This window comes from Callithrix jacchus, chromosome 1 (genome assembly GCF_049354715.1).
Source record: "Callithrix jacchus isolate 240 chromosome 1, calJac240_pri, whole genome shotgun sequence".
NCBI lineage: Eukaryota > Metazoa > Chordata > Mammalia > Primates > Cebidae > Callithrix > Callithrix jacchus.
In genome coordinates, this window is record NC_133502.1 from 169,354,818 (window position 1) to 169,482,517 (window position 127,700).

General features: G+C 38.9%; 1 protein-coding gene across 1 annotated transcript; it reads right to left on the reverse strand.

Moving 5' to 3' along the window:
* Positions 1 to 6,287: 6,287 nt before the first annotated feature.
* C5 (complement C5) lies at positions 6,288 to 113,578 on the reverse strand. Its single transcript, XM_002743261.7, has 41 exons — positions 113,485 to 113,578; positions 109,527 to 109,719; positions 106,042 to 106,204; positions 101,617 to 101,687; positions 100,280 to 100,371; positions 97,645 to 97,727; positions 96,253 to 96,343; positions 94,468 to 94,582; positions 92,499 to 92,625; positions 90,590 to 90,705; positions 88,702 to 88,887; positions 87,192 to 87,395; positions 84,762 to 84,971; positions 84,486 to 84,635; positions 83,362 to 83,491; positions 82,305 to 82,367; positions 80,689 to 80,886; positions 73,618 to 73,708; positions 72,208 to 72,281; positions 71,226 to 71,365; positions 60,749 to 60,976; positions 59,515 to 59,575; positions 54,995 to 55,084; positions 53,120 to 53,332; positions 52,610 to 52,685; positions 46,197 to 46,356; positions 45,679 to 45,774; positions 44,122 to 44,293; positions 40,471 to 40,676; positions 38,562 to 38,714; positions 26,500 to 26,562; positions 24,920 to 25,001; positions 23,833 to 23,890; positions 18,392 to 18,494; positions 17,651 to 17,725; positions 17,435 to 17,540; positions 16,240 to 16,323; positions 14,992 to 15,081; positions 12,008 to 12,091; positions 7,390 to 7,528; positions 6,288 to 6,824 (listed from the first exon to the last, which is right to left on the reverse strand). Exons 1-41 carry the CDS (start codon positions 113,547 to 113,549, stop codon positions 6,695 to 6,697), a joined length of 5,031 nt encoding a protein of 1,676 aa, XP_002743307.2. The 5' UTR covers positions 113,550 to 113,578; the 3' UTR covers positions 6,288 to 6,694.
* Between the last annotated feature and the right edge of the window lie 14,122 nt (positions 113,579 to 127,700).

Genomic DNA, 127,700 nt, shown 5'->3' on the forward strand with positions numbered 1-127,700 from the left:
TGTCCCTAGGAACTGGTCTGGTACTCGGAGCCAGGCTATGGTGTTCTCTGTGTCTCATGTGATAGAACATCAACATCAGACAAAATGGATCAATACTAAAAAAGACTGATCTGTAATCATGTATGGACAGGATATAAAAACAATAACATTGTCCAAACCACAAAAATGACCACACACCCTTCTTTCCTGGCTAAGTGAGTAAGTGCTGCTTTTCCTCCCACCTAGAAAAGAAATAAGACACTGGGTCATAGGATTGCCCCTGCTTCCTGAAAGTATCCAATCCAGGTAAAGTTCCACTTCTTTGAGCCTTCTTCCAAATACTCTGTCACAAGCACACATCCTATAATAAGGCTTTTCTAACACCCTCTCACCAAGAAGCCTTATGGCCCCCATGGTGTGTGTTCTCCCTTGTTGCAAAGACTCAATAAACTGACCTTGTTCAGTTTTAGGTATTTGTAGTTAGTCTTGATTGGAGGGAATTGATACGTCTATAGCTTTCATTAGATTCTGAAAAGGATCTGAATATAGCTGGAAAAAATCCTACAGCTCATGCTGATCAGTCTCACTTTAAATTCATGACTGGAAACTTCAAGTGGACCCTTAATATGAAGAGGCAAATATATTACAAGTCTTTAGTTGGTTCAGCCTCCCTCTCTTTTAAATAACAATCTCACCCTTTCCTCCCGTCATGCCTCCAATCGCTCCTCCCTATCCCCCATCTCAAGCGATGGTCTTGCATCCTAGTTCTCTGAGAAAGGGACTTCCACAGACTCTCACCACATCTCCCCTTGCCAGCGTCTGCTGCATGTACTTAGCTTCTCTGCCTACAACCACCAGTCATGGATCAGGGATCAGTATGCTGCTGCCCAAGGGCTAAATCCAGCCTGCTTAGTCCACACCCATTCTTTTCTGCATTATCTATGGCTGCATTTGTGCTACAATAAGAATTGAGCAGTTGCAACAGAGACTGCATGGCCCACAAAGCCTAAATATTTACAGATATTTTAATGAATGGCTCTTTACAGAAGTTTGCTGACCTCTGGCATAGGTTGAGCTAGTCATGTTCTTATTTAAAGCCTTGTGCTCCAGATCCCATTCTGTCTTACCTCTCCAGGACATTGCTCTAGATAGTCTCCTTTCTCTCTCCTGCATTGTCAATTATTTACTCTTTACTGAGTCATTCCCTTTAGAACACAAATGTGTATTTCTTCCATCTTAAACTTTCCTTCACCCAACTTCCCTGAATCCATTTCTTTGCTCCTTGAGTAAGTTGTCCATACTCCCTGTCTCCAAATCCTCTCTTTCCATTTACTTTTAAACTCACTTTATTTAGGCTATTATTCCCACTACTCTACCTCACCTGTCCTGTCAAAGTCACCAATGCTAAACCCAATAGCCAAGTCTTTATCTTACTCCTCTCTTAGCATTTGATGCAGTTCAACACTCTTCCTCCCAGTACCTCTTTCTTTTGCTTGGCTTGTAGGGGACCTCATCTCTTGTTTTCTCTTCCAATTCAATGGATCCTCTATCTCTTTTCTCCAACAACTTCATGCTGGAATGCTCAAAAAGTCTATCCTTTATCTTCTTTTTTCCCCCACTCTGTCTATATTCACATCCTTAGGGATCTTAGCTAGTCTAATGGTTTTAGCATGCTGATGAGTCTCACATTTATATTTTTCAGCCCTGACCTCTCTCCTGAACTCCAGAACAGTATAATCTATTGCCTTCCAAACTCCTTCACTTGGATGTTTAATAGATTTCTTCTAAAACTCAACACATCCAAAACTAGACAGATTCCTAACTCCCTGGAATCTGCTACATCTGCAGCCTTCCTAATCGTAGGCAACTCCATCTTTCCAGTTGTTCAGGCATCATCCTTGATTCCTCTCTTTCTCTCACACTTATGTCCACTCTATCAGGAAATTCAGTTAAAATTACTCAATTAGTCCCTTCAATTAAACCTACTTTATCGGTCACTTTTGTTTTGCTATAAAGGAATACCTGAGGCTGCGTAACTTATAAAGAAAAGATGGCTGGGGCAGTGGCTCATGCCTGTAATTCCAGCACTTTGGGAGGCCAAGGCAGGTAGATCATGAGATCAGGAGATCGAGACCATCCTGGCTAACACAGTGAAACCCCGTCTCTACTAAAAATACAAAAAAAAAAATTAGCCAGATGTGGTGGTGCATGCCTGTAGTCCCAGCTACTTGGGAGGCTGAGGCAGGAGAATTGCTTGAATCTGGGAGGCGGAGGTTGCAGTGAGCTGAGATCGCACCACTGCACTCCAGCCTAGGAGACAGAGTGAGACTTAGTCTCAATAAAAAAAAAAAAAAAAGAAAGAAAAGAGATTTATTTGGCACTTGTTTCTGCAGGCTGTACAAGAAGCATGGTCCCAGCATCTGCTTCTGGTGAGGCCTCAGGAAGCTTACAATTATGGTGGAAGGGAGAAAAGAGCCTAGGTGGCACATGGTGAGAGAGGAAGCAACCAGCAAGAAGGAGGTGCCAGGCTCTTTTTAACAATCAGATCTCACAGTAACTAACAGAGTGAGAATTAACTCATTACCATGGGAGGGCACCAAGCCATTCATGAGGGATCCAACCCTGTAGTCCAAACATCTTCCACCCCACCTCACTTCCAACACTGGGGATCACATTTCAACATGAGATTTTGGGGGACAAATACCCAAACTGTATCATTGACTTCTGAAGTATATCCAGAATTCAACCACTGTTCAATACCTCCACTGCTACCACTCTGGTCTGAGGTACCATCATCCCTCACTGGGTTTATTACAGTAGCCTCCTATCAGTTCTCTTTACTCTTGCCTTATTTTCAACACAGAAGTTAGAGTAGTCCTTTAAAAAGGCGAGACAGACCATGTCACTCTTCTGTTCACAGCCTTGCAATGGCTCCTGTTCCCTTCCAAGTAAAGCCAAAGCCCCTTCCATTGACTTCATCATCTGCACCTGCCACCCCCGCTTTCTTGCTTTTTTTGTGACACACCAGCATGCTCCTGCCTTAGGCTGGACACCAGATACCAAGAGTGCCAGGAACACTCTCCCCCTGGCTAGCCATGTGACTCACTCCTTCACATCCCTCAAGTCTTGGCTCAAATTTCACCTTCTCATTGAAGCCCACCTGACCTGACCACCCTATTTAGAACCACAACCCCTCCCATGACCATTACCAGTCTCCCTTAGTCTGCTTTACTTTTTCTTTTTCCCATTGCTCCTATCACTTTCTGAGATCCAAGATCAATTCTTTAATTATTCTCTTTATTTTTTATTGCATATCTCTCCCAATTGGAATCTAGGTTCCACAGGGGCAGGGATCTTGGTACCAAGCACCTAGAATTGGGCATAACCTACAGTTACCAATCAATACATATTTGTTGGATTGCTAAATACATTAGCATTATAGGGTCTAGAAAGAAAGACTAAATATAACTTTGGTCCAGAATCTCTCACTGAGAAATATGGAGCGAGGGTGCTTGTCTCAACCTTGGCTCACAGTCACCTTCACATATTTTCTTAAGACAGAGTATCTTAAACTCCAATCATTTGTATGCCAACTACATGATTTTTGCCTGAAGAATAATCTTACTTTTATTTACTTAATACTTTTTCTTAAGTAGACTTACTTCTTGGGAAATAAATTTATTTTGAAAGAAAATGTTATATCACAGCTTTGATGTGCTAGCTATTTTTTTAAAAATACATGTTAAAATAAACATATAGCTACTAAAGTGAACAATGTACATCGCATCACCTGAGAACATCTTGCTTACCCCTGGGGAAACCTGCCTTAAGCATTCCCCCTTAACCAGAAAGGCCCTCCTGTACCTGCCACCTACCCAAATCCCACTGTCCTTCTCCAGGAAGCCTTGGTAGCTCCTCCAGCTTCTTTCTCTGAGTTCTCTTCATAATTACAGACAGAATATGTAAGCCCAGGCCAGGTGCGGTGGCTCACACTTGTAATCTCAGGACTTTACGAAGCTGAGGGAGGTGGATCACCTGAGGCCAGGAGTTTGAGACCAGCCTGACCAACATGGTAAAACTCCATCTCTACTAGGTACAAAAAATTAGCTGGGCATGGTGGCACATGCCTGTAATCCCAGCTACTTAGAAGGCTGAGGCAGAAGAATCACTTGAATCCAGGAGGCAGAGGTTGTAGTAAGCTGAGATTATGCCACTGCATAAAAAAAAATAATAATAATACATAAGCCCAATATTTGGATGCTTACATGCCATTTGTTTTTTCCAGTTTCACATCATAAGATTATAAAACATCTTCTTAGCTGTAGATAAGAGACATTAGAGTATCCAATTTCCTTATTTTATAGGCTATCAAAGAGATTACGAGGCTTGTCCCATATTGCTGCCAATTAGGGCCAAAGCCAAGACGAGAACTTGGGTCTCCCAATTCTCTACACTGTGGGGGAATCCACAACCACTTATTAAATCCCTATGATGTGCCTGATACTGTGGCAACTACAGGAGATACTGGTGAATAGAACAGACTCAGGCCTCACCTATAAGGAGCTTTCAGTGTGGTCACGCTATACAAATAATTCCATATGATTAAAAATCATTGCAAGAGCTCAAGTGTCTTGGAGGAGACGTGCAGGATTGGGTAGTGGGCCCAGCCTGGTTTGGAGGTCACAAAAACCTCACTGAGAAAGTATGTTCAAATGCATAGGAGTTAGCTGAAGAGGAGCTGGCGGATATTTTAAATGGTGCCAGGCTACTTCACAAAAGCTGCTTTGATATTTGACAGCTGCATTGTGGGTTAATTAGGCCACTGTGGCCTGCCCTATTTGCCAAAGTGCTCAGGGAAAAGGCAGTCAGATTCTTGTGCCTCTGAAGCAGCACCAGTTGTTCCCTCCTCCCTGCATTCAGTAAGAAGGTGACAGGAGACACCCAGAGGCCTGCTCTGGAGAAGGTCTCCTCACCCCTCACTGACAGGGAGTTTGGACATCTTGAACATGACACACTGGTTGGTTTGCCAAGGGAGTGCCTACAATGTAAGCTTTGACATTAGAGAAAAATAACCCTTAGTCCCTGGAAGTGGAAAATCTTAGTCTTATTTATAAAGGCACATTACAAGGCCTTGGATAGTTTCACCTAACTAGTGAAAAAGCAGACTCTTCAAAAGGAGATGCTTTCCAATCTCTGTTAATTACCATTACATCCAGATGTCATCTTCATGTTTCTTGTGATAGTTCAGTGGGACTGGTTAACCTGTGTCTAAGAAACTTGTACCATATCCTGCCTTAGTGTTAGAAAATTCAACCTGGAAGCAATATGTAGTGATGTGGAAGAAAGATGTATTTAGACTGAGTTAGAGCCTTGGGGTTTGATTTCCAATTCTTTTCTTTACTAGGCTGGGAAAACCGCTTTTTTTCTGAACCTCAATATTCTTTTTTTCTTTTTTCTTTTTTGAGATGGAGTCTTACTCTGTCACCCAGGCTGGAGTGCAGTGGTGCAATCTCAGCTCACTGCAAACTCCACTTCCTGGGTTCAAGTGATTCTCCTGCCTCAGCCTCCTAAGTAGCCGAGATTACAGGGTGTATGCCACCACTCCTGGCTAATTTTTGTATTTTTAGTAAAGACAGGATTTCACTATGTTGGCCAGGTTGGTCTCGAACTTTTGACCTCAAATGATCCACCTCTCTCGGCCTCCCAAAGTGCTGGGACTATAGGCTTGAGCCAGGCCTGAACCTCAGTTTTCTTACCTGTAAGATAGGGATGATAATGATAATAATAGTAACAATTTCTGAACCTGTGAAAATCTTGAGGCATTAAATGGTAATATATGTAAGAACTTTTTAATATGCTCTAAAGTGCTGCAAAATATCACTTAAAAATTAACTCCTTATTATGAATCCTCTTTTATAAAGCTCAAAGTGAGGTTCAGAGAGAGACCTGGTTAGGGCTGGGAAAAGGTCTCCCGATCCCCCACTCAGTTTCTTTTCACCACGTTGCTGCACTGGGGCCTGCCTTCTAGTAAAGCAATTATTGGCAAGAGCAAGTTCCTGGGGGAAATGAACACATGCCAGGAGGGAAGGAAAGAGAGTAGAGGATCTCCCTTCAGGGGTATGGAGAAAGCAATGGACAGGGAGGGGGCAGAGACAAACACGCCTACCTTCTTGGGTGCTGAGGGCTCTGAGGCTAAGCCCGCTCAGGGTTAAGGTTCTCAACTGCCTACTTTCTCCGCCTTTCTCAATTTGCCTGTCTTTGTGCGGTTGAAGCTGATCTAGCATAAAATAACAGGCTTTTTAGCACAGTTTGAAAGCAAAGTCAGGCTTTAATGATGAGTTTCCTGTTCCTTGGTATTTTCTTTCAAGCAAAGGCCATGTTTTTGTAATACTCCATTTCAATGGACTATTCTTTCAGCCCCAGCAAACATTCCTGAGTGGTAGGTTTGAGGAGGTGTTCCAATTTATTGCTTCCGGTGTCCAGTAACCTTGGAGGAGTATCTGTCTTCATGTCCTCCAAGGCCATGTTGTTTCAGAAAGTTACAGTGTTTAAAATCATTCTCTAATAAAGGGAAGTGCCACTAATTCTAAGTAAAGTGAGCTTTACAAATAAGACCAGCTGTGAATGTTTAAAAAAAAGAAGAAAAAAAAGCAAAACGAACTTCAACAACAGGAGTCCATAAGCAAAAACTGTAGGCAGCTGAACTTCAGGAATTTTAGCATCCATTGAAAAATATATCTTCAGCAAACTCATCTAAATTAGTTAAAAATGCTTGACACGATGAACATGTTGTGTCTCTAGGCCAGTATTCGATCCAGGTCGAGGAATCTAAGGGGTAGATGTACCTACCAAGAAACAAAGTGTTTGTGAGGTGGCCACAATACAGAAAAGCTGAATTTGATTTCTTTTATAAGAGCCCAGCTGTGATCAGGTCCCCCGGGGTCAGGTTGTCCACCAAACTCTTCTGTACCAGCCTTTCCCGGGAAAGGTTCACAAACCCTTGAGGCATCATGAAGCTGCCTAGGCTCTCATGTTAAAGGCAGAAATGACATCTATTTCAATGTCTAGTTCCTAAAAGCAGATAATACAATGCATATTTACACATTTTCCTCTTTACAAACAACAATCTGAGAACCTATCAAAAGAATTGCTGTAGTGGTTAGGGGAGGTCTGGTGAGCACTTTCAGATTCATCATCAGGTCCAGACACTCAGATGGTTGATCAGGCAGCTAAGTCCTCAGCTGCCACGATGGTTTTAAATCATTCTGTTTGACACTCATGTTATTTCACTTATGTTCAAAATGACTTGTTGGTTAAGAGCAGGGCCATAGAAACACATAGCCTATTTAAAAATAAATTATACTCAGTTTTGGAGGACAGATCAGTGACTCCAAAATATTGGTGACTTACCTGAAACTGAAATTGTATTTTATCTGGAGGGCTTCTCTACCCATAATTAAGTACTGCCTTCCTTTTACCAGCTCAGCGTTAGAGCAGGTTACCTTTTTAATGAAGGTGATTTCAGAGTTTTTCTCAGCGACAGCTTCCCCTGAGAGACACACAAGTCAAGTAAGGTTATAACACTCAGGTTTTAATGTCACAATTACAAACACTCAAGTTTGCTGGTTCCTTGTGGCTACTTAGAGGTTTATGGCTAGTGGAGAGCAGTGATATCCGTGTGGTTAAGGCTTCAGTCTCTGGAGCCAGACTGGGTTAAACTCTAAGCATGTGGTTTCCTGGCTATGTGATTCTGGGAAATGATCTATGCTGTCTGTACAAGGCCTTAGACCCTCATCTGAAGACTGGGCATGATGATAAAACCTACCTTGTAGAACCATTGTGAGATTAAATGGGTTAATATATAAAAAGTGCCTGGAACATAGTAGAAACTATATAAGTGCTTATTATTACTCTTGTAGAACCAGAATTAAAAGAGCCTACCTATAGTTATTTAATAATATTAATCTTCATGTTATACAGTAAAATATAAAATTATTTGGTAGTTGGTGATTGTCAGCTTTGTAGAAAAGTACAAAATGTGAAAGACTTGGAAAATATCAAGGATAATAATTTTGGGATTCCCAAAGAACTCACAAATAGCCAGTCCCCCTACCTGGAATGCGTTCCTCCCCATGTTGGCCTATTGAATTTCATTTCTCTTAAAAGTCTCCTTCAGTTCTCACAGTATCCAGTAAAATATTCCTGGATGCTCTTTGTTTTAAATATCTTTCTGTCTCCTCCTTACTTCTTTTACACTTTAATTTCTATCACAATGTTTTATCCCACATCTGTCTTTCTACTAGACTAGAAACTTCTTGAGGCATGGGCTGTGTCTGATTTATCACTATATATCCAGGGCTGATACTTAACTATTAAGCTCTGGCAGAGTCATCTTAATTGTTAAATCCTGAAAAACTTCTGAGCCAGTTGGCAAATAGTGTATAATAGAAATTGTGTGAATGGTAAACTTTCATTATAATATAAATTTCAGTGTATACTCATTAGTTCAAACTGATTTCTTAGGCTGCCTGATGGTGTAGATTCCTATTGTGTCAATATCTGAGCAACATTTCCAGCACTATCTGCCATTCCGGCCCCTGTCAAGGTAAGCAGTGTGGCTGTGTGGGGCCTCTTTATTTTTTAAACTTCTCATCATGGAAAATGTAACGTGTATTTTAAACTTCTCATCATGGAAAATGTAAAGAGAGAACAGGCAACTACCCTGGGCTTCAACGATCACCAAATTTTATTCATCTGTATTCTCACCTATTCTAAGCACTCTGTGCTTTGGAGAAATACTAATTTTTCATTATCCTTAAACTACAGTTTGCCTATGATTCTAAGTGGTTTATTGTCAGTGTGCAGCATTTCTTGTATAAATAATGTGGGGTATTTTGATATTTATAAAAATTCAAATTTATAAGTGTTAAAAATGAACCCAGAATGAGGAGATGAAGATGCAAATGTTTCTTAACATTTCCTTTTAAATATCACAAAACGAATCTTTGGATTTACTGGAGAACAAAGAAGAAAAGATACTAATAAAAAACTGTAGCTTGGGAATCATCCAATGCTATGAAAAATTCAGAACAGTCTAAAATGTCTTTTAATACTCTTCAAGAATCAATATGAAATAAAACAATTTGTATTTCTGGAATGAAAAGTGCTTTGTTATTTCAGTAAAAAGAGAATGGCTTATTACTGCTTGTAATGTGAATGTTGGATACAAATGGTGCTCAAAAGTTGAATTGTAGAAAGATCAAAGTTATAAACACTTATTTCATTAGAATGGCAACTAGAGTACAGATAAAAAATTGTGACCATCGATGAAGAAAAGAAGTAACATCACAAATCAGTTTCATATAATAAAACTTTCAAAATAACAAAAATGGAAAAAAATTATCAAAGTGTTGATAAAGCAAATACAAAATTGAAAAATATTTCTAGGATTTTAAACTCTAGGGCATGATTAGTGATAATCAGGCTGGGAGGCTGAGGAGAGAGAATTCCTTGAGCCTAGGAGTTTGAGACCAGCCTAAACAACATAGTGAGACTCCACCACAAAAGAAAAAAAATCAAGCATTTTAGGACTTGAAATATTTGATATAATTTCAAAAGAGAAAAAATTTAGTATAAATATATTATTGCAATTTAGCTTTATGGTCCTACATATTGAAAAATTTATATCAACCGAAATGAGGCTGGGTGTGATGGCTCACACATGTAATCCCAGCATTTTGGGAGGCTGAGGTGAGTGGATCACTTGAGCCCAGGAGTTTGAGGCCAGCTTGGCCAACATGGTGAGACCTTGACTCCACCAAGATACAAAAATTAGGCATGGTGGTGCATGTTTGTAATCCCAGATGCTCAGGAGGCAAAGACTGGAGAATCATTTGAACCTGGAAGGCAGAAGTTGCAGTAAGCCAAGATCGTGCCACTACACTCCAGCCTGGGTGACAGAGTGAGATTCCATCTCAAAAAAAATGTAATCCTATTCACAATAGACACACACACACACACACACACACACACACACACGCCTAGGAATACAGCTAACCAGGGAGGTAAGAGATCTGTACAATAAGAATTACAAAACACTGCTCAAAGAAATCGCAGATGACACAAACAAATGGAAAAACATTCAATGCTCATGGATAGAAAGAATCAATATTGTTAAAATGGCAATACTGCCCAAAGCAATTTATAGGTTTAATGCTATTCCTATCAAACTATCAATGTCATTTTTCACAAAATTAGAGAAAACTATTTTAATATTCATATTGAACCAAGAAAGAGCTCAAATAGCCAAGGAATTCTGAGCAAAAAGAACAAAGCTGGAGGTCTCATACTATCTGACTTGAAACTATATTATGAGGCTACAGTAACCAAAGCAGTATGGTACTGGTACAAAAAAAGACACACAGACCAATGGAACAGATTAGAGAACCCAGAAATAAAGCCACACATCTGCAACCATCTGATCTTCAACAAAGTCAATAAAAACAAGCAATGGAGAAAGGACTCCCTAGTCAATAAATTGTGCTGGGGTAACTGGCTAGCCACATGTCAAAGAATGAAACTGGACTCCTTCCATTCATCATATATAAAAATCAACTCAGGATGGATTAAAGATTTAAATCTGAAACTTAAAACTATAAAATGCCTAGAAAAAAAATCCAGGAAATACCATTCTGTAAATAGGCCCTGGCAAAGATTTCATACAAAGACTCCAAACGTAATTGCAACAGAAACAAAAATTGACAACTGAGACCTAATTAAAGAGCTTCTTCTGTACAGAAAAAGAAACTATCAACAGAGTAAACAGAAAATGTACAGAATGGGAGTACATTTTTGTAAACTATGCATCTGACAAATTTTTAATATTCAGAATCTATAAGGAACTTAAACAAATCAACAAGCAAAAATCAAACAACCCCATTAAAAATGGGCAAAGGACATGAACAGACACTTCTCAAAAGAAGCTATACACACAGCCAACAAGCACGTGAAAAAATGCTCAACATCACTAATCACTAGAAAATTGTAAATCAAAACAACAAAATATCATCTCACACCCAGTCAGAATGGCTAGAGTTAAAGAGTCAAAAAATATGAGATACTGGCAGGGTGATGGAGAAAAAGGAATGCTTATATACTACTGGTGGGAATGTAAATTAGTCCAGCCACTGTGGAAAGCAATTTGGATATTTCTCAAAGAACTTAAAATAGAGCTACCATTTGAGCCATCAATTTCATTAATTTGGCATATGCTCAAAGGAATAGAAATCATTCCACCATAAAGTCACATGCACGTATATGTTCATTACAGCACTATTCACAATAGCAAAGTCATGAAATCAACCTAAATGTCCATCAGTGGTGGACTGGATAAAGGAAATGTGGTACATAGATACCACAGAATACTGTGCAATCACAAAAAGAATGAAATCATGTTCATTCCAGCAACATGGATATGGAGCTGAAGGCCATTATCCTAAGCGAATCAATACAGGAGCAGAAAACCAAATATCACATATTTTCACTTATAAGTGGGAACTAAACACTGAGTACACATGGACACAAAGAAGGGAATACTAGACAGCAGAGCCTACTTGAGGGTAGAGGGTGAGAAGAGGGTGAAGATTGAAAAATTACCTATTGGGTACTATGCTTATTACCTGGGTGACAAAATAATCTGTATACCAACCCCCACAACATGCAATTTACCCATGTAACAAACATGCACATGTATTTCCTGAACCCGAAATAAAAGTTGGAAAAAAAAGAAATTGGACAATTACACAATTTAAAAAACTGTTTTGCTGAAGTCTCAGAAAAAATTAATTCAATGAAAAATATTTGTATGAACATCTTTAAAAAATATTTCTCAAGTAGAATATAAGCTTTAAAAAGGCAGGAGCCCCATCTGTCTTATTTGAGTTGTATCTTCTCCATCAAACATAATGCCTGCCACATAGTCAGTACTAAAGAACTGTTGAATGAAAGAACAAATGAAATGAATTCTTACCAGTTCTGTAGATATCCAGAAGGGTTGCCGTGTACTTGACAAAAACATTTTCTACAGTGATGGATGTGATGCTAACTTTATAAGCTGGTAAAAAAACAAACAAAATAAAACAATTCAGTCTTAATAATATTAATGCTAGGTTCAGTAGAAGCCAGAATTTGTCAAACATGAGAAATGAAGCATGGCAAACTATTATGGTTCTTATTTCCTCCAAGAAGCTTCCCCCAATCCCCTCAATCTGATTCAATCTCTTAATCTTTTAGAATCATTAGTCCTGGCCAATGTTATAGAACAGGCTGATTAGGATAAGAGGCATATTTTATGAAACAACAGACACACATAAAACAAACAAGATAAACCTTTGTTAGATGCTAAGTTCAGAGGCTGATCCTTTAAGATGAATGAAGCCATGCCCCTGGGCATCCTTTGAAGAGCCCCTTATATTCTCTTCTCCATGACCACAGAGGGGGCCTTCTCTCTCATTCAGTTCTACCATGTGAGCTTCCTTGGTTTCTTGCTTTGCTTCCTCATATCACTCCACTGGCTTTGATCTTTGGTTTTTAGGATGATTCTGTTTTCTCACTTACCCTTGCTTGGCAACTACCTAACATGAGCTCCCCACAATCCTGTTTCCTCTTCATTCAGACATCAATGTTTGATGTATAATGTGCTTGACCTCAGCTCTGGAAAGATCAGCTTGAAGGGACCCATTCTTTCTATGTGGCCTCAGGAGAGATTTATTTTATTTTGGCTTTTGATCTTTCTACTTTTTGTTTTGAAATGAGTGACCTAAAATATCTGTTTATTCTGGAGATCCCTCAAGTCTTTAAATCTAACCCAGATATAAATTGACAGCTTGAGAGATAGATAGGTGAACTCACCCTGGCAGAACCAAGGGCTATGTAAATTAGTGGCTTAAAATGCAGGAACAACGTTCTGAATTTCAGATTCATAAGTCTTTATGGTAGACATGGGTAATGTACTTACTATATGGGCCTGGGTAGAGAGACAGAACTACTTAATTTTGTTTCTATTCTGTTATTCCAGTAATAGCTTGTAGTCCAGAAAAAGCCAGCTAAGTATTTTCTTGAAACAACACAATAAACCCAAATTGGATTTATTCTCTGTGTTAAAATAGATTTCTGACATTTTAGATTTAAAACAGTTCTAAAATGGAGGGAAGAAATAATTTAGTGGATTTTTTTGTTTGTTAAAACAATATAGTATTTAACAAACTGCAGTGGGTCTAGGCTGAGTCAGGCAGCTTTTTAGCTTTTTAGCTTTTTTTTTTTTCTTCCAAAATCAAGATAAATCCAAAGGAAAGAAATGTTATTAACCATACAAAATTCATTCTGTTGACTACATTACTATTAAGTGAATTCAGTAGACTTCAATGGAAATTATACTGGAGATCAGGATGCATCTTAATTCCACTACTTGCTTTCTGCATGAACTTGAACAAATTACTTAATCTCCCTGAACATCAAAGGTGTTTTTTTTTTTTTTTTTTTTGACAGGATCTTACTCTGTCACTCAGGCTGGAGTGCAATGGCTCACTGCAACCTCTACCGCCCAGGCTCAAGCGATCCTCCTACCTCAGCCTCCCAAGTAGCTGGGACTACATGCATGAGCCATCCATGCACAGCTAATTTTTGTATTTTTTGTAGAGATGGAGTTTTGCCATGTTGCCCAGGCTGATCTCAAACAGCTGAGCTCAAATTGATCCGCTCACCTCAGCCTTCCAAAGTGCTGGAACTACAGACATGAGCTACTGTGCCCCACACTCATAATGTTCTTATGGAACCCTTTCCATAAGAATGAGAACCCCTTTCCATTGCAATGAGAAACTATGAAAGCTGTTGGTAAACACAAAGCTCCAACTTGGCTGTACTTAGTTTTTAAATTTAGAAATAACACCCTTCCAATTCCTTCCTTTTTTTTTTTTTTTTTTTTTTTTGAGACACAGTCATGCTGTGTCACCCACGCTGGAGTGCAGTGGCACGATCTTGGCTCACTGCAACTTCCTTCTTCTGGGTTCTAGTAGTTCTCCCACTTCAGCCTCCTGAGTAGCTGGGATTACAGGCATACACCACTATGCTCAGCTAAATTTTGTGATTTTTAGTAGAGACAGGGTTTCACCATGTTCGCCCCAGGCTGTTCTCAAATTCCTGACCTCAGGTGCTTCCACCCACCTCGGCCTCCCAAAGTGCTGGTATTACAGGCATGAGCCACCATGCCTGGCTCCACCCTTCCAATTTCAAAATGAAAAAAAGATTTGAGATAGTGTACAATATGTTCTCTCTCTCAAAAAAAGCCGGCAATAAATGTCAAAAACTATGCTCTCTCTCTCTCTCTCTCAAAAAAAGCCAGGAATAAATGTTAAAAACTGAACAGAAAACAAAGGAGCTAGTTTTATCAGGAGCTGAGACAAGGCTACAACTGTATTTGGACACTAATTTAGCTCTGAGCTCTGGACAACTAGAAGGATTGAAATTCGCTTTTTGAAATGGAGAGTGTCACAAACATGAATTGCAATCCTGAATATATTAAAAATTATTTGGTATTTATATTTTTACCCTGAAGAGATTTTTTAAGAACCAAATCCCCTAAACCACCTTTGCCTCTGCCTCTGCCTCTGGTCTATCAACTGGAAGAGTACAGAACTGAAATCTTATACCTCCGTAGCTTCTCAAAAGTTCTCTTTGACTATGTTTTAGTGCCTATAATTGAAAAAGATCTATTAGAGGAAAGTATCTTGGCTGGGTATACATGTCACTTCTATTATTTATAATGAAAATCATATTTCTTTGCAAAGGAATAAAACACTTTGCATGTTAATGATAAAAATTGATGGGATTTTCCTTCAGGGGATACATGGAATGTTGTATCCATATAATTACTATGTAAAGTTTTTGATCTTTCCAACTGAACATGGATTCATAAAATTTCATGTTTAAAGGAGCTATATTGAATTTTGAACTTACCATATGCAATCTCTGGTTTACAAGCTGTTTGTTTTCTAGTCTCTGCAGAGATTGTCAGATCCAATTCTGTCTGCATTTGCCCACAATCAGCTAGATTTTGTGAATATTGGTCAAAATAAGGTTAATGTAAAGAAACAGACACTCTCTCTAGGAGTAAACACAGTTTCCCATGAGCCCAGAGTCAACCCAATACAACCCTACAAATGTCAGATTTCTAAGACCTGCCCATTATCTTTTCTCTCATAAAGTGAAACATTACATAAAGCAAAAACAAAACAAACAAAAACAAAAAACAAAATCTTGAGCATAAGTCACAAGCTTGACCAACCTATGGTCTGTGGGCTGCATGCAGCCCAGGACAGCTTTGAATGTGGCACAACACAGATTCATAAACTTTCTTAAAACGTAGTAAGATTTTCTTGTGATTTTTGTCTTAGCTCATTAGTTATTGTTAGTGTTAGTGTATTTTATGTATGGCCCAAGACAATTATTCCAAGGTGGCCCATAGAAGCCAAAAGATTGGACACCCCTGGCATAAGACTTATTGTTAGACCAGGCGGCCACTCCATATTTAGGTCTTTAGAAATGTATGTGCTTCCCTTCATGAAAGGGGAAATTTTTCCATTTTGAGTATAATAAGAAGTCCTTTGAAGGAACCAACATGATAATGTGACTGATTTAAAATAGCACAATTTATAAAATATTTATATTAAATATATAAAATATTTATAAAATAGCACAATAAGTACCTAGAAAATGTGTAGATACTGAGGATTTTGAAAAAAAAACACAACCAACTCAGACCCTCATGGAGCCAGCTGTTGGTTATTGGTGAGTTCTGGATCATCTTTTCCTTGGCCAAGAAGGCTTTCTTCAATAAAGACTAGGTAGAACTGGACAGTAAACAGAATTCCATTAACTGGGAAGTATAACACAAAAGAAACCGAAGCTAGTGGTTCAGTCCTGAGCCTCTGGTCCTATTATTTAAAAAAGACTAGGTGAAAGTAAAATTTCACATCATGTTGCTCCTGTAATATCCAACAACCATCTGGATGGTGTTTCTCTGCCTCCATACAGTATGAACTATGAGGTTGTTGAGGAACCGTGAAAAAGTGGTTTCACAACGCTCAAGGAATCATTAGCTTTCAATTAGCTGAGGTAGCATTTGTACTTCCAAACAGTATCCCCCAGATTATGACTGACTGCTTTAAATAAGCATGCAGCCTAAGCATGTTAAATGAAGTTTACCTTCTACACACTTGCACGTGGCTCCTTCACAGACTTTCTGAAGTTTGATGTCGGAAGTGCTATAAAACATAGTACACTGTTTATCTGTGGCAACAAAAGAGTGGTTAAGAGAAGTGGTTTGATTGATGCACAGCATATTTACTACTTGGCGAGTCTCTTACATGGAACCTTGAAGATTGCTTATTTCAAACCCTTTTATAGGTAAGGCCCAGGGAGGTGAAATTATGAATTGACTGTCCTGGGAAGGGTTCCTCTACGCTCAGAAAGATCTCCCTTTTTTAGCTTAGTTCTGTGCTTGAAACATTCATTTCTCAGAAATGAAACGTTTGAGGCTTCCATAAGTAAAAGGAAAATAAATTACATTGCATGAGAATCTTTTGAAAGACTATAATTGTTTAGGGTGGACAAGAGAAGAAAAGCATATATCTATGTATTTCTATACATCTATCTCAAGGGGAACATACATGACTATGTATGTTCTATGTGATTTCAGAATACAAAACTAGAAGGAATGGGTGTCAGAGTTTTGGTTCACTTTAAGAATTTTCTAACAAGTAGAACTGCCCAAGGTGGAGTCATCTGTCTTGTGAACCAATAAGCTCTTCAATCACATAACATTTTCAAAAGTGGCTGAGCAGAAAAAATGTGGAATCACCCATTCAACAAATATTTATTGAGTTCACATTATGTACTTCACACTGCATTAGATACTAGGGATGCAAGAATGAAAACACTCTGGGTTTGATGAGAAAGACATACAAACAAATAATTATAATTCAATATGACAGCTGCTATAATAGAGCTATCTGAAAAGTGTAATGAGAATATAGATGGAGTAGAAGTTGTTCTGGGGGTATCGAGTTGGTTTCTCTCAAAAGGAGAGATATGATTTATCTGTGAACACCATAGATAAACTCCAGGCAAAGAATATTTTAAAGTTGGAGGCACTATATTCCAGTTATTTTAAAATGAAGAAACTGAGGACTGAGAGGTGAAATGATTTGCTTGATGTCAAGAAGTAGTTTGTGGATAGTATTTTGTATGCAGTAATTTGGATGTTCAAATTGGAACTTCTATGAAGAGTGGTCTCTGAGAGAGGCAATACATAAAATGTACAGGACCTAATGGATTTCTAAATGTTCTGTAAAGAATACAAATTACTCTTCGGAAGAAATATTAGCATGGAGTTGATTACCTGGTCTGTGGTATTCATATACTGTGAAAGTGGCAGGACTAAGAAACCCAACTTCAAAGAGTTCAAATATCCGGAATCGTACACAAAGGAAATCATTGGAGGGAATCTGTTCAACAAATTCAAGGATTTAGGGAGAGCATGGAGAGACGGTATTTATAATCTTTTAGCCTGTACATTTTGAATAGTAAAGGAAAAATGGTAGGAGGTGGAGCTTACCGAATTCAGTTGCAGAATAACATGTCCATCTTTGATTTGGTAATCAGCGAATAATTGATCCACCCCTTCCACTTGCTAAAGGGGGAAAGACAGAAACTTAAATTTCATTTCATTATCTTTTTGTTTAAATGCATTCACCTGTTGATGAGATGTCACATCACAGGGATGTGATCCATTATTCAAAAAAATTGAAGAGCAGTTCCTCTTCTTGAAAAAGTCTGAACACATTAGCATATAAACTCATATTTTTCAGAGCATGCTAGTGTATGCTTCCACTTCACTTTGATAAACCAAAATGTAGGTTCATTATGTCTTGAAGAGAATATTCTGGCTGGTGTGGTGGCTCACACCTGTAATCCCAGAATTTTGGGAGGCCGAAACAGGTGGATCACCTGATGTCAGGAGTTCAAGACTAGCCTGACCGACATGGTGAAATCCTGTCTCTAATAAAAATACAAAAAAATTAGCCAGGCATGGTGGTGCAGGCCTGTAATCCCAGCTACTTTGGAGGCTGAAGCAGGAGAATCGCTTGAACTCGGGAGGTTGGGTTGCAGTGAGAGATTATACCATTGCACTCCAGTCTGGGTGATAAGAGCGAAAATCCATCTCCAGAAAAAAAACAAAGAATAGTTTGGGTGATTCTAATGTGGCATATTAAAATTAAAGGAAGTAAAATTGACTATAAAATAATTCAGAAAAGAAAAAAAGCATTCACAACACAATTTAAAAGAAAACACATACAGCTTTTAAGTCATCTTCATTTGCATTGATTCCAGTAGGCAAGGAGATGTCCATCACTGCATGAGAGGATCCAGATGATGATTCCTCCTGGCCGGGCTTGTAGCTAAAATTAAAAAGAGGTTAGAAAATGTAATAAATAAGTGAATAAGATTGTTTAATAAAGGACACTCTTTCTTAGCAGACTTTAATTTTTAAATTTGGGTCTCCATTTATTTGCTTTTCTACAATGTGTGGGTTAAAATCTCTGACTTTAGAGTTGCAAGAGATCTTTGAGCCATCTATTCTCTTTCCTCACTTGATCAGTAATCTCAATTGACTGCTCTACCGGAGCACAGAAGTCATCCACACCAAGCTAACTAGCTGGGGAAACTCAGGATGAGAGTAAGGCACTGGTTCAAGGTCACATGGCTAACTCATGCAAAGCTGCAGAAGAATCTAGGTCTTTGGATTCTCATGTTTGTTCATTTTCTAATGAAGCATATTCAAAGGAGAAAATAAGTTGTATGTTGAAAAGAGATTCAGTAAACATGTCCAGTAAAAGCTAGAAGAAAATACACTAAGTCTGGGCACCGTGGCTCACATCTGTAATCCCAGCACTTTGGAAGGCCGAGGTCAGGAGTTCGAGACCAGCTTGGCTAACATGGTGAAACGTCACCTTTACTAAAAATAAAAAATAAAAAAAAAGTTTAGCAAGGGCGTGGTGGCACACACCGGTAATCCCAGCTACTCAGGAGGCTGAGGCAGGAGAATCACTTGAATCCAGGAGGCAGAGGTTGCAGTGAGCTGAGATCGTACCACTGCACTTCAGCCTGGGCGACAGAGTAAGCCTCCCTCTTTAAAAGCAAAAAAACCCCCACAAAATATTAGTAGCTACTTTCTCTGGATGGTGATATTATAAGCGATTATCTCTTTTCTTTTTCATGCTTTCTTCTATTTTCTAAATTTCCCGTAATAGCTACTTTATGTAGAAAATGTTTCAAGGACTATCCTTTCAGTAGGAATTCTGCTAGTAGGAAGTTAAGGAGAAATCAAAGGGGGCAGCATGGGAGGGTTTTGTTTTTGTTTTTGTTTTGTAAGAGAGAAAAGAATACTGAAATGGAAAATCAGGAAACTCGGGTTTTATTCCAGTTCTGAGATTCCCATAAATCATTTCCCCTTTCTAAGCTCATTTTTCTTATTTGTAAAATTAGCTGTGAAGAAGTATAAGTTTGTGTTTTAAATTTGTCTTTATAATTCCCAGGCTTTGGTTTTGGGTAGCAGAGGCTTAGAGCTATCATTAAGAGATGTTAAAAGGCATAAAAGAGACAGGTTGGAGGGGCTGAGGCTGGGACAGGGGCAGAGGGAGTGTGGTTCTGCAAAAGTTGATTTCAGGTTCCAGCCTCACCTCAAGAAGCTTGAGAGGCAGCTGGATGTTTGAGAGTGAAGCTTGGGAGAGCAGTCAGGATTAAAGGAAGAAATTAGAAGACAGCTTCATAAGGGGGAAAATGAATTGATCTCAACTACAGGTATGAATATTAGTAAAGAGGAGATACTATGCCAGTTAGTGAGGGGTCAGGGCATACCTTTTCCTCAATGACGCCTCATAAAGCATATATAAAGCAGTCCTGGCTTGCCACAGTGGCTCACACCTGTAATCCCAGCACTTTGGGAGGCTGTGGCAGGCGGATCATTTGCAGCCAGGAGTTGGAGACCAGCCTGGCCAACATGGTGAAACCCTGTCTCCACTAAAAATACAAAAATTAGCTGGATATGGTAGCACACACCTGTAATCCCAGCTACTTAAGAGGCTACGGCAGGAGAATTGCTTGAACCCAGGAGGCAGAGATTGCAGTGAGCCAAGATGGCACCATTGCACTCCAGCCTGGGAGACAGAGCAAGACTTCCTCTCAAGAAAAAAAAAAAATCAATCCCCATTAGAAGTTATAGATGTAATATTTGCCACAATAGTGAAAAGTATTCTAAATTCTGACTCATAAAAATTTAACCGCATTCTTACCAAATTAACAATTTAGAACAGAATATAAAACACTTGTAACTCTAATATGACATCTGAACATCTCCCTAATTGGATGGGTAGAAGCAGAGAACTCTTGCTCACAGATGCAAACACTTTGTCAGCAGGACGGAAAAGGGCCTCCCGAGTGGAGAGTGTCTATGAAAAGGTTGCTGGAGCCTTGATGACTGGTTGCCATGGAGACTGTTTCAATGGTGGAACTGAAATCCTCCTTTCAAGAAACCCTTTGCCTGCTGCCAAAACCAGCAGTCTTCCCCAAAGGCATTTTGTTGTGAGAGAAATGAAATCCTTTTTTTCTTAGGAATACAACAGAGAGGTTGTAAAAATGTAAATACACGAAAGAGACCCTCTGAACACAGAAATTTCATACTGGCAATTTTTAATCAGGAGAGAGAATATTTGAAGGCAAAGAAGTTCTTACATGAGTAAGTACTACACAGTTCCTTTTGGAATTTACCCAACCTAACTTCAGTGTCAGCAGAGCCAAAAGCATATTCCACCCGCCTTTCTGGAACATTCTGTCCCCAATTTGTAAAAACCAAAGGATAGACTATTCAAGATTGCATTTCTCCTTGCTTTCTTTTGTATATTGATAATCTGGAATTAGGCCTCCCGCCAATGAAGTCAAAAGAACCAAAAGTTTTTGATAACAGCCTTTTTCTGTACAACAGAACTGTGGACAATTAGAACTGGCAGAACATTTAAGATAAGGTAGTGCAATATTCTTGCTTTATAGAAGAGTACTGGAGAAGTTAGCTGATTTCCTGAAGGTCACCGGAGTTTTTACTGGCAGAGGCTACCCCACAGGTATCTCACCCTATCAGTGAGCTCTTCTTTATGGCAAGTCCAGATGCCTCCCTGTAGGGTCCCAAGCACTGATTTGAGCTCTGCCCAGAAGTTTGCTCACACTTCCCTTTTACAACTGTTACAAATTTAAAGATAACTGTGATCATGCTCCTCCCCAGCTGGTAGGTGCCCAAGGTTAGGAATGGCATGTAGGAGGAAAGAAGCCTCCTGGGAAAGGGCAACCTTACTGGAAAGACATTAGGGAATGAGGAAAGATGTTTGAGTGGAAACAGAGAGCAGGGACTGGCCACAGAAGGAAGTAGGAAATCCTGAAAGGAAGAACTGCCAATGAGGAAGGAAATAGGGCTGAGTAGTGAAGGAATCCTAAGAAGCGATTGGGCTTAGGACATAGAGAAGGCTGGGAAACAGCTGGGAGTAAGATAGGGAGAAACAGTATGCTGTTCCTTAGGATTAGTGGTCTTAGATTAAACTGATTGAAAGAGGTGGTTTAGGCTGGGTGTAATGGCTCAGGCATGTAATCCCAGGACTTGGGAAGGCTGGGGGGTGCGGATCACCTGAGGTCAGGAGTTTGAGACCAGCCTGGCCAACACGGTGAAACCCTATCTCTACTAAAAGTACAAAAATTATCCAGGCATGATGGCATGCACCTGTAATGCCAGCTACTCAGGAGGCTGAGGCAGGATAATCTCCTGAACTCAGGTGGCAGAGGTTACACTGAGCCAAGATCACGCCACTGCACTCTAGCCTGGGTGACAGAGTAAGACTCCATCTTAAAAAAAAAAAAAAAAAAGAGGTGTTTTAGATACTGGATTGAGCATCGGAGGTTGGGGATTTGAGTCCCTGGCTCTGCCTCTAACTCTGTGAGCACTTGGCAAGTGACTTTATCTCTTTGAATCTTAGTTTCTTCATTTCCAAAATAAGAGGATTATGATATCATCCCTAAGGTCCTTCTTAGCTCTCATATTTTGCACAACACTATTGAATCTCCATGTTACCCATACTAGGTGCATGATTATAAGTAAAATCAGCAAAATGCCATCCATAGATATCACTGTTATTGACAATACAAACGTTAAGAAAATAGAACACAATAGAAAGGATTGAGGGATGATGGAAAGAACAGGGAAGAAGTCTGTTCTGTTTCACTCCTGGCTCTACCACTATCTGATCACACTGTGTGATCACCAAAGCCAAAAGTCTATACATCTTTTCAAATACCACATATTCTTTTTTTTTTTTTTTAACATGGTCTCACATTTTTGTCCAGGCTGGAGTGCAGTGGCATGGTCACAGCTTACTGCAGCCTCAACCTCCTGGGCTCAAGCAATCCTCCCGCCTCAGCCTCCCAAGTAGATGGGATTACAGATGTGTGCTACCACGTCTGGCTAATGTTTAAAATTTATTGTAGAGTTGGAGTCTAGCTATGGTGTTCAGGCTGGTCTTGAACTCCTGGGTTCAAGCAATCCTATCGCCTGGGCCTCCCAAAGTGTTGGGATACAGTATGAGCCACTGTATACAGCAAAAAACCTACACTTTCATAAACGTTTTAGGATGTGGCTGTGGTAAGCAGAATAATGGCCCCCAACAATATCTATGTCCTAATCCCCTGAACCTGTGAATATGTTACCTTATGTGGCAAAGATAACTTTACAGATGTGATTAAATCAAGGATTTGAGATAGGGGGAGGATTAGTTGTGTAGGCCTAATATAAAGACAAGGATCTTTATGAGGAAAGGAAGCAAGAGAGTCAGAGAAGGAGGTGTGATGACCAAAGCAGGGGTCATAGTCAGAGAGAGACTGGAAGATGCTATGACACTGGTATTGAAGACAGAGGAAGGGGCCACAAGCCAAGAACTCAGGTAGCCTCTAGAATCTGGGATAGACAAATTCTAGAGCTTCCAGTAGGAATTACAGCCCTACGCAACTCCTAGATTTTAGGACTTCTCACCTCTAGAATTGCAAGATAGTAAAATTGTGTTGTTTTAAACCATTAAGTTTGCAATAAATTGTTACTTAGCAATAATATAAAACTAATAGAGTGGCCAATTGAGGCCTCCGTATTTAGTTGGCAGATGGTTGAACATCAGTGATTCTCAACCCTGGCTACCATTAGAATGACCTCTGGAGCAAGGGACATGTCTAAGAGCTCTCCACCTGACTTCAACGCACAGCTTGAGTTGAGAATCTAGCTGATAATTGCCAGGGATTTTATTAGGTAAATGTGATTTTTCTAAGTTAGAGAGTTGGGGCTGGTTTTGAGAGAATCTTTTATATATATTTTTTCCATTTAAAAAAAATCACATCTCTCCTCCTCTGAAAGACAGAAAAATTTATATATATATATATTATTCTCTATTTGTGAGCTTGGGTTGAAAGAAATATTAATGTTATACTGTTTGAATCAGAAGACAAAAATGAGAGAGAAAACAATATGAGCAAAACCAAGGCTGTTCTTCACAGTAAGTAGCTATTTAAGAAAACATATGTTCTGCATTTTTAAACAATTGAACAATTTTATATCTCCCAGACATACTAAAATTTAGAAATATGTAAAGAAACAATACTATAACAAAAATGAGAACTTGAAGTCTATACTCCCCTTTGTGGAAATGGGCTCACCTGGCACATGCTACTATGCGTTTGTAATCAAAGTCGCCGTAGCCTCTGTAGCTGGATGCTGGCACATAAAACAAGAAAGCAACAGAAAAATATAAGAGTAAACTGTTTTCAGCTGCTTTGGAACCTGTCAGAACAGAATCATTAATAAACAAATCTCCGAACACACTTAACAATAATTTGTGATTTGCAAGTTGATACTTTTGGTGGTTCTAATGGAAATTCATGGTTATTGACAATACCGGGAAGTCTTTGAATAATTAGAACAGCCCACTGCTCTCAAATAACTTATAAATTAAGGAAGAAATTATTAAAGATAAATATGTATTGGTAATATGTTTGGGAGATATTGGAGGGAGGAAGAGCAGATGCCTGGATTTGCTGGTAGTTGGGAAGTTTCTTGTAGGAACAAGCTTCTGAGCCACAGCTGGAAAATATCAGGGCAGAGACAGCAGTGTTCATTCTGATCCTGAAGGCAGTGGGGAGAGGAGGAGGACTGGATTGTGCAAATGGACTTGCTTTTGGACCGGTAAGGGAGAACCAACCAGCAGAGGGATGTGAGTGCCTTGGGTTAAAAAAAAATGGTGGGAGAATATATTTAAAGAAAAGATGGTAAGTATAGGAGAGACCAAGTTAAAGATGGAGGCAGAGAAATGTACATTTGCTGGAACCCTTGGAATACAGAAAGGCTAAGGGATGGAAAACGAATAGGGCAATAAGAGAATTCAAGATTCCAGATTGGAAGACTAACACAAAAGTAACGGAAATTCCTAGTTCTGGAATTAGACCTTAACGTGACTTTACAACTAGTTACACTCTTTAAAAGTAACAGTCAGTCAAAACAATTTATTGATAAATAGCAAATACATTTAGCTTAGTTATTGTTATTGAATATTAGCTTCTATTGTTAAAGAGTTATATCTATTGTAAAAAATGGAAGTCATATTTACTTGGATGTCAACCTGCTAAAGTATTTGATTAAGAAATTTTGCTTTTTGAGTAAGCATATTTTTTCTAAGCAGGGAAGCTCTCTATTTATAAACATTATTTATGTTTAGCCAAAATTACAGCACAAATGCTGCTGTCTTACCTTCAATATCCTGAGTGTCAATTTTCAGATGAAAGCTGCAAACTTCTTCAGAGGTACTAGTTTTGTGAACTACAGTTGTTACCTACATTGGGGACAAGTAAGCAAAAAGTTTCTATTTAAAGTGGGAAAGTGAAGAAGGTATTATGGCAGCACCGCTGCTGCAAATGGGATGCTGGAAGGGTCATTTTCATAATCCAGCACAAATGGTGTACATTAGTGACTCATTTTTGCAGCAGCTGGACTTTAAGCAAACTCCATAATCTAAACCTGAGAGGCCCAAAGTAAGCAAAATAGAAATTCTGGCCGGTTAGAATCTTGGTCTAAATTCCATGCAGTCAAATCTGGGCACCTTAATCTACAGGAGAGTTTCCAAGGTTCTTGTTTTTGAACCTTTCCACTTCAATTTTACACACAACGCCACAAGTCTAGGAAGTGTGGGTTTCTTCCAACCACACACCATCATGGCAGACAATAAATGACAGGTGTGTATGAATGGGCAGATGTTCTGCCAGAAGTAAATGTACTGACAGCAACCAGAAATGACAGGAAAGTGGACAATCTCTCCTCCCCCATATAAACTCACAACAGTCTTGAAGGAATGAATGTACCAAAGATTAGATCATGATTAAAATTATCAATAGAATGTTAATTTATGCTCAGAACATGCAATTGAAGCATGCATAAACATACTTAAACAGCCTAGAAAAATTTGCACTTGCCAGCTGGGCATGGTGGATCACGCCTGTAATCCCGGCACATTGACAGTTCAAGGCAGAAAGAGCACTTAAGGTCGGGAGTTTGAAACCAGTCTAGTCAACACGATGAAACTCCATCTCTACTAAAAACACAAAAATTAGCCGGGTAAGGTGGCATGTGCCTGTAATCCCAGCTACTGGGGAGGCAGGAGAATTGCTTGAACCTGGGAGGCAGAGGTTGCAGTGAGGTGAGATTGCACCACTGTACTCTCTAGCCTGGGCAACAGAGCGAGACTCCGTCTCAAAAAGAAAAAAAGTTGCAACTGCCAAGTGCCTAAAATGAAGACACAAGCCTTTATGAATAATAAATCTCCCAAAATGCTGAATAAATGAGATGGTACAGAAAACACAATGTACATATGTACATATATATGTATATATGCATATGCTATATGCATATATGCTCTCTCAGAGCTCTTCTGAGAGTAACTGGATGAGACACTGAAAATCCTATGCCCGTAGAAGGTGCTAAACAATGCTGGCATTTCTCCTTTCCCTTTTACGTGTAAATAAAATGTCTTGCGATCTCCTGAGTAAACCATATGCATATGCCATATGCATATATACATATATAATCATAAAATTGTATACCTCCATAAATATATATATATAATTTCTATAAGTATGCAGAATGTATACATATAAAGATTAACGTTATTTTCAAAAAAATTGTGAGAATAGTTACAAAGATTGCTAGTAGGATTTACATCAGTGAATCTCACTTTAGTCGTGGTTACTATGACTTTGTGGCAAAGCCCCTATCTTTTATGTTACCTAGTACAAATAGACACATAACTCGTTATTGGCCATCAATTAAATACTTACATGTACTGTAGCCAAGCCACTGCCAAATCCTGTACTGACAACGAGGTCATCATCGAGAAGCACCTGGAAAGATGGATAGAGAAACCATGCTTTCTTCCATCATTTGATAGGGAGGGAGGATAGAGCTATCTATGAAGAGTGGGCTGACACCTACCAGCCTCCTCTCTCAGAGCTCTTCTGAGAGTAACTGGATGAGACACTGAAAATCCTATGCCCACAGCAGCGCTAAACAATGCTGGCATTTCCCCTTTCCCTTCTACATGTAAATAAGATGTCTGAGATCTCCTGAGTGAACCAACAAAAGCAACATGTCAGAGGTCACTTCAGGTTACATTTTCATTTACATATGGCCATGTCAAACTTGGATATTCATCTCCTTTTGCCAACTGAATGAATTCCTTTCTGTGCCTAGCTCAGGAATCAGCATCCTGTGTGCCAATGGAGATTGTTTTCATTAGAACCCAGAGCAGGGAACCTCCACCTAACTTGAAATGGATGCATCTCTGAGCTTCTCCTTTATACCCTTTTCCATCTCTTGATGGTATATCTTTTCCACTTGTCACCTGCCTTTGTTTGCAGAAAAACCTGGTATCTCACCCCAAACCACTAGCACCCCACTCAAGCCTGCCAAATCCTGCTGCTGCTCTTTTTCCTACTCTGCTAAGAGGAAAGTGAAGACATGAATGGAGTTAAGTCATTCTCCTCCAAAGAAACTCTGTCATCCAAATGTTCCCTAATTTGTGGAAAGTATGGGAGAGATAATTTTGAGCCTGAGGAGTTGGTACTTCCTTTACTTAAAGCCTCCCCTTTCCTTTGCTTAGCATAATAACACAAGAAGGATTGGGCATAAATTAAAGTTTCTCAATCCTTCCTTCAAATTTTAGTAAATATAGGAAAGTAGGAACAAGAAAGAACAACTTTCTTGTCCTCCCTGATAGAATATAGCAGCATTTGCTGGAAAACAAGCGTCTTGAGATACTGCATGTGAAAAGCATGCATGACAAATATGTTTGGAAAATGTTGTGCACGGTACCCTGCCTCTGCCCCTTTTCATACCGAGTCACCACACTTAATCACATACATATTACAGGACAGGGAGATTCTAGATTAAAGAACTTGTTTCACTTCATTTAAACTAGAGTTTCCCAACCACCTAACACTCTCTCATGGAACATATTTCAGAAAATGCTGGAGTAAAAAATTTCACACTAGATAATAACAGCCCAGGTTTCACGTGAAAGGAGCATCCTGGGCTGAGGTTTAAATTTTGACCTCAAGTAGGTGGAAGGTCAAGAGATCCTCTTTAGAGCTTAGACTCAGAACACGAATTTATGGTGAATTCTAAATGATCCCAGGGAAAGGAGACACATTCCCAAACTAGGGACCACAAGCACAAATGCCTGCAGAGGCCCAGGCACAAAGCAAGTATGGACATACATGCACATGCATACATCCTGTGATTGGTGGGGACTGCAGCAAATTGAAGAAGTCATGCCAATGCCCAGTGCCTTGCTGCCAGATCTTTTGGTTTATAAAGGGAAGTTGGGAATCAGGTTTTTTATCTGAAATCTCTGGATTCTTCAATGTTGGCATGTATCTATATCTATGTTTATATTCATATCGTTTTTCTTTTCTTATGTGCCAACAGTTTGCAATTTTTGCATTAAATTTTATTTCTCTGCCAGGTGCAGCGGCTCATGCCTATAATCCTAGCACTTTGGAAGGCTGAGGGAGGGGGATCACCTGAGGTCAGGAGTTTGAGACCAACCTGGCCAACATGGTGAAGCCCCATCTCTACCAAAAATACAAAAAATTAGCCAGGTGTGGTGGCAGGCACCTGTAATCCCGGCTACTCAGGAGGCAGGAGAATTGCTTGAACCCAGGAGGCAGAGGTTGCAGAGAGCCGAGGTTGTGCCATTGCACTCTAGCCTGAGCAACAAGAACAAAACTCCATCTCAAAAAAATATATATTTCTCATGCTCGTTTACTTTTAACAAACACCAACTTGTGAAGAATGTCAACAATGAGGACTATTTCCAATTACTGAACATTTAAATATACTTAAAAATAATGCAAACACAGTAATTAGAAATATATGTATTAGCAGCTATATGTGGACAGCTAATATTAATAAAGAACTCAGTTTTTCCAACATGTCTTTTTGTGAAATTTTCAGAAGCCATCAAAATTATCACTTTTAAAAAGGTGTAGCAAAGGACATGGGGCAGTAGCAAAGGACATGGGGCAAGGATCTGGGGACCCTAAAGGCCAATTCCAACCTGGTCAGTCTGCATGTATGACCAGGGCCAGAAGGAACTGAGGAAGGAGACCCCCTTCCCTCGGCTTGTGCTTAGGGGAAAAGGAGGAAATGAAAGTTAAAAGCCAACCAGATAAGGTCGGTGGAGGAACCAGCTCAGCACAGCCGACCAGGTCTGGAAGTTAAAAATTAACCCCCCCACTCCTGACCACAATCCTATCTTTAGGTCACAGGCATGGTATGGAGGAACCTTATTCCGGAAGGCATTGATCTTACTCAGCCACTCAAGACCCCTATCCGGTCACGTCCCCCATGCTTACTAAATCAATCATGACCCTCTCACATGTACATGTCTTAGATCTCTGAGACTGTGAACCTTTAAAACGGCCAGGATTTTCTTTGTTGGGGAGCTTGGTTGTTGAGGCATCTATGCCTGCCACAGCTTCCGGCTGAATAAAATTGCCACTTTCTTTCCTGTCCGATGTTCAAGAGGTTTGTTTGTGGCTGCTCCTGCTTCATTTTGGTTCCCTGACTGGGAAGCAAGTTTCGGTTGGCGGATGGCTGGGACAGCCTCCCAAGTGGTTTCGACTTGCCCTGCGGAGCGTCCCTGCTGGGGACTCCAGCCCGCTCGGGCAACGAGAGTCCTGAGAGTGCTCCCGGGTAGGCATTGGCTCTGGTGGAAAGCCTTGCCAAAGCAAAGTAGCGTAGGCCCTTGCAGCGGATCCACCCAGTGGCTGAACACCAAGAAGGAATAGGTGCCTGAAGTGCCCAGACTTCAGAAACACGGTAGGACTTTGTCGTGGGAAATTTGCCCACCCCACTGGGTGGAAGCCTGGCCTGATGACCCACAACATGCCAATCTGTTTTGGCACTTTAAGTTTGATTTTTGTTTCTTTATAACTGGTCTCAGTAATCTTGTGTTCTCAGAATTTGGGTGGTGAGAGGTGTGTGAGTGTGTGCGAGTGTGGAGGGGCCCAGCTAGGCTCATTAGCTGCAAAGTGTGGGGGCTGCAGTTCTGTTAGAGTGGGCTGTATGTCCCTAGTGATTTGTGGGGCTGGCTGGGACCAGCGACAATCTGCATAAGGCTGAAGGAAGTGCCCTCACAATCTAGGTATTGTGGGAGGTGTAATGACCTCTCCAATGCCAAGCAGTGTCTGAAACACTCCCACGAGGGGGATGGTCCTACCCGTCTGAAGCAAAAGTGAAGAGTGAGAGTGTTGCGCCAAAATGGGCGGGAATCTGAGGGTGGAATGCAGAGTCCCAAGTAGTAATTTCGGGCAAAGTCAGTGAGAAACCTTTCAACCTTTTGGTAGTGCTGTTCTTTTTGTTTGTTTGTTTGTTGTTTTCTTTTTCTTTTTTTTTTTTTGAGACGGAGTTTTGCTCTTGTTTTCCAGGCTGGAGTGCAATGGCGCGATCTCCGCTCACCACAACCTCTGCCTCCTAGGTTCAGGCAATTCTCCTGCCTTAGCCTCCTGAGTAGCTGGGATTACAGGCACACGCCACCATGCCCAGCTAATTTTTTGTATTTTTTTTTAGTAGAGACGGGGTTTTATCATGTTGACCAGGATGGTCTCGATCTCTTGACCTCGTGATCCACCCACCTCGGCCTCCCAAAGTTCTGGGATTACAGGCATGAGTCAGCACGCCCGGCCTCTTAAGGAGATGGGTAAAACACAGAGCAAACCTACTCCATTGGGAATGATGCTAAAAAATTTCAAAAAGGGATTTAATGGAGATTACAGTACCACCATGGCACCAGTAAGACTTAGAACTTTGTGTGAAGTGGCCTGGCCAGCAATGAAGACGGATTGGCCCTTGGAAGGGAGCCTGGATAAGTCTCTTGTCTCCAAAGTGTGGTGCAAGGTTATAGGCAAGCCAAGACATCCCAACCAATTCCCACATGTAGACTCTTGGTTACAGTTGGTTTTAAACTCTGGACAGTGGTTATGGAGCCAGGCAGCTGCAGTTCTAGTGGCCCAGAGACAGACAGGGAAAAATCTTGCTCCACCCACCAGAGGACACAGATTCTTAAGGTCTTCGCCAACTCAGCACCAGAAGACTCTTTGCCAGTAGCACCCCCTCCTTGCTTGGAGGAGAAGTCCCCCACTCCAGAACCAGAGGCTTCTGCACCTCCACAAGATCCGAACACTTCTAAACCACCCAGAGTGGAAGGAAAAGGAGGCATGGCTTTAGGAGGCACTCCTCCCATAGCAGCCGGATTCCCAGAAAAATCACCCCCATTGACAGCCCAGTTATGAGCCAATGTGGGAGTGGAAATGCCTCTAAGAGAACAGCAGTACACTGGGGTAGATGAGGATGACCACATGATAGAAAGGCGTGTCTTCACGCATATACCATTCACTTTGGCCAACCTCATAAACTGGAAAAATAGCAACCCATCTTACACTGACAAGCCACAAGCTTTAATTGACCTGTTTCAGACTGTCATCCAAACTCATAAGCCCACTTAGGCTGATTGTCACCAGCTGCTCATGTACCTTTTCAACACTAATGAGAGGCAGAGAGTGCTCCAGGCAGCATCTAAATGGCTGGAAGAGCATGTTTCAGCTGATTAACACAACCCTCAGGAGTATGTGAGGACCCAGTTGCCAGGAAGGGACCCTCAGTGGGACCCAAATATCCCTGAGGGCATGCAGAGGCTAACTTGATACAAAGAGGCCTTGCTGGAGGGAGTAAGAAAAGGAGCACAAAGAGCTGAAAATATATACAAAGTATCTCAACTTAAGCAGGGGCAAGATGAAAGTCCAGCACAGTTTTATGAAAGACTGTGTGAGGCCTTCCGCATGTACATTCCCTTTGATCCCGAGGACCCGGAGAATCAGGAGAATCAGCGCATGGTGAACTTAACTTTAGTTAGTCAGAGCGCACATGATATCAGGAAAAAGTTACAAAAACAGAATGGGTTCACGGCCATGAGCACTGCACAGTTGTTAGAAATAGCCCATCAGGTGTTTGTGAATACGGATGCAGTAGGCCACCAAGAGAAGGTGCGACAAAACCGGCAAAATATCAATTTGCTGGCCACAGCTATCAGAGGAACACATTCAAAGGGGCAGGGCAAGGGGGGCCCTGGGAAAAACAACAGTCAGATCGACCATGTCTACAGCACAACCAGTGTGCCTATTGTAAAGAAATGGGACACCGGAAAAATAAGTGTCCTCAGTTGGCAGGGGAACAGGGTATTCCTAAGCAAGAAGCCTCAGGAAAAGATGAGGTTACCCTGTTTAACTTGGTGGGGGGGCCATTAAACTGAAGGAGACCAGGCTCGAATGGCCCCAAAGACCCCATGGTCAGGATGAAGTGGAGGGCAAGGACATTAATTTCTTGGTCAGCACTGGGGCGGAACACTTGGTGGTAATGCAACTCGTGGCAACTTTGTCCAGCAAGACAATAAACATAATTGGGGCAAGTGGAGTTTCAGAAAAGCAGGCTTTCTGCCTACCATGAAGCTGTTTGGTGGGGGGCCATGAAATTATACATCAGTTCTTATACATGCCGGACTGTCCCCTACCCCTTTGGGGAAGAGGCTTGCTAAGCAAACTAAGAGCTACCATTACCTTCACTGATAAGGGCTCCCTGCAGCTAAAACTGCCTCAGACAGGGATTATCATGGCCCTCACAGTCTTTTGGGAGGAGAAGTGGAGACTCTTCCTGACTGAACCAGGATGAGAATTAATCTTTGCTCTAGCCAAGAGATGGCCACGGGTCTGGGCAGAGGACAACCCCCCAGAGTTGGCAGTAAATAAAGCCCTAGTGGTTATAGAAGTAAAGCCAGGGGCATTACCCATCAGACAGAGATAATACCTGGTCCCAAGGGAAGCTCTCGAAGGCATCCAAGTTCATCTCAGGTGCTTAAAAATTTATGGTATTATAGTTCCTCGCCAGTCTCCCCAGAACATGCCTCACCTGCCTGTCCCCAAGCTGGGAACTAAGGACTACAGACCAGTGCAGGACCTGCGCATGGTCAATCAAGCAACTGTGACCCTGCACCCCATGGTGCCTAACCCATACATGTTGCTGGGGTTATTGCTATTTGAGGACAGCTGGTTCACTTGTTAGGACTTAAATGACATTTTCTTCAGTATCAGGCTAGCTCCTGAAAGTCAAAAGCGATTTGCATTTCAGTGGGAAAATCCAGAAACAGGAGTCACTACCCAGCATACCTGGACCTGGCTTCCCCAGGGGTTCAAAAATTCCCCCACCATCTTTGGGGAGGCACTAGCTTGGGATCTCCAGAAGTTTCCTTCTGAAAGCCTAGGCTGTGTGCTTCTCCACTATGTTAATGATCTTTTATTAAGATATTCCATGGCAGTTGGGTGCACTAAGGGAACAGATGCCTTACTTCAGCACCTGGATTGTGGGTATAAAGTGTCCAAGAAAAAGGCTCAGATCTGCAGGCAGCAAGTGCAGTTTCTGGGATTCACCATTTGACAAGGGGAGCACAGCCTAGGGGCAGAAAGGAAACAGGTCATCTGCAACCTGCTGGAACCGAAAACCAGAAGGCAGGTAAAGAATTCTTGGGAGCCATGGGCTTCTGTAGACTGTGGGTTCCAAACTTTGCAGTGCTGGCCAAACCCCTGTATGAAGTCACAAAGAGGAAAACAAGGAACCCCTTGAATGGGGACCCCAGCAGCAATAGGCTTTCCATACCCTGAAGGAAAAACTTGTGTCTACTCTGGTACTGGGATTACCTGACCTGACAAAGCCCTTTACATTACATGTATCAGAAAAAGAAAAAATGGCTCTTGGAGTACTAACCCAAACCGTGGGATCTTGGCCAAGGCCAGTGGCCTACCTCTCTAAACAGCTGGATGGAGTTTCAAATGGCTGGCCTCCATGCCCAGGGGCCCTAGCATCAACTGCCTTGTTAGCCCAAGAAGTGGATAAGCTAACTCTGGGACAGAATCTGAACACAAAGGCTCCTCATGCAATGGTGACTCTAATGAATACCAAGGGACATCACTGGCTGACAAACGCCAGGCTAAGTACCAGAGCTTGCTTTGTGAAAACCCCCACATCACCATTGAAGTCTATAACACCTTAAATCCTGCTACCTTGCTCCCAGCATCAGAGAGCCCAGTGAAACATGATTGTATTGAAGTCTTGGACTCAGTCTATTCTAGCAGGCCTGATCTCTGAAACCAGCCTTGGGCAACTGCTGATTAACTCCCTTGGAGAGAGGTGTGTGGGGTATACAGTAGTAACCTTGGATATTGTTGTTGAAGCTAAATCATTGCCACAAGGAACCTCAGCCCAGAAAGCTGAACTTATTGCCTTGACGCGGGCCTTGGAGCTGAGTGAAGGTAAGACTGTGAACATTTATACTGACTGTCAGTATGCCTTTCTGACTCTCCAGATACGTGGGGCATTATACAAGGAAAAAGGACTCTTAAACTCAGGGAGAAAACAGATAAAGTATTGGCGAGAAATTTTACAGCTATTAGAGAAAGTTTGGAAGCCCCAATAGGTGGCAGTTATGCATTGTGGGGAGTATCAATGGGCCTCCACCTCTGTAGCCCTGGGAAACTCCCAGGCTGACTCAGAAGCTTGAAAAGCAGCATCCATTCCCTACTGAGCTACAGTAACAGCCCTCCTGATCCCCCAAATGCCTGATTTTGTGCCTACCTATTCTAAGGAGGAAAGGGACTTTTTTCAAAATGAAGGGGGACAGGCAATAAAGGGTGGATCCAGTTACCAGATGGAAAAATAGCAGTGCCATAGCTGTTGACTGCTGGTGTTGTGCAAGCCATACATGGACTACACATCTGGGCCAAGAAGCTCTTGAAAAGTTAATAGGCTGGTACTTCTACATTTCACATTTGTCAGCTCTAGCAAAGGCAGTGTCACAGCAATGTGTCACCTGCTGACAACACAATGCAAAGCAGGGTCCAACAATCCTACCTGGCATACAGTCTTACTGAGCAGCTCCCTTTGAAAATCTCCAGGTGGACTTCACTGAAATGCCCAAGTGTGGAAGTTGTATCTGCTATTTCTGGTATGTACAGACTCTGGGTGGGTAGAAGCATTCCCAACTCAAACCGAGAAAGCTTATGAAGTAACCCATGTGCTTCTTTGAGATCTCATTCCTAGGTTTGGACTGTCCTTGTGAATCAGCGTAGACAGTGGGCCAGCTTTCATGGCTGACTTGGTTCACAGACAGCAACGTGTGGGAATCACTTGGAAACTTCATGCCGCCTGTAGATCACAGAGTTCCAGAAAGGTGGAGCAAATCAGACAATCAAAAATGGTTTAGGGAAAGTATGCCAGGAGACAGGTTTACAGTGGGTACATGCACTTCCCATGGTGTTGTTTAAAATTAAATGCACCCCTTCGAAAAAGGGTACTCACCTTATGAGATACTTTACCACAGACCCCCTCATAAACTATGGGAGCTCCTAGGAACTCCTCAAGGGTTAGGTGAAATTGAATTGCAGAGACAGCTACAGGCCTTGGGAGAAGTTACCCAAACCATCTCAGCCTGGGTAAATGAAAGGTGCCCAGTGAGCTTATTCTGCCTAGTTCACCCTTTTTCACTAGGCGATCAAGTGTGGATAAAGGATTGGAATATCACCCCTTTGAAGCCCCAGTGGAAAGGGCCCCTGACTATAATCCTGACCACTCACACAGCTGTGAAGTTGGAAGGAATAGCAGCTTGGATTCATCACAGCCGAGTAAAACCTGCAGCGGCTGAAACTTGGGAGGTGCAACCAGACCCAGACGACAGCTGCAAAATCACCTTGAGAAAGACAACAAGCCTTGCCCCAGCCACATCCTGGAAGCTGGCTGGTCCATGCACGGCCAAAGCATGAGAAAACTCATTGTGGGGCTCATTCTCCTTGAAATTGGGACTCATGTAGTAAGAACTTTACCTAACTTTGGAGATTGTTCTCAGTGTATACATAAGGTCACTAAGGTAGGATGAAAAATCACTACTGTCCTTTTGTTCTACAGCTACTATGAATGTACAGGAACTCAGAAGGGAACTTGTTTGTATAATGGCACCCAATACAAGTGTGCAGCCCAGGGGATGGGCAACCAGATGCCTGCTATGACCCATCAGAGTCCCCCATGCACACAATTTTTGAAGTAAAACACTTAACAACTGTGGCATGGAAAACTTCAAGTAAGTTAATTGCTAGAACAGAGGAGAAAGGAATCCCCAAGCAAGTTGTCATAAAATTTGATGCTTGTGGGGCTATGGATAAGGGGTGTGGCTCTCTTGGTTGGGAGCAGAGTTATGTGGGAGAGCATAAGTATATGTGCCAGACAACGTATTGGCGTAGTGAATGTACTTACTGGTCATGTGTTATCTGGGCCACTTAGAAAAATGATAAAAATGACCCCGTCTGTCTGACAAAGGGAAAAAGTAATATTCCCTGGAGTAATGTTCTTTGTACCCCTGGGTATTACAATCCATTAGAGACAATAATTACAAATCCACAGGATCCCCACTGGAAAAGTGGAGAATATGTAAAGCTAGGAATTGATGGGAAAGGACAGGATCCCATGGTAAATATCTTAATTCAAGGGGAGGACCAAAGACATACCTCCAGTCCAGTGCTGGTGTATCAGACTTTTAATGATGAGTTAAACAAGCCAGCCCCAGAACTCACAAACAAGATGAAAAACTTGTTCCTCCAGGTAGCTGAAAATGTAGCCCACTCACTTAATGTTACTTCCTGTTATATGCGTAGGAGAACTACAATGGAAGACTGGTGGCCATGGGAAGCACAAGAATTAGTGCCCTTTGATCCTGTCCCGGACCTAACCTTTGTCCAAAGAATTCAAACCAGCAGCTTCTGGGTCTTAAAAGTCTCAATTATTGGACGATATTGCCTAACAAGAGAGGGAAAAAACTTCACCATCCTGGTAGGGAGGCTTAGTTGCCTGAGACAGCAATTGTATAATGAAACAGCAGATACAGTCACTTGGTGGAGTTCAAACCACACAGAAAAGAACCCGCTCCTTAAATTCCCTAAATTGCAGGACACCTGGAATCATCCTGGGCTTCACTGAGACTGGACAGCCCCAGCTGGGTTATATTGGATATGTGGGCACAGAGCGTACGTGCAGCTGCCTGAAAAATGGACTGGCAGCTGTGTCATAGGCACTATTAAACCTTCTTTCTTCCTATTGCCCGTCAAGACAGGTGAATTGTTAGGCTACCCCGTTTTTCCATCTCCCCGGGACCCAAGAAGACTGTCTATAGGAGATTGGAAAGATGATGAATGGCCCCCTGAAAGGATCATACAATATTATGGGCCTGCTACACGGACACAGGACAGCTCATCGGGATATCAGACCCCAACTTATACGATCAACCGCATTATCTGGTTACAAGCTGTCTTAGAAATAATCAACAATGAAACTAGTAAAGCTTTAACTCTTGGCCTGGCAAGAAACTCACATAAGAAATGATATTTACCAAAATAAATTAGCACTAGACTACTTGCTAGCAGCCGAGGGAGGAGTCTGTGGAAAATTCAATGTAACCAGTTGTTGCCTGTGTACAGATAATCAAGGCCAGGCAGTTGAGTATACTGTAAGAGATATGACAAAAGTGGCCTATATGCCAGTGGAAGTTTGGCATGGGTTTGACCCTGCATCTATGTGTAGGAGATGGTTCCCAGCTTTAGGAGGATTTAAAGCCCTCATTATAGGTGTGGTGCTGGTAATACGTGCATGCTTGTTGCTCCCCTGTTTATTGCCTGTATTCCTCCAATGATTAGAGGTTTAGTCACTGCTATAGTTCACCAAAAGGCCTCAGCTCAAGCAGATTATATGAATCATTATCAATCAGTATCATTACATGACCAGGATAGTGAGGAAGAGGGTGAGAATCCCAACTAATAAATAAGTGAAGTTCTCAAAGTGGGGAACTGAGGAAAGAGACCCCCTTCCTTTGGCTTTGCTTAGGGGAAAAGGAGGAAATGAAAGTTAAAAGCCAGCCAGATGAGGTCAGTAGAGGAACCAGCTCAGCACAGCTGACCAGGTCTGGAAGTTAAAAATTAACCCCCCTACTCCTGACTACAATCCTATCTATAGGTCACAGGCATGGTATGGAGGAACCTTATCCTGGAAGGCATCGACCTTACTCAGCTACTCAAGACCCCTATCCGGTCACGTCCCCAAGACTTGCTAAATCAATCATGACCTTCTCAATGTGCATCTCTTAGAGCTCTTAGATTGTGAGCCTTTAAAAGGGCCAGGATTTTCTTCGTTGGGGAGCTCAGTTGTTGAGGCTTCTATGCCTGCCACAGCTCCCAGCCAAATAAAATTACCACTTCCTTCCCTGTCTGATGTTTAAGAGGTTTGTTTGCAGCTGCTCCTGCTTCAGAACCACCAGCAGACTCCCAGACATGCCTTCCCTCCTACACTCACTGTACTGCTCTGTGTGCTATTATCCATGTCTGGAATGTTCTTCCTTTTTCTTCACTTGGTTAACTTATTCTGATTTTTTTCAGATTTATCTGGACACATTTGACAAACTCCTTCCTTCTTTTAGCTAGGATCAGGAGCCCCCCTCTGTGCTTCCACGTACCTATCAAGACTCTTATGTTTCACTATCTGCTTAAATGATAGTCTCCCTGTAATACGCTGATTCTTTGTATTTTATTTTTGAATCCTCAGTGCCCAGGATATAGCAAGCACCCCTGCTTAGGATATAGCAGACACTCAATATATGTTTAAGTAGTGAAGAGATACATTTATAAAATAAGAGTGGAACAGATGATTTCAATGGTCTCTGCCAATTGTGAAATACTACACACAGTTCTTCATTTACCTCTACTGGCCTCCCAAGGAAATTCTTGTCTGTCATCTTATAATGGTGTAAGGCACCTTTGTGCTTGTAAGTGACATCGATGTCCATATTCAAGTGGAGTTGTTTAACCAGGAGTGAATATTCTGTCAGGCCCTCGATGGCATTGATGGTGTCCTGTCAACAATCAGCAAGGCACAAAAATATGTTTGTTTATTTACTGCCTATTTACAAATGCCCTTTTTATGAGCGGGTAGGGCAGCATTGTCTGGAGTTGAAACTCCAGCTGACTCAGTAAGACTGGTTTAGGGCCCCATTGTGGAGGTGGAAGGAAGGTCTCTCCCTCCTCAACAGAGACATTGCTGTTAGCAGGGACAGGAAGGAAGTGTGGCCTCATATCTGGGTCTTCTATATAGACTACAAATGTAATCTCAGGCAAGTCACTGTTTGCAGAATTCCTCTGAGTCTTTGCAGGATTATCTCTTCCTCATTCTTTAGTGTCAGCATAAGTTATCTCCACAATAAGGCCATAAACTCCCCTTTCCCATTATTCTCTGTTTTAATGTTCCTCTTTTGCCCTTTATAGCATTCATCTCAATTTGTAATACTTTTATTTATAGTTTATTGCTGGCTTCCCCCACTGCAATGTAAGATTCATGAGGCAAGTAGGTAATATATTTTTCTTGGTGCTTGACATGGTTTGAATGTGTCTCCCAGAGTTCATGTGTTGGCAGCTTGGTCCCCAGTGTGGCAGTGTTAGGAGGTGAGGCCTAATGGGAGGTGTTTGGGTCATGAGGGTACTATTTTCATGAATGGATTAATGCTGCTTATTATAGAAGTGAGCCTGTTATAAAAGGATGAGTTTATACCCCACTCACACCAACCCCCTACTCCGCCTTCTCTTTGCTCTTCTACCATGGAATAATGCAACAAAAATGCCTTCACCAGGTGCAGCCCCCTGATCTTGGACTTCCTAGGACCCAGAATTATGAGCTAATAAATTTCTGTTCATTATAAATTATCCAATGTGTCATATTCTGTTACAGCAACATGCAATGGACTAAGGCACTGTCCATTGCATTTAGTGGGTACATAAATATTTGTTGAAGGAGTAAACTTTATCTTTCTGGGCCTCATCTTTCTCATCTATAAAACTGAGAAACATGACTAGATCAGAGATGTTAAACAATGTGGCCACTCCCTCTGCCTGTATCTATAGCAGTGAATGCTTATCAATAGCACACTCTTTTCTGCTAACCCTATATTTGTACCTAAAATCAAACATATTAGATGGTCACTAAATTAATACTAAAGGCCCTCTCTACTGCTAAACTTTAGATATATAGATATACACACTCCATCATTATCTAAACATCCAGGCAACAGGGAAGATATTAACATTCAAGTTAAACTTTGAATATAAGTATATATGATACAACTACATAATAATTAGTTGTAATACAAAATACGTACTTGAGTGAGTTTATATTAAATAGCTAGATAGAGTAACATATAATAATCAGTATTTCTTTCACTTTTTATTTATTTCTTTGTGGAGAAGAAGCATCCGTACTTTTGTCTACATGACAGACACTATTTATTATATAGGATATGACATACTTGCCAACAACCTTACTAGCATTTTATGGTGATTTAGAATCATGAAGGAAGTAGTGGGCTTGAGGTCAGGAGACATAAGTTCTGATTCCGGCTCTGCCATGAATACTCTAAATGAAACTCCCTGGGCTCATTTCCTCTTTTGTATAATAAGAGTGTTGATGCAGATAACCTCTAGGGGTCCTTCAGTTCTGGACATTATTCATATCTATTGCATAGTCATTTGGTGGCCAAAGGCATGGAGGCCAGAATGAGTGTGGCATGGGAGAAAATAAAAATGTCTACGGGTAGATGAAACAAGACAAAGAAATGTTACCTGGGTTGAATAAAAGCCGCCTCCATATCTCTGCTGTTCAGATAGCCATTTGATGATTGGGTTAACATAATTTATATCTTTCAAGTTCAGACTGGTGAGTAAGGCATAGGCAGTTGTTTCTACCATACGTGCCGTACCAGTGTTAGGTACAGAGTTGTCTTTATGTTGAAGTTTGTCTTTCCAAAAACGATAAATGGGTGGATTACCTGAATATCAACAAGTCACATTCATTAATATGATTAAAAATGTAAATTTGATGTAACAATTCTATCAGGTGTATTATAGTGTTCTCGTTTCTAGAAGCTACTTACTTTTTTTTGTTAGAGGAACTTCCTGAAGATGACCAATGCAAAACAAGATCCCTTAATATGGTTCTACTTGTCTTTACATATTGAGCACCTATAATCTGAAAATCTGAAATCTGAAATGCCCCCAACATCTGAAAACTTTTGAACTCTGACATGATGCTACAGGTGGGTAATTTCATCCTGACCTCATGCGACAGGTCACAGTCAAACTGCAGTCAAAACTTTGTTTCATCCACAAAATTACTGAAAATACTGTATAAAATTACTTTCAAACTATGTGTAAAGGAAGGTATATATGAAACATGAATGAATTTCATATATGAAATATCATTATGTATACGTTTATATTCCAAAATCTGAAAAAAACCTGAAATCTGAAATACTTCTGGTCCCAAGCAGATCAGACAAGGAACACTCAACCTGTTTTTTTATTTTTGTGTATGTTTTGAGACAGGATCTTGTTGTCACCCAGGCTGGAGTGCAGTGGTGTGACTGTACCTCACTGCAGCCTCAATCTCTTGGGCTCCACCTCAGCTTCCTGAGTGACTGGGACTATAGGGGTGTGCCACCATGCCTGGTTATGTTGCCCAGGCTGGTCTCAAACTCCTGGGCTCAAGCAATCCTCCTACCCTGGCCTCCCAAGGTACTGGGATTATAAGCACAAACCACTGCATCCGGCCTCAATCTTTATTTTAAAATCACACAGTACACATGTACTAGTAAGGGGAAATTTAGTAGAGTGGAAAGTGCAATTAACTGGGAATTAGTAGACCCAGCTTTTGGTCTTTCTTCTGTTACTAACTTACCATGGTCACTTGGGGCAAATTCCTTTAATTCTGTGTGACTTCGTTTCCTAATACCTGTATTATAGATAATACTTTCTTCCATGTAGTGAAACTCAAATGAAATACTAAATATAAAAGATTTTGTAAACTAGAAAGCACCATGCATATATAAAGGATTTTTGTTACTATTACTACTGACAGTAAAAAATAAATTGGAGAACTTTTCCTGATAGGAAAATTTACATCCTGGAAATTACGAGATTACACCTAAAGCCTTAGTTCAGTCTTTTATTATTTTTTTCCAATTGAAAGCACTCAAGACAGTTTCATACATGTAGCACTTTTCATAAATTAGGCTGTAAATTATATTTGTTATTTAAACCTGTAAACCCCAAATCTTTTTGGGAATGAACTTAAAAAAAACAGTAATGTATATTTGGAAATCATTTTTGAAAGTCAAAATTTTGATGGATATATTTATAATTCATAATTACATTATTTGCATGACCTTGAAAAAGATATTGACCCTTCCTCTCAGAGTCTCAGATTTGCTGTATTTTTATTTTCTTTGAGACAAAGTCTCACCCTGTCACCCAGGCTAGAGTGCAATGGCACGATCTTGGCTCACTGCAACCTCTGCCTCCTGGATTCAAGCGATTCTTCCACCCTAGCCTCTCAAGTAGTTGAGATTACAGGCATCCGCCATCATTCCTAGCTAACTTTTGTCTTTTTGTAGAGATAGGGTTTCACCATGTTGGCCAGGCTGGTCTTGAACTCCTGACCTCAGGTCATCTGCCCACCTTGGCCTCTCAAAGTGCTGGGATTACAGGTGTGAGCCACCACGCCTGGCAGATTTGTTGTATTTAAAATGAAGAGTTGACTGTAGGTTTTTAAAGAAACCCAGCTAGAAAAATTTTTGGATTATTAAGTTCCCTTCTAGCTCTTAAATTCTATAATTTTATGATCCATATCTCACAATACCCAAGACATTTCTTTTGTATTATTTTTTGAAGTATCATACAAGTGATTTTGAGGCATATATTAAAATACAGTCATTTTAAAATGACACAAATCATAATTTGTAGATAATCATAAACCTCAGTAAGATTTATAAAACTTTTAGAAAATCTTAGCTAGGAGAGGACTCTAAAGTGCCAAATCATGCCAATAATCACTGCTACTCTCTTTCCATTTTTTTTCTCTTGACCTATAGGAAGCTGTATCTTTAGTCTTCAAAACCAAACACATACTTTTATAGCAAACCTGGTAAAATATAAGTCACGTCATGCACTCCTTTGCTCAAAATCCCCGAATGGCTCCCCTTCTCACTCTCAAAGCTGAAATTAAAGTTCTAGGGCTCCTTCTGGTCCCTACAGCACGTTGCTGTGGATGAGTCATGGGAACTCCTCGCTCTGCGTGGAAGCAGCCCTAAACTAGGGCACGTGGCCAGGAGAGTGGAGCACAGGCTGGATTTCAGCCTCGATTCACTTGCTTCCTTAGGTGCTTTGTCCACTGCACAACTGTTTACGGAAGCCCTGAAGTCTCTCTAATGCTTTAGATGACCTTCCCTTGCTTCTTCACCTTTGCCTTCCCTAACCTCACTTCCTACTCCTCTTCTCACTCATCAGCAGTCACACTGGCCTCCATGGCATTCTTGGAGCACCAGGCATGCCCATGCCTCAGGGCATTTACACATTGTGTTCTCCACCAGGAACACCCTTCTAGATAGCCACAGGACTTGCTTCTTCACCTCCTTTCAGGTCTTGATGCAAACACCATCTTCTCAGTGAAACTTAAGCCCAGTCAGCTTGTCTAAAATTACAACCCATCCTCTCACCTTATCTTCTTTCCCTGCTTTATTTTTCTTCATATCAGGCATCACTGCCTATTCACAAAGCTTTACTTATTTATCATGTTTGTGTCTCCCCAGTTAGAATATAAGTTTCCTGATGACCTGGATTTTTGGGAGTCTGTTTTGTTTATTGCTTTATTCCCAGAGATGAGAATAGTGCCAGGTATATAGGAGGTATCCGGAGGATACTCGATGCATATTTATCAAATAAAGGAATAAATAGAGGACAGGCATGGTGGCTCAGGCCTGTGATCCCAGTACTTTGGAAGGCCAAGGCAGTAGGATTGCTTGACCCCAGACATTTGAGACCATCCTGGGAAACTCGTGAGACTCGTATGTGCAAAATATAAAAAGAACTGGGTTCTGTGGTGGACACCTATAGTCCCAGCTACTTGGGAGGCTGAGGTGGGAAGATCACTTGAGCCGGGAGATGGAGGTTGCAGTGAGTCATGATCATGCCACTGCACTCCAGCCTGGGTGACAGATAGAGAACCTGTCTTAAAAAAAAAGAATAAATATTTTCTGAATGAATACATGAATAAATGAATGAATAACAGCACACATTACTTTGTATTGTGATGGTTTGTTCCTTGAGGACAGAGATTGCACCTTACTCAAGTTTGCGTGTCACCACCCACTTCCCAGATTTAGCAGACTTTATGGCTTAGTGAACGCTCGTTGAATAAATATATGGAACAAGTTATACCTTTAACAAAAGCTTCTCTCTTCAAAGTTGAAACAATTGAACGAAACTGTGGGTGAGTTTTATCTCCCAGGGAAAGAGCGTAGGCAGCAATGGCCAATGTAAAGGTGCTCTGGGCTGGCAGTGTATTTTCAAGCAGAAAGGTGTCAGCTTTAATTAGAGCTGTGTTGATTTTCTGGAAACAAGAGCAAAAGATACTTCAGTTTCTATGCCAAGCAACCACCTATCAATTGATACGAACTACCATCAGGTCCGACTGTCCTGGAGTAGGCAAGATTGGGGGTAAAAAGAGGACTGACCTAATGGGAATGGATGGCTTCTCAGTGAAGCAAACCCCTCCAAGACAAGGAGCAGAACATAATCTTGGAAGAGACGATGAAATCCAAATCAGGTTAAGCTTTTTGTCTCTGAATTCTCACCTTCCTTTTAGAGGTTTTGTGCCTTCAGTTTCTGATTATACCACCAGACCTAGCCTCCAGGAAGAAAAGGTACCGAGTATAGACACAACTTTTATTGTGCCCTCTCCATAGTTACAACAGGCACACATGTTCAAAAGGAGGTACACTTTTAAAAATCAAAACAATAAGAAGCAGAAGGAAAGCCAAGCTGCCGAAGTACTTTTAGATCCTAAGAATGCCTGGTTAAATAGTCCCTATCACTAGTTCCGACACCACCAAAACGGTTTTGTTGGACAAGTGATCCAGGAGAAAGCCTGCTGCAATGCTGCTAACATCCTGCCTGGCTCCTTCTCTTCCCAGCTCCACATGCATCTCTCACCCTTGTGGCCACTAGGTGCCAACTGGTCCTCTAGGCTCCTGAGAACTGGTCATCATTGATTATTTTGTCTTGTTAGGCATTTGAAACAAATGGAAAACAAATGGTTTTGTTTTGTGATTCCAGTTCTGCAGATCTCCTTGAGATTTTCCATGTCAACCCTGATTTGAAGGACACATCTAATTGACTTCTGATTTGCAGGCAGGAGTATTTAACCTCAGCTCAGGAATCATCTCTTCCCAGACGAGGGTATCACCTCAGTTAACCTTGGAAATCTATGTTGATTCACTTACATGGATCATCACTTTTCTCCCCGTTTCCAAGCAAGTGAAACAGTACAATCAAAGAAGCACACTTGCTGTTGTGTATCCTCAGTACTTGCATGATAGAGTGCTTTCACTATAGGATAACAGTGACATATATAGAGCAGGATTTAGGGGAGATAAGAGAGAGAAGCAGGGGGCACTGGATCATTCTCCCATCACAGTCCCAGCTGTCAGTTTTAGACCCAGCTCTACAATTTATTAGCCTGTGACATCGTACAATTGAATTCCCTTTACTTATAGTCCTCAGCTTTCTCAACTGTCGATGAGTAGGTTGGACTAGGTGGTCTCTAATTCTATTATAGTTCTGAAATCTTTCAATTCTGGAGTTTAAGTTATTGGCAAGTAATTGAAAAGAGGGGAAAAGAAGCTTTTGAAACTAAAGGTCTTCTGATTGGTGGCCCCTCCAGTATATAGCATAGGAAGAGATGATGGGTGTTAGAGAAAGAAATCTCTTACTTACCTCCAGGGGGCATATATCAAAAGCCTTTCTAATTCCAATCACAGTAAAGGCTGTAAGATATAAATTGTTTTCTCGGGCTTCAACAGGCAAGGTACCCTAAAAAGAAGCAATGTTTTAAAAGGAAAGTGAAATGGTGTCTTTAAAGTGAAATGACCTGGTTCTACTCAGTGTTTTAAGCCTTATCTCCCATTCTTTCCCTTCATGCACTGCAGGTGGACTGCTTCCCATTTCTCAATAAGCCCTAGGTCTATCTCACTTGAGTGCTTTCACTTGCTCATCTCCCTCCACCCCGTTAAATGAGATGTCTAAGAGATACTTCTCTGATCTCTAGTGAACTGTCTGAAGATCGCTTCACTTCAGTATTATGGGAAGACCTTTGTATTTTTTGCTTGTTCACAAAAGAAATTTCTTGCCGAATTACATTTTTTTCTTTCTTCTTCATCCTCCCATAATCAGATGAGAATAAAACTCAAACTATAAATAAAACTATTGCTAATTTCTGCATTTGGTTTTCTTACCTGTAATTTTATTGGTTGATACTGTGAGTTTTCCTTGAAAGATCCATTATCTAATTGATGATTCTCAACCAGCCATACTAAAGAATTACAAATTGAATTTTGGTTCTGTTCTACATATTTATTTACTTGTCCGAGTACTCTTAAAGCAAAAGCTGTTAACCTTTAAGACAAAATCAAATAAATAAATATTTAGAACACTGAATCCATTTTGGCTTTCAATTAGTTTATACAACTTTATTCTTTAAAAGAAGATAACATTTTAAAATACACAAGTTCAAAGTAAGTCACCATCTTACAAAGGAAGGGAAGATTTTTGGAATATCTCCAAAACATTCAGTAAACAAATGTGAATAGCACATTTTCTGTGATTACAACATTGTTAGCTAGCACACAGCTAAAAATTGATTCCTGATGAGAAAAGCATTACACTAAAGTTAAAGATAACAGAGGTAAAAATAAATAGTTTTGAGTCAAGGCACTGACTTAAAACATGAGACAAGAAAGTGTAAATCATAAAATTCTAGACTGTAAAATTTGTATACGCCACGGAATCTAAATTCCTGAGGCCCCAAGTCCCCTTTCCCAATGTCCCTGGAGTGTTTATCTCACTTGTCCTTGAGCGCTGCCACTGACACAGAACCTACTACCTCACAGGAAACTTTAATGATCATGATTGCCTAGTCAAAAAGCAATTCCAAGTCTCTATTAATACCCATCGAAGAGTATCAGAGAGGACTGAATGCATTCCCCATAACATCTCTTCACTCTCTCAGTCGCCTAGGAGCCTCCACTCCCCAGGTCCTCAAATATCTGAGACTCAAACCACTTGATTCGCCCTCCCACTTCCCCTTAATTTAAAAATTTGTGTTTCTTTCTCATTTTCATTTTTAAAATGTATTTTAAGCATTTTTAAAGAGGTAAAACCCTCGTATGATTCAAAAATACAAAAGTGAAGCCTGGGCATCATAGTGAGACCTTGTTTCTACAAAAAATGCAAAAACCTAGCCAGGTGTGGTGGCATGCACCCATAGTCCCAGCTAGTTGGGAGGCTGAGGTGGGAGGATTGCTTGAGCCCAGGAGGTAGAGGCTGCAGTAAGCTGAGATTGTGCCACTGCATCCAACCTGGATGACAGAGTGAGACCCTTTCTTAAAAAAAAAAAAAATCAAAAGCACAAAGGGATATATAATATAAAGTCTCTAACAGTCCCTGTCCCCTCCACCTTCCAACAGATAACTGTTGTTTCTTATGCATTCTTCCAAATAGTAGATATAAGAATATAGCCTTCCCATCAACTTTTTCATCCCAACACACTAAAATAGTGGGAGAATATTTACATTATCCTGTGCTTGGCCTTTTTTCATTTAGTAACATGCCTTAGAGATCTGCATTAATACATAAAGTTTCCTCATTCTTTTACAAGTCATTTTATACATTATATTACAATATTTTGGTACAAATGCACCAAAGTCATTTAAGCCATTTCCCTTTATGTGGATATTTAGGTTATTCTCTAATTGCTTTAATTATTTTTAAATTATTATTATTATTTTTTGAGACAGAGTCTCCGTTGCCAGGCTGGAGCACAGTGGCGTGATCTCGACTCACTGCAACCTCTGCCTCCCAGGTTCAAGCGATTCCCCTGCTTCAGCATTCTGAGTAGCTGGAACTACAGGCACCCACCACCATGCCCAACTAATTTTTGTATTTTTAGTAGAGATGGATTTTCACATGTTGGCCAGGATGGTCTTGATCTCTTGACCTTGTGATCTGCCCCCCTTGGCCTCCCAAAGTGCTGGGATTACAGGCATGAGCCACCGTGCCTGGCCTAAAATTATTTTTTGATATTAATTGGAACTTGCCCCTCCACAACTAGGTGCCTTTTCCTAATTCTTTCTCTAGAAATATCAGAATTTTATTTTCTATTCTGTTGACTGAGCTCCTCTTTTTTTAATCCCCTGCACTGCTCTCAAGGAGGAGAAATACTTCTACTGGTTGCTCAGGTTCAAGGACACTCACATTTTCAAAGATTGGCCCACATTTTATACTGGGTCTCTCTTGGGATTTTGGCTTTTGGAAGTCTCTGTTCTTTTAGCAGGCTGGAAAGACATATGAGTACAGTCACATGGCCAGGCTGCCTTTCTACTTATCAGATATTTTGGCCCATTATGTACCTTTTCTATGCTTTAGTTACATCTTTGGAAAAAAGCAATAGCAATAAATCGAAAAAATGGACTCATCCTTTGGGATCAGTTATAAGGATTACATATATAATTATACTTAAAATAGTTATGGATTATAGTAAGTAATCAATAGGTATCAGCTTTTACACTTTTTTTTTTTTAATAGAGTCTCACTCTGTTGCCCAGGCTGGAGTACAATGGCACGATCACAGCTCAATGCAATCTCTGCCTTCTGGGTTCAAGCAATTCTCCTACCTCAACCTCCCTAGTAGGTGGGATTACAGGCATGCACCACCACACCCAGCTAATTTTTGTATTTTTAATAGAGATGGTGTTTCACCACGTTGGTCAAGCTGTTCTCGCACTCCTGACCTCAGGTGATCTACCCGCCTCAGCCTCCCAAAGTGCTAGAATTACATGCATGAGCCACCACGACAGGCTTTTATAAGCTCTTACTCTTATCTCTCTTTCTCTTTGGAACTCTTGGGTGCCTCAGTCCTAGAGTCCTTAAGGAGTGCGGGGTCTAGACAGCTCTTCCCTAAAGGTGAAGCAAATATAACTTGCTCTAGCTTTTTGCATTCTCCCTTTCCCACTGACCTGTCTCTTGGGAGACTGCCCTGAAATTCAAATTTTAAGTGTGACTTGGAGGAAAAAAAGAAAAAGTAGGCTATTTGATTTGCTTTTGTTCCCAACCCTAGGCTACCTCTACAAGTTCTTAATATGGTCTAGTTTAGTTCCTCATGTTTTACAATAGGGTCTGGAACTAAAAATTTAAGAGTAGAAAAGAATTTTTTAGTCACCTTGAAGAGAAATCTGTCAAAATCTGATAAAACTGTAAATATGTATATCTTACGTTCAGCAATTCTATCTTCTGGGATATAGAGATATACCCTCCTGGGATATAGGGATAGGAGAGAAACTCGCACACATGCAGACAAACAGACATATGAAGATGTGCATTATCACATTGTTTGTAATAGCAAAAGTTGGAAATGGCTGCCTGTCAAGATAGGAATGGATAAAGAATATATACTATGTGATATATTTGTAAAATAAAACACTACATGGCAATGAAAAGGAGTGAGCTATATTTACCTATACTGTTAGATCTAAAAAAAACTAAGTATTAAAAGAAAAGGTAAGTTACAGAATGACAGATATGAAAATAGTTACAATCATTTAGAAATACAAAAAGGGACTGTGAAGGCATAACTTCATTTTTGAAGTAAAACAGCCATTCTCTCTTTTACAATGCTTAACTTCCTTAAACAATGCTTGCTTAAGAATTCCAGGAACTAGCCATGAGATAAAAATCAAGGTTGTGAAATGTCCCCTGGAGAAGAAAAATACTGAGTAGTTAATCTACAAACCTGTTTCAGTCTAGCTGACCACTAGATGGCCCATTACTCAAGATAATAATCAGAACAAGACACGCTGACCTGCACGTAGCTAATTCCTGCACATAGTTTTCCAAGCCCCTTCCTCTTTAAAATCCCTCTGGCCAGCCTGGGGCATTCGGGATAGTTTTGTGAGTCTAGTCTGCTATCACCTTGGGTTGCTGCCCTCTGAACAAACCTGCTTTTCCTCCTACCAACCCTTGTCTCTTGAGTTTGGCATTTGAGCAGTGAGCAGCCAAACTGGAGTTAAGTTACATCTATGTGATTTCATGTATGTGTATAATATAAAACATTAAAAATGTTCTGGAAAGATGCATAAACTCATGATAGTGAATGCCCATGGAGGAAGGAAACAGAAATAAGATGGAGGCTTGTAGTTAAACAGAAAACTTCAATATCCATAATGTCCTCTTAAAAAAAAATAAATAAAGACTAATACAAAAAACGTTTATAGTCAACAATTGGGGTTTTGTTAATATGAATGGTATTTGTACTTTTAAAAATCTTTGTATTTCTCAAGAAAATTTGAGGGTATTTAGGTGCTAGACATTTTCTTCTATGTCTATTATTTCTTTGAAGGAACTTATGGAGTTGGGTCTATGTTTCTTGCCCCAGACTGTTGAAAGGCTCTGAGTGTCTCCTGAGAGGCTGCTGAACCTTCCTGTGGGGCTTTCTGCTCTCCAAATGGGTTGCCATTTTAGACATAGATCTATTTCCCAGGTCCTGCTGTGGCAGTTTCCAGACTTCATTGGCACTTACTCCCACTCCTGCATCGTGGGTTATCCTCTGGTTGGTGTGCTGCAGGGGTCTACGTGTCCGTTTTTTAATATATAATTTTTACATATGTTTATTTTGTATAACATATAATATATAATTTTAAATATATAATACAATTTTTATTATTTTATTAAAGACAGGGTCTCCCTATGTTGCCCAGGCTGGTCTTGAACTCCTGTGTTCAAGCCATCCTCCTGCTTCAGCCTCCCAGAGTGCTAGGATTACAGGTGTGAACCACTGCACCTGGCTCTGTGTATCTTTTAAAGTGCACCACCCACACATGGTCAGAGCTAATTCTAAGGTATAATCAATGGAACCTGGTAGCTGATCAGAGATAAAGCCAAAAGGAAAGGAAGGAATCAAAAACCAACTGATGATTCTGACATGATCGATGGGGGACAAAGGGCAAGGTGTGGCTGTGCACTGAGTGAAGAAACGGAGAACTGTATCTGAGAAAGAAAAACATGAATTTGGTACATATTGTTTGAAGGGCCTTTGTCTCCCAAAAACCTAGAAATGTTAGGATCTAGGACATTTCCTAACTTCTTAGGAAAGAACTTAGGCCTTGAGACATTGATTAGGGAGGCATTGGCCTAGATGTTATGAAAGTCATGGGCAAAAATGAGATTGTACCAGGAGAGTTTACAGAAAATAAGAGAGCCAAAGACAACTTTCTGGAAAATCTCAAGAGTTAAAGAAAAAAATCTAAAATTAAAGTATTATAGGTTATAAACTCCTTAAATATGTTTCATATAGAACCTACAATGCAGCTGGCACATCGTGTCTATTAAACATTTTGTCATAGCATGATGGTTTTGTTTTTTGAGACAGAGTCTCAATCTGTCACTAGGCTGGAGTGCAGAGGCTTGGTCTTGGCCCACTGCAACCTCTACCTCCCAGGTTCAAGTGATTCTCCATCCTCAGCCTCCCAAGTAGCTGGGACTACAGGTATGTGCCACCATGCCCAGCTAATTTTTTAAAAATTTTTACTAGAGATTGGGTTTCATCATGTTGGCCAGGATGGTCTTGATCTCTTGACCTCATGATCCATCTGCCTTGGCCTCCCAAAGTGCTGAGATTACAGGCATGAGCCACCACACCTGGCAGGTATTTTTTGAAAATAGACTGCCATGTGGACTCTTAATTAATTCACACTATCTTTCCCTCAAATCATCATAATTTTGGAAGTTATGGTTCATTGAATAAATACTTACTGAGCATCTACTATGTGCCAGGTACATACCAGGCACTAGGGATACTTAGGACGTTCCCACATGGAGCTTACAATTCAGTGGGGGAGATAGACAATAGTGGAATAAGCAAGAATGTTAGTAATTATGCTGAGAAGAAAAAAAAAAGATATGAAATATTGGAAGGGGAAGGGGTTGCAGTTTTAAACATTATGATATAGCAAGGCCTCCCTGAGGTGACATTTGGTAAAGACCTGAGGGAAATGAGAGCCAGTGATGCTGATACCTAAGGAGAAGTATTCCAGACTGAGAAAACAGTCAGTGCAAAGGCCCTGAGATGAAAACATGACTGGTGTGTTTGAAGAAGGCCAGTGGGGCTGAACCAAGGGGAAAGAGAGTGTAGGAGATAAAGTAGGAGACATGAGGGGGAGCCAGATCATACAGAGTTTTGTAAATCACGATAAAAATTTTGTTTTTTACCCTGGGTAAGATGGGAAGCTCCTAAATGGTTTTGAGTGGCATGATCTAACATATGTTTTAGCAGGATCACTTCAGTGGCTGTGTCGAGTATAGACTGAAGAAGATCCAGGGCTGAACCCAGAAGACTAAGGGAGGCTAGTGCAAGAATCCAGGCAGGAGAGGAAGGTGTCTTGGAACAGGGTGGTGTGGTGGAGTTGGTCAGAAGTAGTCAAATTCAGGATATATTTTGAATCCATATCTGCTGGATCAGATATGAATTGTAAGAAAGGAGTGAAGGATGACTAGGTTTTTAGCCTGAGCAACTGGAGGAATGGAGTTTACATTATGGTTATCCTTCTTCAGTTAATTAACCACTATGTGAAAATGCAACTCAAAATCTTCTACTTACCAAGTGCTAGCACTTCCACCCTTCCACACGCTGTAAGAATAGTCAGCATTTTTGAAGGACATAATGCTCACCATCCCTAAGAGGAACAAGAAAAAGAACACAGTGCTTCACTGACCTCTGTTTCTACTCAGAGAACACTTTATCAGCCCCTGAGAATGGTAAGCTTCCTTTGGTCTCGGGCAGAAAGCATAAGCTCTGTGGCCAGCATTGAACTTCCTGAAGGAAGTATATGAATTGCTGGAATTGGGAATTATCAAGAAGAACATTCTGATCTCATTCCAAGAGGAAGGAAGTGTTCTGTACTTTGGAATGCAGGTGCCTTGTCTCTCATCCAGGCATTTTGGTAAGTTAAGCCAAAATGCTACAGAAATAATCTTTATATAGTAGAGTTCATCTCATGATTTTTTTTGCTAATATTCTCTTATGAAGTTTTCTATAATTCACAACTTAAATACTAGTGTAATTAAAGTTTAAAATCACCCAATTTTTATGTGAAATTCATTTTTTTACCTGCTTTTAATTTTTTCTTCAGGTTCTGCTTTTCAGTTAATGAGTTAGGATGAAAAATGTTCCAATGATTCCCTGCTTCCAGATAGTGAAAAACATAGAATACTGGGACAATGCTCATCAGCTCCGCCTCTGCACTCCCTTTGGGGAGGTGGGTTAGGATATTGATGCCTTCCTGGCTTAGAACTGCAGAAAAGACCTCACCTATGAGCAGTCCTGAAACAGAAAAGATCAAAGTAGACACAACTGCTTTTTATTAACTTCTAACAGTACATTTTGAAGAGGGAAGAACAACCAACTAGAGATGGTTCTTCCCTTTTTATCTAGGCAGTTGACTTGCTTCTCAGAAATGGGGTGAGTAAAAAAGATCTGGTTAGGAATATGAATTTGAAAGAAACAGAAAAAGACTTTAAAAATCACTAAAATATGGTGGTAGGTAATGTAATACAGTAGACTGATTGCTGCAAGAGAACATGGCAAATTAGTTGTCATTCAGCCTGAGAGCTTTAGACATCATAAACCATATTTACCAATCTTTTCCAGGAAGCAAAGCAGAGAGTCTGAACAGGGAGTGCTGACATGACTCTGTCTATAACTCACTGTGCAACTTTGGACATGTCACTTTCTTTTATATCCAACAACAGGGTTGCACATGATTGAAAGGATCCTTTTCAGTACTAACATTTTGTGATTCTAAAGTTTGAAATAAAATGTCATCAGGACATTCTACCATTTGGTAATATGTTATTGAATCATAAAGCCTGGAGACTAGGGAAAACCTAGTCACTTGTGCAAATATCACTTCTGCAAATGTAACTGAGTGAGGGAGAACCCATACTATGGTTTGAATGTATATGTCCCTCCAAAATTCATACACTCAAGTCTAATCACCAAGGTGATAGTATAGAAGGTGAGGCTTTTTGAGAGGTGACTAGGTTATGATGGCTCTGCCCTCATGAGTGGGATAGATGAGGTGTGAGGAAGTTGTTCACCCCTTTTTGCTCTTTTGCCTTTCCACTTTCTGCCACATGAAGATAAAGCAACATGTGTCCTCATGGAAGCAGAGAGCAGCCCTTGCCAAATAACTAATCTGTTGGTGCCTTGATCTTGGACTTCCCAGTCTCAGAACTGTGAGAAATAAATTTGTATTCTTTTTTTTTTTTTTTGAGATGGAGTCTTGCTCTGTGGCCCACACTGGAGTGTAGTTGCACAATCTCGGCTCCTACCTCAACCTCCCAAGTAGTTGGGATTACAGGCACGAGCCACCATGCCCAGCTAATTTTTGTATTTTTTAGTAGAGATGGGGTTTCATCATGTGGGCCAGTCTGGTCTTAAACTCCTGACCTCGGGATCCACCTGCCTCGGCCTCCCAAAGTGCTGGGATTACAGGCATAAGCTACCGTGCCCAGCCTAAATTTGTATTCTTTATAAATTTTGTTATTTCGTTATGTCAGCATAAATGGACTAAGACAACCCCTCCAGGACTGGTACTTCAGCAGAGTAGTCCTGTTCTCTCCAGGCCATGTGCAGGCCATAAAGCCTTCTCTGGAGCAGGACTGGCCCCTAAGACCATACAAAGTTCTTTAAGTCTAGAAGCAACTGCACCCCCACTTTAGAGACATCTTTGAGCCAATGACAGTCCCTACGTTCCATCATGGGAGTGTGAAGCTCCATGTATATCAGGCAGTTGGAAGAAGACAGTGGGAAAAGTGAACAGAGGTTTGAAAGTGGGGTGGGTAAGGGTAGAGCACTCCTAAAGGTAGGTTTGTGTGTGCTACTGAACGCAGAAGTGGAGAAACAGAATAATCATGAGGATATTTGATTTCTGTTTGAAGCACCAAGTGAAATGAGAAATAAAAATGGCATTTGTTATTTTACCTTTTATACTCAAAATCCTTTTGATTTTTGTTTTGGGGACCAAATCTAATGGTATCCTGTATGGGAACTCCTTTCGTCTGCTCATGGTACCTGTAATTTAGAAAATTTGGATTTATACAGAGTTTCCAGGGAAAGACTATTTGCAGATTATTTATAGTGTATCTACTTTCAGATAATTTTTCAAAATAAAAGACTCTTTTATAATTAGACTATTAAAATTTTAAAAGAAAGTTAAAAATCATCAAGGACTTTGATCAAACCCTATGCTTGTGTAATCTTATTAAATAAAGCATTAAACCTGGCTGTAAGCTTCCTGGTCATTATAAGATGTGAAATAAATAGGTTATATAAATCTTATTCCCCAGCAAAATATAGCATGCCATCTTGCCCAAAGAGAGAAGATTGTTCCTGGAACTGAAAGCCAAGAATAACTAACATGCAATTTCTTAGTCGAGGATATATTGAACATTAGCTCCACAGGGAAGTATGACCTGAAATTCTTTCCACCTTCCCTTCCCAGTCTAGTTTTGATACTTTTTAATCTACAAGCAAAACAACAGAGTTTTAGCATACTAGTATCAGATAATTTTTCTGTTGTGATCACTGGTTTATGTCCAAAAAAAGGTAACATTTATCATTCTACTGATAGAGTACCAAGCATGCTACTAATTGAATTAGTTGAATTTCTTTAATTGAATTATTATATTGGATCCTCACAACAACCCTGTATGTTAGGTCCATTTTCATTATTTTAATTTTATAGATGAGGAAACTGAGGCTTAGAAAATAATGTGTTGAAGATCACAGAACGAGTTCAGGTGGAGCTGCAATCTGAACTCCATTTGCTGCAGAGCCCATACGAGTCACCACAAAGAGAATCCACCTCGCATTGTCCTGCTAAGAAAGTGCTTTGGGGACAGGAATCATTTCTCATTCCAGTTGTAGTTCCAGCACGTAGCATAGTCCCTGGCATATGGAAGATGCTGAAGAAAAATGAGTCATATTTTGAAATTTAAGAGACAAGCCATGTGGCTTTCCTAAAAATGCAGGAACATTCCTCATAAAACTTCTTTCTTCATTAGCCCTTGATAAATGCAGAGGATATATCGAAATAAAACTCAGTGAAGACATTTAAGAGGTTTGCAATGTGGGTGAAAGAGCATGGAGTTCAAAAAGAGGTTACTATGTATGTGATACTGGGCAAGATTCAGCCTTTCTTAGCCTCAATTTGTTCATCAGTTAAATGGAAATAACAATATTTTCCTCAAAGGATTTTTGTGGGATAAAAATAATATAGACATCACGCCTGTAATCCCAGCACTTTGGGAGGCCGAGGCGGGTGGATCATGAGGTCAAGAAATCGAGACCATCCTGGTCAACATGGTGAAACACCATCTCTACTAAAAATACAAAAAATTAGCTGGGCATGGTGGCGCGTGCCTGTAATCCCAACTACTCAGGAGGCTGAGGCAGGAGAATTGCCTGAACCTAGGAGGCGGAGGTTGCGGTGAGTCGAGATCGTGCCATTGCACTCCAGCCTAGGTAAAGAGAGCGAAACTCCATCTCAAAAAATAAATAAATAAAATAATAATAATAATACAGACAAACAGCCTGGCATACAATTCATGCTCAGTATATGGGACTTACTACAGATAGCTTTGATATTATCCTAGATCTGCTCCTCTACCATTTTCCCCACTGAAACCTGCTCTTGACTATTTCAATTCCATTGGTAACTCTATTACCAGATGGAAAAGGTAAAGAGAAAGTTAAAACTAAGAGAAGTTAATTTTACTCCTTGTCAGTAATCATGATAAAAGACCCATCAAGACATCACATAAAAAGGCAGATTCCAGAGAGATTAAAACATTTTCAAGTCAAATCTACAAAATTAATAGACTATCTACAGCATCTTTGTGAACTAAGGGAAGAGAAAGACCTCTTAAAGATCACCTAAAAAATATATAATCATAAGATAAAATTATGATGGATTTGACTACATCAGAATAAAGAATTCCTTTTCAAAACCCATGAAGGTTTGTTGTTGCTCAAAGAAGTATATAAGAGACAAAATCAATAAGGAATTTTAAAAAGACAACCCAAATGTAAAATTTTAAAAAGTGCAAAAGGTATGAATAGGCAATTGACAGATGGGAAACCCAAATGGACAAGTATATGAAGAAATGCTTAAAATCACTAGTAACCAGAAGAATCCAAATTGAAACAATAATGAGATATTGCTTTATACTCATCAAAGATGCCACATTTTAGAGAGGCAAATGTGGTTGATGAGGTTGTGGAGAGGAAAACCCTCAAGCACTGCTAGTGGAAGTATAGCCATTTTGAAGGGCAATATGACGGAACTAAATGGCATTAAATGTGTTTATACCCTTTGACCCAGCTCCTGGATATACAGTCCAGGTAAATGTGAACACGAATTTTTCAAGGAAAATATATTATATATACAGCAATGGATAAAATTCACTAGGGGATGGATAAAATGGTGAGGAAACATACTCTGAAATTCTATGTAAGAAAAATGAATTAAATATACCTATAACAATAGAGATATTACTATATACAGTTTGCTCTCCCTCACTGATACATTTTTCAGATTTCCTTTAACATCATTGTCCATTTATTTTTCCAAATACATTTTAGCATTTTTAAAAAAACCAAACCCTGTAAAGTATCATACTTGTAAAGCAACTTCAATATATAAATACTAGAAGTAGGCCAGGCACGGTGGCTCACACCTGTAGTCCCAGCTACTCCAGAGGCTGAGGCAGGAGAATTGCTTGAAACCAGGAGGTGGAGGTTGCCATGGCACCACTGCACTCCAGCCTGGGTGACAGAGTGAGACCCTCTCTCAATAATAATAATAATAAATATTAGAATATTAATAAAATATCTGAAATAACCTTAACAGAATTTTCATCTTTTTCCTCTTTAGCTCTCTGGAAATCAGGAAAGCTGCCTAAATCTAAGTTGCCTAAAATGGTAAGGGAAAAAAGTTATATGAAAAGATTGTAAAGAGGCATAGATTTTTGTTTTAACCCAGATTTTCTCTAGAGAGATTTATTCCCAGATAAAAGACCATTCCTATCCTGTGGCCCTGATGTTCACACCTAAGATGAGTAAAACAAGACTGCTCTGGAAAATTGTTTGCAATAATGTCAGTATAGGAAGCATCAGTGGTGGAAAAAGAGAGAGAGAGAGAGAGAGAGAAAGAAATCAAGGACACAGTGGTTTATGAGGTTTGACATAATTGCATGAGGCTGAAACCCTCAAAACTTGTAATATCTCTACAAGATCATTCACAATGGGCAGGCTGGGAGGAGGTCTGTGTGCAGGAAAAATTGGAGAAACAAGTAAGCATGTGGACATATGTATACAGATGGAGTTTTATTTTTAATTACTCTACTGAATCAATACTCCTCAGTTCATGATACTCAGCTGAATTAAAGTGTAAAGGGTATTAATTCTTTGCTTTCCCAGAGGAAATGATGCTGATGATAGTGGTTATGATCTGTAAGTAAATTTTTTCCCCATTGCTATATCACTGAAAGGAAACAAAAATTGATACAGCTTTAAGATAAATTATAAGTATTTAATAAGAACTATAGTAATCTGTCTTCTTTAATTGAAAAGAAAAGAATGGTTAACTGGGCACATCCTAAATTTCATGAATATATGTATATGTATTTAGGCCTTGATTAAGGACTCAAATGTTTGAAAAATTCTAGCTTTGGGAAGATTTGTGATATCTCAATTTAAGGAAAAGCAGGGAAGCAGGAGCAATGAGGAATGGATTTGTTAAGTGATTAATCAGCATTACTATGTTTTCAAATAATGCATATTCGTTATGTAAATTACTTTTTCTTAGGTGTTCTTTGGACTGTTGGCTCAATAATAATATATTATAAGTTATTATTGTGACGGATAGAACATGAATAACATATAAGGGAAGTCATGCATTTATCACTATTTCAAGGCCTTACATTCAAAATTAAGGAATTGTTATTGTTGTGCCTCAGTCATTCAGATTATAATAGCTGTTCTATAATGCTGTCAAGAAAGTGATCTAAGAAGTGGATACATCTTTTTTTTTTTTTGAGACAGAGTCTTTCTCTGTCTTTCAGGATGGAGTGCAGTGGTATGATCTTGGCTTACTGCAACCTCTACCTCCCAGGTTTAAGTGATTCTCCTGCCTCAGCTTCCCGAGTAGCTGGGACTACAGGCACCACCCTTCCCCACCACATCTGGGTAATTTTTGTATTTTTAGTAGAGGCAAGGTTTCACTATGTTGTCCAGGCTGGTCTTGAACACCTGACCTCAAATGATCCACCCACCTGGGCCTCCCAAAGTGCTGGGATTACAGGCGTGAGCATGCCCAGCCAGAATTGGATACTTCTGATTCTAGACAATTCACATTCTGAAAAATAGTGCTTTAAGTTATATACATACTTTAACTTCTAAAGCAAAAGACAACATATAAAATAAAAAATCATTTTGCCTACCATAAATACCCCTAGGATCCAAAGTAACGCCAGAATAGCTTTCCCTTTTGACACCTTCTGGCTAAAATAAAGGCAGAAAACATTCAGTTAAAAACATAATTAAGTTTCTATAACCTGAATTTCCTGGATCGACTTTTCCAACTAAAAAATTCTTTTTCTCGGAGAAGGCAAACTATGTAAAAATGCTTACATGCATAAAAGCAGCAATAAGATTTTATGGCTATTTGCATATTGACCAGAGCATACACTTAAATGGAAGTTATTTATAAGTCATATAATTGTTTTAAGTGCTTTGTATGTATTAACTCATTTAACCTCTAAAAACCTCTATGAGGTTGGTTCTATTACTCCCGTTTGACAGATGAGGAGACTAACACACATGGAAATCAAGCAACACCATCATACTGCTAGGAAGTGATGGAGCCAAGATTCAAGGCCAGGCAGCCTCGCTCCAGAGTGCACAGAACCACAATGCAAGGATGTATAGGACTGTGCCTTGCGCAAAATAAGTTGGTACATGTTTACTGAAGTGAATTTCATAGCTGAAAACAGAACTCAGAGAGTGAAGAGCCAGGAAGACCCAGTCTGTCATTAACTGGTCATATGACTCTTGGCAAGAATCTTGTCCTTTAAAAAGTACTATTATTTTTAATTTGTAAATCATACTTATATAAAAATATTAATGTTAACAACAGGAATACAATTAACAGACTGAGTAAATTGTACTCAACACATGATACTTTTCTTCCTTTTTGGGCCTGTTTATTTGTTTATACAATGGAAAGTTTTCTAGACTATAAGTTCTTTAAATTCAAGGGTCATGTCTTATTTATTGTTTTATCTCCAGTACCTTGCATAATGTCCGGCACACAGATTTTAAGATGCACTTTCTGAATGTATTAAGGGAAAAACAGCCTGGAAGACATGTACCAATTGTTAAAATTGGTATCTCTGGATATGGGAATTATTGATGATTTTTATTTATCTGTGGTTTTTTAATATTTTATATTTTCTACAAAACAAATGTTATTGTTTTATTAAAAAATTTTAGGCGCAATTTCAGACTTATAGAAAAATTGCAAGAATAGTACAACAAAATCCAGAATAACCTCCAACCAGATTCCTTAATGCTTAGCGTTTTGTTAAATTACATTGTTGTTTTTCTCTCCCCCTCCTTCTGTGTCTCTCTTTTGCAATAATTTAAGCATAAGTTATTTAAGCATGTTTTTCTTACCACCACTCGTAATGTTTTTACTAAGATTTCTTTTCCAAATGAAGTGACCAGTGAAAAATTGATGTTGTGAAGGCCAGTTTCCAGAGGAAGCACGGTGAAGGTCACCAAGTGACTGGAGGAACCCTCTACTTTCTGGTACACACATTTGGAAAGCTTTGTGGCCTGATGATCAGTGGCTGGACTTCCCGACAAGCAGATTCCCTCCACAGCAGACATTTTAACACAGAACTGAAATACCACAAGTGAAGAATTATATCAAAATACATTTTTTTTTTTTTTTGAGACAGAGTCTTGCTCTGTCACCCAGGCTGGAGTGCAGCGGTGTGAACTCAGCTCACTGCAACTTCTGCCTCCCAGATTCAAGCAATTCTCCTGCCTCAGCCTCCCTAGTAGCTAGGATTACAGGCATGTGCCACCACACCCAGCTAATTTTTGTATTTTTAGTAGAGGTGGGGTTTCTCCACGTTGGCCAGGCTGATCTCAAACTCCTGATCTCAGGTGATCTGCCTGCCTCAGCCTCCCAAAGTGCTGGGATTATAGGCATGAGCCACTGCACCCGGCCTTGAAATATTTTATCTCTAAAAAAGTTTACCTTGATTATGCTTGTGTGGACACAAACTCTCCTCTTTAACAATGTTAAAATAATCCCTTAGATTCTAAGGCACAGGAGAAAGCTCCTTTCAGATTTCCTAACATAGATACACAAGCTGTTGTAGAGTTTAGCAATGCAAAGAGACGTCTAGAAAAGTCAATACTGTCTTAGACACATCTTACCTTTCTCAGATTGTTACCTTCTAAATTAGGTACAGAGCTCATGCTGTTGTGATAAACTTGTTATCCTGTCTCCTCACATGTTTGTTTGTATTTCAGATAGTGGGAGCCTTAGGTTCCAGTACTCGTTCGTTTTCATCTTATTCGTCTTCATATTTTTTTAGCTCAGTCTCTGGTATTCAATAAATGATGGTTTCATCAAAGACTGAAAATTCCCTATATTGGCATTCAAGGCCCTGCCCATTATGTCCTCAGCTTATTTTTCTAATCTTATCAACTTCCCATTTGTATCTCATTTTACAACTAAACTCTGGCTCCAGAAACACCTGGATTCAAATTTTGGCATCCATCTTATTAACTAGTGATGGAAAGTGGTTGCATGAACTTTCTAAACCTCCATTTTCTCATCTTTGAAATGGGAATAATAATAGAGCCACCTGACTTCTGGCTCAACTAGTGAACATTTTTCGTCTTCCCTCCAAATTCTGGTGAACTGATAAAATTGAGAACTATACCCAAAAGAATAAATCCATAAAATCCAGAATAAATCAAGCAGTTAAACAAGAGAGAGCACCAGCTATTCAGCCACTAATTTTGAGGAATTTCTTGAAATTAGAAAGTTCCTTTTCCCTCTTAACTGTCTTCTTGGGAAACAACCACCAGGATGGGAGGGGCCAGAGCAAAAGACCATAGGATCACCTTCAGCCAATGATTTCCTTAGGACAGCAGGGGTAGGGTGGGGAAGGATAGATATAGAAGAGTCATTTAATACAATTCAACATAATTGCATTATAAAAACTCTTAGTAAATTGAGACTAAAAGGAACTTTTGAAACTGATAGAAAATATCAAAAACAGTGGTTCTGGTTTCAGTAATAGCCAAATAGCTCATATTGGGCAACCCTTCTGAAAAATAACCACAAACTCTAGACAAGACATATATTAGAACAAACAAACAAACTACCTGCAGATACCAGAGAGTGGAAGGGAAAGTGGTACTTGGGAGAAGGGAATGACACTGAATAAGTGTCCTGCTTTTTATAGCTTTACCCTGAGGGCAGGCCCCATTGGTGCCTTGGAGTGGCTAAAACCCCAGTAGAACCTGACATCATACTGGCTTGAGGAACTAAAGGACAAAGTAGGGAGTAGTCACCACAGCTGAATAGTGAAGGAGCTTCAAGGTGTGCCTATATCCTGGCTCAAAACTGGATGACCCTTGAACTGTGCACAGGACAGACTTCTAGCATCCCAGCTAAGGCTAAAAATACTGAACTGAATGCCAAATGTGGGTGAAGGGGCGGAAGGCAGCAAAACACACTGCCATGTGTGTACCTATGCAACTATCTTGCATGTTCTGCACATGTACCCCAAAACCTAAAACACAATAAAAAAATACTGAACTGAGATTTCAGAGTTTGGGACTGAATTCAGCCACTGTCTGCTAACACACACACACACACACACACACACACACACACACACACACCAAAGATCTTTAGAGGAACGTAATAGAATCCAGAGTCTACATAATATTTTTATTGATAAAGTCCAAGGTTCAATACAAAATTACTAGATATAAAAAGATAGGAGAGTATAACCCATACTCTAGAGGAAAGGTAATTAACAGGAACTAACCCCAAAATATCACAGATGCATTTGTTTCCTATTTTGATATGATGGAAATTCACTGATAATTTAAAGATTATGTAAAATATGGCAGTATAGTAATATGCATGACACTTTCAAATGCTGTCAAGTTACATATAATTGTGTCATTGCAAAGGACATACAAAAGAAATGGCAGGCTAGAGTTGGCCCATGGTCCATAAATTGCTGACCCTCGATTTAGTTCATAAACCAAAAGGATAAAGAGATGTAAAAGATTCAACATATGGCAGGTCTTATATTAATTTGTAAATTCAGGACAATACCTATTAAAACCCTATTATAATTTTTAAAGGAGAATTCATCAAAGTAATTCCAAAGTTTATCTAGCAGAGTAAATGTGTAAGAATAACAACATCAAAAGCATTTGAAAAGTAAGAATACCAGAGAATATCTGCCTAATAGATATAAAATATAACCACAAATCTACAGTACTTTTAATCAGTGTGATACTGATGTAAACAAAATAGAAGAGAGAATCTATAAATAGATGCACATATATGGAAATTCAATATATATGGGAGCAAGGTGACATTTTAAATCAGTGGAAAAAGATGAATTCCTTACAAATACTGCTGGATCACTATCTATTTGAGATTAACTCTATTTCAGATAAAAAAAAATCTAAACACTCATAAAAAGCTATAAAAGTACTACAGAAAATATAGAAAAAAACAGGATTTTTTTTTTTTTTTTTGAGATGGAGTTTTGCTTTTGTTGCCTGCTGAAGTACAATGGCACGATCTCAGCTCACTGCAACCTCCGCCTTCCAGGTTCAAGCGATTCTCCTGCCTCAGGCTCCTGAGTAGCTGGGATTACAGGCATGCGCCACCATGCCCAACTAATTTTGTATTTTTAGTAGAGGCAGGGTTTCTCCATGTTGGTCAGGCTGGTCTCAAACACCCAAACTCAGGTGATCCACCTGCCTTGGCCTCCCAAAGTGCTGGGAATACAGGCATGAGCCACCTCACCTGGCCAGAAAAAAACTGTTTTTTAAAAAAATTTTTATTTTAGGTTCAGGGGTACCTGCGCAGGTCTGTTGTATAGGTAAATTGCATGCTGCAGGGGTTTGGTGTGGATTGTTTCATCATTCAAGTAATAAGCATAGTACCCAATAAGTAACTTTTTTTATCTTCACCCTTCTCTCACTCTCCACCCTCAAGTAGGCCACGGTGTCTGTTTTGTGTCCATATATACTCAATGTTTAGCTCCCACTTATAAGTGAGAACATGCAGTTTTTTGTAGAAAAATGTTTTTAAAACTTGCCGTGTGAAAAGATTTCCAAAAACACCAAACTCAGAGGACATAAAGGAAAAGATCTACAGATTTTATAACACACAAATGAAAAACACTGTTAACAAAGTTAAAGACAAGTAGCAAATTAGAGAAAATACCAGGAACATTTATAATCAATAAAGGATTAATAGCTGTAACATACAAAGTGCTCCTGTAAACATAAAAAGTACATTTGTTGAGTACTTACTATGGGCTAAGTACTAAATTTACATGAATTCGCTCATTTAATCTTCAACTGTGAAATAGCTGCTATTATTATTCCATTTTTCAGATGAGGAAACTAGGCAAGAAGAAGCTAGGTAACTTACCCCAGAAAAAAGCAACTCGATGGAAAGCAAAAGAAAGGGTATTAAAGTAGTATATAGAATATAATAGAATACATTAAAGAAGAAATACAAATGGCCAATAGACAAATGAAATGAGGTTCAACATTGCTAGTCATCAGGATAGTGAAATAGAAACATCAATGACGAGAGAATGATCCAAGATGGCCGATTGCTAACATCCCGGGATTGCAGCTCTCAGGGAAGGCGCGGAGAACTAGAGGACGCCACACTTTCAGACAAATTCTGGTCACTCACGGAGCAGAAGATCCCGAGTGGAGGAAACACATGGGTCGCCAGCGCGACTCTCATGGCCGCGCAGCGGTTCCCCGGGCACCTCGGAGCGGCAGCTCTCGGAGCAGAGTAAACAGGTTTGGAGGACCCACACGGGCCCCCAGCAGGACACCAGAGCCGGGCGCAGCGGCTGTGAAGGCATCTCCGCGCGGCAGCGCTCGGCACAGAGTAAACGGGACCGGTTCCCCTTCTGACCGAGGTTTGGAGCCCTGGGAAGGCGGAGCCTACTATGGACACAAGAAGGAGCCTGACAGGAGAATCCTGGGCAGAAAAGCACCATCAGTTTTAACGCGCTGCTCTGGCCCTGGGAGCTAACAACCGGGACGCCCACTCAAGAGACCTAATCTGAAAGTTGGTAAATTCAAAGACGACAGGAGGATAAATTTACAATGACGGGAAGAAACCAGCGTAAAAAAGCTGAGAATACTCAAAGTCAGAAGGCCTCTCCCTCTAAAGATGATCACAGTTCCACATCAACAATGGAACAAGGCTTGATGGAGAGGGAGCGCATCCCAATGACAGAAGTACTCTTCAAGGAATGGATAATAACAAACTTCGGTGAGTTAAAAGACCATGTTGTAGCCCAACGTAAAGAAACTAGGAACTTTGAAAACAGGTTTGATGAAATCCTATTGAGAATAGACAACTTAGAGAGGAGTATGAGTGAATTAATGGAACTGAAGAATACAATACAGGAACTCCGAGAAGTATGCACAGGTTTAAACACTCGAATTGTTCAAGCAGAAGAAGGGATATCAGAGGTCAAAGTCCAACTTAATGAAATAAAACGTGAGGAAAAGATTAGAGAAAAAAGGATAAAAAGGAATGAGCAAAGTCTCCAAGAAATGTGGGACTATGTGAAAAGACCAAATTTACGTTTGATAGGTGTACCTGAATGCAACGGAGAGAATGAATCCAAGCTGGAAAATACCCTTCAGGATATTATTCAGGAAAATTTTCCTAAACTAGCAAAGCAGGTCAATATTCAACCCCAGGTAATACAGAGAACACCACAAAGATATTCCTCAAGAAGTGCAACCCCAAGGCACATAATCGTTAGATTCACCAGGGTTGAAACTAAGGAGAAAATACTAAGGGCAGCCAGAGAGAAAGGTCAGATTACCCACAAAGGCAAGCCTATCAGACTTAGAGCAGATCTCTCAGCAGAAACTCTACAAGCCAGAAGAGAGTGGGGGCCAATATTCAACATCCTCAAAGAACAGAACCTTCAGCCCAGAATTTCATATCCAGCCAAACAAAACTTCACAACTGAAGGAAAAATAAAATCTTTTATGAACTAGCAAGAACTCAGAGATTTTATTACCACCAGGCCTGCTTTACAAGAGCTTCTGAAAGAAGCATTACACACGGAAAGAAACAACCAGTATTAGCCTTTCTAAAAATATACCAAAAAGTAAAGAGCACCAACATAAAGAAGAATTTACACCAACGAATGGATAAAACAGCCGGTTAACATCAAATGGCAGTAACCCTAAATTTAAATCGACTAAATCCCCCAATCAAAAGACACAGCCAAAAGCCAATGGCATGTTACATCCAGACCTGTTTCACATGCAAGGATACACAAAGACTCAAAACAAAGGGATGGAGAAAGATTTACCAACCAAATGGAGAGCAAAAATAAATAATAAATAAATAAAAAGCAGGAGTTGCAAATCTATCGGATAAAATAGATTTTAAAGCAACAAAGATACAGTGGTAAAAGGATCAATGCAACAACAAGAGCTAATGATCCTAACACCCAGATACATAAAGACTTAGACTCAATGAGACAGAAAATTAATAAGGATATCAAGGACTTGAACTCAGATCCGGAACAAGTAAACTTAATAAATATTCATAGAGCTCCCCACTTCAAATACACAAAATATACATTCTTGTCAATACCACATCACACCTACTCATAAGTTTAAATGAAGCATTGATTGGCCATTATTAATACCCAATTTTTTTCAGAATAAAGCAATATTTCCGTTTACTTTCCCTCTTTCTCTTCCTCTTTCTTCCTCTCCTTTACTTATTTTTTTTTTCTTTTCTTCTCTCAAAAAAAAGAAATCAACTTGTAAACCTCTAGATCCAGGTCAGCAATGTCTCTCTCATTGCTTGATTTCCTTTCTTCCCTTCCCTCCCTCTCTCCCTCCCTCCCTCCCCACTTCTTCCCTTCCTTCCTTCATCCCTTCCTTGCTCCCTACCGTCCTCCCTCCCTCCCTTCCTGCCTTCCTCCCTAAAAAAAAAAAAAAAAAAAAAAAAAAAAAAGAAACATCAATGACATATCACTTGTGTCAACTTGGCAAAAATTTTATATGTATTAATAAACAATATATAGTGCTGCCTTTCATGTTTTTAAAAGTTATGTAGTTGTATTCATTGTGTACATATTATTTTGCAATTTGCTTTTTTCAGCAATGTTATATTTTTGAGCTTTAATCAAAATGACACATGCAGTTATCTAGTCCATTCATTTCAATTTCTGTATATGTGTTCATTGTATGCATAAAAGAAAAAGTATTTATCCCCTAAATTATAAGAATGTGAGGGATCAAGGCTACCTGAATACAGTTGGTAAGAATGTCAATTGATGTAGTCCTTTTGGAAGATAATTATGGCTATAATTATCAGAAGGTAAAATGTCCATGCCCTTTAGCCCAGTTAGTTCACTCCAAGACAAAACATCCATCCTACAGAAATACACATGTAGGAAGATATGTATGCATAAATAGAGACTTTGCAAAATCACTTATAATAGTGAAAACCTAGAAACAACCTAAACGTCTTTAATAGAAACATGGTTCAATAAATTATAATATACCCACCATGTGAATTACTGTGTAGCCGTTAAAGTAATGAAGTAAATCTGTATATACTGATATGAAAGGATGTCTCTGATAATATTATTAGTGGAAACACAAATTGCTGATGTAGTGTGTGTGTGTATGTGTGTGTATATATATACACATATATACACAAACCTATTTCATATGTTTAAGACTAGGTGAGCAGAGGAGCCCCTGCTGATCTCAGTTCTACAGCTGAACAGAGTTTGGCTGTGGCCTTTGTGCCTTACCCATTTGTTATGCCCACCTATTTATGTGTCTATCTTGAATTACAATTTACATGGTTTAAGAATGACACCTCCCTTTTGGTATCCAAGATCAGTGTGAGTTATAAAATTATGCTCAGCCTGTTTTGATGAGATAGTCTGACTGTCTTAGTATCTCAGTTTCTAGGCCTCAAGTCAATCTTGAATCAGGATTTTGAGACATAAACATCACTACAAGAACCCACTGGAGAAATGGTTTTTGGTATCTCTATCTGAATTATGCTTATCTTAAATTCAAGAAAGCATTCTGTTTGCAGAAAAGATAATGAGTTTGAAGGCAATAATGTTAAAGCAACTTCCCGGCTTCTTAATTGAGGCCATTTTCCAACACTTCACGTTGTATTTAGGGTGGTGGGGGTGAAGCCAAATGAGGGAAGGCAATTCCACAGGGCTGAAGATGGTAGCATGATTCACAGGATTTATGCAAACCCTGTGAGTGAATTCTAAGGAAGACAAATGAGTAACATTTTGACTTTATTTCTATAAAAATAAGATAATACTGGCTGGGCACAGTGGGTCATGCCTGTAATCCCAGTACTTTGGGAGAACGAGGTGGGTGGATGACAAGGTCAGGAGTTCAAGACCAGCATGGAAAACTGGTGGTGAAACCCCATCTCTACTAAAAATGCAAAAATTATCTGGGGGAGGTGGCACATGCCTGTAATCCCAGCTACTCAGAAGGATGAGGCAGAAGAATCACTTGAACTCGGAAAGCAGAGGTTGCAGTAAGCTGAGATCACGTCACTGCACTCCAACCTGGGTGACAAAGAGAGACTCTGTCTCAAATAATAATAATAATACCATCAGTATGGTAACTTCTGATTACTTAAGTTTATTCCCCATTTACAGCCTGTGGCCAAGTAAAATTTGTGTTCTCTGATGAAACAAGTTTATATGGAAAAGTTCATTTTTACTGAAAATTAAAATTGTGGGGAAAAAAAGAATGACATTTCTTAACATGATTTGGATTAAAAAATCAAATTGGCCTTTCCATGACAAAAAGTAAGTCTGACTTGGCTAATTATTTTATCAATGAGGACTGATTTTTCCAGTTAGATTATGTGGCAAATATATTACATAAATTGAATAAGCTAAATGTGAAGCTCCACGATATAAAATTAAAATACATTGATAAAGAGGTAATAAAATTGACAATATTTTTATTTTATCAACCTTCCTGATAATATTGGGTTAAACAGCAATGCCTACCTCTATAAAAGTGAAAAATAAGAATAGAATTTATACCGAATCCTCTCTCATTTCTAATAAATAATATTTATCCATAGCTGTTAAGCCAATTGAGAGAAAAGTTTCATTTATCTAATGAGAAGATAATTTTTAAATAAAATTTTATTTTTTACATTTAATAACTTTATAAATATATGTTGTTATTTTATCAATAGTATACTAATAATAATATTTGTAATGATACCTAAGTTGACATATCAGTTGATACTTTGAATCTTACAATCATGAAATTTTAAAATATTTCATTTTCAATGTATATAGATATTTTTGTTCATCTAAGTATAATAAGGTGATCAACAGAAAAGATTCAAGCATAAATATATAACATTAGGGAAGTAGAATGGAAATATGATTCATTGAGGAAAAGAAATGATATGTAATCTGTCGTGAAGAGCTTTTTTGAAGCAGGGAGCAGTGGTTCATGCCTGTAATCCCAATATTGTGGGAGGCTGAGGCAGGTGGGTCATTTGATGTCAGGAGTTTGAGAACAGTCTGGTCAACATGGTGAAACCTGTCTCTACTAAACATACAAAAATTAGCCAAGGGTGGTGGCATGCATCTGTAATCCCAGCTACTCAGGAGGCCGAGTCATGAGAATCGCTTGAACTGGGGAGGAGGAGGTTGCAGTGAGCCAAGATAGTGTCACTGCACTCCAGCCTGGGAGACAGAGTGAGACTTCACCTCAAAAAAAAAAAAAAAAAAAGAGCTTATTTAAACATTTAAAAAATTGATTTCTATGGTATTTGGAGTCTGCTAATATAAGTTTGATGCAACAGTTTTATTTTAAAATATCAATATTTAAATATTTTAAAAGTAATAGATTGCCATCTTTTTAAAATGTATGATAAAAATTTTAGATGCCAATTTTTAAAATGTGTCAGAGGGGTACATAGTTTTCCTGAAACAAGAGGGGATATAAGCAAAATTTTAGGAAACCACTGAAATACTAATCTCTAAGAATAAAGTTAATGTTTTTAAAAAATATAGCTAGAATTTTGGAACACATTGAATTCTCATGCGAAGTTTTGTGATGTTAGTTTCAAGTCAAATCAGTCAGCTTATTATATAATTCTCTTTAGAGGTGTGCTGGCAAGGAGAAGATAAATCGTGGGTCCGATCATGGTTAGAATTGTATCCTGGAGTGAGAGGATCCAGGGAGTTGGCATAATGTTAGTCAGTGTGGTTTTAATGATGGCTTGTGAATTCTAACATGAACAAGGAGTAAGGTAAAAAGAGCAGAGGAGTAGTGGACAATAAAAGGGACTGAGTCAGTGGACTGGAGGTTTCAGTGATGCTACTGAACCGAAGGAGGTCGTCACTGGATGGTGAGATGTGAGATGTCTGAAATCACGATTTTAGAGAGGTTGATAAGATCTCTAAAGTGAAGTTGAGTATGAATGCTAAAATGGAGGAAAGGAAAGAGTCATTAGAATCAAGGAGATCAAGGAACTCTAAGTATGGGCAAATAAAGGAACTAAATATGAATTCATCCCTCTCTGGACTTACACGGCACACTGATTATCTTAAGCAATTTATTCTTTCAACTGAAGTTACATAAATACCTACTTGCCCTTCATCCTTTCTTCATCCCTTTAATTCATATCCCTACACGTTTAGTACAATGCTCATCGTAAGTGTTTGGTTTCTATTGCTGAACTGGGTTGAATTTTTACTTTTTTGTGTATAGTAATTTCACTAACAGAATTCTCAGAAAATCAGAGAATGTTTCCTTCATTCCATAAATATTAATACCTACTTACCTGCATCCCAGTAGTCCTATAGTTGTAAACGGTCCCTTTCAACTGGACCTGTTCTCCTCGTACAACAGAATATGGTATATTCATTTCCAGGAAGACATCTTTGAACACCTTTGCCTTGAGAGTATCAGCAACACATATACCTTCAGCCCAAAGTGGAAGCAAAGTAGAATTATATTAGGAAATCCCCATAATGCTTTATTGGTATTAAAATTTCTCATACTTGGTTTACTTCAAGAAAAAAAAGAATATTAGATCATATTTTTCTCTGCACTCTCACCTCATGCCCTTGAATTTTCTATTCATTGATCTTAATTTCAATGATAATTAGTATTAACAGAAAACTTCATTTGTTCAATAAATATTTAATTCTATTTAAGGCATGAGAATGTTTATCACCTAAGGCACCAAATCTTTTTAGATATTCATTATTGGTTCCATTTTTAATGGGTATAAAATTTTAATTGTGGAAACCAAGATTTTAAAACAAAAGTAGCAAACAAACAAAACCATCCCTGAAGTTATTTAGAAAGCATCTGTACTTAATCATCACAAAGATCAGCCCAAGAGAGGTCATTTATTTGTTTCTAACTTTACACAAAATCCCAGTCAGTAAAAAAAGTGAAGGAAAATACAGACTTGAGGCTGAGTGCAGTGGCTCAAGCTGTAATTCCAGCACTTTGGAAGGTGGAGGTGGGAAGATTGCTTGAAACCAGGAGTTTGAGACCAGCCTGGACAACATAGTGAGACCCCTTCTTCATTTACAAAAAACAAAAAAAGCGGGGGAAAGAAAAGAGGAGCAAAAGGAGAAATCAGTATGTTCAAAGATATGGATATATCCAAGTCTTTTGGTAATACATAAAAAAAATATATATTTTAAAAATTGCTACCATTTAAGTCCTGGGTAAACTAAATCTATATTAACAGAGTTACATCTTGCTAATGAAATTATTCTTTAAGTGCATATATACTTAAGCCTGCTTACCACTATCTGAAATGCCAACACCTTGAATTTCCCATGTAGTTAGAGAATCAGGCAGGGCAAACTCCAACTGTTTTCTGGAAGTTAAAATGTTGATATGTAAATACAGTAGAATATTGATTAACCCAACTTGAGAGAGACATCCGTTAACAGAATTTTTGCTTCAAACTACTTTAGAAGAAAGAAAAAAATTCATAAGATGAAATCACATCAGGTATTAAGGAAAATCTCATCAAGAAAAAAAATTTAGTAACTCTGGTATATATTGCATGTTTTTAGACATTGCACCTCTATGATGAGAATTCAAGTTCAGAAGGATGCCTATGAAACATTGCAAAATCCAAGCATATAAAACAAAGAGAAAACTATGTTCATTGTCAGTATATTCTAAAATAAGAGAAGCACAGTGATGCATGTTAGCACTGCTCAAAACAAAGCTGACATAACTAAAAACTTCTGATTATGATTAAGCTTGTATATTTATTTACAGCTGTTGTTTACCAACTTTGTATCAGGTATAGTGCTGAGTACTGAGTAAACAGCACTGAAAAGATATAATCACACTCTCAGGCAGTTTACAGTCTAGTGGAAGAAATAGTTAAGTAAATCAATTACACTGCACTGCAATAATTGTACCAATAAGGCATTATAAGAGTTCAGAGACAGTGTGCATTCATTCAACACAAAAACAGTAATCTGAATTTAGTTCACACCCTCAAGGTATTTACATTTTAATCAATCCAATCACTGGTAGAGTGGGGAGCAGTGGCCAGAAGATTTACTAGAGGACATACTAGCTAATGAATAATGTCAGATGAAATGGACACCAATTGTGTGAAAGAAAGATTAGAAAAGACAAGGGTAGAAACAAGGAGATGCACGAGGAGACACCTGCAGGGCTCTGAAGGCATTCCTTGCCTTCTCATTGGAAAACCAGTGCTTTAAGTGCACCTAAGAAGAGTGTGGCTTGAGGACTGAGTACATCACTGTTTTCAGTGGTACAGAGGAGGTGTTTTTCTTAAAACATGTTGAATAAAAAACTTAAAAAGAAAAGAACTTTTATTCTTGCTTATCAATGTTTGTTTTATAGTACAAGTTATTTTAGGATAAAAATAGCAGCTTAATATAGTGTATAGCACATAGTTGTGTGTACTAAATGCACACGGAAGTGAAATGAAATTAAGTGGAATAGTACCCTTCTTCATTCTGCCCTGCAGCCAATCACCGGTGCAATGTACATTAAGAAAATAAAAATTAAAAAAAGCAAGGCAAAACAAAACAAAATCTTATCAAATTGCAGGATCATCTTAACTCTTCAGCAAGCTATTGGGAAATGGGTAGTTTCCAGATTTGGGGCCATAATACTTGCATTATCCACATTTCTTTCAAGGACACATGAAAGAAGTATAATACCTTCCAGGAACATGATGAACTTCCCATAACCAACTTTCTGGAAAATAACTTCGAATTTCTGGCTTGCTTACTGGCAACAGGATCTTCATGCCTGGGCAAAAAAACATATTTAATTATGAAAAAACAATATGAATTCTACTTATAGCTGAACTTTAAAATATGGTCATTAATCTATAACTTAAGCATTTTCTTATAGGTAAACAAAATATTTTGTTTAATGCTTTCAAAATAGAACCATAGGCAGGGTGCACTGGCTCATGCCGATAATCTCAACACTTCGGGAGTCCAAGGTGGGCAGATCACCTGAGGTCAGGAATTTGAGACCAGCCTGGCCAACCTAGGGAAATTCCGTCTCTACTAAAAACACAAAAATTAGCTGGGCATGGTGGCGGGTGCCTGTAGTCCCAACTACTCAGGAGGCTGAGGCATGATAATCACTTTAACCTGGAAGTAGAGGTCGCAGTGAGCCGAGATTACACCACTGCACTCCTGCCTGGGTGACAAAGTGAGAGACTCAGTCTCAAAAAAACAAAACCAAAAACAAAAAAACTATAAAAACTTAGGATTTTTCCACCAATAGCACTGGCAAAACAAAGTATCAAAATATCTTTAATGATTTATTTCTTAAATTGCTAAATGTTTAGTGTTCCTGAGATTATACAAGATATTGATCAATCTATAAAGTTATTTGCACTTATATAATTGTAATGATTGTGTTTATATTAGAAAAAAGAGAAGCTTTATATGACTCTCTGCTTTCCTTAACTTGGTAATTTGTTTATATTTATTTGAATAAAAATGGAAGGACTTCTGTTTTTATCTAAGATGCATTAATAGAAAACTAAACATGATATACAAAACAATAGTTTTCAGACATTGAAGCATAAGCAGGACTGTGATCTCTAAAAGAAAGGAAACAATTAGGTGAAACCTAAAATTGCCCCGGCTTACTGCCTACTAGGGCAGGGAGAAGAATCCAAGCAGAGCCTGATGATTTGGAAGACTTGTGGCAACACAGTTGGGAGTTTTGCAAGGCCAAGTTGTCTGGAATGAGGGGCAGAGTTCCAGGGAGGAAAGGGCTGCAGAGAGAGACTTCTATCCAGCTGAAGCCAAGCCAGATGATTACTGGACCCCCTCCTGACACCTTACACTAAAATTAACTCCAGATGGATTAAAGACTTAAACATAAGACCTAACACTATAAAAACCCTAGAAGAAACCTAGGCAAAACCATTCAGGACATAGGCATAGGCAAGGACTTCATGACTAAAACACCAAAAGCATTGGCAACAAAAGCCAAAATATACAAATGGGACCTAATTAAACTCCAGAGCTGCTGTAGAGCAAAAGAAACAATCATTAGAGTGAACCAGCAACCAACAGAATGGGCAAAAAATTTTGCAATCTACCCATCTGACAAAGGGCTAATATACAGAATCTACAAAGAACTAAAACAGATTTACAAGAAAAAAACAAACAAACCCATCTAAAAGTGGACAAAGGATATGAACAGACACTTTTCAAAGGAAGACATATATGAGGCCAACAAACATAAGAAAAAATGCTCATCATTACTGATTATTAGAGAAATGCAAATCAAAACCACATTGAGATACCACCTCACACCAGCTAGAATGGCAATCATTAAAAAATCTGGAGACAACAGATGCTGGAGAGGATGTGGAGAAATAGAAACTTTACACTGTTGGTGGGAGTGTAAAGTAGTTCAACCATTGTGGAAGACAGTGTGGTGCTTCCTCAAGAACCTAGAAATAGAAATTCCATTTGACCCAGCAATCCCATTACTGGGTATATACCCAAAGGATTACAAATCAATCTATTATAAAGAACAATAGCAAAGACCTGGAACCAACACAAATGCCCTTCGATGATAGATTGGACAAGGAAAATATGGCACATATACACCATGGAATACTACACAGCCATAAAAAATGATGAGTTTGTGTCCTTTGTAGGGACATGGATGAATCTGGAAACCGTAATTCTCAGCAAACTGACACAAGAACAGAAAATCAAACACCGCATGTTCTCACTCATAGGTGGGTGATGAACAATGAACACGTGGACATAGGAAGGGGAGCATCGCACACTGGGGTCTGTTGTGGGGGGCCAAGGGAGGGACAGTGAGGGGGTGGGGAGGTCAGGGAGGGATAACATGGGGAGAAATGCCAGATGTAGGTGACAGGGGGATGGAGGCAGCAAACCACATTGCCATGTGTGCACCTATACAACAATCCTGCATGATCTGCACATGTACCCCAGAACCTAAAGTACAATTTTAAAAAAATGAAAAAATATATGAGACAGCAGAGCAAGATGGCTGAATAGAAAACCTATATATACCATTTGTCTTTCCTGTTGGTATCCTAAATTTTAATAACTAACTACACACAAAAAGCACCATCATGAGAATCAAAAATCAGGTGAGCAATCACAGTACCTGGTTTTGACTTTACATCACTGAAAGAGACATTGAAGAGGGCAGGAAAGATAGTCTTGAAGCACTGATGCCACTCCTCCACCATCCCCTAGCAGTGGCTGTGCAGTGTGGAGAACCTATATATTGGGAAAGCAAGAGTGCAGTGATTCTGTGGTTTTGCGCTGAACTCAGTGCTGCATTGTCACAGTGGAAAGTAGAACCAGGCTGTACTCAGCTGATGTCTGCCCATGGAGGGAGCATTTGGACTGGCCCTAGCCAGAGGGGAATCGCCCATCCCAGTGGCTGGAGCTTGAGTTTCAGCCAGCCTCCCCACCATGGGCTGGAGTGTTCTGGGGCTCTAGGTGAATTTGAGGGCCAGTCTAGGCCACAAGGACTGCAATTTCTAGGCAAGTCCTAGTGCACTGGAAGTCCTAGCCAGAACCATTAGACAAGAGAAGAAAATAAAGGTCATCCAAACTAGAAAGGAAGAAGTCAAATGATCCTTGTATGCATATATTTGGAAAAACCTGAAGACTCCACAAAAAAAAAAAACCAAAAAACACCTATTAGAACTACTAAACGAATTCTGTAAAGTTGCAGAATACAAAATCAATATACGAAAATCAGTAGCATTTCTATGTGTCAATAGTAAACAATGTGAAAAAGGAATTTTAAAAGTAATTTCATTTACAATAGACACAAATAAAATTAAATACCTAGGAATTAACTTAACCAAAAAGTGAAAGATTTCTACAATGGAAACTATAAAACACCAGTGAAAGAAATGCAAGAGGACACACACAAAAAATAAATTTATTTCATATTCATGGATTGGAAGAATCAATATTGTTAAAATGTCCATACTACCCAAAGCAATCTCAATTCAATGCAATCTCTATGAAAATACCAATAACATTCTTCACAGAAATAGAAAAAAAAAAATCCTAAAATTCATATGAAACTACAAAAGACCAGAATAGCCAAAGCAATTCTGAGCAAAAACAAAAAAACCTGGAGGAATCACATTACCTGACTTCAAATCATACTATAGAGCTATAGTAACAAAAACAGCATGGTACTGGCATAAAAGCAGACATATAGACCTGTGGAACAGAATAGAGAACCCAGAAACAAATCCACACACCTACAGTGAGCTCATTTTTTGACAAAGGAACCAAGAACATACATTGGAGAAAGGACAGTCTCTTCAATTAATGGTGCTGGGAAAACTGGATATCCATATGCAGAAGAATGAAATGTGACCCTTATCTCTCTCCATATACAAAACTCAAATAAAAATGGATTAACGAATTAACTCTAAGACCTCAAACTATAAAACTGCTTCAGGAGCCCTGCGCGGTGGCTCACGCCTGTAATCCCAGCACTTTGGGAGGCCGAGGCGGGTGGATCACGAGATCAAGAGATCGAGACCATCCTGGTCAACATGGTGAAACCCCCTGTCTACTAAAAATACAAAAAAAAAAAAAAAAAATAGCTGGGCATGGTGGCGCGTGCCTGTAATCCCAGCTACTCAGGAGGCTGAGGCAGGAGAATTGCCTGAACCCAGGAGGTGGAGGTTGCGGTGAGCTGAGATCACGCCGTTGCACTCTAGCCTGGGTAACAAGAGTGAAACTCCGTCTCAAAAACAAAACAAAACAAAAAAACCAAAAAATAACAACTGCTTCAGAAAACCAGTGGGAAAACACTTCAGGACATTGGTAGGGCCAAAAGTTTCTTGAATAATACCCCGCCAGCACAGACAACCAAAGCCAAAATGGACAAATGGGATCACATCAAGTTTAAGAGCTTCTGTACAGCAAAGGAAACAATAAATAAAGGAGACAACCCATAGAATGGGAGAAAATATTTGCAACTACCCATCTGACAAGAGATTAATAACCAGAATATATTAAAAGTTCAAACAACCCTACAGGAAAAAATGTAATAATCCCATTTATAAATGAGCAAAAGATTTCAATAGTCATTTCTCTAAAGAAGATATACAAATGGCAAGAAGGCATGTGAAAAGGTACTCAACATCAGTAGTCACCAGAGAAATGCAATCAAAATGACAATGAAATATCATCTCATCTCAGTTAAAATGGCTTTTATTCAAAAGACAGGCAACAACAAATGCTGGAGGGGATGTGGAAAAAAGGGAACCCTTGTACACTGTTGGTGGGACTGTAAATTACTATAACCACTATGGAGAACAATTTGGAGTTTCCTCAAAAAACAAAGAATAGAGCTACCATATGATCTGTCAATCCCACTGCTGGGTATATACCCAAAAGAAAGAAAATCAGTACTTCGAAGCCATATCTGCACTCCCATGTTTGTTGCAGCATTGTTAAAAATAGTCAGGATTTGGAAGCAACCAAATATCCACCAACAGATGAATGGAGAAAGAAAATGTGGCCATACTCAGCCATAAAAAGAATGAGATACTGTCATGTGCAACAATATGGATGGAACTGGAGGTCATTATGTTAAGTGAAATAAGTTAGGCACAGAAAGACAAAATTTGCATGTTCTCACTTATTTGTAGGTGCTAAAAATCAAAACAATTTAACTTTAATAGAGATAGAGACTAGAAGGCTGGGAAGGGTAGTAGGAGGATGTGGAGGATGTGGGATGGTTTACAGGTACAAAAAATAGAAAGAATAAGACTTAGTACTTGATAGCACAACAGGGCAACTTAGTCAATAATAATTTCATTGCACATTTAAAAATAACTAAAAGAGTATAATTAGATTGTTTATAATACAAAGGAGGACTACCTAAGGGGATAGATACCGCATTTTCCATGATGTGATTATTACTTATTGCATGCCTGTATCAAAGTATCTCATGTACTTCACAAACATACATACCTATTGTTTACCCACAAAAATTTAAAAAAAAATTTAAGAGAAAAAAAAAAGCTGAGTCCTCTTTCCAAAAAGAAAACCAACATATGGACTAGATTGTTTATTAAAATTCTGCTTATCATAAGCAAATATTATTAGCCAGGCATGGTGGCAGGTGCCTGTAATCCCAGCTACTTGGGAGGCTGAGGCAGGAGAATCTCTTGAACCTGGGAGGTGGAGGTTGCAGTGAGCTGAGACCATGCCATTGCAACAAGAATGAAACTTCATCTCTCAATACAAAACAAAACAAAAAAAACCACAAATATTGGAAAACAATCTGAATCTCATACATTGTACATCTCAATGAATATATTTCTACAAACATAAATTTTATGGCCATTTACCAAAGTGATGGTTATTAGATTTTGCTTAACAATAGGGTTATGTTCTGAGAAATGTGTTGTTAGGTGATTTTGTTGTTGTGTGCACATCATAGAGTGTACTTACACTAATCTAGATGGTATAACTTACGACACATCTGGATTATATAGTATAGCCTATTACTCTTAGGCTACAAACCTGTACAGCATGTTACTGAACTACTGCAGACAACTGTAATGCAATGGTACGCATTTGTGTATCTAAGCATATCTAAACACAGAAAAGGTACAGCAAAAATATGGTATTATAATCCTCTAGGACCACCATCACATATGTGGTCCATCATTGATGAAAATGTCATTATGTGACATGCATATGTATAAAACAGAAACTGTCATTTTGCTTTTGTTTGTTTAGTTAAAGACTATAGGCTGGGTGCAGAGGCTCATGTCTGTAATCCCAGCACTTTGGGAGGCTGAGGCAGGCAGATTACCTGAGGTCAGGAGTTTGAGACCAGCCTGACCAACATGGTGAAACCCTGTCTCTAATAAAAATACAAAAATTAGCCAGGTGTGGTGGTGGGCGTCTTTAATCCCAGCTACTCAGGAGGCTGGGGCAGGAGAATCGTTTGAACCTGGGAGGCAAAGGTTACAGTGAGTCAAGATTGTACCACTGCACTTCAGCCTGGGCGGCAGAGCCAAATTCTGTCTCAAAAAAAAAGAAAAAAAAAAAAAGACTATATATAAAGTCCTAAAAGTTCTGAAAACATATTAATGAGAATTCTATAAATTCTGGAAACATGTATTGTGGTTGAAACTGAAATAACACATCAACTTTTATATAAGTACACTTAATGTTAGGCTAGAATTAGAAATCTTCTATGTTTTGTCAATGTAGGTATAGATAGAAATTTTGGTTTTTTAAGTGAGGTTTCACCATGTTGGTCAGGCTGGTCTTGAACTCCCCACCTCAGGTGATCCGCCCATCTTGGCCTCCAAAGTGCTTGGATTAAAGGCGTGAGCCACCACACCTAGCCATAGACAGAACTTTTAATGGTTGTAATATCACAGAAGCATAGAATTGTAGAACTCACAGGTATATTGGAGAGGATCTGGTTAAAGCTCCTTGCTTGAGGCTCAGAGAAGATAAATAATCATTCAAGTTTATGGGATGACTTTGCTTTAAGGTTATGCCAGGTCTTAACTCTGGCTTAGTGTACTCTGCTCTGTACTATACCTCTTCTGACGCCCAAAAATGATTTTTTTTTCTTATGGACATTTACAAATTATCTTTTCTACTTTCAATTCTAAATAGATCATGAAAACTGCCTTTCTTAGAAGCATCAAATTACACAAAATTCCCCATATTGAGCAGAATTCTGATAGAAAACGTCATACTTACCTAGCCTTCCCAATTGCATGTGTTTAAAAGAGCAATTAGCACAGTGCTCGGCCGCCGCGACACAACATTCAGTGAAAGCTTTGACGCATCTTGGGCCTAAGGTAATCCGTGCAGCTCGCTGCTGACAGGTTTCATCATAGTTATCACGGGCTCCATCGTAACAACATCTCTTCATTACTGAATGTTTGTATTTAGCAGCTGAAATGGTAATAATGCAAGTGCCCTTGATCACGCAGAGTCATAACATCTCAGGCTTAGAAAGAATCTCAAGGGATACCTGGTTTCTATTGCTATATGATCCCCCTACCCACAATAGTCATGGCTAGATGACTGTCCAGACTTCCCTTGAAACTATTCTAAGAATGGAGAGAATGCGACCTTACCAAATGGTCCATTCCAGCTCACATTAAATGGTTAAAGGGTTTCCTGCAACCAAGCTAAATACTCTTTTTTTTTTTTTCAGATGGAGTCTTGCTGTCTCCCAGGCTGGAGTGCAATGGTGTGATCTCAACTCACTGCAACCTCCGCCTCCCGGGTTCATGCAGTTCTCTTGCCTCAGCCTCCTGCATAGCTGGGATTACAGGCGCATACCAACACGCCGGGCTAATTTTTGTATTTTTAGCAGAGATGGATTTTCACCATATTGGCCAGGCTGATCTCAAACTCCTGACCTCGTAATCCGCCCACCTCAGCCTCCCAAAGTGCTGGGATTACAGGCAGGAGCCACCGCGCCCAGCAGATACTAACTCTTGAAACTGGCACTTTGGGATCTGCTGAAAATAAGCAGAAAAGTATAGACGAAGAATATAAATATTTTTAATAAAATAAGTTAAATATCCAAGAAGCCTTCAAATATTTGAAAATGGCTACATCACCATACAAATATTTCCTTCTTCAAGCTGAATATCCTATTTTTCAGCAACGTCTTACATAGCATAGTTTGTAGACTTCCCTAGTAGCATCATCCTTTATTGTAAGTGCTCAGATTAGTCGGTGTCTCTATTTACATATCATTAGATCTTAGAATAAAGGTTAGAATTAAAATAACTCATATACAAATGGAATAAATTATTATATTACTATAAACATATTAGTTGAACTCAATTTGCTGACTCCCAGTTTGATATTCTTTCTACTGTAACATGGTCAATATCATAACCATTTAAATAATTATTTTAAAATAATTCCCACAAGATGTATTTTCAGAGAATAATGCTACTAACAGTTAAATCTATGAAATAGAACTAATAGACTTCTAGGTATGTTCCCAAAACAGTCAAAACATAGATTTTGTCAGAATAAAATGGAACAATATGATTTTAATTGCTAGATTACGTTTTTAGAGAGAAAATATGTATGACAAATAAAAGCTAATATTTTGGATTTTAGAGCTAGAAGTAATAAAGACCTATTTCCTTAGGTTAAGGCTATGGTAAATGAACTACTAGATTCTATTTGGATTAATCTTTCTGAGAGAGATGAGCTAGACCTCCATATATATCTTTCTTTTCACCCATTCTATTTCAATTAGGGGAATTTAAATAACATTTAATTTTGTCCAGTTTTTGAATGATATGAGCATAACCTTTTTTACAATCACATGAATCTAAGAGTACCTATTTCATCTATCTTCTTTTTCAGCATCCTTCTTGGCCTGAGAATTTCTTTACAAGGTGCATCTGGTTTAAAAAAAAAAGAGAGAAAGAGAGAGAAAGAAAAAGAATAAAAAGGACATAACATCTCAAAAAAATTTCAGGAAACTAAGTATTTAAAACATTCACAAGTCATTAATTAACAAATACTGAGAGGCTGCTTTGGATTAGGAACTGTGCACCATACTTCTTAATATGACTTGTTTTATCTTAGTAGAGTTCATGATCTAGTGTCATATCATTTGACTTGTTTTGTCTGAATTTGGTTTTGAATCCTGTAGTCTTTCTGGTCCACTGATTCCAGAGAAATACCTAAGCATTTAGAATGACTGATGCTTTCGCTGGGTATACTATTTTTTATTATTTGCTCTTTGTGTTATAGTATTACAAATATAAGTATGAATATCATAGTATCAAACACAATTATGAGTAATTTTAAAACCATAGAAAGAAGATGATTAAGATGTGGTTACTATCCTTAAAGAGCTCCCTATGCAGTAGGTGAGACAGGACTTTGTGTAAGAATGTGTAAGAATGTGCAATGACACAGTGCTATTCTATTACTTGCAAATAGATCTAGTCCTGCAATAGCCTCCCTATTAAAGGAGGAGGGAATGATAAATTCTAAGTTGGGAAGAGGCCTCATAGAGGGGATGATTCTTACATTTGCTTCTCCAAGCTAATGAAGGGGAAAGCAATCCAAATAAATAAAGGCCCAAAGGTGCAAAATAGCAACTCAAGAACTCTACTTGGTTCTGTAGAGCTTAAACATAACATAAGGCACAGCAGTGTAAGAGCTAGTTGGAGAGAGCCAAGGAGAAGATCATGGAAGGCTTTGAATACTACACTAAAGAATTTGTACTTAATCTTGAAGGTCAGTGAAACACTTTATACAGGTGAGTTATGTAGTTTTGGCATTCTAAGATCAGGGTAGAGAATATTCCGAAAGAGGGACAAAAATGAGATATGGGAGGCAAATGATCAATGTGATTTTCAGTAATAAATGTGCTGAGCATTTTACCATTTTCTTGGGAGTCGTCTGCATTTGCATTAGTGAGGAAGGTAAGTCCAGCTAGGTGGAACACGTCTGCATTGTTGAGGCCACCACCTGCCCCACAGCCCAGATCACTCTTCTCTAAATATTGAAATACCTGTACAGAAAGGCAAAATGTTGAGCCTATTGAGACGTATAAATCATTCCTCTAAAGAACTAAAAGGTACTAGTTGTTAGATGGTTATCACAAACCAGTGAAATACACAGATGGTATTTTTCAAATGATCAAAGACAAAATTTCCCAACTTTGTTTCTAAACTTGTCCTTTGTATTTATAAATACATACCTATACAAAATTAAATCAAGAACTAAGTCTTAGACAAATAGCTTAGAAACTGACCTATAGTGTTTTGTACATAGAATGAATGCTGCAATCAGTATAAGATTCCAAATAAATAAATAATAGGTATGAATGCATGAAGGACTGGATGAACAACGAAATTAATTTTAAGTTACTTAAAAAGCACAACTTTGTGCATTTTGGTAGGGAGGTCTCTAGGTTCTAAATGGGTGAGGACTTGTTTGGGTAGGCTTATTCATTTTAATTTTGACCCCAAATGTTCTTTTCTCACCAAATATTTTTTTAATTTTACAGTTTCTCAGTCCTTCCTTCCTTCCTTATTCAAAGAAATTCAAGCCTAGAAAATAATAGCTGAACATAATGAAGATAAATGGGAACTTATGAGAATTGAATGATTTTGAAATTCTTCTGTGCCATGGATTTCAATGAGAGTTTTAAAAAAATCTAAATGTTACCTATCCAGTTCTTTTCTGTGCTGCTACTAGCTACTATAACCACTATCACCACCCTACCTTAAACCTCAAAAGTATTCTGAGAGTAATTTTTCCTCCATGAATGTATTTGATGCCATGATCATATATTCTTAAAGTGCTTACATTTACATTTGAAAAACAGAAGAGGATTGACCTGTGCTTTGGGAGCTAACATGAGGATGGCTTACCTTCCTAAAAGCAAGTATGATGAGTAGATAATAGAAAAGCAGGCCTAGTCTTCCTTTATTTCTTCCCCCATATCCTAGCCTGGTCGCCACACTACATGCAGCACTGCAGTGAGACATGCATTACTTAACTCTTTCCAAGGGCTTTTTGGCTTTTGTTTGGACTCCATACACAGCGCTGTCCACTGCTGTTAATGCCACCCAGGAATCCATCCTAGTTTCCATATCAAGAGAGACAGTTTGGCCTGGAGAATATGCATCTGAATCAGGAGACAGATGAACCTAAAAGTTCATTTGAAAAAGAAAAGATCGTTTGTATGAGACAAGACTTTTCAGAGGCAGCTAAGATTTTGGCAGCCTCCTTCACTGACAAGAAAATTCATTTGTGGCTTATAATTTGTGGCTTACCTGGAGCTGGTTGCCACATTTTTCTTCAATATTTAACCAGACTGAGTCAGACACTAATTCTGCTGTCTGCTCTCCTGTGACGATGTAATAGACCAGGAGTCGGGATGAAGGAACCATGTTCTCTGTTACTGGAATGTTTATACTTTGATAAGACGCATCTGAAAATTTCTCCCTCGTGCCAAAGTCTATGATTTTGCCCTTGGATAAAATCTAAAAATAAACAGCAGCAGCAACAATAAGTAAAAAACAACAAAAACAAAACCTGTGCTTTAGGATGGAGCCCGGAGCTGGGGCCGAAATTATGTTAAGGAAAAATAAAGTAAGGCCAGGCGCAGTGGCTCACACCTGTAATCCTAGCACTTTGGGAGGCTGAGGTGGGCAGATCACTTGAGGCCAGGAGTTCAAAGCAAGCCTGGCCAACATTGCAAAACCCCATCTCTACTAAAAATACAATAGTTACCCAGGTGTGGTGGTGCATGCCTGTAATCCCAGCTACTTGGGAGGCTGAGGCTGGAGAATTGCTGAAGCCCGAGAGGTGGAGGTTGCAGTGAGTCTAGATCATGCCATTGCACGTTATCCTAGGCAACAGAGCAAGACTCTGTCTCAGACAAACACCAATTTTGGCTGGGGGCGGTGGCTTACGCCTGTAATCCCAGCATTTTGGGAGGCCAAGGCAGGTGAATCACCTGAGGTCAGGAGTTCAAGGCTACCCTGGCCAACATGGTGAAACCCCATCTCTATTAAAAATACAAAAATTAGCCTGGTGTGGTGGTGGTTGCCTGTACTCTCAGCTACTCTGGAGGCTGAGGCAGGAGAATTGCTTGAACTGGGGAGATGGAGGTTGTAGTGAGCCAAGATGGTGCCTGCGCTCCAGCCTGGGTGATAGAGCGAGACCCCATCAAACAAAAGGAAGGGAAGAAGGGGAGGGTGGGGAGGGGAGAAAGGAAAAGTTTACATATATGGGCTTACTGTGTGCCAGAAAATTTAACATTTATTTAACTCCTTTCATTCTCACAATACACCACTAAGATAAGAATATTAGTCTCATTGAAAGAACTGAAGCTCAGGAAACAACTAAAAGTCATACTGATTTTAATTCAAAATCACACAACTAGAGAGCTAAAATTTGAACCCAAAAACTGTTTAAGGTCATCACACTGTCACTAAAACCTCTTTAATTTCACTGATTAAAAAAAAAAGTTGGTGAATAAGTGGAGTGCATCTTATTTGAGGATTAAGTTTAAAATCCAGGGATTAGATTCTAAATGGAAGGTTTAAGACTTTTTTAAAAAGTCACATAAAGCCAAAATGCCTTCAAAGATCCCTTAAATTGTCCTGAGAGACCAGGACTGCATACATGGGTTTGGTGTGTAGTCCATAAACTGTTTCCCTTCATCAGTCAATATTTTTCTATGGTCCTCATTACTGTTTTTTCAATTTCTTCCTCAAAAATGTTGAAAAGCCAACACTGTGTATTTGGCCTGGCCATCAAAATAATTCATTCCATTTCTTTGGTGACTGTCAGGAAGCTCTTAATATTTTTTTGCAAATTTTTTCCTCGGTTTCACCAACAGGCCTGCTTGATCCACCTCTGTTTAATATAAATGATGCAATAGGGGCGTTGCTGAACTACAGAACTGGAACAGGCAAGACAGGACTCAACTCTCAAGAAAGGATTTCGCTTCCCCCTCTTTTGACAATAAAATGCACTTATCCAGGCCGGGCACGGTGGCTCACGCTTGTAATCCCAGCACTTTGGGAGGCCAAGACGGGTGGATCACGAGGTCAAGAGATCGAGACCATCCTGGTCAACATAGTGAAACCCCGTCTCTACTAAAAATACAAAAAAATTAGCTGGGCGTGGTGGCGCGTGCCTGTAATCCCAGCTACTCAGGAGGCTGAGGCAGGAGAATTACCTGAACCCAGGTGGCGGAGGTTGCGGTGAGCCGAGATTGCGCCATTGCACTCCAGCCTAGGTAATAAAAGCGAAACTCCGTCTCAAAAAAAAGAAAAAAAAAAAGCACTTATCTGAACTGGGTCTAAGCATGTATTTTTGGCCATGAAAGACAGCAGAGGCAACATGATTTAATCAGGTTCCGTCTTGGAATAACCAGGTACTCTTTGGTAAAAAGAGTTACTAGTAACAGGAGTCAGAGTCCTCGGCTCAAATGAAAATCTTCCTCTTCCCAGCTAAGTGACCATCATAAGTCTTTTAACTTCTCTGTCTCTCAGTTTCCTCATCTGTGAAATGGTCATGAAAATCATGCCCTGTTTCAAAGGTTTTTTGAGAAACTGATATTCAAGTTGGATGATGTTCTCAAAAGTGCTTTGTAAATACAAGTATAAAGAATCATTCTAATGCTTCTCTAGAGGTAAAGGAAAATGTTCCAGCTGGGGGAATAAAATGTAAATCCATCGTTATGTACTTACCAAGTAATTATATTGAGTTATTTTGTCAATATATGGGCTTTTGGGGGTAACAATAATATTCAGATGTTCTCCCACTAGCAAAGCCTTATGGTTATCAGTCCAATCAATATAAAGGTAACTTTGGCTGAGAGATGAATATGCTACTGCTCGGTAACCTTCCCTGGCCTGATTTCCTTCTGGAAGATCTGGAGCATCAGTTTTGACCTGAAAAGGGAAATTTCAAAAAGACATGTGTACTGTGATGTAATGCTTTCTACAAAACATAATTATTTTCTTTGCTTTATAAATTTCTAAATTTCACAATACCAAATGCTGAAGGGGGGAAGAAAAACCTTCATTACTCTAGTGTTGATACAGCTGTGGTATCAAGCAACTTTACAAAGACTACAGACAAGAATGACAGGATTATGGGCTATGGCAGGAAAGTCTGAAATGAAGAGAGGAAGATGCTCCAGGAATAAATATTGGTGGTCTTCCTGAAATGTCATGGTAAGCTGGGACTTCTCTTCCAATGGAATGATTACAGAGAGATGTCTAAGCATTTGGGAAATGGGGGTAGGAGAAGTGAAGTAGTGGGGAGGTAGCACTAACTCTTGAGGACTTGGGGACAGGAGACTATCTGGCCCCTGTCATTGTGAATGAACATCTCAGAGACTATCTGGCCCATTTTCATTGTGAAATAGAGGCACAGATGGGTGCTTATAAACATGAGGTGGAGAAGAAACGATATCACGGCAGCAATATCTGCCCTCAGACAGCAGAATTGTTATTAGCTCATGCTCTGGAGTCAGATGTACACTGGTTTGCATACCAGTACCACCATTTATTAATTCTGGATAAATTATTTAATCAAAAGAGAGGTTAGAAGCCTTTATTTCCTGAGCCACACAATAGCAAAGACAATATTGTAACTCATCTTGCTAATTAAATGGTTTTTAATGTTTTCTTCATAAAGCTCTAAGCATGATGCCTTGCACTTACTAAGTGCTCAGTAGATGATAGTGAGTATATGCATGCTGCAGTCATTGGCTTGTGTTATTAACTTGCTTATGAGATTGGGAATTTGAATAATAATTGCTGGGAGAGAAGATTATTATGTGAACTCTAAAGTAGAATGGCTCCTGTAGTTAGAAGAAAGGCAGACTTCCAAATTTTTGACCCTTTTGTGGCCCTTCAGGGGATTAAAAGTGAGGGGAAATAAGAGGATATTCCTAACACTCATGTGTACTGCTATACCTATTCTGAAGCTTCTAGAGTCTGACGTGGTCTTATTGGTGTAAGAGAAAATAATTAACTCCCAAATAAAAAAATTGATACATTTATCTTTCTCAAGGACAATTCAATGGATTAGCAGATTGTCTCTGGAACTCATTTGTCTTGGAAGCAAAATTATGAAACTGTTCACTGGACTCGTGTATAAAATCTGCCGCATCTGTTCTGCACGCTAGCCAAAACATACAGTCAGGAGTACACATTGTCCTACAAAATACAACAGGAGAATTCAACTCACATTAAACTCCAGCACCGTCACTCCAGATGGGAGATTAACCACAAATGAAGCTACTCCATCATCAACACGTGTTACACTTTTCTTTGGCTCCAAGTCAGATGGTTCTTGGTTTACATCAATTGTTTGTGCATTCAGTGTTACTGGGACCCCTCCTACCAACTGGTCAAGTGAATCCTTAACCTGCACCTGTTCATCAAAACAGTCCAAATCTGTTTCAACAGCTCATTACTTCTTTAAAGCACAACAATTCTGAAATAATTTTCCTTCCTCCCCACCAAAGTATAAATTATTTATGCATTTTTTTCTTAAATTTTTTTTTTTTTTCTGAGACAGAGACTTACTATATTGCCCAGGTTGGAGTACAGTGGCTATTCACAGGCACAATCACAGCACACTGCAACCTTGAATGATTGGCCTCAAACAATCCTCCCACCTCAGCCTCCCAAATAGCTGGGACTATATAGGCATGTACCACCACACCTGATTTACTTATGTTTAATTTAGTAAAGAGAAGTGTGTTCTCAGCTTATAAAATAATTTAATTCTATTTTGTTAAATCATTCTTGAATGGATTCTCCCATAAATCAAGCAGATTAAAAATATAAATATCATTCTATTAAGTCAGTCAAGAAGTAGATGAGATGAGGTCTTCTGTTATCTAACTTCTGTATTTCTTTAATTGGGTTAGGACTGGATAAAGCAGAAAATGAGGCAATCGCTTCTGGGAATAAGTCCCTTGAATATGAGAAACAATAAATAGATACGCCTTTTTTCCTTTAACATCTACCTCTCACTGTCGCATATATATATATATATGTAAAATTCCATACAGATATAGTTTGTTATTTTATTTTTATATAAAATATATTTTATGTAAAATTATGTATTTTAAGCTTTGTTTTATATAATATTGTTATATGTAGACATTTTGTTACATATTGTTATACATTACTGTATATGCATTATATGATACTTTCTTATATATTATTTTATATATATATAGTATATGTATGTAAGAATCTATGAGCATGTCCAAACCTTGCTTGGTAAATCCTTTTTTTTCCTCAAAAGCCCATGACCCACGGTAAATAATAAATAATACATTTTGATTGTACTTAAGTTGATCTTTAAAAGTAACACATTTTCAAAGAACAAAAAAATTTTTTTGCACTAGCTTTCTAAATTAAGGGCAGGGAATAAAGATTTCCATTTAATAAACATAATGAAATACATTATTTATAATAAAATATATAATACAATAATAGATAAAAACCACATGAATGTTCCAATTCTATACTATTAGCATTTAGAAGACGAAAAGAAGATGAAGGAGAGAATAATGAAAGCAGAAGGAGTAAACAAATAAGATTCAGGGACAGACAGAAGCAAAAACGAAAAGAACAGAGAGCAATACAGAGACAAGAGATTGAACAGAGTTATGCATAAAGACAACACAGAGACAGAGGGAAACAAACGAGACACACTGGAGGTTAAAAAAAAAAAGTAGTGAGAGAAAGGAGTCTATTTTCAAGGAATGATATCTCCATCTTAAGGCTTTTTAAGAAACTTGCCACCAAATAATTTCAAATATTTGTATTTTTTGAACTAGAGACTTAGGGGATTTTATTTACATATAATTTAATGCAATGCTTATTTAGGGATGATACAAGCCTATCTTGCCCTAACTTTTGAAGTCACTGCCAAGGCTGCAGCTGACCTGCAATTTCCTGTCCCTGTCTGTGTCTGCCAGGAGGGGCAGGTTTCACAGAATAAGCTCCTTCTGTGACTTCCCATGCCAGCATTCTTACCTTGTTTGCCACCCACATGTTTTCCATGAACAGAACAAGATGATCACATGTAGCAAGGTCTACCCCCTGACCCCATCTACCTTGATGGAATATGGAATCCCAGGTTTCAGGAAAAGAGGAGTAGCCACCAAATTCAGTTTGTAGGGAGAGAGGACATATTTGATGCCAGGTATTTCTGCCTCTTCAGAAAATCCTCCTAAGGAAATGACAAGCATCATGTTGACAGTTTTTAGGAGTATCATGATCTGTATGGATATCCATTTTTTCTCTATATGTCTCCATAGAGTCATTCACTCACTCACTCCCTTCTTGCATTCATTACTTTGCCAGTAGTTAAGTGGGACACAGGTCTTGCTTCAGAGGGGCACTGCAGAGAAAAGTTTAGATATCAGTAGTTTCCAAGGTCTTAAGCACAAGCTCTTATGTAGAGCTATAGGACTGGACTGAGCAAGGATGCTAGGGAGGGACATAACTTTTCATTGGTGGCCCTAGTTTCAGTTGACAATTTTCAAGGGATTGAGGAGAGAGGGAAGGGTCAGGCCAGAGACTGAGCCTACAGAGATGGGGTGGAGTGAGGTGGAGGAGGTGGTGTTCACAAATATATGAAGGGAAATCAGAAAAAGGGAGCCTGATGTAGAAAGAACCCTGAAGGGAAGTTTGAGATGAGCTGGGCCAACATGGTGAAACCCTGTCCCTACTAAAACTATGGGGGAAAAAGTAGCCAGGTGTGGTGGTGCATGCCTGTAATCTCAGCTACTTGGTAGGCTGAAGCAGGGGAATCGCTTGAACCCAGGAGGTGGAGGTTGCACTGAGCCGAGATTCTGCCACTGCACTCCAACCTGGGTGACAGAGGCAAGACTCCATCTCAAAAAAAAGAAAAATCAAATAAAATAAAAGAAGAAAGGAAAAAATAAAAATGAAAGAACCCTTGAAGGTCTACTGGCAAGAGCCCAATAATGTTACCCTCCAGCTAAAGATTAAGTGAAACTATTAAGAATAACATTTGAAGCTTTAATATCCCCAAACTCCTGTCCAATATTAGATCTCTAACACTCTCTATACGTATCCTATATTTCAGCCAAACTGGATGATCTGCTGTCCTCAAAAATTAAGCTTCACCATCTATCCTTTTGCATCTGCCCTCTCTATGGAGAGTTTCTGTTTCACCCTGTCTGCCAACTCTGCCTCAAAACCCTACTTGTTTTTTTAAGACTGATCATCTTCACAACACTATTCTTGGTTGCTCAACAATCATCTAGAAGCTCGCCTTCCTCTGAATGCTAGTGCATTAATATTTTGCTTAGAGCTCATATGGAATTCTTTCTTTCAACAGTTCTTTCTTTACCTGTCTTATCCCTGATGCTGATTTGTAAACCACTTTAGTGGAGGGATCATACATCATTCATGTTTGTAAGCCTGGGTGGCAACATTTTAAATATCTCATAGATACTGCTTAAACTGAAATTATTTAAAATACATTGAGGAAAAAGTAAAAAGAAGAAACATTAAAATAATGTTGAAAACTTTAGGCTTTAGGAAACATTCTGTTTGACTCCATCATTGTGTAGATATAATAATAATAATAGTAATACCTTTTATTTGTATAGTACTTCATCGAATAGTTTTACATACATAATCTTACTTTGGTTTTGACTTTCACCAGGTGAGAACATGGGGGTGCCAAATGGTCAAGGCAGAGAGCCTGCAGAACTACTTAAGGTATAAATTGAGTACTGTTTTCCCATTTTTGCAGTAGAAGTGAAGGTAATAGGGACACAATGGCTTTCACAATGATTACAAAGAGGCAGAGCTCTACAGCCTTTTTATAACTATATAAAAGTCTACTTCTTATATTTAACTATGAAAGAAAATACAATGTGAAATAATTATAGAAATTTAGAAATTATTATACCTTTAATATTCTAAATATTTTTCAAAAGAAAGTACACACACACACACACACACACACACACACACACACTCTCTTACCTGTAGACTCTATGACTGTTACAGCAATATAAAGGTACTTCTCGTTTAAATCCTCTAGACTGTAGTATGACAGTTCTTTGACTGCCGTTTCAGAATTAAATGTGAATTGAGCAATTCCATTTATCAACTTTTTGAAAGAAGAAAATGAAGAATTTATTTCAGAGAAGAAATTGTAAGGAAAAATTAACAAAATCTGCTTTTCCTAGCCTCTAAATTGAAGGCAAATGTCAGAAGAATGGTTCAGTGCCATAAGTAAAGTAGAAAACCAAGTCCACAGGATGTTATTTTCCAATTATTTGAATAGAATTATAGAAGTGGAAGACTCCTGAACATCACATGGTCCAACAGGTCTTTTTTGGTACCAGCTGACAAACATGCCTTCTTCCAATCCTGAGTCATCATTCATCTTTCTAGGCCTCTCAGCGTACTTCTGCCCTTAACTGAGAGTTTGTTGGTTTTTATAAGATTTAATTTGTACTTCAGAGCTTACAAATTTAAATACTAATTTAAAAACACATGACCAGGCACTGTGGCTCATGCCTGTAATCCCAGCACTTTGGGAGGCTTAGGTGGGCAGAGCACCCAAGGTCAGGAGTTTGAGACCAGCCTGGCCAACATGGTGAAAACACATCTCAACTAAAAATAAAAAATTAGCTAGGTATGGTGGCATGCGCCTGTAGTCCACGTTACTCAGGAGACTGAGGCAGGAGCATTGCTTGAACTCGGGAGGCAGAGGTTGCAGTGAGCTGAGATCGTGTCACTGCACTCCAGCCTGGGCGACAGACTGAGACTCCATCTCAACAAAAACAAAAACAAAATACAATGAACAAGGGGATATGGGGTTAAGTCATATTATGTTATTTAATTATTAATATAGCAGTAAATTTTGCCTTATTTTTTCTTGTAAAATTGAGTGAGTTGAGGGAAGGCATTTTTGTCTTATTTAGCTTTAAATCCCAGTGTCTAGCATAGAATTTTGCATTTTAAAAATGCATTTAATTTACATCTTGAATGAATAAGACTGTAGAGGATAAATGATTGATGATGCAAACCACATGAATATGCAAAAGTGAGCAAACATGACATGAACTCATATCATCTGTGGTATAATGTAAAGCATGCTGAGTAAGGGAAAGGGAACCAGCGCTCTAATCTCAGTTCCAGCGGTGTCTAGCCCTAAACTATGGACAAATAACTTCATGAATATTTCCTTGCAAGGAACTATGCTGTCTCTGGGCATGTAAGGGAAATGATCCAGACTCACAAATAGTTTAATATTGAAAATGATAGAAAAGTAAATAAAGCATTCCAATAAAGAAGGGTTTCTCAACCTCAGCATTATTGACATTTTGAACAGGATAATTCTTTGTTGTAGGGGCCTGATAGGAATTTAGCAGCATCCCTGGCCTATCCCTACTAAATGCCAATAGCAACCACAAATGTCTCTGGACGTTGCCAAATATCCCCTGGGGGATAAAAAATCATCCCTGGTTGAGAACCACTGCAATGAAGGGTGAAGAATGTGTTAAGAAAAGAGGCTATACAACAGGGGCAGCTAATCTAGTTTAGAAGAGTCAGGGGAGGCTTCCCAGAGAAAGACTGTCAATGTTGAAATGAGAAGGAATTAGCCAGGCAAAGAAGGAGCAGAAGGGGACAATGGAAAAGAGCATTCCCAAGCAGAAGAAGTGATATTGTAAAGACCTGAAGGCAAGAGAGACTTTGGTCAATTAGAGAAATTGGAGTGATTAATATAAAGGGGAGGGAGAGAGGGAGGAAAGGGCATGAGATCAGCTGGCAAGGGAGGCTGATGCCAGGGAGAATGAACTTTACCCTAAAGCAATGGGAAGCCAATGGTGGATTTTAAGTTTCAACCTTTCTAAATTGGGGGATTGGACTAGATGGTTTTGAAGTAGCTTCCCATCTCTCACTTCTGAATGCATCTGTAGGTGTGAGTGTCTTAACATCTTACCACTGCGGTTTGCATTGCTGTTTGCATCATTTCTTTTTGATCATCTTTTAAGTCGTCTCTTATTCCAAATGTGATATAGACCTCAGCCTCAGTGACTACTTTATTATAAAAATATCTGTCAGACAATAACATAAAACTCTTTTACTAACATGGTTACAATAACAGGATTCAGATACAACGTAACAATTTGAAATTACGTAAAGCACTTGATGCACTTTAAAGTGTCTTTCATCCACTGTTACATTTCATCCTCATAAAGCCACACAAATAAAGCTATGTGCTAGATGGAAAAAAATTGATCTTGGGGAGATCACAAGACTTAGATCCAGGGCCTTTTCATATAAGCCAAATTATTTCCTTGATGATTTTGGTATCAGTGGGGAACTACTCTCTATTTTCTTTTATGTCTTTAAAAGGTACATGTCCAATCTCACTGTTATATGAGATATACTCTTCATAAAAAATTCAAACTGCAAGTTTTCCTTTTCAGTTTAGAATTAAAGTAAGAATAAAGTAAACTTTCTACCCAGCAAATAGTACTATAGCAAGAGCTAACTTTCCTTATTTATGGTTTGAATAAATAGTCCCCATTATAGGAAGTCAGTTTCTATAATTTTCTCTAAGTGAGCCTTTTATTCTGGTTTAGACCAAGTAATAAATATTCTATTTTCCAAATAAATGCAAATAAGAGAGTCAGCATAGGGTAATGTTTGAGGCATGGACTCTGGACCCAGACAGGCTGTGCCAATTACTAGCTGTGTGATTTTGAGCAGATTATTGAACATTTACGTACTTCAGGTTTTTTTCACTTGTAACATGGGGATAGTAACAATATTAATGCATAGGGCTGTTATAAAGATTAAATGTGCTGATTATGCTGAGTGCTTAGAAGAGTGCCCCACACATATAGTTATATAAATTGGTGTAACCAGATTATATTGTCATTTTTAAATGACAAGCTTTTGTGATAGGTTGCTTGAAAAACTAACCTCAAATTCTCTACTTCCCCATGTATCCACAACCTTTGCACAGTTCCTTCTGTCCACAAACTGGGGGGGGGAGTCTATTGCCTCTAGGCTGACCTTGTAATTTGCTTTGGATGAAAGAATGCATGGAAGTGAAGGTGTGCCAGCACCAACCTAGGCTCAGGAGAACTTTTATGCTTCCATTCCCTCTCTTTGAGCACTGCTGCTGCTACAGGTTAGCCTGCTGGATGATGAGCGGCACACACTTTTTTAGCCCCATCCAATCACCAGACATATGGACAGAACCTTCCTATACCAGCCAGCCCCCAGCTGACCTACCAACTGGCTGCAAGTACATGGGCAAGCCCAGCTGACACTAGCCTGGCCCAGATCAGCAGAACTTCTCAGCTGACTCATAAATGGTGGTAGTTTTAAGGCACTGGGTTTTGAAGTAGTTATGCAGCATTAGCTGGCTGATTAAGTCATTCAAAATGACAGGAAGTGAAGGCTTCAAATCTCAGTCCCAATAACCTAAGTCACCCTCGTCTAAACACACACACACCAAGCCTAAATCTTTGGCACTTTTCTTTTCTTTATTTTTGGTAGTGAGTAGCCAACAAAGCTAAAATCAGAATCAGCTAAAATCAGAATAAGCAAATCAATTATCAGCATGATGTCTCCTTTATCAATTAGTCCCCAAATCATAGCAGACTTTGCTAATAAATCACAGATCTCACTTTGGGCACCTATCATCAACCAGAGTTGAGTTAATCTGGAAAACAACAACAACAGCAACAAAAAACAACCCAAATGTTCTTACCTGGCTTTTATAGTAATTTCAAAATTCTTAAAGTTCTTATAACCAATAAAATTACTTTCTGGTTCTATTGAGACAGAAAAATGTGGCAAGACTGAAAATAAAAACAAAGAGGCAATATTACCATTTTTATTAGAGCAGACTTTAAAGCCTAGCAAACAGCTAGACTTTCTGGCATATTTGGACAAGCTGTAACATCAACACAACATCCACCTTATCATCCTTATCATCATCATCATCATCATTGTCATCATCATCAACAACAATATCTCTGCAGAGCCTTCTCATTCCACCAATCAGAGGTCAATCTAGAAGCACTCTGCCTATATTTTGATTACAGCATTTATTATAGGCAATAGATTATTTCTTCCATTAGCGTATAGACTCCTTGAAAACAAAAAAACTTTTCAATAGTGACATAATATAATGAGATTTGCATTTCAAGATTATTTTGGCTAATATCAAGCAAGATAGCCTGGAAGCAGAGACATCAGTTAGAAGGCTTTTGCAGCAGTCCAGGAGGGAGACTACTGATAAATCAATGAGAGTGGCTGCCGATAGTAAGAGGTGAGTGGCTTCTAGATATACAGAGAAAATAGCAAAAACACTTAGAAGAAGGGAGATGGGTTAGGATTATATGTTAGAGCCTGTAATATTTAAGGTTGAGTTTCATCATATCGAGTTTGTTTGGTCACTGTTTCCCTTGTTAATTGTTAAAATTTGTGTCAGTATTTATTCTTTTCCATGTCATTATGAATCTCTTGAGGGAATAAAAAATGGCTTCAAGCAGAAGAAAGTTAACTTTGATAGCAGAGCACACAGAAATGCTAGTAAATTACTACAGGAAAAGAAAAAATAAACTATTTACATTACTTGTTAGTCTATTAATATAATTTATTTCAAAATAAGAATATTTCACATATTCAAATTAATATACTGGGAATTTAGGAGCCAGAAAATAGTGTTGGACTAGGGGTAAGGAAACCTAATTGTTGTTTTTGTTTTGTCACTAATTGGTTTTAAGACTCAAGTAAATCATTTATTGGTCTTACTGGGTTCCACTCACCTATTTAAGTTTCTCCTAATAATAATCGCAACTCTAGAAAGGATTTTTACTAGTCAAGCTTTTCAGGGCACTAGATCTCTTCTAGCTCTCTGATGGGGGACACAAGTCCACAGAGGTTGGTCTGCTTGCTCAAGGTTAAGAACATGCTAGAACTAGAACCCAGGCATTCAACTGCCACTCCACCCTCCAACCCCTAGTCAGTTCTTCTAGCCATACCAGCTGGCTGCCTCATCTTCATCTAGGAACAATTCTGCATTAACTACATTATTAAAAGGAATTGTTGGAAACACTAACTTTTTATAGGGAAACTTTTAATTGTCAGAAATTACCATATTCTTTAACTCCAAAATAGGTGGTTCCAGTTGTTGAAAAGTCTTCGTTATATTTAGCCTGGATTGTCCACACACCGTATCTGTGGAAGCAAAATATTTTAAATTACAAATGTCATCAAATGTTTTTAATTCACTCAGAGGAGAGCTAATAAATTTCCATTTTAAAGAGGGAAGAATACGCAAAGATATATAAAACCTAAGTAATATATTTTATTTGTGACTGATTTTTAAGCAATAAGTAATTGAGCATTTTTAGGATAATAGGTAACAAATTGTTTAGTTTTTCATATATTATATAATTTTTCCTGGTATTTTATCTTAATAAAGTCATTAGTTTTGATTTGAAGAGCTTATGATTTCTGAGAATTTATTTAATCTTGGAGTCTAACTATGCTAACATAATACTAAAATCCAAAATATAGTACAAAATTCATAATAATGTCTCGAGAAACATGTAATACAAGACAAGCTTATCCAGATGATAAAATTTACACCTCACAAAAATGAAATTATGGTTGGAAGCAAAGCATGGTTTTTTTAAAGACAAAAATAATCTGGTTTTAATTAAGAACCTTTATTAAAATATACATACTAGGCCAAGCACAGTGGCTCATGCCTGTAATCCCAGCACTTTGGAAGCCAAGGAGGGAGGATCACTTGAGCCCAACAGTTCGAGACCAGCTGAGAGACCAACATGGCGAACCCCGCCTCCCACTACCAAAAAATATAAAAAGCAGTCTTGTGTAGTGGTGTGTGCTTGTAACCCCAGCCACTTGGGAGGCTGAGGTGTGAGAATTGCTTGAGCCCAGGAGGTCAAGGCTGTGGTGAGCCAAGATGGTGCCACTGCACTCCAGCCTGGGTGAAAGAGTGAGACTCTGTTTAAAAAAAAAAAATTGTGTGTGTGTGTGTGTGTGTGTGTGTGTAAATATATATATACATACACACACATATTGATGCTACCTTTCAGATTGGCTATGCAGTCTACAAATTTTAATAGTATTATAATAATGATTATTACCATCATCATCAATTCAATGAATATTTATCAAGGGCCTATTTTGCTGAACTGCTGGTGTGCAATAGACAAGGCCTGCCTTAAGGAGTTTATAAGCTAGTGGGGAATTAAAAAGCCAGCAACCAAGTAAAGAAATGGCTATGACATTGAGATAAACATCATGAAGAAAATAAACAAGATGCTGAGATAGGGAGTAAAACAAAGCAAGAGGTTACATTAGATTGTGCATCTGGGAATAGCCTTTTTGTAAAGGCAGCATCCACTCTAGGTCATAACAATGAAAAGAAACCAGGCTTATGAAGAGCCAGGTGAAGCTCGTTCTAAGTAGAAGGGAAGACATGTGCAAAGGTACAGAGGTAGGAAAGCACTGGACATGCCAGACCTTCATGGCTGGTGCACAATATGCCATTGGGCAAGTGGCACAAGATGGAGCTGGAGAAATGATAACAGTAATAAAATAATAGGTCCAATTCTGTACTATGGACCATGTAGCATTTTTAAGAATGTACAGAATTTTTAAAACATCCAAGTTACTTAAACCCCCTAAATTCAATTCAAAGTTTTAGAAAAATTTTCGTACAGTGAATTAACTGTGAACTCCTCTTTAGAGGGCAGAGGAAAATGACCATAAAAAGATGTTGCTCTAAAATTATAGTGCAGTCATGTATAGGTGCACTTGTCTTATTTATTCTGCTCTATTATAAATTTTTTTCTTTTCTTTTCTTTTTTTTTTTTTGAGATGGATTTTTGCTCTTGTTGCTAAGGATGGAGTGCGGTGGTGTGATCTTGGCTCACTGTAACCTCTGCTTCCCAGGTCCCAGGTGCAAGTGATTCTTCTGCCTCAGCCTCCCTAGTAGCTGGGATTACAGGCACCCACCACCACACCTGGCTAATTTTTCATATTTTGGGTAGAGACAGGGTTTCACCATGTTGACCAGGTGGTCTTAACCTCCTGATCTCAGGTGATCCACCCACATTGGCCTCCCAAAGTGCTGGGATTACAGGCGTGAGCCACCACACCTGGCCTATGATAAGTTTCTTGAAAGCAGAGACTGTGGATTCTTTATTTTGTATTTCTCCCTCCTATTGTGATTTGCACATACCAGGAAGTCTTCACTGAATATTTATTACACTGAATCCTCTTTAAACTTTTCCTTAAATCCTTTCATGTGAGGCCAAATAATAGATATATCTCTGAGAACTCCTTCCCTCTTGGACTTTGCCTGCTGGTAGTTTATCCAGGCAAAAACTACAGACGACCATATTGTATAGTAACCAGAGTAAGGAACAAGACCACACCAGTCTTTCAAGCTGACAATCTATTAGATACTTTGAGGGGCAGAAGTTGATGGTTTCGATGAGAAAAAAACCTGGGTACTATTTTTTCCTCTCTCAAATTTTTATTTCTATATGTAAAAAGAACGGGTGAGAAGTATTGGAATTTTTTTGCCAGGAACAGAGCTTAAGTTCTCGCTAGACTTCAAAAGTTTGGATATCCACATATGTGACACCCTTTATTAACACTAGGTGGCTCCCTTTAACTGGTTATCTGCGTCTCTGCCAAAAGTTCCACATGTGCTTTTAGAGAAAATTTTATTAACAATTGTTTTAACATACTTAGGATTAGATGGAATTTTGAAGTCAGGGAAAGAGATAATTCCAGTATAATCAATTTCTTCTACCATGTCAACTTCTGATCCTTCAGGGTCCTGTGAATAAAACAAACACCCTCAAAAATATTTGTAGATTAAATATTTAAGGCAAATACCCATGTCTTCAAATTAAATATGAAGGATGAAGATCAATTAAATGTTATAGAAGGGAAATATGGTTCATTTCAGCTATTTCCCTTCTTCTTTTTCCAATATTCCCCATCTCTCCTCATTACCTTGAAGAGACTCAACTCTATTGTACATCTAAAAGATGAAGTGTAACATGTAAAAACAACAAAAAATTTACAGGGCTGAAAAAAAAGACAAAACAACAACAAAAAACAAACAAACAAAAACTGATGTTTTTGATAAACTTAATGTAAATTTGGCAGGCTTGATAAATACCAGAATCGAATTTTTATATATGTTCATTTGAAGCTTTCCAAAGCAAATATTCTATAAACTATATTTTTTATCCAGATGTTTTATAAGTGTACAGTATGGGCATTTTCAGCTTGGTAAAACTCTCAAATGGTTAAACAAACTTGATAGTTCTCATAAAGCTTCCCAATAAACTTTATCTTGTGGTTGGGTTAGCAAATTATTGAAATGAGGTTTTCACTTTCTTTGGACTACACATGGAGGTCCAATTCAGCTTTAACTCAACATATAAACATAGACAACATAAGTGAGACCCTTATCCTGTACAAAAAAACTTTTTTGAGACAGGAGCTTTGCTCTGTCACCCAAGCTAGAGTGCAGTGGTGTGATCATAGCTCACTGCAGCTTTGAACTCACAGGCTCAAGCAATCCTCCCACCTCAGCCTCCCAAGTAGCTGGAACCACAGGCATATGCCACCATGCCCAGCTTTTTATTATTATTATTATTTTATTTTTAGTAAAGATGAGGTCTCACTATGTTGCCTAGGCTAGTCTCGATTTCCTGAGCTCAAGCAATCCTCCCATTTTAGCTTCTCAAAGTGCTGGGATTACAGGCATGAGTCATTATGACCAGCCTACAAAAATTGTTTAAAGAGATAGTAGGGTATGGTGATGGGTGCCTGTAGACCTAGCTACTCAGGAAGCTGAGGTGGGAGCATGGCTTGAGCCCAGGAGTTTGAGGCTACAGTGAACTATGATCACACCACTATACTCCAGCCTTGATGACAGGACGTGCAGATGTTCAATAACCATTTATGGAACATCGAATGATTCAGTGTAGTGTGAGAACACGGTTATGAAATGATACTCTTGTCCTGAAAAAATGAATTAAAGTATTATTTAAATAAATAAAATACTTACTATGAAAGTTAAGACAGTTTCTCTTTTGGCTGGCTTCAAGTCATCATTCAATGAATAAACTCTAACCTTTACTGTAAGAATAATTGATATCATCAAAAACTGGTAAACACAAGGATATTTTGATTTTTTAAAACAACCATCCTTAAAAGAATCTTACTTTAAAACACTCAATATACAAAAGTCCATGTTTGAAAGAAAGAAAAATTAGTTTGCAGACATATACATTACTAGCGATTCTTTTATTTAAGAGAATCCTCTGGGATTCATTTAAAGAACTATTTCTCTTAGTGGATTTAAAGTACAGTTTACTTTATTAAAATGCATTTACCTACAATGTTTTGAGAACACATCCACAGTATGAAATTAATTACATCTGTAATTAGGCCATTAGTTATCAAAAATTTCATAGCAGCAAAACAGTAATGTCCACCATATGGTTATAGGGGAACATAATACAGTGTTCATAATAGAACTGAAGATTTTAATGGAAAATTGGGAACTTGATTCAGACACACACTCTTTCACTTATGAAAACCAACAAGGCTCCAAGTTAGCTCTTACTGCAAAAGGCAGCTTTGAATTGTACGGTTTTGTTATATTTACTGAGCCAGATCCTACAATTGTTCTCTCATTGTTAAAAGAGTAATGGCAGGGGCTCAATAACTGTGAGTTCTCTTCCATTTCTGTCAGTTAATAGATCCCTACTTTTTAAACAAAAGCATCTGTTTCTCTTTTAACTCACAGCTGTTTGAGACACTGAGATCTAATTCCTTCCACTGGCATACTGTAATTTCTCTAGGGTATTGCTGATGCTCAAACCATTTCATGGCCAAAACTTCACTCACAAAATAAAATAGAACTGGCACCATAAACCCAATATCTTTTAAAAGATCAGGATTACGCAAAGTTCTGTATAAGAAGCCACATTAACACTGGTTTTACTAAGTTCACAAGGTAAAAACAGTGTGCTCAGTAAATGCCCCACTCTCTGCTCTCTCCTTCCCCTCACACCTGTCTCCCACTACAAATCCTATCTCCTTCTTTTTGGACACACCCAGTTCAGGCCTGAGTATCACTGGGAAGCTGCCCAAGGCAGAATGTCACAAAGTTAAGAGCACAGGCCCTGGAATTTAAAACGCTGGTTTCACTCCTGCCTCTGCCACTTTCTAGTATGACCCTGAGTGGGATACTTAATCCCTCTAAACCTTAGTTAACCTCTTGTGAAATAGGAACACTAATGTATGCCCATAGTGTCCTTGTGAGAATTAAAGAACACAAAGCTTTGCATAGCCTGACACATGCTAAGTAATCAATAAATGCTTATTATTTTATTATATTATTATTTCTATGACTACTATTTGGCTAGTTTTTAACCCAGTTTGTGTTTAGGTTAGAAAATTAATCTTGTCTTCACAGTGATGATACAGGGGAGGCAAGATCTATACAATTTTTTGTGTAAAAGATATGGCTTATTAGCAGAGCACAGTGGCTCATGCCTATAATCCCAGCACTTTGAGAGGCAGAGTCAGGTGGATCACTTGAGGTCAGGACTTGAAGACCAGCCTGGCCAACATGGTGAAACCCTGTCTCTGCTAAAAATACAAAATTAGCCGGGCGTGGTGGCAGACGCCTGTAATCCCAGTTACTTAGGAGGCTGAGTGTAGAGAATCACTTGAACCTGGGAGGCAGAGATTGTAATGAGCCAAGATCGCACCACTGCCCTCTAGCCTGGGTGACAGAGTGAAACACCGTCTCAAAAAATAAATAAAATAAAATAAAAATAAAAGATATGGCTTATTAATTTTTTTAAAAAGTTTGAATGCCTTCTAATGTGCCAGGCATTATGCTAGGTACTGAGATACAGTAGTGAAAGAAATCAGATTGGATATCTTTTAATGGAGTGGTGAAGAGAGGCAAATACAATTATATGTAAAATTTTAGGGTGTAAAGTGCCACAAAGGATATTTGCCCGACCTAATGAGCATGTAGAGGAGAGAGATTTGAAGAGGTCAGGGAAAGCTGCCTTTAGAAGAGTCTGTGATGACATGTGAGGGTGAAGTAGAAGTTAACGAGGCAAAGGAGGGGCAAGAATGTACTGTGCAGAGGCAATGGCATGTTACACAGGCCTTAATATGAATGGGGAAACGGCGTGAGAAAACATCTGAAAGGAGGTCAGTTTGTCTTGCATCGGTAGAGGATGGGACCATAGGAGGTAACGAAGCTGGAGAAGAAGGCAGGACACAGGCTTTATGAAATGGAAGGATTTTGGCCAATATTCTAAAGTCCTTTATTCAGTAAAGCCTTGAAGATTTAAGCCTTTATCCTAAAGATGCTTACACTCAAAATCCCTCAAGAATCTTCAGATTAAGTGTGTTGACCAGGACATTACAGTTATAAATAAGACCACTAAAAAATACTTTTAAGTAATTCTTTTTCTTTTGTGCAAATATGGCTTTGTGCTATTCCATGGATATAATGAAAAACATTTTCCTAGTGCTTACTGTGTGCTTGGCACTATCTTAAGTGGTTTACACATATGAATTCAGTTAATTCTCACAACTCTATGAGGTAAGTTGTATTATTGTCTCCATTTTACAGGTGAGGAAAGTAGGGGTCTGAAAGGCTGAGTAATTCACACAGGGTCATGTAGCTCACAGCAGTTCAAGCTGGGATTTGAACCCAGGCAATCTGACTCCAGAGTCTGCTTTTAACCAATTTACTTCATTAACTCTCAGAAATGGGCCAATATTTATAGGAAATGTCTCTTATTTTCCTCTAGGATTAGAATGGATACGAATATTAAATCTTTTTTTGTTTGTTTGTTTGTTTCTGTTTTTGTTTTTTGAGACAGTCTCACTCTGTTGCCCAGGTTAGAGTGCAGTGGCATGATCTCACTGCAACTTCTGCCTCCCACGTTCAAGCAATTCTTCTGCCTCAGCCTCCCGAGTAGCTGGAATTGCAGGTGTACACCACATCTGATTAATTTTTGTATTTTTAGTAGAGACAGGGTTTCACCCTGTTGGCCAGACTGTTCTCAAATTCCTGACCTCAAGTGACTCACCCGCCTTGGCCTCCCAAAGTACTGGGATTACAGGCATGAGCCACCGTGCCTGGCTGGATATTACATCTTCTTACAGTAAAGTCCTGATATAAAAACAATATATGAAGCCATTCTTAAGGAAAGCCTTGATAACTAAAGAAGGTCTCAGGCTCTGTATTACACTGCTTGTTGGACAAAGACTGATGACCTTAAGTTGTGGAAGTGTCAACAGGATCCAAGCAATGAAGTATCTTTCAATGTAGGAGGACAAGGGAGATGATATGCTTGTTTCTAGGTATGATTATATTTAAAAGGACCCAATCTTTGTGATCAGAGACTACTTCCTTGCATATGAAGTTGTCTCTTGGAGTAAAGAGATGGTACTATTCTGGCAATGATATTCTGGCCAAGCAGATAGCAATATCTCTACCCTCTCTAGGCCTTTCCTTTCTGAGCTGATCATAACAAATGCTCCTGCTGAAATGGTAATGGTGCAGACCAGTTCCAGCCCACTATTTTCATCATCAACATCAACCAACATTTAGCAAATATCTACCGTGTACAAAGTTTTTCAACAAAGTCAGCTGGTCCCCACTTCCTTTCTCTGTCCTGCCGCAACAATATCATTAGTGAAATTGCATAGCCTCTCCCTCCCACATACACATCTCACATATTCTGTTTCTGATGTGCTTAAAAGTCAGTGATGGTGGGAGGGAGAAAGAGGGGAACAGAAGGCTTTGCAAACATGTGAATATATTGGGCAGCATTCACACTTTTCTGTGTTTTACTTTTGGTCCATTGGAAATAAGTCCAGTCATTCCTATTCACATGATTTTGATTGGCTATTCTCCCCTTTTGCCTGTAACAGAAGAACAATGTTCTAACAGAAACTTTCTTAGGTAGATTCCCCTTTAAAAATTAATATCCATATATTTCTGTGATCTAGTTTATTCTCTGCTGAAACATCTGATCCTCTAGGGTTAGATTTATTTTTCCAGTTTGGGGATTAGCTCCAGACTCAGTGGAATTTTTAATGAACACTGTTCTATAATGAATTATTGTCCCATTGCCAAATTATATTTGCAATTAAGTCTATTTGTTTAATAAATAAGATCTAACATGACATTTTACAATTTTGAAAAAGCATTTTCTATTTGAAAATAACTGATGGGGCAGATAATGTAATTGTTGGTTTTGTAATTTATTTAGCACTTTCCCCATAAATTTAAAATTAAAATGCTATTAAATATTTGAAAGTATAGATATCATTGGGAATTGAGATTCTTTTGAGCATATTAGAAACTATCTCCACTCAATTTCACGTGTTAAAAAGCGCTACAATATTGTGTCAAATCCCCCACCCAGAGAAATATCTTATATGCTACCTGACTGGTCTGGCGTATAAACAGGCTTGTCTGTATGAATGAAGAGAAATCCATTGTCGTAGGTTATTGGCATTTTTTTTGATTTTGAAAAATGCTTTGATACAACTTCCAAATACACATAAGAAACTGGGTTTTGTCCTCCAGGCAATTGTTTTGGTTGTATCTAGAACAGAAATTGTTGATGGAAAACAGTATAATAATTCTAAAGTTATTAAACAAATTAACTTTGTAAATACCACTGTAATCTCATGAGTATGTATATGTAATCATTTAAAAAGTGATACAGGGGCAAGAAGAGTAAATAAATTTTGCCCAAAGCCCTTTAGTGTCTAATTACACAATAAAAATTTAGCTTTAAGCAATTGAAAGTCTCTTTGGTTTCATGTTTCCTAAATTTTATATAGATTTAGTGAAACTACTACTATAAAAGGTTTTAAGAAACTTTCACTCAGTTAGTTTGCTGGGTTACCATTCCCTTTGTGAAACCTCCTGACGATTCTCTGGACCCTTAAACTTTTTTTTTTTGAGATGGAGTCTCACCTACTCTGTTGCCTAGGCTGGAGAGCAGTGGCATCATCTCAGCTCACTACAACCTCTGTCTCCTGGGTTCAAGTGATTCTCCAGCCTCAGCCTCCCAAGTAGTTGAGATTATGGGTGTGCACCACCATGCCCAGCTAATTTTGTTTTTGTTTTGTATTTTTAATAGAGATGGAGTTTCACCATGTTGGCCAGGCTGGTCTTGAACTCCTGGCCTCAAGTGATCCGCCCTCTTCAGCTTCCCAAAGTGCTGGGATTATAGGTATCAGTCACCAACTCCAGCCTCTCTGGACCTTTAGTATTACCTCACATATTTCTGCTCCCATAAGTTGAGATGTTCATTTTCCAATTTATGTTTGTAATTATTCCCTTTACATTCAATGATATGTAAATAGAATACATAAAAAGTGATTAAAAAGAAAACTGTCTCTATGAAAATTTAGGCTTTGGAAAAATGGGATAAAAGTTAATTACAAAATCCGACTATGGAATTAGTTTTGTAAAATTATTTTAAAAGCTTGGAAGACATTAAAAATCTATAAATATTCTGCACCCGGATTGCTTTGTAAGCACCTTTAAGTTCTTTCTTCCCTTTTTTTTTTTTTTTGAGACGGAGTTTCGCTCTTGTTACCCAGGCTGGAGTGCAATGGCGCGATCTCGGCTCACCGCAACCTCCGCCCCCTGGGTTCAGGCAATTCTCCTGCCTCAGCCTCCTGAGTAGCTGGGATTACAGGCACACCCCACTGTGCCCAGCTAATTTTTTGTAATTTTAAGTAGAGACGGGGTTTCACCATGTTGACCAGGTTGGTCTCGATCTGCCGACCTCGTGATCCACCCGCCTCGGCCTCCCAAAGTGCTGGGATTACAGGCTTGAGCCACCGCGCCCAGCCTCTTTCTTCCCTTTTAAGAAACAGAAACTATAGACCAGTCTGGGCACGGTGTCTCACGCCTGTAATCCCAGCACTTTGGGAGGCTGAGGTGGGTAGATCACCTGAGGTTAGGAGTTCCAGACCAGCCTGGCCAACATGGTGAAACCCCTTCTCTACTAAAAATGCAAAAATTAGCCAGGTGGGAGGTTGAGGTGGGAGAATTGTTTGAACCTGGGAGGCGAAGGCTGCAGTGAGCCGAGATAGTGCCACTGTCCTCCAGCCTGGGTGACAGAATGAGATCCTGTCTCAAAAAAAAAGGAAAAGAAAAAGAAAGAAAGAAACTGTAACACATAACCAGGTGAGGTGGTGCATGCCTGTAATCCCAGCACTTTGGAGACCAAGGCAGGCAGATCACAATGTCAAGAGATTGAGACCATCCTGGCCAAGGATGAAATCCATCTCTACTAAAAATACAAAAATTCGCTGGGCATGGTGGTGCATGCCTGTCGTCCCAGCTACTCAAGAGGCTGAGGCAGGAGAATCGCTTGAACCTGAGAGGTGGAGGTTGCAGTGAGCCAAGATTGCGTCACTGCTCTCCAGCCTGGTGATAGAGCAAGACTCCATCTCAAAAAAAAAAAAAAAAAAAGAAAAATGTTGTAACACATAATAAATGAGATTTGACACTGCAATTCATAGACCCACACTTTTAAGTGACCTTGATACAACATTAAACAATTGACAACTAAAGGTACATTATATTGTTACAATAAAATTAAATGGTTAAAATATGTACCGACTATGATTCCCACACCTTAATCTACTTTTTCAGTTAACCAAAGGACACTCTTATCTGATACAAAAAGTAACTTTTTTTTTTTTTGAGATGGAGTGGCCTAGGCTGGAGTACAGCTGTGCGATCTTGCCTCACTGCAACCTCTGCCTCCTGGGTTCAAGTGATTCTCCTCCTCAGCCTCCCAAGTGGCTGGGATTATAAGTATGTGCCTCAAAAGTAACACTTTTAATAAATGAATTTTAATTGTTAACAAACCTAGTAAGTGGAAGAATTTGTTAAGAGATATGAGCATTTACTTAGAAGAACATTATGAAAGAATTTCTATGTTTGATTAGAAATTATTTAGATTAGTGTTTCTCAAATATGAGTAATATGCCTTCCCCTTTTAAAGGACAAAAGTCAAGGAGGACCCCCAGCATTTTTGTTATTTATAACATAATCAAAATTACTTTTATTACAAAGTTACTTAAATATATACTAACTTAAAACTGGATATAATCTTATGATTTTTGTATAATTAAAAGTCAAAACAAATTTATAAAATAAATTCAAAATGTTATAAAATCAATATAATTCTAATTTTAAGCTGTTCATTAAATTTCAATTTTTAATTTCTTTATAAAGAACTCGCTTTAGAGAAACTCTGGTCTAAATGAACTGCAGAACCCATTTTATGTCTTTGATATTCTTTGATTTTCTTTATTAAGTATTAGAATTTTGAGTAAGAAATAAGTTGCAGGTATGTCTCTAAGCAATCTGTACTACAATATCTTAATAGGAGAAAGAGTTATTTGATCAAAGTTGTTCTTTCTATTAATTGCAGGTTGTCAATGAGAGCTATGCACTTTAATAATAAAAAAATTTTTAGTTTTTGAAACTATAATTGTAGAATATTAGAGTTCAGTCAAATGTTCAATAATATCCATGGGTTTTTGTGAGCAATGTACTACAGATCAAATCATGTTCATAGTTCTTGATTTCTTTCCAATAATAATTTTCATGGCAAACAAGTATTTTCGATTATTTTAAAATATTTTCACATTAGTACAATTTTATTTTCCAATAAGAATGTGAAAATTTATGAGCATTGCTCAAAAAGCAGACGTAACTCTTCTGCTTAGAATTTTCTGTTTCACTTATATTATCATGAGTAACCGACATCATCTAATAATCCCACAGTGGTAGCGTAAATGATTGCAGCTCTATGTTATCAATATTCAAACTTTGTACACATTTTTGTTGAGAATATTCTGTATACGTAAAGAAAATAAAGGGTAAATACATACTGTTAAGACTGCAGAGTTTTGGAATTTATTCTGTGAGGATAAATGAACATAGCCTGAGGAGTAACTAATTTTTTTATCAGGATAACTTTTAATAGAGATTGTTGCATCAAATGCTTCAGTATATCCATAAACTTGAATTACAATTTTTTCAGATGCTCCAACACGGAATATTTTTGGTGCTGAAATGACATATCTGTTGAAAAAGGAAAAGATAAGGCTCAGTGTCTTTATATGACCTATTTTCTTACACTTTTGATTTTTTCTCTCACTTGAGAGATTCCATTTAAAATACATATATTTCCTCACTTAAAACTGATACTAGTAAGTTAAAATGTACTTGTGACCTACCATAATGTCAGCATAATTTCCAAGACGTAGTTTGGAATTAAGACCTGAGAAATGAAGTTGGAGGTTTAGTTTACATTTAGAAAGGTAAATTAATAATAGCACCTTCTCTTAGCTACTGTAGCCAAGGAAGACTTTGAATCATGTTGACCAGAACATGTAAATGGGGTCAGTATTTTTTGCTCAATGAAGAAAAAGGCAATATAGGCACCAGTGATTGAATTCCAGCTGCGCCATCTGCTGGCTGAGTGACTGTGGTAAAGTCACTAACTTTCTGAGGCTACTATAACTTACTCTGAAAATAATCACCTTCTTTACCAGGATCTGGTAAAGATTACATAAGAACATATATATGAAAGGTCCCAGCATGTTTAGTACTCAATACATGTTAAGATTTATTAATCTCACTAAATTAAGTTAAAAGGGAGTGATCTTAGAAATACTATATTATACTAGTAAATGGATAATGAAAAGGATAAAATATGAGTGAGCTGAGAAGTGCATTTGGAAATGGAAATAGTGATGGTGGTCCTTTAAGAGCAACTCATCATCATCTTCAAACAACAATGGCAATTAAGTACTTGCCATATATCAGAGGCTTTATCAGCATTTTACATACAACTCTTGTTAATCTTTACAATAAGCCAATGACACTGATACTATCATTATTCCTATTTTGCAAGTGGTAAGAGGCTATCTTGGCTTATGTTATATGGTTTGTAAGTAAATGGGGGAAGACTTTATATTCATTCTCTCTCATTTGTTATGTGTACATTTGAGGTTAAGGTTATAAGTGTTATTCACAATCATAGACTGTTCTCTTATTTTTACTTTTCATGTGATTTATACAAGAATGGAAGTGAATCTATACATGTTTTTGAAATATAAATTTTTAAATATGTGTTTTTTTATTGTTTTAATAAATAAAAATTCACAAATATAGACTGGATTATTAACTGTATATCACAAACGTGTCTAATTTGAATATTGAGAACTACGTATGCTATTACATAGGAAAAAAAAGTGTTTTAACCCAAAAGGGCATAGTGAACGACTCATTCAAGTGGTCCAACAAGCTTGAAGTGCACCCACCACCCCACTTGGCAGAATTATTGCAGGCTTCTGCCAACATTATGGCATTTTAAGAGTTTGGTAAAAGCAGGAAGTTTTTAGTAACAATGGAATTAATTTATAAGCAATTAAATCATTTAGAGCATCTGGCAGTTCTCCTACCTGACAATTAATTTGGATCCACTTATAGGCAAATTACAAAAGAGAGGAAAAAATTTCCAGATTTCCAAGCATCATCTGAATTCCCTTTCCCCACATGCCTAGCAGGAGTTGGTAGACAATGAGAAGAGTTCAGTTTTTATGGTAATAAGATACATTTACTGAAATTTTACCCTGTGCTAAGGCACTATTCTGAATACTTTATATATATAAACTCATTGTGTTGAGGAACTATTACTCCAATTTTAAGGTGAAGAAACTGCTGATTAACTTTCCCAAGGCCACACATATAGGATTTATGAATTCTATAATTCACAAACTACAGAATTAGGAATAGAACCTGAGCAGCTCATTTCCAGAATTAACATTTTCTGGAATTAACTAAATGGAAATTATCAAGAGTTTTGTCATTAGAAAAATGTAGGGATACAAAGCTACTTTAATTTCAGTATTTATAGAAGCTTTATGTTTTTCGGTTTAGTATTGCCTTAGTTTTGAATTGTCTATGTCAGGGGCCCCAACCCCCGGGCCACACAGCAGGAGGTGAGCAGTGGGGCAAAGGAGCATTACCACCTGAGCTCTGCCTCCTGTCAGATCAGTGATGGCATCAGATTCTCATAGGAGCATGAACCCTATTGTGAACTGTCCATGTGAGGAATCTAGATTGCACCCTCCTTTTGAGAATCTAATGCTTGATGATCTGCAGTGGAACAGTTTCATCCTGAAACCATCCCAACCCCAACCCCGGTCCATGGGAACATTGTCTTCCACAAAACCTGTCCCTGGTGCCAAAATATTTAGGGACTGCTGGTCTATGTGATGGTAGCAGTCAAGCCTAAAATATTAAGTGTTTAGAAGCCCCTAAAAGATGATTCTGGAACCACCCTTCATAAAGTAGTTCTTATTTATGCTACTTATGCTCAGTAGCATGATCTATTGATCTAAAGAACTTCATAGTTTTCTTTGTCTTTCAATTGCTGCAGAGGAACAAGCTACTGAGCTTGCAGAGAGGCAAGAATGTTACTTTGGCCTCTACCTTGAATGTTGTTTCTTCAAATATTTGCATGATTTGCTTCCTCACTTCCTTCAGGCTCTGTTTGAGTGCAGCTCTCCTTAAGAGACCCTTTCCTGGCCACATTTTAAAGTAGTGCCCCATAATTATTATTATTTTTAATTCTCATACTCTCTTTTATTTTTTTCTTCATAATACTACCTACCTGACCTTACACATTCTTTCATTGGTTCATTCATTCATTACTAATCCCACTGGAAGGCAAGCTCTAGGAATTGTCTTATCATTTGCTATATCTGCAGTGCCTATCATACAGTTAGGTGCTCAATAAATATTTGTTGAATCAATCAATCAACCAGTTAATTAAAGTGATTAATTGCCATGACTTTTTCAGAGAAAGTGAGGAAATAATTTTTATTATGGACCAGTAGAAAGAATTCAGAATAATTCTGGACAAGAACGATGGAATCCAGGTCCTAGCCCTAGTTCTGCCACTAATTTGAAGTCACCTAATTTCAGTCTCTCTAAGCTTTAGCTGCTTGTCTTTCAAAAGGAAATAATAAAGACAGGATGCTAAGGTAGTGGAGTGATCGTGGTCATGTGATAAAAATCACAGATCAGAAATAGGAGGGTGCTAAAAAAGAATGACATCCTAAGTATGTGTTTATATATTTATATGTATACATTTATGACAAAATGAAAAAAATAAAGTGATAAAAAGGATATCTTAATAAAAATCCTGTTGCTCTCTAGAACTGTGACCTTTGGCCAGTTACTCCCATTATCCAAACTTATCCTTATGTATAAAACAAATAGGTTTGATTAGATAATCTACGTTACTTTCAGTATTAAAATATTTCTAGATATAAGATCATTATTTTTAAAACATTACCTAAAGTGCATATTATGTCAATAATGACACTAAAAATTGTGAAAAATCAGCTTATAAATGTATTATAGAAGTCATTATAACAACAGATTTTCAGATCACAGTATTAGACTCCCTAATAATCCTGGTTTAACTGTGACAGTCTATGAAAAACACAAAGAGAAAACTAAACACAAGTTAAAATAAGCAAAAAATGTTCAGAAAGTTTATTATCTTGAGTTTGATTCATGCTTTTTTGAAGAGGAATTTGAATAATCATTTACATACATTCTAATAAATAACAATTCCATGTAAGCTGTCATGTTGTTAGCTACTTATCAAATCAAAATGCTTCCATTATCTTTCTCATTCAGAGATGATATTATTCACTTGGTGTTCTCAGAAGTAGCAAGTTATTTTCAAATTAACACAATCTGTTCAATTTACTCTTTATTCATCACAACTAAGATGCAGTGAAAAATGAAAATAGCTGTTTTACTTACGTTTGTTCCTGTCCCCAAGTTTTCCCCAGGAAGATTAAAAAACAAAGTATTCCCAAGAGGCCCATGGTTGTAGATAGCAGGAAATCATGGATATAACCGTTTTGAGGATATTCTCCTTTTAAATAAACTGAACTTGAAGAATTCAGATAATCTGGTTAATTATTGTCAGAAAGGTGAACATCTAAGCAGGAAAACTAGAATTGGAACTAAAACACCCTTTCATGCCCAGAAATACAGATAGGGAGTCTTTTATAGGAACTTATACCCAGGGAATTTATTTTTATTAATACAAATAAAGGGACTCTAAATGGGAATTTGGCACTATGAAGAGTGGCTCAAAGCCAGAAACCAGTAAGTCCATTGCCTTTGTCCTTCCTTCTCTTGTCCAGGGCATTTGCTTTGCTGTTGCATCACCTGCAAGCACACATCCAGCAGGTCCACTCTAATACTGATGGAGACCCAGCTGGACTCAGTTTCCAATTAAAATGAGTTTTGAAGCATCCTGGTTTAGACAGGGCTCACAAGACGATCTTTTTTGGAGACCTGCATGGTAATGTCCTTGGTGCTGGAAATGGTCTGAGCATAATCTAGCTCTGCAAAGGAAGTCTAGGGAATTGTTCTTTGGTCTGTGTCAGTCTAGAGAACATTAGGTGGAGGAAAGATTGTGACTGGCGATGAAAATGCCATGCTGAGTATGCTGTTGTCCTTTTTTTTCTTTTCTTTTCTTTTTAAATTTTCTTCTTTGCTGTTGTCCTTCTCTAAGTAACCAATCAAATAATTTAGTACTGACTAGGGAGTGGATATTCTCCAGTATTTATTAAGTCATATGTCACTCATTCCAAGTTTGTCTTTATTCAGATATAGAATATGCTTTCTTTCTTTCTTTCTTTCTTTTTTGAGACAGAGTTTCGCTCTTGTTACCCAGGCTGGAGTGCAATGGCGCAATCTCAGCTCACCGCAACCTCCGCCTCCTGGGCTCAGGCAATTCTCCTGCCTCAGCCTCCCGAGTAGCTGGGATTACAGGCACGCGCCACCATGCCCAGCTAATTTTTTGTATTTTTACTAGAGACGGGGTTTCACAATGTCGACCAGGACAGTCTCGATCTGTTGACCTCGTGATCCACCCGCCTCGGCCTCCCAAAGTGCTGGGATTACAGGCTTGAGCCACCGCACCCGGCCGAGAATATCCATTCTTTTAAAAGAAAACTCATGTTATACCTCTCAGTCAGGATTTTAATAATTTTAATATAAAACTCCAGAAAACCAAAGCTTCATATAACAACTGAGTCTAGTAATTAATTCACAATGTACTAAAATTTTATCTTTATACTTTTTTTTCTTTTTGAGACAGAGTTTCTCTTTGTCACCCAGGCTGGAGTCCAGTGGCACTATCTCGGCTCACTGCAACCTCTGCTACCCAGGTTCAAGGGATTCTCCTGCCTCAGCCTCTGGAGTATCTGGGACTACAGGAATGCGCCACCATGCCCAGCTAATTTTTTTGTATTTTTAATAGAGATAGGGTTTTACCATGTTGGCCAGGCTGGTCTCAAACTCCTGACCTCAGGTGATCTACCCACCTCGGCCTCCCAAAGTGCTGGGATAACAGGTGTGAACCACTGCGTCTAGGTGATTTTTACTTGTTATTTTTTATGATGTCTATGTTCACTAGAAAGTTTTTAATTTATTATCTTCACTTTTTTAGTACTTATTTCTACCTTAGTATATAATATGTACTGATCTTTAAAATAAAACAGATGTCTGTAAACATATTTCTATAAATGAGATATTTATGGGCACACTGGCATTCTTTGCTTTGAATTAATAAATAATAAGCCAAAAATATTTACAAACACTTTAATACTGAATTCACCAGGGAAAAAAAGGAGCACAAAGATAAATTTGATATACAAATTTCACTGAAGGTATCTCTTGCATGTCATTGAAATGGCAAACATTTGCCACTATTGTCTGATCATCTGGCCCATTTATTTCAAAAGGGAATCTGTGAAATGATTAAGCCGGGTTGCAACAGAAGGGTCAAGTTAAAATAAACAAAGTACTTTTGCCATCATTTTTGGGAAATGAAATTTAAGAGAGAACAAGAACACTCAAAGGCAGGTAATATTTGTATTCTAAGTGCAAATAAGTTTGTTTGCTTGAGCTATAAAGTAAATGCTGATAACCGATTTTTGCAAACCATTGTCCTGTTTCTCTGGTAGAAAACATTCAGAAAACGATGGATCTCAAAGATTCTCAACAGACTGAAGTTCAACAATTTATAGATTCTCAACTGTGTTTAGTCAAAATTTTTTATTTACCTTCTAAATGTGCCTCACAGATGAATTTTTGAGGCTGGATGTGGTAGCTCAAGCCTGTAATCCCAGCACTTTGGGAGGCCATCTCAGGGTGGATCACCTGAGGACTTCAGGAGTTCAAGACTAGCCTGGCCAGTATGGTGAAACCCCGTCTCTACTAAAAATACAAAAATTAACTGGGTGTGGTGGCAGGCTACTGTAATCCTAGCTAATTGGGAGGCTAAGGCAGAAGATTCGCTTGAACCTGGGAGGCAGAGGTTGCATTGAGCAGAGATCATGCCCCTGTACTCCAGGCTGAGCAACAGTTCCGTCTCAAGAAAAAAAAAAGATTTTTCTTTATAATTTAAAATGTGACCTTTGGTGAATCTTTGGTTTTTATACAAATACTGTCTTTCTAAAAGAGAAGAATCTCAGATCTGGCAGAAAGTTTGGTTGGTCACCTGACCTTCCTGTTAATGCTACCTCAATTCTCCAGTCATGATTGAGCCCAAATGACCTAGCCTAGGGCACAAAGACCCTCTTGAAGCATGCTCAGTTCTCCAGCCTCAACGTTCCATTCTTCACTTTGGCTAAGGAGCTGAATTACTTGTGATTGTTCCCTGAAGTCACCTTTACACCAAGGTGCTCTTAGCAAGATAACACTTTTGTATCTTTCAAATGAATATTCTTTAGTTATTTTGCACTTATTTGGTAAAATACGTCTGAACACCAATTTTCTATTAATACAAACTACAGAACTCTTTTTTATGTATAATAAAGGATTTTATTGTGCATAATTTTCAAAATCAGAGAGCTTACAGGGAGGTATATTAATAGGTTGTAAATTCAGAGAATAAAAAATCGGCGACATTTTGTTGGTTATTGTTTTCAGAAATTTAGCCCAACAGATTGTGAACTTCAAGTGCCTTCCGGCTGGCTAGAGTAAGAAGTGATGTGACCCATAACTGCCCCAGGTAATTTTCAAGAGCATGTTCCCTGTCCAGAGACCAGTGGAGAAACAGAAGTGTCTCCTCAGAATTAAATTATTCTAAACGAAGACACAAGAATCATGCAAGTTTTGTTCAAGAGTGGTAGGCTGGCACTAGGCAGGTGGGTAGTTCTAAGTAAAACCCAATATTTGTCCCTCTGACTGCTTTTTGGCTCAAGCCCACAGACTCATTGTTCTAATCCTTCAGTAGAAAGGCTCTAATAAAAGGCCAACTGAAATTCAAAAAGAACCACTTCCATAACTCTCCATCGGACACAGAAAAGGAAGGCACTGCAGGCTTCAGTACCAGCAGTTTAAAGACTGAATGGAGAGAGGGCAGAGGTGAAGCGAGGTAGCTGAATAGAATCCCCCAGAGATAGTTCTCCATACTGGAACACCAAATAGAACAACTATCCATGCAAGATAGCACCTTCATAAAAGCCATAAAATCAAGTGAGTGATCACCGTGCCTGGTTTTACCATAATGATAAGGAAAGAGGCATTGAAGATGGTGGGAAAGACTGCCCTGCATTGCCTACACCACCCTTCCTCCAACCACAGGCTGCACCACAGGAAAGAGAATCTGTGTGCTTGGAGGAGGGAGAGCAAAGTGAGTGTGGGACTTTGTATTGGAGTCAGTGCTGCCCTGTCACGGTGGAACATAACACAGGACAGAATTCTGCCATTGCCCAGAATTCTGATAGCACATTTAGGCCAGACCTTGGGCCAGAGAAGAATTCTCTGCTCCAGAAGGAGAAACCCAGGTCATGGCTGGCTTCACCACTGGCTAACTAAAGTGGGCTGAGATCTGAATCTATTTGAATGGCAGTCAGACCAAAATCTGTAGATTAAATTTAAAATTCTAAGTACCCCCAACTTACCCCTACTGACTGAATGAACTCCCACTTGGCCAAAGAGACCCCGGAACAACCTTAAAAATTGAATTCCTGGTCGTGATAGGAAGGGAGGTTACACATGCCTTGTTATATCCCCTCCCTTTGGAGTTTAGGCACAACTGGCCAGCATTTAAGCTAAAAGAGAGATCATAAGAGGGGTAAAACAAACTCTGTGGCAGTAAGATACCAAATTATAAACAAGACCTCAGGCCATTCAGGCAAGGATTCACACCCTACACACCATAATATGTCATTAAATGGGTTTTAAAAAATCAACCTAGTATAGGCTGGGCACAGCGGCTCATGCCTGTAATCCCAGCACTTTGGGAGGCCAAGGTGGGTGGATCATCTGAGGTTAGGAGTTCAAGACTAGCCAGGCCAACATGGTGAAACTGGTCTCTACTAAAAATACAAAAAATTAACTAAGTGTGGTGGCAGACCCCTGTAATCCCCGCTACTCCGGAGGCTGAGGCAGGAGAATTGCTTGAACCCGGGAGGTGGGTGAGCTGAGATCATGCCATTGCACTCCAGGCCTGGGCAACAAGAGCAAAAAACTCCATCTCTAAAATAAATAAATAAATAAATAAATAAATAAATAAATAAATAAATAAATAAATAATAAATAACCTGGTATAATATGGCTTACTTTCCAACCTGACTCTGATGTAGTATCACATGACAGAAGACCCTGATGTGAATAAAAATATTTTACCTCAAAATACATTTCTTTGACATATTTTGAAATGCCCCTTCAAAGCTATCTTTTGTGGGGGAGATTTGCATCTGTAGAGAATCTCTATTAATGCAGCCAGGCATTCCCTTTCTAGGCTTTTCCCAGATCTAGCAGAGTTGACCTGAGAGTCTGACATCTCAAAGGTCTGAAAGAGACAGACATTTGCCATTGACTCTCTCTGAGGGATGCTACCTATGAAGATTCATCTACATAACAAGAGCCTTGGACCCCACAACCTCCTTTAACTCAAGCATTACTTTCTATTGACTCTGAGCCTTTAGACAACAGAGTAACTCTCTCAACCAATTGTCAACTAAAGAATCCTTAAAAACCCACCTATGTCTTGTTAAGTCCCTGCTTGGAGATGTCCTGATTTTTGGGGGCTGAATCAATGTACACTTTCCATGTATTGATTTATATCATTGCCTTTACCTCCTGTCTCCTGTAAATGTATAATACCAAACTAACTAAACTGCTTCAGGCAACTCTTAAGACTGCTCAGAACCTCTTAAGACTGTTCCCAAGACCATGATCACTCATACTGACTCAAAATAATCCACTCTGAAACATTTTACTGATTTTTTTTCTCTGTTAGCAAGTCCTATGGCAAGGTCTAGTGGTGTCCTGGTCTTGGAGGTAGTGGACTTGGGGTGCAACACAGTTTGACACTAACTGTGGCAGCCACAGGAGCATGTATGTCACTCCTCCCCAAACTCCAGGTACTGAAGCTTGGGGAGAGAGTCCTTCTGCTTGGGGAAAGAAGACAGAAGAGCACAGAGGACCTTGCCTTGCAACTTGGATATCAGCTTAGTCACAGTAAAAACACCAAGCAGATTCCCAAAGCTTCCGATTCCAGGCTTTGCTCCTGGATGGTGTTTCTAGACCCACCCTTGGTCAGAAGGGAATCCACTGCCCTGTTGGTATGGACTTGGTCCTGGCAGGATACACCACCTGCTGACTAAAGTGGCCTTGGGCCTTGAATAAACATTTACAGCAGGCATAACTAGGCAGTAGTGACTGCAGGCCTTGGTAAGCCCCAGTACTCAGCTGGTCTGGAACGCTGTGGGCTTTAGGTAAGATCAAGTGTGATGCCAGCTGTGGCCAGGATAGAGTCTGAATCACTCCTCCCCCAGCTCCAATTAGCCCAGCCTGGAGAGAGATGCCTTCCAATTTGGGAAAGAAAGGGAAGAGAGCAAGAGACTTTGCCAAGATAGTCACTGTTTTGGTGACTTTCAAGTGTAGTTCAAGCAGTGGCTTCCTTCTCTGTTTTTCCTCACTTACCATTCGATCTTCAAATACAAATTTATCCACAGTGGATTTGAACCACTGTATTTCCCAGAATGTGGCTTATTCAGTTATTCTCTGACTTTTTCTACCTCTGACCTTTTCAGGCTCTCTTCACAATCTGCCATCTGCCTGGTGGTCATTTCCGCCAGTCTTGCTCCAGCCCTACTGAGGAAGGGAGAACCAGACACAACCCAGATTAGGTCTTCAATTATGTCACATTTATTACCACCTTGTACATTTGAACCTTTGCATAGAATATGCAATAGTACAAAATAAGAATCAAAATGTTCAGACTGGGATATAAATTATTGAAGAGTTTACAAAATAGAGAATTAGTTACAGACAAACTATCTGGAGAAGTCTGGGCGCTGTGGCTCATGTCTGTAATCCCAGCACTTTGGAAGGCCAAGGTGGGTGGATCACTTGAGATCAGGAGTTCAGGCAAGGATTCACACTCTACACACCATAAAATATCATTAAATGGGTTTTAAAAATTAACCTGGTATGGGCTGGGCACAGCAGCTCAGACCTGTAACTTAGCACTTTGGGGAGGCTGAGGCAGGTGGATCACCTGAGGTCAGGAGTTCAAGACCAGCCTGGTCAACATGGTGAAACCCTGTCTCTACTCAAAATGAAAAAAAAAAAAAGGCCAAGCATGGTGGCAGACGCCTGTAATCCCAGCTACTCAGGAGGCTGAGGCAGGAGAATTGCTGGCTAACATGATGAAACCCCATCTGGCCAACATGGTGGAACCCTGTCTCTACTAAAAATACAAAAATTAGCCAGGGAAGGTGGCTCATACCTGTAGTCCCAGCTTCTTGGTAGGTTGAGACATGAGAATTGTTTGAACCCAGAAGGTGGAGGCTGCAGTGAGCTAAGATCACGCCACTGCACTCCAGCCTGGGCAACAGAGCGAGATTCCATATATATATACATACATGGAGAAGGTGTCAAAGAGAAGGTAAGACTTCAGCATGGTTTGATATTTTTCCTGTCCTTTTTCTACTGATCTCAAACAATCAAATCACCATTTCTGCAACATACTAGATATGTTCCCTGAAGCACTACATTTTTCTGAGCCCCAGTTTACTCATTGGTAACCTAAGGGTAATAACACTTTTCAGCGTGGTTGTAAAGATGAGAGATAATTTAGCAAGTTATTATCACAATAACTGATAAACGTTGGAAACTAATAATGGGTAGCTATTGTGTTGTCACCATTTGGATAAGCTCCTTAAAGGCTGAGAATATGTCCTGTATGTCTGAGTCTCATAAAATCTATTTTAAATGCAGTGGAGTTTACAGGTCTTATTGAGAGGTGATTAACATTTATGGCATTTCTTCTTAGTTGCTAGACTGATTCTTGAGAAGCAAGAGGAATACTTCAAACAATATTGGGTTCAAAGTTTAAATGAGAAGGATATTTTGGAACAAAGCACTTTTACAGCTTTTGAGATAAAGAAGTAGGGTACACATAATCTACTAAAGGCAATCAATGCCATAACAAGAGATGAAACTGTTTACAGTGTCTTCTGAAAATGATTCTAGTCCATTTGCACTCATTTACTTGTTATTATTGATCAGTAAGGACTGAGTACTGATATTTTGTTATTTGTTTTCTGCTTGTTTTGTTGGTTCTCTGTTCCTTCCTGTCTTCCTTTGTGTAAAAGTGATTTTCTCTAGTAGTATGTTTTAATTTCTTGCTTTTTTTTGTAGCAATTACAGGTTTTTGCTTTGTAGTTACCATGAGGCCTGCAAATAACATCTTATAAACAATTATTTTAGACTTATAATAACTTAACTATAAAGAAAAGTTTTAAGAATGAAGCAAAGAGAAAGCAAAAAAACCCTGTACACTTTATCTTTCCTGTATTTTGACTTTTTATTGTACTGATTTCTTTCTACATTGTCTGTGTCTTAAAAAATAATTATAGTTATTATTTTTGATCAGTTTATTTAGTCATTCTACTAAGCATATGAGTGACTTACATACTGTAATTACAATGTTACAATGTTCTGCATTTCTCTGTGTACTCTTACCAGTGAGTTTTATACTTTTAGATTCTTTTTTGTTGCTCATTAATATCATTTTCTTTCAGATTAAAAAGATTAATTTAGCATTTCCTATAAGGCTAATGTTGATAAATATCCTCAGCTTTTGTTTGTCTAAGTATTTCTCTATGTCTAAAAAATAATTGTGCTGGGTATAATATTCTAGGTTAGATGTTTTCTTTTCGTCAGCACTTTTTGACTATGTCATCCCACTTTTTCCTGGCCTGTAAAGTTACTGCTAAGAAGTCTGTTGCCAGATGTATTACAGAGCTCCTTTATGTTGTTTCTTTTCTCTTGCTGCTTTTAAGATTTGTTTGATTATTATATGTCTTGAAGTAGTCTTATTTGGGTTGAATCTGCTTGACATTCTTTGATTTTCTTGTACTTAGATATTTATATCTTTCTCTAGGTTTGGAATGTTCTGTTACAATTTCCTTGAATAAACATTCTACTCCAATCTCTCTCTCTCTCTCTCTCTCTCTATATATATATATATATATATATAAAACCTTTAAGGCCAGTAACTCTTACATTTGCTCTTTTGAGGCTGTTATCTAGATCTTGTAGGCATGCTTCATTCTTTTTATTTTTTTTCCTTTTTCTCCTCTATGTACTTTCGTATAGCCTGTCTTCAAGCTCCCAAATTCTTTCTTTTGCTTGATCAAGTCTGCTATTGAGAGACTCCAATGCATTTTTCATCTTTCAGCAGTGGTGAAGAGCGTGTCCTTATCTTCTGCCAGTTTTCAGAGAGAATGATTCCAGTTTTTGCCCCTTCAGTATGATATTGGCTGTGGGTTTGTCATAAATAATTCTTAATATTTTGAGATATGTTTCATAGCATAAAGCCTGTTGAATTTTGTCAAAGGACTTCTCTGCATCTATTGAGATAGTCATGTAATTTTTGTCTTGGTTCTGTTTATGTGATGGATTACATTTATCAATTTGCATATGTTGAAGCAGCCTTGAATCCCAGGGATAAAGCCAACTTGATTGTGATGGATAAGATTTTTGATGTGCTCTTGGATTTGGTTTGCCAGTATTTTATTGAGGATTTTTGCACTGATGTTCATCAGGGATATTGGCCTGAAATTTTCTTTTTGCCCATTTTGGTATCAGGATGATGTTGACCTCATAAAATGAGTTAGGGAGGATTTTCTCTTTCTATTGTTTGGAATAGCTTCAGAAGGAATGGTACCAGCTCCTCCTTGTACTTTTGGTAGAATTTGGCTATGAACCCGTCTGGCCCTGGACTTTTTTCGGTTGATAGGCTATTAATTGCTGCCTCAATTTCAGACCTTGTTATTCTTCCATTCAGAGATTCAATTTCTTCCTGGTTTAGTCTTGGGAGGGTATAAGTGTCCAGGAATTTATCAATTTCCTCTAAATTTTCTGGTTCATTTGCATAGAGGTGTTTATAGTATTCTCTGATGGTAGCTTGTATTTTTGTGGAATCAGTGGTGATATCCCCTTTATCATTTTTTATTGCATCTATCCTTCTCTCTTTCCTTATTAGTCTGGCTGGTGGTTTACTATTTTGTTGATTTTTTTCAAAAAATTAGCTACTGGATTCATTGAATTTTTTGAAGGTTTTTTTTTTTGTGTCTCTATCTCCTTCAGTTCTGCTCTGATCTTAGTTATTTCTTGTCTTCCACTAGCTTTTGAATTTGTTCTTGCTCATTAGGGTGTCAATTTTAGATCTTTCCTCCTTTCCCTTGTGGGCATTTAGTGCTAAAAATCTCCCTCTACACACTGCTTTCAATGTGTCCCAGAGATGCTGGTATGTTGTGTCTTCATTCTCATTGGTTTCAAAGAACATCTTTATTTCTGCCTTCATTCCATTATTTATCCAGTAGTCATTCAGGAGGAGGTTGTTCAGTTTCCATGTAATTGTGTGGTTTTGAGTGAGTTTCTTAATCCTCAGTTCTAATTTGATTGCACTGTGGCCTGAGAGACTGTTATTATTTCCATTATTTTGCATTTGCTGAGGAATGTTTTACTTTCAATCATGTGATCAATTTTAGAATAAGTGCAATGTGGTGCTGAGAATAATGTATATTCTGTTGATTTGGGGTGGAGAGTTTTGTATATGTCTAATAGGTCCACTTGGTTTAGATCTGAGTTCAAGACCTGGATATCCTTGTTAATTTTCTGCCTCATTGATCTAATATTGACAGTAGGGTGTTAAAGTCTCCTACTATTATTGTATGGGAGTCTAAGTCTCTTTGTAGGCCTCTAAGAACTTCCTTTATGAATCTGGGTGCTCCTGTATTGGGTGCATATATATTTAGGATAGCTAGCTCTTCTTTTTTTTTTTTTTTTTTTTTTTTTTTGAGACAGAGTTTCGCTCTTGTTACCCAGGCTGGAGCGCAATGGTGCAATCTCGGCTCACCGCAACCTCCGCCTCCTGGGCTCAGGCAATTCTCCTGCCTCAGCCTCCCGAGTAGCTGGGATTACAGGCATGCGCCACCATGCGCAGCTAATTTTTTGTATTTTTAGTAGAGATGGGGTTTCACCATGTTGACCTGGATGGTCTCAATCTCTTGACCTTGTGATCCACCTGTCTCGGCCTCCCAAAGTGCTGGGATTACAGGCGTGAGCCACCGCGCCCGGCCCAGCTAGCTCTTCTTGTTGCATTGATCCCTTTGTCATTATGCAATGCCCTTCTTTTTCTCTTTTGGTCTTTGTTGGTTTAAAGTCTGTTTTATCAGAGACTGGGATTGCAACTCCTGCTTTTTTTTTTCTTTCAATTTGCTTGGTAAATATTCCTCCATCCCTTTATTTTGAGCCTATGTATGTGTGTCTTTGAGTGTGAGATGGGTCACCTGAACACAGCACACCAATGGGTCTTGACTTTTTATCCAATTTGCCAGCCTTTTAATTGGGGCATTCAGCCCATTTACATTTAAGGTTAATATTGTTATGTGTGAATTTGATCCTGCCATTACAATGCCAGTAGGTTGTTTCATCTCTTAGTTGATGTGGTTTCTTCATAGCATTGATATTCTTTACAATTTGTTGAGTTTTTGCAGTGGCTGGTACTGGCTGTTCTTTTCCATGTTTAGTGCTTCCTTCGGGAGCTCTTTTAAGGCAGGCCTGGTGGTGACAAAATCTCTCAGCAGTTACTTTTCTGTAAAGGATTTTATTTCTCTTTTGCTTATGAAGCTTACTTTGGCTGAATATGAAATTCTAGGTTGAAAATTCTTTTCTTTAGAAATGTCGAATATTGGCCCCCACTCTCTTCTGGCTTGTAGGGTTTCTGCCAAGAGATCTATTGTTAGTTTGATGGGCTTCCTTTTGTAGGTAACCCAACTTTTCTCTCTGGCTGCCCTTAGCATTTTTTTCCTTCATTTCAACCCTGGTTAATCTGACAATTATGTGTCTTAGGGTTGCTCTTCTCAAGGAATATCTTTGTGGTGTTCTCTGTATTTCCTGAATTTGAATGTTGGCCTGCCTTGCTAAGTTGGGGAAGTTCTTTTGGATAATATCCTGAAGAGTGTTTTCCAACTTGGTTTCATTCTTCTTGTCACTTTCAGGTACACAGATCAAATGTAGATTTGGTCTTTTCACATAATCCCATATTTCTTGGAGGCTTTGTTCATTTCTTTTCATTCTTTTTCTCTAATCTTGTCTTCTCACTTTATTTCATTGAGTTGATCTTCAATCTCTGATCTCCTTTCTTCTGCTTGATTGATTCAGCTATTAAAACTTGTATATGCTTCAGGAAGTTCTCATGCTATGTTTTTCAGCTCCATCGGGTCGTTTATGTTCTTCTCTAAACTGGTTATTCTAGTCAGCATTTCATCTAACCTTTTTTCAAGTTTCTTAGCTTCCTTGCATTGGGTTAGAATATGCTCCATTAGTTCGAAGAAGTTTGTTGTTACCCACCTTCTGAAGCCTGCTTCTGTCAATTTGTCAAACTCATTCTCTGTCCAGTTTTGACCCCTTGCTGGCGAGGAGTTGTGATTTCTTGGAGGAGAAGAGGCATTTTGGTTTTTAGAGTTTTCAGCCCCTTTGTGCTGGCTTCTTCCTATCTTCATGGATTTATTACCTTTGGTCTTTGAAGCTGGTGACCTTTGGATGGGGTCTCTTGAGTGGACATCCTTTCTGTTGCTGTTGAAACTATTTGTTTCTGTCTGTTAGTTTTCCTTCTAACAGTCAGGTCCCTCTGCTCCAGGTTTCCTGGAGTTTGCTGGAGGTCCACTCCAGACCCTGCTTGCCTGGGAAGCACCAGCAGGGGCTGCAGAAGAGCAAAGATTGCAGCCTGTTCCTTTCTCTGGTAGCTTTGTCCCAGAAGGGTACCTGCCAGATGCCAGCCAGAGCTCGAGTTGTCTGTTGGCCCCTACTGGGAGGTGTCTCCCAGTCAGGATACATGGGGGTCAAGGAACCACTTGAGGAGTCGGCCTGTCCCTTATCAGAGGGCAAATGCTGTGCTGTGAGATCTGCTGCTCTTTTCAGAGCTGCCAGGCAGGGACCTTTAAGTCTGCTAAGGCTGTACCCACAACTGCCCCTTTTCCCAGGTGCTTTGCCCCAGGGAGGTGAGGGCTTTATTTATAAGTCTCTGATGGGCTGCTGCCTTTTTTCAGAGATGCCATGCCCAGCAAGCAGGGAGTCTAGTGACACAGTCTACCTTCAGAGGCCTTGTTTAGCTGCTGTGGACTCCATCTAGTTTGAACTTCCTGCTGACTTTATTTACACTGTGATGCTAAAACCATCTACTTCAGCCCTAGCAATGGTGAATACCCCATCCCCCACTGAGCTCAAACATCCCAGGTTGAGTTCAGACTGCTGTGCTAGCTGTGAGAATTTCAAGCCAGTGGATCTTAGCTTGCTGGTCTTCATGGGGGTGGGACTCACTAAGCCAGATCACTTGGCTCCCTGGCTTCAGCCCCCTTTCCAAGGGATTGAATGGTTCTATCTCACCAGCATTCCAGGTGCCACTTGGGTATGAAAAAAAACTGCTGTGGCTAGCTTGGTGTCTTCTCAAATGGCCTCCCAGTTTGTGCTGGAAACTCAGGGCCCTGGTGTTGTAGGCACTGGAAGGAATCTCCTGGTCTGTGGCTTATGAAGACTGTGGGAAAAGCACTTGGTAATGCATACCTATAGTCCCAGTTACTCAGGAGGTCGAGGCAGGAGAATCACTTGAGCCATGAAGGTCAGGACTGCAGTGAGCCATGATTGCACCACTGCACTTCAGCCTGGGTGACAGACTGAGACCCCATCTTAAAAAAAAAAAAAAAAAAGCAAAATTCCTCAACATATGATATATAGTTTGGCTCTGTGTCCCCACCCAAATCTCATGTTGAATTGTAATCCCCCTGTGTCAAGGGAGGTATTTGGTGGGAGGTGATTGAATCATGGGGGCAGTTTCCCCCATGCTGTTCTTATAATAGTGAGTAAATTCTCACAAGAATCGATGGTTTAATAGTGTGGCACTTCCCCTCTCCCCCTACTGCCACAAAAGATGTGCCTTGCTTCCCCTTTGCCTTCCACCATAATTGTAAGTTTCCTGAGGCCTCCCCAGCCATGTGGAACTGTGAGGCAATTAAACTTCTCTTCTTTATAAATTACCTAGTCTCGGGTACTTCTTTACAGCATTGTGAAAATTGACTAATACAACATAATAAAGGCCGTTTATGAGAAACCTGCAGCTCACATTATCATCAATGGAAAAAACCTAAAAACTTTTCCACTAAGATCTGGCACAACGCAAAGATCCCGAACTTACCACTTCTAATCAACGTAGATTGGAAGAACTAGCAAGAGCAATTAGATAAGAAAAAGAAATAAAAGACATCAAACATCAGAAAGGAAGAGGTAAAATGGAATGGAGAAAACCTCAAAGATTCCACAACAAATCTATTAGAAACTAATAAATGAATTCAGTAACGTTGCAGAGTATAAAACCAACATACAAAAGTCAGTAGTATTTCTATACACAACAAATGAGCTAAAAAATAAATCAAGAA

Coding starts and splice junctions, on each gene's coding strand:
- C5 (XM_002743261.7), bottom strand. CDS start 113,549: ATGGGCCTCTTGGGAATACTTTGTTTTTTAATCTTCCTGGGGAAAACT. Junction 87,396..88,701: donor TGACGGTGCTGGAGTTTAAT/GTGAGTTGAATT, acceptor TTCCCTTTTCAG/GTCAAAACTGATGCTCCAGA. Junction 38,715..40,470: donor GCGGCTTTTATTCAACCCAG/GTAACATTTCTT, acceptor GATTGTTGACAG/GACACCATCAATGCCATCGA.